The sequence below is a fragment of the Chanos chanos genome, chromosome 16, assembly GCF_902362185.1.
Source record: "Chanos chanos chromosome 16, fChaCha1.1, whole genome shotgun sequence".
Lineage (NCBI taxonomy): Eukaryota > Metazoa > Chordata > Actinopteri > Gonorynchiformes > Chanidae > Chanos > Chanos chanos.
In genome coordinates, this window is record NC_044510.1 from 10,335,818 (window position 1) to 10,459,113 (window position 123,296).

At 43.5% G+C, this 123,296-nt stretch overlaps 2 protein-coding genes across 2 annotated transcripts; one reads left to right on the forward strand and one right to left on the reverse strand.

The window, feature by feature from the left end:
• Positions 1–28,783: 28,783 nt before the first annotated feature.
• Positions 28,784–96,584, forward strand: tanc2a (tetratricopeptide repeat, ankyrin repeat and coiled-coil containing 2a). The gene is given in 27 exon segments (XM_030793544.1): positions 28,784–28,850; positions 49,566–49,681; positions 49,683–49,749; positions 67,779–67,927; positions 71,197–71,386; positions 71,931–72,182; positions 78,342–78,467; positions 80,978–81,259; positions 81,618–81,745; positions 82,593–82,824; positions 83,029–83,198; positions 83,584–83,862; positions 84,260–84,591; positions 85,167–85,275; positions 85,804–85,926; positions 86,295–86,531; positions 86,738–86,923; positions 87,568–87,661; positions 88,115–88,248; positions 88,817–88,940; positions 89,235–89,410; positions 89,680–89,812; positions 90,779–90,808; positions 92,244–92,335; positions 92,637–92,783; positions 93,828–93,928; positions 94,637–96,584. Coding segments are annotated over 27 exon segments (6,024 nt in total).
• Positions 96,585–101,644: 5,060 nt separating this feature from the next.
• cyb561 (cytochrome b561) lies at positions 101,645–106,130 on the reverse strand. Its single transcript, XM_030793954.1, has 5 exons — positions 105,923–106,130; positions 103,676–103,774; positions 103,244–103,347; positions 102,584–102,741; positions 101,645–101,837 (listed from the first exon to the last, which is right to left on the reverse strand). Exons 1-5 carry the CDS (start codon positions 106,128–106,130, stop codon positions 101,645–101,647), a joined length of 762 nt encoding a protein of 253 aa, XP_030649814.1.
• Positions 106,131–123,296: the final 17,166 nt, after the last annotated feature.

The following is a 123,296-nucleotide window of genomic DNA, read 5'->3' on the forward strand; positions in this document are numbered from 1 at the left end:
ATAGCACTAAAATCGATAACGCTGGCTTTGCTAACAGCCGGCTTGTACCCTGCTTCTTTTTCTTTTTTTTTTCCCCTCCATGATCTGTTTCTTAATGTCTCGTTTGTTTTACCCTGCAGAGAGCCACTGAATTTAAAGTGCACAAGAGATGGGAGTTGGGCTTTTGCCCAAAAGACAACGATTCCATACACTGCCCCCTGCAGCCCAGTCAAGCTTGTCGTGAGGCCCTGTTTCTCCCACTCATGGTGAGTTTTTACATATCTCCCTTTCACAGAAAAGGTTTGGCGCTTTCAACAGCTCTTTTTTTTTTTTTTTTTTATCTGAATTCTTACTCAAGTGACTCAGTTAAGTCGAAAGTACGTCTGCCAAAGGAGATTTCGCCTGAGATGTCGATTCTGTTTTTGATACTGTTACACTGTGCTTCGGCTAGGTTTTCAGCGTGGAGTGGAGTAGTGCTGTAACTGCATAATAGACTTGACTAGAAATTTCAGATTTTTTTTTTTTTTTTTTGGAGGGGTGCGGGGGTGGTGTTGAATGACAGATCAGTAAAGATTTAGCCCTCTTCCTGCCCAGACAACTGGTATAATCTAGTGGTCTGATCGACCAGCGAAAGCACAGTTGTTCATTACCGGTCCTAACAGTATTCATAATGGAAAATTACGGTATGGCTACTGTTGGCAGTAAAGTGAGACTGAAGTTTTAGTACACTCGTAGCATTACACCTCACAGAATGTCAGTCCTGGGAAGGATAATATACCGTATTCAGAGCTTAGGAGTGTCAGTCTAACTTTACTGTCTCAAAGGACAAGTCATACATCTGAATTTGGACCACTGCAAAACCACACAATCAAAAAGTTTAGGTGGGTGGAGAAAAGGGGGGGGGGGGTTGTAGCTCAGGGTACAGCATGAGTTCTGCTTCTTCTTCTTCTTCTTCCTTTTTTTTTTGGATGCGATTTCTGCTCTGGAAGTTATATAAATTTACGTTCTCTCCGTTCTGCGCAACTTGTACTTGATCCCGGCCAAAGGAAAGGTAATAGATCCCTCGACAGAACAACAGTTTGGCAAACCAGATGAGGGTCATGATAATTCCATATGTGTTCCAGTTTTATAATCCTTGTAAGTTCACCTTGCAAATAACCCGTGCTCGAATGTGCTGAAAAACACTTCAGAAAAAAAAAAAAAAAAAGTAGGCCTAAAGGAAGGAAAAAGAAAAAAGAAAAATTGCAAATCTGAATATAGTCTTTTCAATTGTGTTTGACAAACACTAGCTTTTGCCAAATATGACAAATACTCGTTTTGGCCAAATGTGTCTCAGACTATTAAGTGCAACCCACTTGTTAAAGTCCTGAAAGCGAACGTAAACCATTTGTAAGCTGTGTAATGTAAATTTGGACGGGCCGCTGCAGACTACGCCATTTCATGAATCATTATCTACAGCTACGATTCAGAATTCCTTCATCTGTCTCAGTGTCACTACAGTGTATTCTGTAAAGCTCCAACCGTCACCGCAAGCATACGTCATCTTTAGCATTCAAAGATTCGGGGACGCGACGAACGCCGATACGCTGACACGGGCGCTCCTTGGGCGACTTGCAAGGAGAAGGTTCTCGATCATGCCATTGCGAAGCATTCTTGTCGGACTTCCTAATATAATAAGAACAAAGTAAAAAAGCATTTTACAAGGAAGCCTCTGTTTGGCGGTTGACCCCCTCCATTTAGCTGAAAACACAGCCTTGTTTCTGTCGGAGAGGAGCGTCTCCATGTCCACACGGGTCTCATCTAATTATGCTTGTGGCTGTCCGTCCGTGAAATAGGCATTTAGCTGTGAAATGGAGCCAGCCTGGCCTTTTTTTTAAAGAAAGAGAGAGAGAAAGCCAGAGAGAGAGAGAGAGAGGGAGAGTGCAGTGGCGTTGGTAGCACATGGAACGACCGCCAACCCTAGCAGCCATAATGACCATAACGACAGCAAGGGCACAGCGGAGGATTATGGGGGATTATTACCTTTGATCTTCTCCAAAACAGGAGGGGCAAATGGGGAGACAATTTGGAAAGAAGCAGTCCAATTTGCTTCCTTTTTTTCTGTCAAGGGAAGACTCAGCTATTCTCAAAGTGTTTATTGCATTGTGCTAAGTGGGAAGAGAGAGAGAGAGAGAGAGAGAGAGAACAAGCTTGAATAAAACTGTAACCAGCATTCATTGAGTCATGTCTCTTTTTTTTCTTTCTTTCTTTCTTTTTGACAATCTTATTTGGTATTTGCGTCATGCTCCAATCACAGTGGGGAGTTCAAACAGTTGCGAGGAACCAAATGGGAACCTTGTCCATGACCAGTGGGGCTTTCTCTTTTTTTTGGTTTGTTTGTTTTTTGTTTTTTGGTTTTTTTTTTCCCCTTTATAATTGGCAAACTCTTAACAAATCCCACATCCATGGGGCTACATGGAAAAAAAGATAATCCACCACACATCCAACACCCCCAACCCTCCCACCACCCTGTCTCCCCAAGAGCGTTTTTCGGAGAGATGATGAATCGGTCTGAAGGTGTCCGTGGAGCTGAAGCCTTAACCGCATGGTGCATCAGCAGAACCATAACTCAACCTAACGACATCTGAGATAGTAAAACCAGGACGATGAGCTCACCGGTCTCGTTTCTTGGAACGGTACTTGAATAGTAAAATAAAACTTTTTATCACCTCTTTTTTTTTTTTTTTTTGTCCTCCTCGTATTTAAAAAAAAAGAAAAAAAAGATACTACAGCTCTTGCAGTACTCATAGCTGTACTTACCAAATATGGTTGAGGTTTTTTTTTTTTTTTTTTTATCATGTCAGAGATTAAATCATTCAAATTTGATGCATTTTTTAAAACATTGCAGTTTTTGGAATAAATAAGAAAATGATCACTGCTGTCAGTGTCTGTTGGTGGTAAAATCCCCAATAGATTTTTAGGTGGTTCGGTAACGTTAACTTTGCGATGTATTGAGGCGTTCAAATTACCACCTTACAATTCGCATACATGTCTCACATTAGAGAGCTTCTGGTTTTTTTTTTGGGGGGGGGGGGGTTGTTTTTTTTTGTTCAGCTGTGAAAAGCGCATTTTTGAGCGCCTGTGCCTGTGATCGAATCTCAGAGCTGCTAATGGCTATTTTAGCCGTAGACATCTGTTTCAGCTGTCTGCCGTTTAATTGCCTCACTCCTCCCCACCCACTTTCTCTTTTAAACCAGTCTGAACATGAAGTCCTCTCCTTAAACACAAGAAGAAGGCTATCTGCATTTATTTGTCTTTCTTTCGTTGGTAGATGGCCATGAATCATGTGTAGGCATGTGTTTTCCTATACGTGGATTGAGTTTCTTTTTCAGTGTTGTCACATGAGGGAAAAAAAAGAAGGTTTCTTACGTAACCCCGGCGCTTAAGTGCACAGCATAAGTTAATAAGATGTCGAGAATTAGATGTTAAGAGGACATTTCCAGAATTAAGGAATCATGAGATCTCATGAGCGGAAACGGGTGACGTTAAATTTCGGTCATGCAGTTCAGGTAGTGATAGATGTTATGTTACGGTGGTTTATGGTGTTGTCTACGCAGTTACATGTTTGTCACACGTTATTAAAGGACTTGTTGCTAAGCCTTTCATAAAATGAAGCGAGGAGTATCATGGTTTCAAATTAAATTGCACATCTTGTATTTAACATCTCACACACACAACACTCTTCTTTGCAGAACATAAATGCTTGAGTGATTTTTCTGTCATCTAGCCTCTTCTGAGACAAAACTAACAACTTCTTTAGGGCCAATTAGCTGTAATCCTGTAAGACTGTTTACACAGGAGTGTTCAGGTGTTGTGTATCGGTACGCCTATCCGATACGCGCAGAAGGCACCCATAAACTACTGTAACTGACACAATATTTTGCGCCTCACGGAAGAGCGAGTGTTATATTCCTTGCTGAGTTATCACTGGGCAGGTGTGCTGTCAATCACGCTAATAGTGACATGTCCAATCCATGATTGGATCGATGAATATTCTCTTCCCACCCCCGCAGTATTAAAGTGTTTGTCAGTGTCATCTCCAAGTGAATCATGTGCTAGGTTTAATGGCCTAGGGAGGAGCAGAAAGGTCTAACAGCTGATATGAGAAGAAACCTGCAGGCTGGAAGTCATGTTCATCTGTTTTTTGGAAGTGAAGTGTGAGGATCAGAGGGGCTATGCGTAGTTACAAAGTATGCTGTTCCCATGGCGAAGGCCGATTAGCTTCAAACAACAAACAGTAAACACAGCATTGTTTACAGAGCCGGAAGCAGGAGCAGATTTGTTTGGGACCGAGTTCTAGACATGGAGGAGGAACAGGTGGGCGTACTCTCCGTTGGAGGTCTCAGATGTGTTCAGTCATAGGTTTTTGTTTTTTTGTTTTTCTTTTCTTTTCTTTTGTTCCATTAAAAAAAACAACTTTAAATACCGTTTAAAACGCTTTGGTGACATTGGTAGCTGCATTAGGAAGTTCATGTGCCCACACAGACACAGACACACACACAGATCTCATGTGTGTTTTCAACAAACAAACTCCAAAGTCTGTTCAGCGCTGAAAAAACATGTATACTTGTCTTCCCCTGTCGTGTATGTTTCTGAGGAGCTCTACAGACATCAAACACGCACCAGAGGGCTTCTGTTCAGTCCAGTGAGGTCATTTGCTCACTCTTGCTCTCTTTAGCATGTGTTCTCTCTCTCTGTCTCTCTCTCTCTCCCCCCCCCCTCCCTTCTCTCTCTCTCTCTCTCTCTCTCTGCATTTCTCCCCTTGTGCATCTTTCTATCCAAGCTTCTCTTTCTGTTTTTTTTGGGGTTTTTTTTCCCTCTCTTGTCTCCATGTATCCAAATGACTGCGTCTGTAATCATAGACCTTGGCTCTCTCTTTCCTATCACACCATCCCCTGGGCTCTCTCAGAATGACCTGAGCTGACCTGAAGTACCTTACAGACAGAGATGAATGGAACATATGTGTTCTCTCTTCATTAACACGGTTACTTAAAGGGGTTACATTACCTTCATCCAGTTAAATCACTGTGCCCCAGAGAAACAAGGGGGTGGAGGGGGGGGGGGCGCGGTACGAGATGGTTATTTAGATATTTCCCTTTTAATTAGCTGAATGATGATGATGATAACAAGTGATGATGAGTGATGTAGGTATTACCGTGATGATGATGACAAGTGATGATGAGTAATATAGGTATTACAGTTATGTTGTTGGTGATTATGATGATTATGATGTAACACTGGATGCCATGGATATGCATTCCACTAGGAGATCTGACCTTTGCATCAACTTTTTACACCAAACATGTGACCTTGAGAGCCAAAAAGATTTAGGCGAAGCCAGTGTTAAATAAGTCGGTTTTTGTGCAACCCTCCTTAGTTTCCCTTGTCCTCACTCCTACGTTTAACATTATTAGTAAAGGAAAGCATCCAACACTGCTGTGTTTAATGCTGTAGCATTCCACCACGTAAATGTTTTATTTACTTATTTATTTAGAACTTGAAGCCTTGGGCCTGTTAGTGTGACGAATCTTTATCTGTAGAGCACAAACTCCAGATTTGTTAGCAGCAAGCCTTTTGTCAATATGAGATGCTAGCTAACCACCCTTAGCAATCCACTTTCAAGCTCACGCAAACAGACCCACCGCATACCCTCTCTCCTTAGCAACTTGTCTGAGCGCAGCCACTCTTTAATAGTGCCTGTATTTAAATGGATTCTGACCTCTGACCCTCTCTGAGCGATGTTATTTACGCTTTGACAGTGTCTGTGGCTGTTTCGCTAGCTGTATTTAAATACACTTACCTACTTACAGACATACTCCACTGGACAAGAGCCAGCCAACATACAGCGTGTCAGATTTTGGCATGGTTTCAAAAAAGGGGCAAAATACTACATATTAAGTACAAGCTATTCCCCAGTAGTCCAATATTTTACAATTGGGTGCATATTTGTGGTCAAGTAATTGCTTATGAACTGCTAGTCTGCTGCAAATTGGCTGCCAACAGTTTCTAGTTGAAGCGTGTCCAGCTTTAACCTCCAAATATATGCTATAAAGGTTAGAAAAGCGTGTTTTATATAGCAGCGACGAGAGTTGGGGGTTGAATCTCATCTTTAGTTTTCATTTGTCGTTTTTCTGTGAATGTCTTATGCATTGAAATTGTATGATTTTGCATGGATTTCAGGCGAGTGTTACTAATTAGAGATGCATGCTAACGTACACATTTCAAGGCTTTTGCCTGAGTGAGGTAATAAGGGCAGCTGGGTTATGTTATAGAGAACCAAGCGAAACCTGCTTCCCTCAAACTCACTTTAAAGACAGTTTTACTGGCTCTGTCATAAAGCTAATTAGCCCACATCCACTTCACTGCATGGCTTCACTAAGTGATGTGGAACTTCATCTGCTGCCATGGCAACTCAAGGGCGTGAGCTCTCATATGAGCCAATCAAAACGCAACCTCCCGCTCATTATCTCATCCCGACTGTTCATCTTTAAATGTGTTTTTGCTTAATGAGGACTCTGGTGTCTACATTTGGCCACCTTCTTTGCCACCATTTACCCCAAAGAGTGTGTTTTTTTTTTTTCGTATGTTACATATTTGTTGAGGCTTTTTGTTGGGTTTCCTTACAAGTCCCTCTTCTCCATTACAACATCTACAATATTGTTGAGGGTTTCATAAACCAATTAATAATGTAACTGTATTTATTTTGAGTATGCGACGCCAATGCCAGGATATGATCTACAGAAATACACAGTGAAACTGAAGAGTCTGCCCACATGAATCAGGGTCATGGAGATTAATTGTACCAGATAAAGTTTCCCAAAGTTTCGTCACCGTATAAAGTTTTAGTCGGGGTTGGTAAGAGTGTTGTGTTTAGAGGAAGGAAAGAGATCATCAATATTTTCCTGTCTCTCTTTTGCTCCTCACCTCACAGTACCTGAAGTAAAATTATAGACCAGACAGTCATTGAGGAACAGCTAATTAAATTTCAAAGGAACTGCATTAAAAATTTAGGAGCGGTACTTTTGGAAGGACTCCTCTAATTGCTGTTTACAAAAGGATTGCACAGTCTTCTCAGACTAAGCTCCGCAAACCAGTGAACCCAAAAAAATCAACGAGTGTTTAATCAATGACTAAGTGTTTAAGCAGATAACTTAACAATTACTTCACATAAACAAAGAGGCAGTGAATGCAGACAGTAAATGTAATATCCGTTGTAGATGAATTATTTAACCTTAATCGCTCAAAATCACTGAATTTACTTAAACTGAATGAGTGAATGGATGGATGAATGTATAGGTGGGTGGATGGATGAATGCATTTATGCAGAAGGGAAAACATCTGACATTTTGCACTTTTTCAAGAGCTAAAAAGTGGGAGGCTTGTAAACGTGTGCTTTGTGAGGTGTTGCCTCTGCACGGCTGTTCCCCGCTCTCTAATTGGCAGTGTAACATTTCCAGGGACATATTTGGCAAGGAGCAAAGAACAGACACGCAGAACTAACCTATGTTAAGAGCCAGAACATTTTAGACAGGTCTAGGTCAAAGGGCCCCTACCATCAAATGGGAATGCACAACACCATAGCCAGAGGGCTGGTAATTTTTGCTACCGCTTTTAAGACCCTTAGTAAGCAATTGACAGATTTAAAGCATTTAATTGGTTTGAGGGTCCTTTCATCCATGGTATTTTTTTTTCCTTTTCTCTTTTTTCTTTTCCGTTGGTTCCTTTTAGTTACCAAACGAAAGCTCTTGGAGTAGTTTTAAAACTCCAGAAGTAGTGTTAAAATTGGCAAATGAATTAGCCCTCACGAATGGCCACAGAGCTGAGCTTCTGTGTCCTGTTGCAAATTAATTGTTCTCTAGTTGGGAGGTGGGACTGGTCCCCAAACTTTTTTTTTGTTGTTTTTTTGGTCTTGTGGATGTGTGTTGGTATGTTTAAAACCTACAACAGTTATCCTTGAGTTTAAAAAAACACCTTCTGTCAGAAAACATTAGATGAAGTAGTGCTTTGCCAGTTTTATCTTTGAACACGACCTACCTGACATGAAATGGTTCCGATTTCACGCTGGAAAACTCCAAACTCAGTTGAATGTTGTGTTTAAATATCTGTTTGAATGTTTCCGTCATAAATGTCATCTTAACTCAGGAGAACGCCGTCTTAATTGGTGTGTCTCGGAAGACTCAAAAAGGTTCATTCATTTGGTTCAGCAGTTGCTCTCTCGATTACTTTCCCATTACGTTTAGTCTAACACTTCATCTTACTCTCAACTTTTTCAGTATGTGTTCAAAGTTCACATTTTATAGCCACTGTAGTCTTTGAGCAGTGCTGAGACTCTTAGCATACACTCTAGATGTCTTAAATAAGAGCGAACCCTTGGAGTTTTTCAGGTACATATTTTATAGGGTTAAAATCTTGTAAATTGTGACAAAGGCACAAGGGAAATTAAAGCCATGCCACTCCATGGTTTTAATGTAAGCGCTCTCATTTTCCGTGTTTTTGATAAGAGCCTGGAGATAATGTGTGATAATTCTGGTCAGAAGTATTTTAATCGCTGGCACATGGAAAACCAATTACATTTACTGTTGAGTGCAGCAAAACAAATGGATCTGAATGAACCAATAAATCCTAGTGGTGTCACTGATTTAATGAGCACCAGACTTGTTGAATTTTTTTTTTTTCCTGTTCAGTTTGTGAAAAAAAAAAAAGGACCTCGAGCACTGACGGATGAGATGATTGGTTTATCTTTTTGATCAACTTTAGACACTAACACCAACTAGTCTAAGTTGTTTTTCTGTCAAGTTACATGTAAATCAGTTGGGTTTGTTGATGTTAGCTGTATTGGTACTTTGTCACTAGTATCATTTTGAACAAGTGAAAACTTCAAAGTGTAACAACCTTGCCTTCTCCCTCACCAGTCTCAGCCATTCCACGCTCAGTATCGCCGGTCTACTAATCACCGGCCTTATCACTCATCCCGCACACCTGCCCTCACATCTCCCTATTTAAACCCCTCTGTCAGATCAGTCAGTGTGAAGTCTACACCTTCCTGTGTCTACTGAGCCGTTCTTCTGTTGTGTGTTCTGGAAATGTTCCTAGTTTCCAAGCTTCTCTGTTACCTGTGTGCACTCCCCCTGTTATACCCGTCTGTGTAAAGCTTCTTTTGTTTATTTGATTTATTAAAACCTCAGTTTGCCCGCACTTGTGTCCTCCGCCCTGGTTCTTCCTGACAAGACTTCGCCGGTCAATGGACACAGCGGATATCCCCCTACCAATGGAGGAGAGTCCAGAACGACCCGCCAGGTCCTCGCCAAGTCCAGACCTGGCTCAGGTAGTGGTGGATCAGCAGCATGAGCTCTCCCGTCTTCGCTCCACCCTGGGCAAATTGATGCATCATGTGCAGCGGAACCTCCATGGCTCCTTCGAGAGCCACTGTTTGAGGAAGGTGCTTCTTGGGGATTCAGGGGGCCAGAGACAGGACCCGGAGGCAGCCCCAGAGATGGTTGGACCCAGCACCACAGTCCCTGTGGTGCCTGGATCTAGGGCTGGGATCGAGAGCCACTGTTTGAAGGTGGTGCTTCTTGGGGATTCAGGGGGCCAGAGGCAGGACCCGGAGACCCAGGAGCGGACACAGCCCCAGAGATGGTTGGACCCAGCACCACAGTCCCTGTGGTGCCTGGATCTAGGGCTGGGATCGAGAGCCACTGTTTGAAGAAGGTGCTTCTTGGGGATTCAGGGGGCCAGAGGCAGGACCCGGAGACCCAGGAGCGGACACAGCCCCAGAGATGGTTGGACCCAGCACCACAGTCCCTGTGGTGCCTGGATCTAGGGCTGGGATCGAGAGCCACTGTTTGAAGGTGGTGCTTCTTGGGGATTCAGGGGGCCAGAGGCAGGACCCGGAGCGGACACAGCCCCAGAGATGGTTGGACCCAGCACCACAGTCCCTGTGATGCCTGGATCTAGGGCTGGGAGCCCCCCCCCCCCTCCAGTTAGGGGCTGGAGAACCTGCAGAGAGAGGGAGCCCCGCCGCACCCAGGTCAAGAGCCGGAGTTGTCTCTGCCCTGGAGACAGAAATGTCTGCTGGGTCGATGTAGTGGTCTATCGTTCTGTCAGGGGTGGAGTGGTGGTGGACCCAAGCGCAAGACACAATGATGGTGACAAAAAGGAGGACTTTACTTAAAAGATATTGGTGAACAAAAAGGTGCAGCCTCACAGTGTGTAACCAACGAGAGACAAAGGATGAGTCAAACACAAGGGCTTAAATGCAGAGGAGAACTAAACAGGGGAAACATGATTGGTGGAAATTAACAAGGGGAAAACGAGGTTAATAAATGGGACAAACAGGATCAGGTGAGGGGCGGAGACAGACACAGAACAGGAGCACAAGACATATCAAAACAAGAGTCCAAAACGAGGTGCAGACTGTGACACAAAGGTTAGGTACAGGTCGTTTTCTGTCCAGGCAAACATAACTAATTAAGAACTTAATGGGAATGTCAGAAACTACAGATATATGGAAATATCAAAGACATATTTAAATTTGTTAGAAAAAGTGTTTTTAGTAAGGCTGTCTTTTGGTCAGTGTGTTTTGTTGTACACTTGTGATATACTATTAGCATCTGTAATATTTAAGACTAATAGTTTAATAATTAGTAATAAATAGTAGAATTCAGTGTAAGTTAACACTATGCATTTGTCTACCCCGCAATTGCTGTTCTGTTGAACTCCTGTCAACAGAGTCTATGGAGTGGCCCTGCCATGAAATTACAATTTATATTCTTTCTCATCAGTCTGCTTTGTGTAATTCATATGTCTGTTATTTATGTCTTTTGACTCTGCCCTTGCTCCTCCTATTCCTGCTTCAAGCCTTTCTGTCTCCTCAGATAGAATGCAGTGTAGCCATTTCCCATCCATCATTTTGAAACACACACACACACACTCCCATATATATACATACCTCATAGTTACTGATGGCAATTTCCACAATGCCGTGTTCTTTCTAGTTGTGTTAGGTGTTTGCTTTGTGCATTGGTATCTGTCGGGGTGTCAAGAGACGTGCCGTCTGGCTCACATGATTGATTGACAGGTCGCACCACCAATAGCCTCCTATGGGACCCTCTATCAGAGCCATTTGTTTAACAAAGGGATTACAGGAGCTCAGCCTATGAACGCACTCATGTGTATTCATTAGACAGACAGCTCTGTCAGGTCGAGATACATTTTATGTGTGTTTTTACATTGCCCATGCGTTGCCCCCAGCATCTCTGAAAGACGTCTCAATCAAAATAGCTGTCCCTGCCGTGAAATTTCAATTTAAGGGTATTTGTTTGACCGTTGTAGAGGGTTAGGATGTAATATTTAAAGTTGATTACATACACTTTCCCAGTTATAGAAGGGGTGCATTTTGTTTATACCATAACAATAGAAAATTTCATACGCCACTTACACTGTTTGTAATATCCTAGAATTTTTTTTTTTTTTTGCAGGCAGCACTTGGCTGCCCAAAGTTCAGGTCACGCAGTGTCTAAATCTATCAACATACCCACAGGGTAACTGACCTTAGGTCAGTCAGCAATGAGAAGCAGGCAATTGAAGACCAAATTGTCAGTGACACCCTAAAACCTGCTGGGCGAAATGCAGGGGACTTTTACTGACGCGCTGTGTCACCCAGGGTAACTCGGCCGTGGCTCCCGGCCCGATAGCGTTCTCCTGTCGGTCTCGGCCAAAGCGGAATCTGTCTGGATTACTGCCCTTTCTCACTAACGGGACAGCTGAGGGCTGGACTTGATGTGCCCGGTAACTTTTTAGGTCGGAGAAAGTCCACTAGAGTGGAGATTTTACCATGGTTTTTTAGAGTATGTCTGTCGACATCAGTGCAGATAACTGGAATGCGTATTCTAATAAGTGGTAAGCTCATGTGTGATGTGTTACCTTTTGCTACTGGGATGATTTTTCCAAATGGGTTGGCGTACTGTATGTTAAGCATTATGACTGACTACAGTGTCTGCGCTATAATTTCATCTGAGTAGTTAGAGGACTCTGCATAGACCAGGTATAGTAAACTGTGCAAGGCGTTTTTATAATATATTGAATATAGTGAATGACGCCTCCGTTCATGCCTCTGTTCTTATTTCCTTTCTGACTTGGTAGCTGTGGCTGTTATCATAAAGACATCAAATGAGTAATTTAAGCACGGGTCAGTATCAAAACCATTACTGCTTGTCACATAACCATACAGATAGCAAGAATTGGCTAAACTGATGATGTTGTGTTATTTAGTAGTATCACTAGCCTATTATGCACATTTTTCTCCAAATAACATGTTTGTTTTCTTCCAGTGCTGTGTCACGTGTCCGTCCATAAACCATTTCAGTATTTCATTCCTTATTTTGGTATTTGGACTATTATGACAGCAGCAGTCTGATCACAAGGCTGCATCCTCTTCGATTTGTTGTCAATCAATTCTATACTGGTTGAAGTAGTACAGTCTTTCCAGTCTTCACCAGGACCTTTTGTGACAGACCCTGAATGGAAAAACCGCCATTGTTCGCCATTGCAAAATAAGGCCAGCATTATCAAACAGACTGCCTGCTGGGCAAGCCCCTAAGAAGACAGGAAAACTAGGTCAGCCTTGAGAAGAAAAAAAAAAAGAGCGAGAGAAAGAAAGAAAAAAAAAAACGATGCATTGATTATGAAGACTGTCCATTTGCTTGGTGCCATTAGCTCGAGTGGAAAGGGGTGTCCATTCAGTTTAGGTTTTACACGCGTCTCTGAGAGAGTATTGATGCCCCCCCCCCCCCCCCCCCCCCCCCCCCCCCCCCCCCAAAAAAAAAGCCTTACAATGTCATCTCAGCAGCCTTTTGCAGTCAGACCATTTGAGTGAAGCTCTTTTTGCGCTGCACATACCCCAGAGGCTTTGCTTTTAGCCAGCAGAGTCTTCAACCTTCTGTCGGTGCTTTGTGACATTATGTGCGCTGGGCCAATTCCACAAAAGCCAGAAATGGACCAGGAATCGAATCAAAACGGGGTTGAGCAGTTGAGCTAGATGCGTACCGCCCAGCCAAGCAGCATAAACTAGGACATGTTTTGGTTTGTGGATCTTGGCTCCTTCTTCTTCTTCATCTTCTTCTTCTTCTTCTTCTTCTTCTTCTTCTTCCTCTTTCCAGTTCTTTGTTTTGTGTTTTCGCCCGCTTTAGTTTCCTCTAAATGGAGCTGCTTCTCTCTCTTTTTTTGTACTCAATTTTCACTTCTTTTTCACTTCTTCACTTCTACTCTCTTTCTTCCTCAGAACACATTTCTTCTCTGTTTTATATGCAGTTACCAAAATATGCCTGCAGAACGGAGCTGGATATAGTAGCGTTTTATTATCACAGGACGTCGGCCTCAGCCTTTGTCAATAGTGGATGACAAGGTCATTTGCCAAAGGACCATACAAATGGAAATAAGGGCAGACTTGGAGTGAAATGGGCCATTCACTTCTAATCTGGATATGATATCATTCTCAACTTCACACCAAGTGAGATCAAGTCCAATCATGTCTTGCGGCTTTCAATATCACCCCCCGGTCTGTGTTTGCGTTCCATTGGTGCGTTTGGAGTTCTATGAATGAGTGTTCTAACCCAACGAACAACCCCCACCCCCACCACCCCCCCATCCCAATCTCTCCTGAGGATATCCTGTCCTTGCGCCTGAGAAAAACAAACCACCTCCTCAAAGAGGCAGCACCATGTGAGGGGGGATGGGTGTGGCGTTGGGGGGGGGGGGGGGGGGGGGGACTGTTAACAGAGGAGTGAAAAAGGAAACAGAGCGAAGCGCTTTGATTTTCTGTCTGTCTTCTTCATCCTCAAGCGTGATTTTGTCGCGTACAGCTTCAGATGGACTGAGTTTTTTTTTTTTTTTTTTTTTTCACGTCTTAAATTAGATTAGGTAAACCCACACGTCAAAGAACACGGAGGAAAAAAAAAACAAAACGAAAACAGAGCATGTCAGTAAAATGGTGCCTGTCGCTTTGGGATTATGCTACAGTAGTAAAAGAATCAATGCGCTCTCAAAGGATCCTTGAGAATGTTGGTAAATGCAGTTGTATTTTCGTGCGAATAGCAAGCGAATAATAGGGAAGATAGAGATTCTTTTGTTCAGATAAATGTCATAAAGTGCATTCTGACCTTTCTCAGTAGGTTACTAATTATTCATGAGTATGCTCGAGATTGATATTTTGGAACGTGCTGGCTCTTTTCTTTCTAAAGCCTGAACCCATTCTTGGATGTGCCCCAACATCCTTTTCATCTTTGGAATGTTATTTGGACAGCTTGTCAGTTTGTGGCAAGCGTCCAGAAAGCAGACACCTTGGCTTCTCCGGCCCCCAAATGGTTTTGGTTTGCTCCTCAAACCGACGTAAATGTTAAGCACACAAAATCAGAGTTTATTCCCTTTGAGATGTGCTATCAACATGAGAAGCGGTAACTCAGATATCAGGAGACCGGTCAGATGTCATAAAGTTCTGCTGTACTGATGACATTACCGTTCTTATTTTCACAAATACATCTTTGTCCTTTCATAATAATTGTAGTCTTCTGTTGTAGCCTTCTACTGAATGAGTCGTGTTTGACATGTTTTATTAACAACATCTTGGCCTTGTTCATTAACCGAATACTTGTTTTCTAGCTAGGAGCAAGGGGAAAGCCTCTAGTCTTGGTGTTTGCATTTGATGGATAACATCTGACATACAGGATTCCAGTCTCATGCATCCAGTAAAAAAAAAAATGTCATATTGTGTTATATGCTTCTCAATTATATTACTCGATGGGAAAGGTTAGGTCCAGATATCCAAACCACAGATTTGTGTGTAGTGACTAGGCATCGGCAACAGCGTCTGCCAGTTCAGTGTGTTTCCTTTGTTAGTCGTAACAATTGAATTCTTATAAATCATTTTCCAGTCATGTCGAATACTTCCACATCAGTGTTTCACCGGATAATGATATTTGATGGGGTGGCAGATTCTTTTTGGTCCTTAAAACTCTTGCTTCCAGATTTGAAAAATGTTTTTAATAAGATGATGAATTTGTGTGTGTGTGTGTGTGTGTGTGTGTGTAACGTGGATAAAAGAAAGAGAGAGAGAGAGGGAAAGAGAGGGAGGGAGAGAAGGGGGCTTACCATGCTTTCAGGCTATTGCTTATCCAGAATATTTTATCTGTATGTTTTAGTAAATCACCAGGCCTCACCCCTGGCACTCTTTCGTCAACCTAATCTCATGGTTTCAATTCACAGGAATAATTAATGACAGGAAACGGCCACAGAAATGACATCTTTTCAAAGACACAAAGCACAGCTTGGATTCAGGTGGATGCTCTGGGAAGACAGAGGGTTATGAACAGAAAGAAAGAAAGAAAAGAGAGAGAGAGAAGGAGGGAGAAAGAGAGAGAGAAGGAGAAAGCACTCTGGATGCTTGGAGAGGAAAAAAAACTGCAAATGATCTAGTCTGTTACTCTCTAAGGAGCGGTTTATGTATGGAGCTCGTGAGATTGCTGGAAGGAAGGAATCTGTCATGGTGTCACGGTTCCGTGTCATGGTTCCATACGTTCTGTAGACTCATGTGGAGCCACAGACTACAAGTCCTCCACTGTCCTTTGGGATGTCTTATTTTGTCCCTGGCCTGTTAATTCAACCCTGATGATCACACACAAACACTTTCTTGAGCATGCATACACACACACACACACACACACACACACTCTCATTCTCATCCTTACACTGTATCCCCCTCACCATTTTCTGGAAGCCTGGTTCCACTGTTGCTATGCAACCCTTTGCTGTCGCTATGTGATGCATTAATTAGAGTTTGGATTTGAATACAATCGTTATCTACTCATTGGAATTGCCACGGCTTGCATATTTGTGTTCGGCTTCAAAAAAAAAAAAAAATTTGCCATGGCTTCTTCCACGGTAAGTGCGTTCTGAATACATTCCTCTGCCTGCCCACGTAGCCAGCCGATCAAATATATTTATAAAAAAACACGCACGCCCAGGGGAAGCAAATGAAAAGGAGCAGAAGGTAAAAAACATACTTTTCACGTGCCTTCCACGCTCACACAAAACACAGTACTGATCTAAATATGTAAATGCAGTCATTCTTAGTGAAGTGAACGGTTTTGATTTGATTTATGGTACAGTTTCCTTGCCTAGGTACGTGTTTTCCGATCAGTCGAGGAGGCTTTGGAATCTTCCTTCTGAGCGGCTCAGTGCGCCCAGAGCACCTGCCGTAAGCGGCGGGATTTCAGAAACGCTAACCTGACTGTAAAACCCCAGCAGAATAAACCCATCCAAGCACATTAGGCTGAAGCCTTTCTCTTTCCTTCTCCTGTTACTGTTTTTTCTTACCGCGGAAGAAGCCGTGGCAATTTTTTTTGTTTTTTTTTAAACTTTACAACCTCTCTATGTAGCGCTAAGCTAGAAACCGGAAGCAGTTTGGTTTCAATTTGGTTAGCACAGCAAATGTATTCAAATTCAGTTAATTTTTACTGGAAACCTCAAATCATTTTCAATTTGTAATTTGAATTTTTTTTTTAAAAAAATGCAGTTAGTTCTCTGAACAGCGTTTGATGAATGCCTGTTGAATGCAACAGTGAGTACCAATTAAGACCACTCTTTCAAGCCTGTCAGTTCAGAAAATTAATCAAACATGTCAAGGGATGCAGCAAAAAAACCTCCCATTTGCTCATAGGAATAAATTTGTCTATGCTGGATGCAGTGAAGCCAGAGACTGCATCAGTGTTCCCATTCAGGTCATATCCTCTTCACCTTGCCAGTGTTTTTTTATTCTCACACCATGTCAAGACAAAAAAAAAAAAAAGAGAATGAAAAAAACCCTCGACTCTCTTTCTGTACTAGTTCTCACACTTCGTCCTTGGCTTAACTCCTCTTTCTTCTGAAATCTGTTATATGCTTGACCTACGACACTGACACCTACAAACTACCAGACCTGTCAGACTTCAGAAAACACCCACTACTAATGGATTTGGACGTGGGTGACGTCCCACTAAGCAAATTCCCTCTATGCAGTGATCCCTCTCAGGGCTTGTTCCCAAACCAAACACAGGAAACAGTATTACAACTGGGTAGTAAATTCCACTTCCTTTCTTGTCCGGACTTTTGGTACTCAGTTGAACTTGTTGCTTGGTTGCTCTAAACCTTTACAGAGGCAACAAAGCCGGGGCAGAGTCTTCCTGGCTTGCGTCAAGGCTTCAGTAGGAAACCCCCTTTGAAAACACCTTCTCTGATAAGTGGTTACTGACTTGTCCTTAAATTCCTCAGTGCCATTAATTAACAAGAGAGCGACACTAGACAGGTTAACTCATTTTTCTCTGCTGCCTCAGTCTCGCTTTAAATGCGAGAAGGAACCTGTCAGCTCAGTCTGTTTCAAAACAGTTAGCTGTCCGATACTTAATCTCAAACACTAAATTCTAATTTTACAGTCAAAATACTTTTTGTTTTGTAATGCTAACTGATAAGTGGTAATAGTTAGTAATACTACTTATGAACACTAAGTGTAGTATTAACTTGTGTAAGTCAGTGTAATTTTGCAACGCATTAAATCATGATATGGATTTCTTTATGAAATCATTCAGTCCACCTGCCAGAACAGAAACCATGCACTGCTAGCACCTGATATCAAGGGGAGTAGGTTACTGTTTATAAGTCTAGACGGGGTGAACTTGTGAACTTAAAAGACGCGCGTTATCTTTTCAGTGACGGCCTTGTGCCCGTCAACAAAGGGTCAGAAAACGGTGAAAATGATCTCACATTTATAAATCAACAAAATGTCACTAAGAGTGAGCACCCCACAAATCCAACGACACCTTTATTGGCTAACAGCGCCGTTCTTCAAAGCAGACTGACAGCCATAGAGTGAGGGTTGAACTCAGAATATGCTCGGGGAAAAAAAAACAAAAAACTTTTTGGCACTCGCATCAACTCTTGACGGGTAGAGAGAGAGACACTGGCCAATTATTTCGACTGCGCAAATCAAAGGAAGTGAGGAACAGCCTTTTTGAAATGCCGGAGGAACAAGCATGCATGGGGGAGAGGTTTCTTTTGAAGGCGTGCGAACTCTAAACTTTCAAGATCTCCGTGAAGTCTGCTCAAAGTTCCCCCGGTGCCTCCTCTTACACCAACTTGTCCGTTGATTAGAAAGTAAATGCGTCTCCTAAGGAGCTTTTACACTCACCCGACATGAAATGGCATTGATTTTAGACCAGAATAGCCCCCCCCCCCCCCCCCCCCCCCCCCCGCTCTTATTAAAATGGTAGGTATTTTGTCTGTAGGACACCAAGCTTGACAGAGGTGTGGAACCAGAAGGTATTTTCACCGTGACGCACTCTCAACCCTACATGTCCTGCTCATTGACTCAGCAACCCTCTAGAGTCAGAAATGATAATGGATCATTTTATGTCACAACCGAAGCCTGCCAACGTTATGTTTTTAGACAGCAGATAAAGGAAACTGCTGACGTTGTAGTTCCCAAATCACTTGCTCTTCAGGTCAGCGGACATTTAAGACTCACGAGGTTGCCTTGCGAGCTACCAGCCAGATCCTGTCCCTATCGTACAACTCATAGAACAAGGAAATACCGGTTTTGACTTGCCTCTTAGCTTGGCCAAATACCATATATCTTTCAGCTCCCTAACTGGTGTGTGTCACAGTGGCAGTGAACTATTGTGAACCTTTTTTTAAATTTTTTTTTTTTTTGTCTAACAGGAAAATAGGTTAGTGTTATCTTGTCCAGCTTAGAGTCTCTGGCTTTGACTCCAACACATTGGCCTCTGGGTAAGCCTTACATCACTCGTGAACTTGTGAACTTTTTCAGAGGTTCACGGAAAGTTTCTCAGAACACGGAAAACATCACAGGTGATGAGTCAGTCCGGTAGTTTTTTTTTTTTTTTTTTCGTAAGAGCCCCAAAATGTCATGGAATAGGAGTGTCGAAACCCCAGTTCTCCAGTGCCACAGTGTCTGCAGGCATAGGAGTAAACCGTGGATTTTCACAGTTTGATTTCACTAATTAGCTTACCTTCAGAGCTAAGGAGGGTAACTAATTAGTATTGCCTGGTTGGAGCACATACCCCCAGGCAGTGTTCCTCCTGAGGGCTCGAGTCTGACAACCAAATGATAGAGTACGCTTCCGTTCATAGCGCCAACGAGGTTTTCTCGTTCCCTGAATCATTACAGCTAAAACATTCGCCATTAAATTTAAAAGGACTTTTCTCTTGCAGTTCTTCGAAGTGCTCCCTGTTGCCTTGGTGATAAGTTCACTCACTGTCATGACATTAAACATTTTCACCACCTGGTTGACACACAATTTCATCACACTAATATAACAAGCAGGGGGAGTTACTTTTTTTTATTATATTTTTACTATTATTTTCAGGTGTATTTTGCTGTTATTATCTGTCTGCGTTGATTGTTTTCATGTGATTGGGAGCAGACTCATACAGACATTGAGGATGTCACATTATTCAAACGTCAAATGCTCTTTAGTATATTATTCAGATAACGAATGCTTTCTTCAAAATGATATTCCAAGATAAAATGAGATATTTGATATCGTGAAAATGTCTGGCAGTTTGCATCTGATTATTATAAATTTATACGACTGCACTTAAGCTTACAAAAAAAAAATAACGTTACGAAAAATGAAAACAGCATTTATCCAGCAAATTTGACATTTGAATTTCCATTTCTCTTCTTTTTTTTTATTTCTTTTTTTTTGTGCCTATGTTATGAATGTGGAAGCAGAAGAGTAGCAGAAAATAGATTGGCTTGCCGAAATACATTAGCAATCCAGAGAGCATTAGTACTCCAGAATCACACGTCTTTGATGCAGCTAACATGTAGCCATCTGTCAACGTCTGGAAAACAAGTTAATGTAAAAAAAAAAAAAAGAAAGGGAAAAAAAGGGGGGGGGGGTTTGAAAATGTTTGTTGTTATTGTAACGTTTATTAGAACTGTGGCTACATTTCACCTTTGGTGGGTTATTTCGGAGTGATTCAGCTTTTAATGTATCTGCTCAGTTTGTATTTCATTTATTCTGTAAAGTAGTGTCAGGTTTTTTTTCTATTGTCCCCAATCTTTAATGTTTATAAATCATTCAGTTAAGATATGCAGATGGTGCTCTGTTGCGGCCGATTGCACACAATGAGTAATGGGTGGATAAAAAGGCTGTCAGCGTGTCTGTGCGTGCGTGCGTGCGTGCGTGCGTGTGTGTGTGTGTGTGTGTGTGGTTTGGAGCTGATCTTTTGGCCTGCACTGCCTGCTCCTCCTGTGTGGAGGGCTTTGCTCTTTAGCAGGAGACAGAAGAGAGGTCACCCTGCAGGGATAGTGACCTGAGAGACGTCTACCATACGTCTGTTACACAAATCTCATGCCAGCAAGGGACGTTAGGCGTGGGTCTGTGTATGTGTGTGTGTGTGTGTGTGTGTGTCTGTGCGCATGTCCATGCGTGTGTTTGTGTCCACAGTAAGTGTGTGCCGCTGGTTTAGTGTGCTGTGCAGTAGGCTGTATATATATATGTTTTATATGTTTTATTACTTTTGTTCCCCTGTCTCTATATCATGTTATGGTAGATTTGAAAGTATGTATATTAAGGGTTAGGTTTTCATTGCTTTTTTCACATTTGTGAAGCATTTGTTTTTTACACATATTTGTATGTGTGTGTGTGTGTGTGTGTGTGTGTGTGTGTGTGTGTGTGTGTGTGTGTGAAAGTGTGTGGGCTTATTTAGTTTCTCCTTTCCATGACACTCTCACACCTGTCTAAGACGCAACACCTCTAGGCCTGTTTTACTTGTGTGTGTGTATGTGTGTGTGCGTGCGCGCTTGTGCGTGTGTGTGTGTGTGCATGTGCGTGTGCGCGCTGCAATATGTGAGCCTGTTCACGTGCCTTTATTTAGTCTCTCTCTTACACAACATTCACTGTCATAGATGTAAGATGTGGCCCCCGCTACCCCCCACCCTCCCTCCTCAAGAAACGTGACACACTCACTGCCTTCCTACCCAGCGGAAAACAAACACCGAGCCATTCCGGTAACACTCGTAATGCGGCCGCGGCACTCTACAGTTGGTAGGGCGCTGGCTGTGCTAGACTAGCAAGCGGCGCTGCCAGCCGAGCCACGGAGACTTTTTCCTCCCTCCTGTTTTAATCCCTCAGAATGTGAACTGCAGCTTCAAAAAGAAAAATGTCAGTGTTACGTGTCCAGTGCGTAAAGTGATTGGTGAAGATTTTGTTTTACAGCCGCCCGCCCCCCCCCCCCCCCCCCCCCAAAAAAAAGCACATTCTGGGTTTTTGAACTATTTGAAACTATGTGAAATGTATATATACCTTGGGTCGTTTGATAATTCATTTCTCCCTGACATGTTGGGGGAAAAAAAAAGTATTGTCCCACCATCTGACTATGTTCATGTGACAAAATATGCTTGCTTGATTCATAATATAGTCATATTTTTTTCCGGATTGTGAAATGGAACCCCCACCCCCCAAAAAAAACCCTCTCAACATCAGGTACATTCAGAGGTAAAAAGTCTGCAGCATTTGCTGTGTTGCAGCTGGGTCAGGCTTTCAGTGCCCCCCCCCCCCCCCCCACACACACACACACCAAAACAGAGGTCAGTGCAACTGCACATGCTTGGTGCATCACATTGTGTCAAAATAAATTAATACATAAAATAAAAAAATACAAAAACCCTAGCTTGTGGCACTGAATGCTCCTATTATCAGGAAACTACGGTCAATCTAATTAGAACATCAGTCAGCAAAACTTAAGTCAGCAGAAATTGCTCATTCTAGCTAACCTTCTGACCAAAGCATAAGATTGATCAATAGCAAACACATTCTAGCACCATAATAAACTATAACATCTTATAATAATCGTAATCTTTGGCTCGACGCACTCTTTGAACTTTGACGAAGCACTTAACCGGCGGGGTCTTTGCAGTCAGCACCGCACTGTAACACTAATACCTAAACCTTATACTAGCACATGTGCAACACATACACCTCTCAGTCTGTTTCAATTTATAATCACAGTTCAACAAGAGCACATTTGAGTCAGCGCTTTGGGTCTTAACTGGGACGCCGTTCACGTTGGCACTCCACTCTCGTCATGTTCTTAGAACACAATTATGTGTGAAGCAGGGGCACCGTAATTCATTACCTCATACACAGTCTTGAAAATGACTCAGTGGAATACGTACGGATAGAAGTCATGCCAGAGGTCTGGCCGATAAAGGCTGTTTGAATGAAAATAATGTGGACTTCGCGAGGATACTACACCAATGGATAAACTGAATATACGACTGTAGAAAGTGTTGCGAGCAGTCATGACACATGTATGGGAAAATAATTTTGGAGATACAAGGGGTATGTAGATTTAGCATAGATGGTGGTGCTGGTGCTAGTGGTGGTGGTGGTGGTCGGGGGAAGGGGAAGGGGAAGGGGGGGGGGGTTGGGGCTGTGCAAGAATGAAAAGGGTTACGGCACTGAAAGTGAATTCTTTAGAGTAGCGCCTTAGCATTGCCTTGATTGCTCTCTTGTCCACATCGCGCAAGATTATGCGCTCCAGCAAAAAAAAAGAGCAGAAGGTAAGCGAAACAGCTCGGAAGAACTGGAACAAATTAAAATCGACCTTGGTTCTTTGTTGGGGGGGAAACGATTAAACCCCTTTTCCATTCCTCCAACCTCCGTCATCATCAAAGGCCTCAAAACTCCCAAGGGCACGGTCTGTGGCAGGCTGAGAAAACAGCGCCAGAATGGCAATTGTCATCCATGCGTACAACATCGGGGTCCCTCCACCCCTCCGTGTGTGTCTGCATCTGACATTCCCTCCTGCTAGGAGACCGTTGTTCTGGAAGATTCCATAACAGCAACTCAGACAGAGGAGCCGTGACGGGGCACCTAGGAAAAGAGATGGGACGTCACCGTCCGTCGGTCTGACCCGGGAAAGTCACAACTGGACGTTATAATTCGAACGAGCATCTCGTGGTTCCCGATCCGATGCTTAGCCCGCTTTCCTTTCCGATGGTGAAAGACAGGTAATCTTGAAGCTTTTTTTTTTTTGTGAGTTGGTGCAGTTGATTTTGGAGCAGAACCAAAGTGATTCACTTTAACGCTGCGGCTAAAATCATTGCAGGTGTGCGTTCCCATGCTTAAGACACATCTGCAGTCTTTCACTTTATCTGATGGTCCTTCTATAGTCCATCTGTGTCTTTGATGGGAACCCACTGGGCTGAGAGACCATGTTCTAATATGGGGAGAAAATGAATCACCAGACTGAATGACTATGACACAGAAACTGCAAGCAGAGCATATCTTGACTTTGTGTGTGTGTGTGTGTGTGTACTGTATGTTTGCATGTCTGCATATGAGACAATGGGTGTGCAGGGTGTGTGTGTGTGTGTGTGCGTGTATGTGCGCGGTAACCCTTCCATGAACCTGATCCTAAGAGGCCCTGCCAAAATGTTCTTGCCTTATCCTTCTTTCTTTCTCCTCCGTCTCTCTCTCTCTTTCTCACTGTACATCTTATCCCTCCTCTTCCCAAACCCCCCACCCCCCGACCCTGCTCCCAGCCAGCTCTGCTTTGGCTGCTTTTGCTGTAGATCCCAAAGAATAACAATATGCATATCTCCTCTGGCCTCGACCAGATTAACTGCTAAAGCACCATCCATTATGTCGAGCGTTCCTTTTCGTTAACCGTAGCATGCAGGAAGGCTCCACGGCGCGGAGGCCGGTGTCCGGAGGCGAGATGGTTAATCTCGGAACTGTGGAACAGGCTCAAGCAAAGCCTTTTGTCCATTTTTCCAGCTCATTACCCAATATCCAGAGTGCGTAGTTGAGTCTTGACAGAGGTCTGGAAGGAGTTCACCTCAGTGACCGCCAACCTCTTAACCAGAGACAGATACAGAGATCTCTTTCAGCAGAGATCAGTCAGGGAAGCTTCCAGAAGTTTCTGTGAGCAGGTGGATTGGGTCACAAGTAGTCACACACCATCAGTAAGGAAAAGTACATCAAAGAAAATCTGACAGCGTACAGGGAACAGCAGGATTATAAAGATAATAAATGAAGAAGAAACACTTTCGTTTGTTTACTTTTTCCTCCCCTCACAGCTGAGAAGCAAATACTATCCAGCAGAACTGTAAAGCTATAGAGGGACACAAACCAGAAAAAGAAAGTTAGAAAATTGTTGCCTGAGTCTGTTATAGAAATGTCCTCCAGTCAAATGTATTAAATTGATCGGTTAATGTTGCTGACAGAAGCCTCAGGTGATTATGGTCACATACTTGCATAAAAATCTTCTTCTTTTTTTTTTTAATTTGTACGTGTATACATTTGAGTTAACATAACCTCAGGTAGTTCCAAATTACGTTCACGACAAATGGTCCCTAGCCTTGTTTCTTATCTTAACACAATGCGTTTCCATGCAATTAAGCATGGACCTGTTCTCCCGTTTTGAACCATTCAGCTCAGGGCAACACCCCTTGTTTCATCCGTGTGACACCACCGGGGCGATTCTTTTGCCTGCTCCATAAAAAAAAAAAAATCTCAAGTTTTCTCTTTGGCTCCCTTAATCTGATGCCTCTCATTAGCCTCTGGGCTGCCCGGTCTGCAGCCATCTGGGCATCGTTAGAGCCCATGTTCAAGGCTAAGTCCGGCGATGATGGGCTGCCTTGGGAAATACGACATTAGCATTCACACTTTTCGCTACAGTCGCTACAGTTTGCTGAGTGTATGGGAACAAACCTCCCTTTCAGGCCGGTGTGCAGCCCTCAACTTTTTAGATTTGTGTGTATATATATATATATATATATATATATATATATATATATATATATATACACAGACGAAAATCAGCTTCTTTTCTTTTTCTCATTTTTATTCAGTAGACATCTTTTCCGTCTCTCAAGAGGCAAGAGGCTTTGCTCCCGGCCAACTTTTTTTTTTTGGGGGGGGGGGGGGGGGGTGTTAAAGTTAGCGTTAACGGTACCTATCTGAAATGTAAGGTCAGACAGGAGGTTTCTATTTCATGCTCAGAACCCATTGATTACATATTACTGCCAGTACTCAGTGGTGATGTGAAGAGAAATTTCAGCAAGCTGTGAACATGTAAGACCAGAAGTCCTTCACTAGAGGGTTCTTTATCCCTTCAATATAATAATACAAGCCAAAGAAAAAATAAATAAATAAATAAAAAAGCAACAACAACAACAACAGAAAACAGCTTACTCCCAAGAAATTGCTACATCATTCCTCTGCGTTTCTCGTTTTGCTTTTAGCACTTGATAAATCGTGAACAGAGAGAAAAAAGAACATTTGATTTATCACTATGCAAACAAATACCTTTGTGCGTGTACACAGACTTACTCCCTGGATTACCCCCCTCCTTGCCAAACCATCTGTTTTGCATTTGTGCCGCTTCAGCCAAAATTAGCTTTTTAAAGGTGCCTTGGCTCTGACTAATATCTAAGTGGATAGTTGTGGACAGGAAGGTATATCACGATGTTTTTGGTTTTTTTTTTCCTCCAAATGTTTTCAGAGTAAGAATGTGTGTGTCCTGTAAGGTACTCACAGAGACTGAGGTTCTGTCATTTCACCCAGCTGTTTTTCTCTCCCCCACCTTTTTCAATTTTCCTCGACGTAGACGCTTTGTGTGTTTTTCATTCTGAATGAGCGTCAGTGAAATGATGCTGTATAAATGCAAATTTGAATTAGACCGGGTTCAGCAGGTTGTTGGGTTTTTTTTTTTGTTTTTTTCCCTCCATAGCTTCCATCGGAGCTGTTGAAGTTTCGGTGCTTATGTACTGAGCAGCTTTCGAACGGACACCTTTGTCAAGATGAAAGCCCTGTGTGTGTGTGTGTGTGTGTGTGTTTAGAGTAACATGGCTCAATGAGGTGGTGCGTTTCTTTTTTTTTTGTCTGGCTCCAAGAGGGAGTTAAGTCAGAGGAGGTCTGGCTTGTATAGAAAAGATGAAAGGACTTAGTTGCAGCTGTTGAAGTTAAATGAGGCTATGGGGTTTTTGCAGGCCTACTGCCACATCGGGCCGTCTCAGCCATGGGGGAGCTTGGGGTGGGGTGGGGGTGTTTCAGTGAAACAGCCAACAGTGGTCAGATCATGGCCATGCAGCCCCTCCGGACAGGAGGACGAAAGAGGGAGAGAGGAGACAAAGGAAGAAAGAAAAAGAAAGAGAATGCATTCATGTGGTTGTAGAGGAAAAGGCTTTTCTTTTGTCGCTTTTAACGACGGCTATATTTTGTACCACTCTCTTGAAAATATTTCAAATTGAAAAATATCGGAATTGCAGTGGGTTTGCTTGCTGATGAGGGTTTGGTTTTTTTTGTTTGTTTTTTTTTGTCTCTTTGTCTAGAATAGTGAACACATGGACAGCTGGAGACATTAAAAAGCAACGCAAACAAAGAAAATAAAAAGAAACAGGACCAGAGAGAGAGAAAGAGAGAGAGAGAGAAAGAGAGAGAGAGAGAAAGAGAGAGAGAGAAAGAGGGATGGTGGCCACAGGTGGGTAGGCAGACAGACGTGGTCATTGTCTGTTTCTCTCGTCTTTGTTCATGTTGTTTGGCGTTGGCTGCTGCATTAGAGGAGCCCAGGGGTCCAGTGACTTTGCTGAATCATCCTTAGCTCAACACGGACCATATGCTACTCTACTCCGTCTCTCTTTCCGCTTTCTGCACCACAAAAGCACTGTTACTCCAGAACTGCATCTCTCCTTTCCTAACACACATACACACACACACACACACACACACACAGACACACACACAGACAGACACACACACAAGCTGACAACAACATGCTGCCTCGCTGCTTCTTTTTGTTGGTTTTTTTTTTTTTTTTTTCTATTTTTTTTTTAGGTGTCTGGCTTTTCTCGAAGCACTCCAAATGTCATGAACAAAGCCTCCGGGCTGTTAATTGCCTCATTTTCGTAAAAGGTTTCTTTTCTTCTTTCTTTTTTTTTTTTTTTTTTTCAGTTACTCCAAACAACTCTAGTAGGGTCACAACTCCAGAGGAGCCTTTTGGAAAGACTAAGAACCTCTGCGAGGAAAAAAAAAAAAAAGAAGTCATACGAGCTCTTATTCCTCTCCGTTTTGTCGAAGGACAATCTCGCTGTGATATAATTACAGGTTTCTGACCTTCCGAAAACACATGCACAGATTCAGTTAGCCACAGAGAATGAGGGAATTATAGGAGAAAAAAAAAAAAAAAAGGATTATATATAGCCGAACAGACAGAATGGTACCAGAGTTTCCCAAGATACTGAACATGGCGGATCTGGTCTGTACTTTTGGGGAATGCCGTCAGACGCCAGGAGGCACTGAAGAATGCCTTCATTTGCTTTGAGGAACGCTGATGTTTTGACTCGTCGCATGACTCTGACTCGTCTTAGCCATGTTTAATTAGCATGCGTCGTGGCAGCGCGGACGACAAGGGAGCACTAACTACAGACGAAGGCACGGAGATAAACTTGCCCTGTGTACACAGAGATAGACAGGCAGACAGATACAGACACACACACACAGCCACACACGCACACACAGAGTGAAAATACAGTCTCATTCAAAGACACAAAGGGATATACTGTCTCAAACGCGGGCGCGCAGACGCTTTGACAAAACCCACAGTTAAAAGATTTAGACATGCACAGATACCACACAGAGACAATCCAACCGTCTACAATAGTTCTTTGGTCCCTGACCCACAAAAAGATGCTTTATACACCCAAAATGAAAAAAAAAGAAAGAAGAAATACCCTGTGTGTTACAAATGAGAAACGCACAAAAGACACAAAGAATACATGTTCGCTCTTGTCCTCCCACAGTCCGTACCCGCATGTCATTACATAAGAAACACAACCGTTTTTTTTTCTTTCTTTCTTTTTTTTGTCTCAGATATATTAATGTAGACATTTATAATGTCATTTGGTCCTCAAAAGACTGCATTCAGACTTAAAGACGCTCAGGTCCCATTCAGCGTGAGTCAATGAAAAAGTCAAGGTTTGTCCGCGCCTTCAGCGTAGGTGTCGAAAGGTTTTCCCAGAACACCCCGACGAGGACCAACGAATCAGGCGAACGAAACTCATTATCTATGCGCCGGAGGGTACCTGCTCGAACCCGGAACGCATGATGAAAAAAAGCCCTCCCGCTCTAATTCAGCATAGACCAGAGCCCAGACTTAATGCTTAACAAGCGTTCGTCTTCCCAACGAGGCTCCATGTAAAACAGCTCTCTCTGCCCTTACTAAGGTGATAACTACTATTCTACAGTCTCCGATTCAGTCCTTTTTGAGGTCTGGGCGGTCATTGATTTTTGTCTGGGTTTAGACTGCACGATAAAGTAGAGATGCTTTGTCCTTTTTATAAATCTATTCCATTAAATTGAACCTTGTGTATGCGGAAAAAGCGCACTGGGGTTGTTTTCAGTGCTGTTTTATTCTTTCCCCGAAAAAAAAAAAAGAAAAGAAAAGAAAAGAAAAATACAGTAACGAAGAGGGTGCTTGAGGCCAAACGGTAATTGCTGAGATAAATCCGTGAGGCTAACCCTCACTTAAAATATTTCCATTTTTCTCACAGTATTACCAGAAAACACACAGACACACACACACACACGCACGCACCAAATTTTGAGACTCTGTGGTTGTTCTCTCATGAAGTTCTCTACATTTTCTTTCTTTTTTTTTTCCTTTCCAGATTAATGCGTAGCCCCCTGAGACCGTTACAGTCATGTTCAGGAACAGCTTGAAGATGCTGCTTAGCGGCGGCAAGTCCAACCGCAAGAACCGAAACAGCGGTGAGTCAACCAAAAATGTCTCTAGCAGAACTTTCTCTGATAATCTCTACTGCTTTACATGGTGGATAAATGTGTGTCACTGGATGACATTTTGGAGGGTGTGAGATGAAACTGCCGGAATGAAAGACAGCTATGAAGTGAAAGACAGGTGTGTGTATATGTGTGTGTGTGTGTGTGTGTGTGTGTGTGTGTATGTGTAAGGGTGTGTGAAAGAGAGAGATAAAGTGAGAGAGACAGAGAGAGAAAGAAAGAGAGAGACTATTGGAGTACTTGTAGCTGGGCCACATCACATTCCATTCCCTCTCTTATTTTGTAATGGAGGCATCTACCCCCATCACTCCTTGAGTGGTGTTTGAGTGTTCAGGTAAGAGACATCGCTGATGCTGTCACTGTGTCGTTGCTACGGCCCTGGGAACAGGGAAATGCCAGTACCTTCTCACTTTAGCCTCCCTCTGTTTCCTCAGTGTTTGGGTCATTGTTTAAGAAATTCCACTTACTGTGGATTCTGAACCCTGAAAAAACATCCCTCTGAGAACACCATCAAAAATATGCGCTCTCTCTCTCTCTCTCTCTCTCTCTCTCTCAGAGACACACACATACACCTACACACACGCACACATAAAAACCTTTTTTTGGCAATGCTGCTGACAAGAGTTAAAACCACACGACCCCCCCCCCCCCACCAAGTTGTTGACTGTTGACTCACCAACAATTCACTTAAACAGACTCCATTTGAGATGCTTGGCTTGGCTTGGCTTTCAAGCCATGGAGTCTGTGGAGGCAGAGAAAGGTGGCGGGGGGAGCTCCTTGACCCGTTTCTTTTTCTCTTTTTTTTTTTTTTTCCTTAATTAAAACTGTTGTCGTGGCACTACAGTCACGGTTTGTGTCTCAACACTGCAGGAGCTGTGTGGCAAACCTCTCAGTACCAGTGGGAGGGGTGTTTGTTTTCCTACCGGTGTCAGGGTGTAGGTGGTGGAACTACCCTCCGAAAATTTTTGGCTTCGGCACATTAAAACCGACAGCGTCACCTCAGCCCTGTTAAGAGGCTCTTTTCTTGGGGGGGGGGGTTGGGGTCTGCCTGACAAACATGCTTCGAGAGTGACTCAGTGAACAGAACTGCCATTCAGTCCAAGCCAGTGAAGCCCTTCTATCAGATCCAGGCAGGAGAGGGGTGGGTTCTGTTTTCCCATAACTGCCGGTTATTCCCAACGGTCAATTATCGTGACTGTGTACCAAATGCTTGTGGTTTCTCGCTGCTTGGAAATCTGTGCTCCTCCTCTGACCCTTTGACTAACTTACTCCAGTGCATGAAGTTTCCCCTTCAGAACAATCCTTTTTTTTTTGATCAAGTTCTTGTTAGTGAAAATCCTTCATTATCACCAGCATATTAACATACACGTAAATGGAACGAAAGTGGTTCGATTAATGGTCTTTGGGTGCAGTGTGAGGCGATGGGTAGAGGAGACTGTGTGGATGGTTTCGTACTGCGTGGAACCAGGTCTTGAGACATCACATCACGCTGTGATGAAGAGGTTCATTGACTCGAACGGCTGCGGAGAGGGGCAGTGAATCAAATCTTCACCCTCAGGGCTTTTTTCGGCAATAACGGGAGTTTTTTAGTCCAGGACTTGGCAGTCACGTCAGACAGAGGAAACAGTAAGCTGTTGATGTTTGTGCTTATGCTTTGTTAAATCCTCATGCTCTCCGTGTCCTCCTTTTGGGATTTTTTTTTGGAGGGGTGGGGGTAGGTTGTGGGTGGGTTCAAACCAAACCAGTCTTGAATTTTCAGCCAGTGCTTATATTCAGCTTGCCAGAGAGAGTGGTAGGAAGCGTACTTTTAAACAATGCAGTTCTAGTTCTGTCGTGGTCTAGCCTGCAGCTCAGTCTGTTTTACATTGCAACAGGGATGGTCATGTCCTACTTTGATCTCCCTATGAGAATAGAAGATCCCCCCTCAAGGTTTAGTCGTACATGACTGACAGCTCTCTTCTCCCTTCATCTTCTTGTGTTCTGAGGATATGGCACTGCTTCTGATTTCTTTCTTTCTTTCTTTGGTTTCTTTCTTTCTTTCCTTCGTTGGATTCTTTCTTTCTTTCTTTCTTTTCGTCTACTCCTCTTTAGGCAAATGTGGCTCTCAGCTGCATATGTTTGCCATAAATTAAACAGGAGCAGCGAGCGACTTGCTGAGCACACAAGAAAGATCGTGCTCCGTGTCGGAAAAGCGTATGTTGCCTCGCGATTGATGGTTAGCCTCCAGACCCCTCTGTCTCCGTGAGAAGAATCAAAACACATTCGTCGGATTACCAGCTGCATCGGAAAGTGTGTAGTGACATACCCCCACCCCACCCTGCACCCCTCCATCCCTCCACCCCATACATCAACGAACATTTATGACACACTGTAACAGACATGAGCGTGATGCAGCACGTTTTCCGGAACAAGTTGAGAGTCTGGTTCTCGGCGTTTGTCATTTTGCTTCAGCTCCCGTTGGTTTGATGTTTAATTGAAGTAACTGTTTGTATGGTTTTGGTATGACAAGCTAATGGAACAACCGAAAGTCATTGTTTGACGACCCCTCGCCATCGTTCTAATTAGCAGCAATTATGTCAGGATCGGTTGCTTTGTTTTTGTTCACACCAAGATGAGCATTACTGTTGGATGAATCATTTCGACGCTACACGTTAACTAACAGGGAATCCAAAACAGCAACGCGCTATAGCGTATGAACTGTTCCCAGCTCTTCACCGTGCAAGCGTGGATGCTTCCTAAAAATGGCACAAGGCAGGGAAACCGATGGACGCTTTCCCGTATCCAGAGTTGGCCTGCTGGACACGAGCCTCTTAAATGCTCTTACAAACTGCGGCCAGTTGGACGATCACCGGTTCCGCCTGCTAATTGCCGGGGGGTTTTGTTTATGTCGGTATTGTAGAAGTCCAGTCGGGTTTAGAAAGGCCTCTTGCCAGAGCAACCGACAAGGTACAACGTCATCAATTACACAAGGGGATGGCAAACCATAAAACAGGAGACTTACAAAGCAGCTTTATGATGGTGGGTTGGCAACACGATAGAATTCCAGGACCCCCATCCAGTCAGTTCTAAGCTGAATTAGCATCCATCAGGAGGCAGAGAGTATGAAATAGAATGCCAACTTGAGGGCTAAGTAGCTTCCTGATTAGCAAGCACCTTTTTTTGCTTTGTTTTTGTTTTGTTTTCGTTTTTTTGGGGGTTTTTTTCTGTTGTCAAATGACATGGCAACAACATTACGATTTCCCAATTCTAATCCCGGCGATCCACGGGATCGCAGATTTCCGAGTTAGCCGTGCGTCAAGAAACCCGAATCCAATTTGGTTGTAATCACTAAGCTTCAAGTTGGATCTGTCGGGTGTGTTTATACTGGTCTCGGACAAAGATGTGTAATCCTGTGGGCCTCCAAGACTGGAGCTGGGAAGTGGTGATGAACAACCTACATCCGCCTACATCCTTCATATGTTCTAATCACGGCCTTAGACAAAAGAATGGGATTTTCTTTGAAAATATGGCAATGAACCTCTATCTTGGTTTTGACGCTTCTTCCTATTTCAACACCCCACACTGGTTTTCTCGCCAGCCCCGGGTTGGATAGCGCTGCCAGATGAGGTACACTAATCCGGAGAAACCCCGTGACCACGCCCACTATCTCTCCCCTTCCTCACTAGGCTGCTTCATTCGACAAACCCCTGCTGGCCGCCTAGAGCAACCCTGGAGTACAGTCAGGGAGAAAGGGAACATTACAGAGAAGGCCAACTGTTAAACTTCATAGCTTTGGAAATCACCCCCCCCCCCCCCCCCCCCCATTTCCCCACCCACCAGTATAAACCAGTTGCAGCCAACACTCTTATCACATAGAGAGAGAAAGACTGGTGTGCTCTTCAATGCAGGGCACAGAGCACACATACACACGCAAGTTAAAACACGAATACGCACACACACATACACAAAGAGTTTCCAAGCTCTACCTTGTTTCCTTTGCCAAGTCTTGTCTGCAGCAGCAATCCAAACCTACAGCCGCTGATGCGGTTATTAACAGCTTCACCTGTCTTATCCATCCAGCGAATGGAAGTAAACTCAGAACCGTTCAACGCGCGTGGAGCCTGATGCTAATGTTCAGTAGACCGTGCCCTGCTATTCATCAGTGCCATCACACCAAAGGCCTGCCCAGCGCCTGCAGTGCCAGAGGGAGAGAGAGGGAGGGAGAGAGAGAGGGAGGGAGGGAGAGAGAGAGAGAAAGTCGTGACATTGAACAAGCAAGCAGTATAGCTGCATCGTCTGGCTTACCCTCATTCTAGAGGCTGAGCTACTGTACTGGTACAGAATTTTTCTAAACTCAACAGGTTTGGCCTTTTTGTTTAATAGAAGAAAAATACTCTATGGTTGTTAATTTGTTAAAAAAAAAAACTGCACACCTTGTACAAAAGTGCAGTAATTTTCCATCTCCTTCTGTTACATGTAAGAGCAACTTGTGTTTTAGTTCCTTTTATGTTTGAACTGTTTGAAAAATACAGTACGGAACCAGGACCAGGAAAATCTTCGTTTTAAGTTCAGCTTTCAAGGTTTGAAAGTGTGTCAAAGCTTCTGTCTCCTCTTTGTGGGCAGCGCACGGCTTGTTTTGGGTAAGGCGGGTAGGACGCCCGGCAGGTAATTACATCAGTGTTGACGTTTGATATTGATGCCCTGGCAAACGCTTGTGTTTGTGGTCTGGCCTCCTACTGTAAGCTGTGACTTGTCCTGGATGGAAAAGTATTTCAGTCACGTTTCTCATTGCAGCGGCCTAATGGAGCCTGACCGTGCGCACGTGTGTGTGTGTGTGTGTGTGAGAGAGAGAGAGAGAAGGGAAGAGAGAGAAAGGAAGCGATAGAGACAGAAAGTGTGTATGTGTGTGGTGTATGTGCAGGGTCCAAAATGAACTTTTTGGTCTGTCTGCCAATGGGTGGTAAACTGAAAAAATTTACCGGCCAAAACTTTTTTCAACCGGCCACAGAACTGCATAAGATACGATCAGGCGCATAGCCAATGGACGGGCGTTACGCGGCTACACGTAGCACACTCAGTAACCCAGCCAGTCCAGTCTTACGGCGTGTCTGACCTGTCATTCAGATCAGCGGTAGGTTATAAAGAATATGTAGGCTAGTGATGGATCGCGCGTGAAACGTCGTGGCCGCTCGATTCTGCTGAGGCCCGTCCGAAAAGACATTTCTGGCTACGCCACTGGATACGACGTCATTTAAAAACAATGTAATAACCCGGTGGACGGCAGACGGCGAGGGCCAATCAAAGAATTGCGTAACGTAGCCAATCAACTTATGTGTTGTAGTGATGAGAGTTTTTAGTGAGGTAGAAGAAGGTCTGTTTCAGCAACCCGCCAATGACGAGACCTCGTTTATTTTATTCGCCAACATAGGTATTTACTCTCATTCAGCGAGAGGCGGGAGCTAATTTTGGACCGTGTGTGTGTGTGTGTGTGTGGACAACAAGTCCCCTTCCTTTAGGAGGTGAATATCTGAAGGTACTGTCTTCATGAGGATAATGCTTCAGAAAACTGTTTAAGAAAAAAATGAAGCAGAAATAGCTGTTACTGTTAAAACAAAAGCAAAAAAAAAATCAGATATTTCTTTTAGGATAGTTTATTAAGCTGAGGTCATTCATTTGTAGTTCTGTAGTTTTTCAGTAGTATTGAATGTATTGCATTTTCAGTAGTAGTGAGTTGTATCATATGGATATGCTTGGGCGTGGTCTTTGGCGAGGAGCTCCAAAACCGCCCCCCTCACACCTTGGTTTGGGTAGAAGATGCAAAGGGGATTGTCAGTTTGAACAGCTATGGAAAGTGACGTAGATGGAAGCGTGATCTGGAAGATTCCAATTCTCCCCTTGAAACTTGATTATAAATAATTCCATTCACTGTAGAATGGGAATCAATGGGAAATCCCCTGTAGGATATAAAAGGGCGGATGCTTTGTGTACGTGTGTACGTGTGTGTGTGTGTGTGTGTGTGTGTGTGTGTGTGTATGTATGCATGTGTGCCTGATTGTGAGTATGGGGGTTGGAGTGAATGACTTTACACTCTACGAAAGTCTTAAGACAAGTGGACTGATGTTCACTACAAATGGAACAGTAACACAAAATTAGGCGAAAGGCCTCCAGTACAGTGGTACTGGGGACACAAACACACACACACACACACACACACACACACAGATAGAGTTGAAATATTTAGCACAAACACATGGCAGTTGTATAGTAGTAAGAGGTAAAGGAATAGCAAACAGACACACACACACACACACACACAAACACCAGTTTTTTGTACATATCAGTGACCCTGTGATGGCATAGAGGAGTAGCTCACACTGGAAGAAAGGAGAAACTCAGCAGCTTCGACAGAACACGTTTCTCACCTTTGAAACAGGAGGGGATGTGTTTTTACTCTGCTTCTCCCTTTCGCTTAGACCCACAAACTCCTCTTTTTTGGAGGAAGCGATATACTGGTGGGTGTGGGTGTGGGTGTGTGTGTGTGTGTGTTCGTGGTTGTGTGTGTGTGTTCGTGGGTGTGGGTGTGTGCGTGTGTTCATGGGTGTGGGTGTGTGTGTTCGTGGTTGTGCGTACCAGAGAGAAACAGAGAGAAATAGATAAATAGTTGAGATAGATAAATACCGTTTCTTGTCTTTTTTTTCCTCCTTTTTAACACTGTGTGTGTGGGTGTGTGTGTGTGTGTATGTGTGTATGTGTTTGTAGCTTTCTGTGTCTACAGCTCTTCTCATGCTGTGATGCAGAACCTCGGGAGCAGTACCAGTGCGTGCGTGTGTGTGTGTGTGTGTGAGAGAGAGAGAGAGAGCACGTTTCTGTGGGAGATAGGAGAGGAGGGGTGACGCGCAGCACAGAGGAGAAAAGAAGCAGAGGAGGTGGTACTCTGAGAACGTACGCTGACATACAGGCTATCGGAGAAAGAGAGAGGGAGTCAAATCGCTGGTTCTGAGAGGGAGTTTAAAAAAAAAAAAACGGAGAAGAGGAGGAGATGGAGGAGGGCGCGTCTGTCTGCCTTACATGTGCGTGAGTGTGTGCGTGCGTGCGTGCGTGTGTGTGCGTGAGCGTGAGGGTGCGCGTGTGTGTGTCGGTACGCATGCGCCAATACCTGGCAATCTCTTTCCACGCTGCGGAGAGAGCTCACTCTCCTCCGTTTCAGCATCACTCCTTTCTGGCTCTCCCTCTATCGTCACTTTCCTACCCTCGATTTTCTCCCTTTCCTGATATCCTTTTTTTTTTTTTCCTTTCTTCTTTTTAATCGTTTCGTCAACGTTGGCAGCCTTGGCTCTGTTACAAACTTTTACAGGGTTTTTTTTTTTTTTTTTATTTACCATGGTGCGGGATCCTACCAACTGGGGACACCAGCAGTTTGAGGTGAGCACAGTTTGACTTGGTTCCTGAGGGTGTTTGAAATGGGAACTGTGAAGTACAGTCGCATTTGGAAAGCGGTATAAAAAGATTTGAAATAAACCACAGGGAGTTCTTAAGGTTTGCTGAGTTAGAGTTAGTACTGATAAGGTTTCTTAGTCTTTGGAGTAGTTAAGGACCTGAGAATTCACGCTTTGTTTGAAATGAAACAGGTTGCTGATATGTATAATGCTTAGTGTTTCAGTTTTGTTTTGGGTTTTCCTTTTTCTTTTTTTTTTTTTTTTTTTACTCTTTCTCTGTCCTGTTTTTCGTTGGTGTGCGTTCGTGACGTTGGCGTAGGGCTCTGGTTTGAGCTGCCGTCGCTTCTCGTGACGGGCGATTTTACGTGTTCGTTAGATCTCTGCCTAAAACTGTCACGGCTGAAGTTGGTCCTCGTGCTTTAATAAGCGCCGTACGAATTCAGTTCCGCGCTTTAGACATCAGTCAGAACGGAGCAGAGACACCTGCTTCATCATGGGAAGCAGCTCCTCCTGTTAGCGCCATAGGACTCCTGCAGTTTAGTCAAAGAGGGAATATTGAACTCCCACGCGGCCATACGGGAGTACATCACACAAACACGCGCGCACACACACACACACACACACACACACACACACACACACTTGCGCGCGCGTACGCACACACACACACACACACACACACACACATGCGCGTGCGTACGTGCGCACGCTCATCATTACTCCCTCCATCAGAATTCCTCGCCCACTCTTTGCTCTCAGCAGAGAGATACAGAGAGAGAGAGAGATACTGAGAGAGAGATGGAGAGAGAGATACTGAGAGAGAGAGGGAGAGAGAGATACTGAGAGAGGGAGAGAGAGAGAGATACTGAGAGAGAGAGAGAGAGAGAGACAGAAAGAGAGATACTGAGAGAGAGAGATACTGAGAGAGAGAGAGAGAGAGATACAGAGAGAGAGAGGGAGAGATACAGAGAGAGAGGGAGAGAGAGAGAGAGAGACTGCGAGAGAGAGAGAGATACAGTGAGAGAGAGAGGGAGAGAGAAATGCAGAGAGAGAGAGAGAGGGAGAGAGAAATGCAGAGAGAGATACAGAGAGGGAGAGAGAGAGAGAGAAATATATATATAGAGAGAGAGATAGATCGGGAGAGAGGTGAACAGGAAAAAAGGGCTGAGAACAGTCAGTACAGTAGGCTCAGGGTTTTTCGCTGCCTCCGCTGTAACATTTTATCCTCAGTCAGGTGCTGAACGCTGCACTACTCTGAATGAAGGGATGAGAGCTCTGGCCTTCTCAGCAGTCAGAGTGATGGGGAAAACGCTAGCGTTGTAGCTCGGCGAGCGTTCTCCATGCGTGGGCCAAGGCCGGCGTTGAGGACATCCAACATTAAAGAAGAGAGAAGTAACAAGAGAAGCAATTGTTGAAACAGCTGTCTTGGTTATCTCTTTTATCTCAGTATACCGGAATAAACAAGGAGAGCGGAAGAACAGAAAGTATTTACGAAACGCTCAATAGAGATTCAAGTCAAGAGTTATTTGAAGCTGGGTTTACGAAAGCAAATGAATATCATTAAATAAAAAAAGATACATACTACACACTTACATTTACATTATCTTTGTACCGCTCTTTGTATTACTATAGATGTCGCTTTTAACAAACACTGTCATTTCTTCAGTTTTTCAAGTTTTACATCAACATATCATTTCTAATACTACCCTCATTTGGTAGGCTGACATAGCATAATAGGTCAAATTGCTGAAGTCAGTGCTGGCTCAACAGTTTCCTTCAGATGTTGGAAAATTTGAAGATTCCGCCGCGATGGTATTTTATTGACGGCATAAAGGACCAAGTGCGGTCACGATCTGTGTGTTTGGCTCAGTTTTTGCCTAAACTATTTGCCTGAACGTCTGCCCCTTGTCATTGGATTTTTCTCCCGGTCTCCTCCCGGGGTTCCTTTGGTCGATGTAATGAACGAATGAACGGTGAGGCGAACTAACTCTATTTGTGAAACCTTGTCTTGTCAAATCATGTACGGGGTGATACACACAGGTCCTAATCAGTCTGAAGACAGATGAGAGAGAGAGAGAGTTGTTGAGAGGAGTTATGTGCCCTAAGAGAAGGAGAAACACTGAAAGGGGAGGAGCTGTCAGTCGAAGCCTCAGGATCTCCTTTCTCCTCGGCTAAGTCACCCTGCTCCACAGTTGTCTGCAAAAAACCCTCTCCCTCGCTAACCAGCCGAAAGAACTCAATTATTCATTAGCGGCGCACAACACCCAGGGATCACATTTCTAGGGAAGCAGTTTTGGTCACTCACACTCTTACTCTCTCTCTCTCACACACACACACACACACACACACACACACTCACACACACACACAAATGCATCTTGCCCACTTATCTAATGTTCCCAGGTTGCTTATACGGACACACCCTAATGCATTTTATGCTAAAGACGGATATTTTTAGATAGATAAATAGCATTTCTTCTTTTTTTTTTCATTGGAACACACGCTGTGTGTGGGTGTGGGTGTGTGTGTGTGTCCGTGTGTGGGTGTGTTGAATCAAATTCGGAGTTTAAATTATGGTAAAACATTAGGGTGTAAAACAAGGGACAGACGTATTGTCTTGATCCTTATAGTTGCAGTTAGCTCACATGAACAAAAAAGCTTACAAAAAAAAACAAACAAAACAAAAACAAAACAAAACACAGTCTCCTGTTCCAGTTGTGGCTGTATGTGGTCAGTGCATTCAGAGAGCTCATGTTACAATCACACCCATATCCCTTCACCAACACTGATTGTTTTAAAGGCTTTTTTTTTAATGTGATGTAATTATGAAACACGGTGCATTTTATACAGTTCTGACTGGTTAATGTCCTCTGGAGGGGAGCCGCTTTGGCTACAACTGAACGAACGCGCGATTATACGTGTCCTTGAAAATGTGCTTGTAAATTTTTGATATGATTCGATACACCCACTGATTAACCGTGTCATAGGTTCACAGAGGGTGTTTGTGGGTAATGTAGTGCATTTCTCTTAAAGGCTGTGGATAGGATACTTTATCTAGCAGACAGAGGAGAGGTGTGATGTTTATGGGCGGAGCATAAATCATGTCCATCCTTTAAATACATCACATATACTGTGTTTACTGGGAGAGGATTACTTTTACTGCCCAATTACAGGAGTGGGAGTGAGAATCAAGTTCATTTTAAGAGTGTTTTCTTCCAGTGATGGGCTTGGTTTATTATCTGTGTGTGTATTAGAGAGAGAGAGAGAGTTAGAGAGAGAGAGAAATATATCTCTTTTCCACTGCATGCTGTCATTGTCAGGTCCCACCCAGTACTGCAGCAAACTTCCTAGAAGCTTCACCGTCACACGCAAGTTTTTTTTGTTTTTTTTCTCCTCAGCCTGAGTTCATTTAAAGTGATTCTTGGCCTTTAATTTTCAAGCTTTATTTTTTTTTCCCCTGTAAAGTGACTCAATGACCCTCCTGTTTTATATGGGACTGACTGCCGGCTGCTCTTCTATTGATTCCGACTGATTGAAGAACAGTCTTTTATTGATTCGGAGAGACTGACGGCTATTCCCTGTTTGTTTTACGTGACAAACTGAGACCATTCAGTGTTGGCTCTGGTCACAGTGAAAAACATCCAAATTAAGGAAGGCCATCGCCCTTTGGTGGAAAAGCAGTCATTTAAATTTTTTAGAGAGCTCCCAGTAACGCACGCGAGATTCCTCCATCTATCGGCCGTCTGTCGAATCGGTCATCTGCTTTCCTCCGCGACCCTGCGTGTAATTTCGGAGCAGTTTGCGTATGACCTTGAGCGTGACCCTTTCCCACCGAAGCCATGATATGCCAAAATGTTTTTTGACTTTGTTTTCGACGTCTGTTGATCAAATGGAACCCCCCCCCCCCCCCCCCCCCCCCAACAACACACACACACACACACACACACACAAGGGACTTTGAAAGTAGAACACGTTGCGTAGCCACAGATGCTCACCAGTCTCCATACTCAGGGAGTGGGCGGACCCACCGACAGCTGTTTAGTAACCGTCCGAGACGGTTCGGCGTGCAGCGGTGGAGTTCCAGACCGTCCATCCGGACCATCTGGGAGCAATGTCCTACGGTCAGGCATAACAGTTTTACGGCATGACATGAAATACACAACCGCGCATCGCTACGCTTCACTGTGGAGGCTAATTGCTGAAAGTCGTCGAAACACTGAGTTTGTTCTATGTAGGAGGGTCCTGTTTGAAGATTTGGACATATGCTATCGGTGCCGTTCTGGGAATTTGAGAGTTTGAGAGTTAGTTTGGTAGCGTAGTACTGCAGTATGTGAGAGCCTTTGGTAAACTGATTTTGAGACGACATTATACATGACTAACCAAATGTTCCCTCGCTTCTAAAAGGGGGTTTTCATTAGTTACGATTGTTACGCTCTTTATTTACTGAGTCTTAGTCTTTAACTTCAAGTCTCTCTCTCTCGCTCTCTCCCTCTCGCTCTCTCTCTCTCTCTCTCTCTCCTGTCGGGCTCCCTGCTGTGTCGGTGCAGAGGACCTGGGAAGTGAATGATGTAGGGCGTTTGAGTCACTGCTCTGTCTCGCTCTTCTTCCCCTGGACTCAAGGGCGCGGGGCAGATTGCCGTTTAGATTTAGTGGGGCGCGTTTTGATTGGGTGAGCACCTTCTCATATCACTGTACATAAATTAAGAGCCAGCATTTTGAATCACTCTGCTCCCGGCAGAGCCATATCTGCTCCTAACGGCTGTGTGTGTGTGTGTGTGTGTGTGTGTGTGTAGGCAAGAGATAGAGAGAGAGAGAGAGTGTGTGTCCATGTCAGAGTGTGTGCATGTACTGTATGAGGGCAGAATGAACAAATGAAGGACAAGCTCACCCGACACAACTACGTTTTGATTGCTTCTGGGTCACTGTTCATTATTACTCCGTTTCAAGGCCTGTATTCCCGTTTCCGCGGCTAATAGATTCCAAATTTAGAGACCCGATAAACAAATGGGCCTCAACTCGTCCCCATATTCAGGTCGGTCAAAATACACCACCGACCGACTCCGTAGCGGTTCTTGAAGAAACAGTCGGAGTATCAGCACCGATAACGCTTCCAAAGGTCATGAAAACAATCAGCTTCTAATTAACGTTTATATCTACACACGCAGATGGACACTCTCTTTCGCATTACTCTAAGAGAGTCAGTAAGGGTCTCTCAAGTACAGGGTTTCCCTCTCCTCTTCAGAGGGACAAACTGTGGACATATAAGGTCAAAGTGGTAGAATACATGGTTCACCCAAAGGAACTTCTAAATTGAAGAAGAGAGCTGAAGTCCCTTTATTTCTTCTCTCTTTACCACATTTCCCCCCCTTTTCTCCCATCCTTTGACCTTGGTTGACGTAGACCTCGATCGCCCGCTTTGAAATAATCGTTGCTGAAGCTCTCTGGGAAGATTTTGGCTGTGGTGTAACGGCGTATGTGACTTTCTACTACTCTGATCAGTGCCCTTAGTAAACGCTTGCGACAGATTTATGGCAGAACGTGAAAATTAGTATTCACAAAAAGCCCAGATGCCATATCATGTTCGTCCAGAAGAAAAAAAAGGAAAAAGGAAAAAAGACGAAAAAAAGAAAAAGAAAATGCGGCATGAACTCACTGGAGACGGTTCAGCGATCGCTTTCAGATCGCTCGCCACAGAATGCCGAACAAATGTTTAAAATGAGAAACACAAAATGCTATGTAAAAACAAGCCAACGGTCTAAATCTATAAGCGTTTTAGGGACGTGATGGCTTGTGACTGTAAAGGTGTGCGTTTACACGCAGTTCCACACGTAACTGATCGTTCTCTGTTTAACAACGTTTTCTTGTATGGTACAGACAACACTAACAACTGCATGCTATGTGAATTCATTACTGTATAATGCACATGGAAAAGGTATTATAAATGTGAGATGTAGTTGTTTCAAGTTTAATCTAAAGTAAAATACTATCTGATGTCACCAAGACAAACATCTACTGAGTGCTATAGAGAATAGATAAGGGGGGAAAAAAATGAGATATTCCCCCTCTGTCTTCCCCATGTAGTGTGATGTGTTGTAAGGGAAGAATTCTCCTCTCAACAGTTCTCGCTATCACAAAGTCTTGATGACAAGAACTTTGGTTTGAACTGTATCTGATAGGTGGTAACATTTTGAATATGAAGTCAAACTGCATGGTAACACTATTGGTAATGTTGTATTTGAATAATTGGATATGTAATACTAGTGGGTAGGAACACTTGTGGTAATGTTGTCATGGCATTGCAGCTCAGTATGAAATTGTTCTTAAAAATGAGTCCATTGCTTCCTATTTTTGAAAATGCTGTTTCTGTCAAGCTACAAACTTTGATGGTAACTTCTGAAACAAAGAAATATATATATATGTCCCGAAGATGGAAAGTGACTTGTCAGGAAGTTGAAGCCCCTTGGTTCTCCGTACTCCTCAGTGTCACTACTAACCTTGTCTACCGGAGACTTTTCTCGTCTCTGAGAACGGGGTGGGTGCTGGGACGTTTCTCTTCTCTTTGCTAGTTCCATAAATCCTCTTTACATAGGTTTTCTCTCTCTCTCTCTCTTTTTTTTTTTTTGATCAAAGTAGCCGTCATTCCCTCATACGCCGCCCCCCCCCCCCCCCCCACCCCATTCCACCACAGTGACGGTTTGTGCCCCCCCCTCCCTGACGGATCTCTCCCTGTGGAGTCATTCTGTGACATTCTGTTTCTTTGGGCGTGGCAAGTGCAGCCAAACAACACTGAGATATCATTCAAAGCCTTTTGCTCAGTTTTCCAACAGAAACGTCGAGATACGTTAACACGTTGCCTTAAGTGAAAAGACTTTGAACGTTGACTGAACGCGCGCCACCGTCATCAGAAATACACACTCGTATCTCACTGCCATCATGTGTGAGATTTATCTAAAATGGGAGCCATCTCTTTTGGCTGTCAGTCAGTTTTCCCTTGAACCCCGAGGCAAATTGTAAAATTTTCACAGACAAGCTGTTTCCATTGCTGAATGGATGCGTACAAACCAAACTACGTGTTTAGGATACTTCAAGCCAAGACGACAAATTAATACGATTTTTAACACAGGTCGTCAAAGCCAAGGTCTTGCCAGGTACTGTAGTTGCCATGGCTACTTAGCCAATCTCAGCCTAGTTCCGAGTTAAGTGAAACCTGGCCGTTTACGTGATGAAAGTGCAGACATACCGTTGACACAAGTTGTTAGCGAATCTGAGTTTATGTTCAGCTATCCACTGAAAGAAGCACTCATCACCGGTATAATCCGTGATATATTTACAGTTCTTTTAAAGAGGTATTAAGAGAAATGTCGACAGAGCGTTCTACTGAAATGCCTTGCCAACTCTTATTGGACTTACTGGCTGTGTGTGTGTGTGTGAGAGAGAGAGAGAGAGAGAGAGAGAGAAAGTGTGTGTGAGTGTGTGTGCATACGCGTGTAAGGGAGAGAAGACAGTAGGGACACACTGTTTCATTCATCGACTCCTGCCTGTTACTCTCTTCCTGTGTCTGCCATCTGTTGCGACCAGGCCAACTGGCACCTACGCGCCCAGCACAACATGGCTTCTTCCTCTCTGACGTCACGCTCCAAACCCCTGTTCCTGCGGCTCCTCGTGCGACACTGCGACGAAATTCCTCGACTTTCTCTAAACCGCAGCCAAAGCCCTGCCTTTATTTCTGCTCCCGTCCTGACTCTCAACAATGTTACTTAAGCCTGAGACTGATACACCTGGTTCAATGTATCATTGAACTAATCAAGAGCTTGTTTGTTGTTTGATGACCTGGATCAACTGGTATATGTAATAAAATGGAGGCTTCCTCTGGTAAATTGGGAATTGATGGGTTGTAGGTTACGAATTACTAATTACAGTGAATATATTACATAATTTAGAGTCTGAATTGATAAGTAGGTATGACTAGCTAAGATTTGTACGTAGGTCGGTGTAACCTCGTTGTGCAAAGCACCTGGCCTGCTTTTGGGTGTATCTGGGTGTTGGCGAGGTGGCGTGTTTTCTTTTTAACACAGACAGACCCACTGTTCTTCTGTGTGCTTAAGGCTTCTGTTGACATAACGTACACATTTTTTTTTCACTTCAAGCATGTTTTCTGTGGCCTCTTGCATACAGAAGACACCTGTATGTTATATTTGACAATTTAGATTCATTCATCCACCCAAATCCCATCGACACGGCTTGTCTCTAAACGTGGTCTCCGTTCGTCCGGCTCTCGTCACACGTCAGGAGGTGACCGTTTTTAACGGAACATTAAGATATCGTATGAAAACCTGGGAGGTGAAAGGCGATGAATGTTTGTTTCGTTTGATCAGTAAACTGGTTTAACAGTGATATCTGAAGTACCCAACGTTATGAAATATCGCCTAAAAAAGACACTGTCTGGTTAAACAAATCTGTTGTTTATCCTCTGAAACCCAGTACACGAAAAAAAAAATCCGTTTTGTTTACCAAATTACGTCTGTTATTTTACGTTTTAATGAAGCTGTTTATTTTTTATTGCTTTGCACAACCCACACAATCCATTTTTAAACCAATCGACGCTAACTGTAGATGTTTTACTAACGAGTGTCACAGGGCCAAATCAGGTGCCGAGTCGTGTCATATCGGCGGAGTTTGCAGGAGTCAATTCACGATGCTAACACCTAAGCTTTGACGCGGTTGTTTAGCAGACATTATTGTGTTTACATGGCTGCTGGAAACATGTATACGTAGTGGAAGCGAACCAAGTTCGGTAAAGCTATCCTAAAATACAGCAACGTGTTTCGTCATATTTGCATTTGAAGACTTTCCCGTAAGAGATCTTGTCAGCGTCATCATCAACAACAAAAACACATGTGGGAATGTGAACACAGGTGGTTGTTTCCTTTTTGAGGACTGATGATTATGCTAAAGAAACCAAAACGTGTGCGTGTGTGTGTGGTTGTATGTGGCTATATGTGGCTGTGGTTGTGTATGTGTATTTGTGTGTCTGTCTGTTTATGGGTGTGTGCATCTGTATATGTGTATGTGCGTGTGTTATAGGTGTGTTCGTGTGGTTACGTTTGAGTGTGTGAGTGTGTATGTGTGTGCGTACATTTGCACGTGTTTTTGTGTGTTTGTGTGCACATGCGTGCCTCTGTGTGTGTGTATGTGTGTGTGTGTGAGTGAGTGTGCGTGTGTGCATGTGCGTGTGAATGCGCATGTTGGGTGTGGTTAAGCAACAGGAACCTTACATCTGGTGTGTGGGATACAGACAATGAATCAAGTGTGTTTCATCCAACAGGATATTAGCAGCTTTTTTTTTTTACTGCCAGGCAAACAGGACTACTGCAAATCTACTTTATTATCAGAGAGAGAAGAGGGAGGGTGTTAGACACACCAGGAGCAGGAGGAGAGGGCAGTGTGAGAAAAACAGAGGGCGAGAGCGAGGGAGGGATGGAGAGAGAGAGAGAGAGAGAGAGATGGGAGTGTAGCAGTGGAAGAGATGTAGACAGAAAGGGAGAGAGAGAGAGATAGAAAAAAGGGAGTAGAGAGATAGATGGAGAGAAAAAAGAAAGAGAGTGCAAAGGATAGAAGGGCACAGAGTGCAGTGCTTGGCTTCTGTTAGAGTAATCAGAGGAAACCCCACACTGAATATTGAGAGCGGAGTGCTTGACTGCCCCACCCAACTCCGGCAATGCAGCGCGCTCTCTCCCTCTCTCTCTCTCTCTCTCACACACACACACACACACACACACACACACACACAGAGAAACACGCACACACATAACTGCTCTCCCCTGCTCTCTCTCTCTCTCTCTCTCCCTCTCTCCCTCCCTCCTCTTCTCTGTGCTCAACAGATCTTGGCATATAGGTGATTGTCCTGTCCAAAATGATAACCACTGCTCATTACCGCTGTTAACTGACAAATAGTTACTAGTGTGTTTTATTCTACATACACATACATACACATATGTATATGTAGATACACTTAAACACACATACATCTACGTATGCTTATATGAAGAATGTATGAAGGTGTTACTTTAAATAGGCGTTGAATATGAAAGCACACATCAGTTGGCATAAACTATGGATGGATCTGTTTGTGTTGAGATTCACTGACCGTGATTAGGTCATCACTTTGACACATTATGGCTGTGTTTTCTTACTGTAGCACTCTAATTAGTTTTTCAGTTCAATTGACTGTGAATAAAACTGCCCAAGGTGGCAGCTCCACTCCCCAGCAGCTTCATGCGACAGTCTCACTCACACACACACACACACACACACACATGCACGCTTGTGCAAGGATGCTCATATACAGTTAAACAAACACACACTCATTCATGAACACATACACACACAGACACACACACACACACACACACACATTACACTCTTACAGGTTCACTCATGCACACACATGCACACACATGCACACACACGCACACACACACACACACGCGTTCAGTCACATTGACTGCATCCATCCACTGTTTGCCAACCTCTGTCTCACCTCTCCGTTTCACATCACCTAAAGAGATAAAACACCTCACGGCCGTCCGTCTCCTCCTGTGTGACGGGCGCCGACAGCAACTCAGAGCTGTTAGACTCTACAAGAGGGGCTTTCATATATTATATCATAGCAGGCCAACTTTGAACTAAATACATAATTTAAAACTCTACAAGTATGAAAATGATATGCATTACATGACCATTTGGGAATGAGAGATTATGCATGATTGAATTTCTCAGCTTCAGACCTGGGGACTAACTTTGCATAACTTTGTAAATTTTTAAGATTTTTTTTTTTTTTTTTTTTTAGCCCATTGATTTGCGCCTGATTTAACTCATGTGAAGGTGTGACGGTAAACTGACTTACGAATCCCTAACGAATGAGATTTCTTTTTTTAGTAAAATAAAAAAAAAAAAACGTTTTTAGAGTTAGGATATCTTTGCAGTTGTATCCAGAGCGTCAGCGAGTTTGTTTCCGACCTTAAAGTTTTTCACACATCTCAGAGAAAGATGCGCTCACCAGTGCAGGTGTTTGCTCAGGTGGGCGTGCGTTGTGACTGAAACCTCTGCATAGCACATCGTAACACTTTTGCTTGGGGAAACAAAACAGAAACTTCAGAATTTTGTGTTTGTGTGTGTGTGTGTGTGTGTGTGTGTGTGTATCCATAACTGTACAGGGTGCTGAGTCACAGTGAAGGTCAATTCAAGGTTACCTAGACCTCCTGTTTCTATGGACAACACTGCAGAAGGAGGGTTTGAGTGATTGCTGTAAGGCTTGAGATATCTTTGTCTATGTGTACGTGGGGGCGTTTTTGTGTGGTTTGAGAGTTTTAAACCCTCCAGAAATTTACCAAACATTGTCTAGTCGGGTAGGGAGAGGAAAAGGAAAAGACAGAGAGAGAGAGGGAGTTGTTGGGAATGAATGCAGGCATTGACATTACACAACTCTGTTCAGTGACTGTGTTCCTCTTAAATCAATCTAATTAGACCTGATGGAGACATCAAGGATTCTCTTCATGACCTTTACAGTGTCACCATTTACTTCTGTGACTTTCACATGCCCTTGAGCTTCATTTAAATCTTTTGAATCAGCCTTAAGTGCTTTTAAATGGCTTCTCTCCAGAGTTCCACATTTCCACTCAAATACATTTCCTGCTGAGCTTTAGTTTAGACATTTTTTTTTTTTTAGGTACAAAATGTTCCTGTATAGCCCAAAGCTTTACATTGCTTTCACAAAACCACTGAAATTTGTTTGCGGACGTCTGTTTGCAGACTGAAATCCCTCATCCAATTCATTTTTCTTGCAGACTCTTCGGTAAATTCACAATTGTCGAAGTAAGCCATGCGTTTTTGCTTAAATGGCTGTAAACCACCCATCACCGTCTCTGAAATTATCTCAAATTGCTATCAGTTTAGTTTTAGGTGATATTTTAAGGTCCTCAAACCACATTTTGTCCAGAATCTACAATGACCAACAGTCAAAGCTAATCCCCTTTGGGCAAATGAACCGAGTTGCTGTGGTTTAGCCTGCATCGGGGTAAATTTTAGACTTGAGCAGCGATGTACAGTTAAACAATGGAAAACAAAGTGCCCTAGACATTTCGCTAAATTCAAGTGTCTTTGGTATGTCTCTGTATCCATTGTCTTTGTCCTCTAAAGTTACTCCAATGTTCTCCCAGTAAAATTGTGATTTATTGTGTTTGATTTGCTTTTAAATCCGCGGAATTTGCCAAAATTATTTTTGTGGATGGACTCCCTTCAAGAAGCTGCATGTCAGCATCATTTAAGGAAAACAGCTGTATGAAAACACGTTAAAGTTAAAGTAATATTTTGATGTTGGACCATTAAGGTCTGTTGAAAACCAGTTGGCTCTGTTGGAATTAAACCATACGACGGCAGGGAATGAAAATGCCTAACACTTCATTTCAAGATTCCTGATGTAGCTGAAGTTATGTCTGCAGGCAGTTGGTGGGCAGAATCTTTTACACTGTTCACGGGGCATGGAATGCCTTTCCTCAGCCCTCACTAGCACACCCCCCCCCCCCTGCCCCCCCAAGCCCCCTTGAAAGAATTTGGTGAACTCTGACACATGCCGGAACATTCTGTGCCATCTCTGTGCTCTAATGAGACGTGTTTTGATGGCGTAAGCAAGACAGGTGTTTGTCAGAGAGACACGAACCACTTCTGCTTGCATTAGTGTGGCAGCTGCATTCATCAAGTGCTCTCTCTCTCTCTCTCTCTCTCTCTCTCTCTCTCTCTCTCTAGCTCTTGCTCTCTCTTTCTCTTGGCTGCTAAATCTGGAGGTGTAATGACAGAAGGAGGTAGCATAGGCCTGTGTCTGTGGTGCTGATGAAATACATTGGCTCGGTGCTTATGAGTACATGCCTCCAAAGACATATCAGGCAAACATGCTGTTGTTCTTATGTTGTCATGGTGTGTGTGCGTATGCGTGTGTATGTGTGAGTGAGTAAGTGAATAAGGGTGTTTCTGCTCCATTTTGTACGTGAAAAGTCCTCAGGGTTAGAAGATGTGACTATGGTTGAGAAATGAAATTGTGTCTACATACGCATGCGTGTAATTTTGTCGCTCTAGAGAAATTGGTTTCTAACTTTGTCTCTCTTTTTTTTTTCTTCTTCTTCTTCTTCTTTCTCTCCTTCTTTCCTTTGCTCCCTCCTATCTCTCTCTCTCTCTCTCTCTCTCTCTCTCTCTCTCTCTCTCTCTCTGTGTGCAGGTGGCAGCTCAGCAGAAGGGGAGTGCTCGTTTGAGGGTGACTACGTCGTGCCCCCTCTCCCGGTGACGGAGGGCATGCAGCACATCCGCATCATGGAGGGCGTGTCTCGCTCGCTGCCCTTCCTCTCCTCTTCTCTCCCACCAGGCTCTCAACATGCGCCTTCAGCCAATGAAAAGACTGCCAGGTACCGCTGTTTTCAAAGCATCGAGCCATCACAGTCAGAGGGGTTTTTTTTTGTTTTTGTTTTTTTCAAGAACTAGGCTAATCTGCGAGCCGCGTGCCAAAAATTGTTCAGAATTGGATAGAGTTGGAATTGATTGTCTTTTTGGACGTCTCGTGGAAAAACCCCCGTCGCTTCGTTTGTTGACTGGCGTTCGATTTTAAACTCTTAAACATTTCGTCAGATGAGTCACTGTTGAACCCGGAGTTTTGGATGAAAAGTTACACATCGCTTTCAAATGTTTGATTTGTTTTTGCAGCAGCTGTGTTTTATCTATTCGTGGAATAGCAATGCTAAGTCCTATAAGAAAAAAAAAAAAAAGTGAGATCCAGAATGAAGACAAATCTGGTTAATTAATAACCTACTTAATGTTGTTTAAAATGTGACATATTTGTTGATATTCCAGGGATTTTCGTTTTAGCTAAGCAAAATTAATTTCACTGAACTCAGCACAAACAATGTGGAATGCAGAGTGAAGTCAACAGCATCCTGTTTCTTAGTGTGAGAAGAATGCCGTTACATAAGCTGTGTGAAGAGATAACAGTCAGCGTGTTAACCGTAATCATGTTGTCATTAGCTGTTCTTGTTCTTTACAATTACATGGTAATTTGGCTCTTTGGTGGAGCCCTTAGGTAAGAAAAGGCCATAGACAAACAAAAGCAAATGCTAATGCTACGACTTTGTCCTTGCTATCGCTACAGTGTTTCATAAAGGAAAGGCACGTTGACCTATGAGCGGAGCAGCGCGTGAACTCCTTCACTCTGTGTAATGTTTGGAGCTTGGAATTTGCCAACTATTTTCATAGCAGTTGATAAACCTGAATGCCCCCTGAGGTAGCAGAGCATCCTGCTGTCTCCCCATTATGAGAGTCTGACTGTAGCCGGCAGAAGCTTGCTGCGTGGTACGCCCTGTGCACCCGGACTCCCCATTGTGAGTGTTAATGCCACCGTGTTGATAACAGGAGAAGGTGTGAAAGAGAACGGGAGATGGAAGAATGTGTGTGTATGATTTGAAAAATTAGATGTTTGGCACCTGTATGCTGAATCGTGTGTGTGTTTGTGTGTGTGCATAAAGTACACAAGTACATAAAGGTGCAAATTATTTAATAACACTTTGGTGCCGCTTCCTAGCTTAAAAAGACCTCTCCCTCGGTGAGAAGGTGGAGGTGCGTATTTGTTTGTGGCTCATGTTTGTGCTTGCATTAATCCCAAACAAAATTGAAAGAAAAAAGTTGTTATGTTCATAATGACAACATGACACAAAAAAAAAAAAGAAGAAAAAAAAACAAATTAGACAGACAAACCTGACTAATTAAGCCACCTCGACATGCCTGTGCGTTGCGCCAACTGATACAGCGCCAGTGAGCTTACAGCACAATTTTCAAACTGGCCACAAGGGCATGCTAATTTAGTGACTTCTCTCTCTTCTGTTTTAGCTTCTCTTTCTCTCTCTCTCTCTTTCTCTCTCTCTTTCTCTCTCCCTCTCTCTCTCTCTCTCTCTCTCTCTCTCTCTCTCTTCCACCGAAGGAAGAAGCAAAGCAGCTGGAGGACTGTTTATCTAGCGTGAATGTTTCAGACTCTTTAATTTAGCTTCCAGAAGAATCTCATCATGTTTTTTTTTTTTTTTTTTTCCACCGTTCTTAGCCCCCAAGTTCAGAACAGACTTTGACATCTTCACTCAGCGTGGTGTCGCTGGGAGAACTAGACGCGTCGGCCGATTTCTCTTTTTTAGGCTTTGATACGACTAGTTCTTGGCTAACGTCGAAAGCGGCGTCCCAGGAAAAGGAGAGGTTTGCTCATTGAATTTGCAGAGTCGCTCCTCACCTCCGAGCCAATTCTGCTTCCTTTGAATTTACTTTGGTTTGGCTTGGCAGAGGTCCAGCAACCTCATTTCCATCCTTTGCATTGTCTTTTCGTTCTTATCGTTCGCTGCATTGTTTGGCTCAAAAAACAGTTTCTCTTAGGCTTGCTCTTGCGGAAACACTGTCCTCACACAATGGCCTGTTTTTTCACACTCGAGGATATGGGAGGCCCTTAAGCCTCTAGTTTTCCAGGAGAGAGTGAGAAAGAGAAAGAAAAGAGAAAAGAAAGATGGCTGTGAGAGCTGAGAGGAATATGAAGTGGACGGGGGAAGAGAATAGAGCAGCGTAGCACCCTTCCTGATTCGCTGTATATGTGCTATCATCACATTAACATGTTTAAAGGTTGAATTTCACTCCGTCTGCGGCTTTTTGCAGTGCTCGAATTGACTGCAGATAATATCACGTGTAATTTCTCTGTGTTGGGTCATGCTTGTTACGAGTGAATTAAACAGCGTTGGTTACTGATGAGCTTTTAAGTAGAACATAGCTCAACGGATATTTTGGCAGCCAAGATGGATGGATGCAGTTAACAAATTGGATTTCTTCTCCAACTGAAACATTTCAGAGTGGATTTTTTTTTTTTTTTTTTTTTTGTGGTGCATGTCTTCCCGGAACCAAACATTACATTTTACCCCCTAATGACTACAATCAAGTCAAGAGCTGCTTCCACTCCTCAAAGGCTGGACGATGACCTTTGACCTCCCAGCCCACTGATCAAGCCCAATTACATTAATCACCTTCCTGTGGAGACTTTTTTTTTTTTTTTTTGAACACAGATGTTAACAATACACACCTCTAGGAGACCTTGGAACTGTTTGTTCCCAAGGTCATTTTATCAAGGTTGGTCACTAGCTGTTTTCGCCCTGCAGGATGGACGTCAAGGGGACTGATGTTTCGAGCTCACTCACGAGGTTCTTAAAAACCAGTTCAACACATTTGATTTTGACCTCTGCATCATCATGTTATTTATTTATTTTTTTTATGTTTTGTTTTGATTTGTTTTGTGGACTGATAGAGAGAGATAGGACTCGGAGGGGAGCATTATTAGAGCAAAGTCTATGCTGCATCTCCATAGGCAAAGATGACCGCCAATCACTGCCGGCAAAGAGCAGACGCGCCTACCCGATGGAGCACAGCCATCTGCGTTCCCCTGGATACCCAGCCAAAGTTGAAACGCTGGGATTATGAGACCAGGCCTTCTCGTGGGGCACTTTGAGTTTGAGTGTTCCCCTTTTTTGGAAGTTAAAAAAGAACTTCATCGAAAATGTAGATGATTAATAGACAGGTGCGGTGCTTGCTACATGGTACATTGGTTCTTGTTAGGGTGTCATTTGTAATCTATTTGTGTTAATGACACTTGTTGGTAATTTTCCAGTGGCTTTTTTGCCTATTTGAATAAAAAATGCAAAACCCTCAGCAAGTCACATTTTGTCCTCTGTCAAAGCCAATAGAAAAACTGTGTAGGTGTGTTGTCAGTGTTGGAGAACATTGTTGGTCACCAGCAGGTGCTGTAAGTATTAACTAGTAAGGTCTTGTATTTTACTTCTGAAATAAGGGGAGCAGCAGATAACAACACTGAGTGCTGGCTTTGACCTTAAGCTTCCATGTCCCTCACACATTGACACCGTTTCATTTCTCCCCCAGTGGTTTGACATAATCACCACATTGGTTTCCAGAATCACCAGAGGTATCCCTTTAATTACTTTCTCTCATTACTTTCCTCGGTTCCTTTAACCTGCCCCTCCCCCCGCTGTTGTCATAACAACAACAGCATTGATCGCTGACACTTCTTTCTCTGCCGTCAAAGCATTACACTTACTCATCCTCTTCCTCGCTTTTCGCTCTTGCTCATCTTCTCCACACACTCATAAACGCTTTCTTTCTCACTTTTTTTGCTTTCTCCCGAATGCTCTCGAGTCGCTCTCGCGCTACTGGTTTTAAATAGCCTCTGCCGCTTAAGCCAGCTGGGAGTGTGCGAGGTTGGAAGTAATTGGAGGCACGACACCTCCTCGTTTCCTTTCCCAGGTGACACAGCCCTTGCCATCTGACTTAGTTCTTTCTCTCTCTCTCTCTCTCTCTCTCTCTCTCTCTCTCTCCCTCTCTCTCCATTATCTCTTATTCTCTCCCTCTTTTTCCACATCTCACTCTTCCACCGTCCTCGGCGCCAGTCTGTTCGTCCTGTGCCACTATAATATCACAGATGTACAGATCTGAGAAGAACAGAAGTTTTGGGTTTTTTTTTTTTTATTCTATGTGGGCAAGAGCACTTGTCTTTTTTAACACGCGCATACCCGTTCCAGCTCTTTTTGGGATTATCACCTATTTGATTATTCGGGAGAGAGTGGGGAATGTAAGGATCTGTCTTTGAGCTGAAATAGGTGAGAACTCCTTTTTTCACTCCCCTCTCTCTCTCTCTCTCTCTCTCTCTCTCTTTTTTAACTTTCTTTGGTTTTTATTCTCTCTCTTTTATCTCTGTCTCTCTGTCTGCCTTACCTTCACAAACTTTCTCGGACTGTTTAATAATACATGCGTTAGAGATGCCTTCACACTTTGTCATTTCTGTAAAGGGAAAGACATCAATGATGGCTCTAGCTAAGCTCGCAGTCAGCTACTCTAAGATAGGCCTTGACGTTCATGTCAGATTATGTCCTGGGCTTTATTCAGTAATGTGAAATGTATATATTCTCTTGAAAAAGAAAGAAAAAAAAAACTCGACTGTACATTAAGGCGTTCATGTAGAGTTGCGTACAGCTTTGAGAAGACCACATAGACTGCGTGTGAGGTCCTGAGTGATTATTTCACTGTGTGATTAAAGCTTAGTTGAAAGTCGGTTGCTTCACAATGTGAGCTGAGCTGTACCATGCAAACCCCTACAGTACAGTACAATTATGTGTACAGTCACACCTCCACTATAAAAAGGAACCTTACATTCCTGAACATTGGTGTGGTTCCCTTTATGACATCAGAAGATTCTTTTTAAAGATACACAAGCAGGTCGGCCTGCCGCTGATGAAGTTGAACAATGCCTGGTGATGAACCTGATTAAGTAAAAGCTAATGAAGCTCATGATGTTCTGCTTCGTATCCTTACTGGACCCTGTGAACAAACTAACGTTTACCGCTATTGCAAACCCAGCGGCACGTTAGATTAGTCTGGTGGAAACCGCAGGGATGCGTGAGTGATTTTCCCAACGGAAACACCGTGGGTGGAACAAGGAGTGAAACCGTCATCACAACGGCTTGGGCCTCGGTCCACGATTGCCTGCGTTGCCTGGGAAACCTCTTACATAACGCAAACCCCCTACGCTAGGACACCCCGTCACTGTCAGCTGTCACTCCGTCTCTTGAGTTGCCTTGTCAGGAAGGACGTAAACGATCTGTCACTCCTCGTTAAGACATAATCAAATTCCAGTGCATCTCCAAAGGGTTTTTGATGCTTCGGCTCTGGCAGGCATCGGTAGCATGCTCTGAACAACTGCCTCTGTGCTTAGGAAGTAAAAATTGCTTTTTTTTTTTCTTTTTTTTTTTCTTTTTTTTTCACATTCTGTTGATGTAACAAAAACACTCATCAGTCCTTGGATCACATTCGTTCTGCTCTCTTTTTGAATTCCTATTAATGGAATTCTTTTGAATGATCATCACCACAATTGCTGTTCCAAACTTGGGCTTGTCTGTATTCTTTTTCTCCAAGATGACTACAAACAAACAATGGCTGAACACAGAACGTTCCCATCACGTCCAGCAGTAGTAGTGCCGAGGACTGGCATTGGCTTTATCTTTGAGAGCAGGCCTACCTATACCCCATTTTAGTGAATAAAATACTGAATCTTCTATGTTGACCAAAATGGAATGCCCATGCATAGTAGGGCATAGTCCTCCTGTCGGTGACCTTGACCAAGGCACTGGCATAAAGACATGGAGTCGGTCCCCGGGCGCCAGAGGCGGCAGCTGCCCTCCACTCCTAGCTCATAGTGTGTGTGTGTGTGTGTGTGTGTGTGTACTCACTACTCTGGTGTGTGTGTGTGTGTGTGTGCTCGCAGGTGTTAGGATGGGTTAAATGCAGAGGCTGCATTTCACTGCTCACTGCTCAGTCTGTGTGTGGCAAATAAAGTACTTCTTCTTCTTCTTCAATGTGTTAAACCTGCTGTTTTATCATTCAGTTCCCTTTCTTTCTGTGCATGCTTTTGTGCCGCCTGCTGGGTTAGATGGAACTCCGTAACACCAATTGCATTTTATGTTTCGATTTTTTATTACATTTCTAAATGACGTGTCATACCTGTGTGCCTCTTGCTATTGCGTTTCACTCTGAAACAGCAAAGCAGTAAATCATGTTTTAAACAGAAAAAAGCTAGATGAAGTGACAACAGCGATATTTTAGCGTTGTAGTGTGCATGCTAAGCGCAGTGGTAAAGCCAAATGATCGTCAATGTATTATCGTTGGGGTTCGTAAAACTCAGCGTGGTCCACTGCACACCACTGTGATCACTCCGCAGTCAATAAGACAGGATGAATAGCCCGGTTCCAGGATCTCCTATCATATATCCCAGCATAGTTATTGACTTACATGTGACCTACCAACCTTTGACAGATCTGAGGGTGTTCATTATGGCTTTCATAGCGGGGATGTTGGAGCACTGTGGAACTCCTGGGCTTACCTCCCGCTAAGGGCAATTAGCCACTGTTTAGACCACTGAGAAGAGGTGCGTTACGTAACCGCTGACATTTCTGTGTGACACTCTGGAGAAACTGTGCTTCAAGGTCTTTCTTTATTAACCTGACACGCAGTGCTTTTCAGCAGCAATCCCAACTGGGACTTCTGAACATGTTTATGGTATTGCTAAAAAAAAAAAAAAAATAGGCCTATTTGTCCTTTTGCGGTCCACCTGGCGACGAGTTTATTTTTACATCCATTGAAATGTCACTTGTTTGTGCCCTGCCCTCTCTTAGCCCGTTGTTAATCATGGCTACCCCTGTGTCTTTTCTACCTCCTTTTTTGGCCATTTATAGTTAACACTTTCTCCTGACAAACATTATTTATTGGTTACTGTGTTTTTAAATTCAGTGCAAGCCTATGAGGCAAATGTTCTTCCACCATACAATAATGGATGACAGGTTATGGCTTATATTTAAGAGCTGAAACGTGCTTGTTTTGAGTGACATTCACTGTGTCTTCTTTCATGCACTGTGCATCTGTTTTTGGTAAAAAATTATGCCAAAAACACAGTCAGCGGTTTGTATGTCACACAAGCACGGTCCGTCTCCCGTCCCATATGCGTAAATGCAGCGTTCATACATATATCCCCAACACATTAATCTCATTAGAGGGATTCTTGTGAATCTGACAGCTCCCCTGTGGAGAAAGGTATTTTAAAGCCACTTCTAGCAAAGTGCTGCCATAGGGAAATCACATCTGTCTTTCCAGGGATTTGTCCTCCCGTTGCTGAAATTGCATTCCAAACCCTCGGTTTCCTCACCTTCCATGGTAATCTGTTCTCTCCGTGCCTCTCCCACCACCTCAGTGGCTTTTGATTAAGCGTTACAGGTCGAAATGAAAGAGGAGTGCAGTTGGAAGCTTTATTGGAAAAGGTGTGTCCTTTGGCATAGAGAGGTAGGCTAATAGTTGGACCTCTGGATGCTGTTGCTGGCAGGATGTGTTTGCATTAAAATCAAGCCTACGTTGCCCGTAGACTACTGGATAGAATCACAGTGGAGTCAGGGATCTGCCAGCTCTAAACCTACGCTCTGCCATTCTAGATTCGCACTTGCGAAACGCCAGTGCAAAATTTACATTTTGCGGTTCACAAAACCATTGTGAGAGAGATCCTGGTGGTATGTGAACATTTGGGAAAAAAAAACCCAGTGGGGGAGTGGGGGGGGGGTTGGGGGGACAGTATTCAATCACAGTATTTCGTGTTGAATGGAATTCTGCCATTGGAAACATCCAGAAATAAGAAGAGAGATTGGACCAAAGTGACAGGATATAGGCTCAGTTTTTTGGGCAACGTTGATGTTACACAAGCTGAACGTCAGAGAGTTTGACTGGATTTGTCACATCCAAACCTGTCACCATGTGCAGTAAGCGTGGGAGGCTTCCAGCTGATTAGAGTGACATCTTCGGGTAGAAGCTGCCTGTCATTATCCCAGAGGTGCCACAAAATGTCTCACACCAGCGACGTGGGTTTAGGTTCTTTCCGACGACTGTCTTTCCCTATTTTCTATCCTCCTTCAGCCGCTTGACAACAGGTAAGCTAGGAGTCTAAAGAAATTAATATTCAGTTCAGCTATGTTCTCTCAAACTTCACAGACCCCCAACTATTTGCTTTACTTCTCATTGAATGACAAATTTCAGTCATACCAAACCTTTATTATTGTAGGCTCAAGAGTGCTGTACATAAGCTTTTTGTCATTCGTCACATTCCTACAGTTCTAGAGTGAGACTGCTGTAACTGATGCATTACAGGATACAAGTCAGCCGTCTCTGGGGCAGCTTGTTATGAAGTTGAGATTTTGAACTTTGCGTGACTTGATGCACCCTTTCAAGGTCTTTCATGGAAACCCATGTGGAGAAATTCCAAAGGGATAGCTCAAAAAGAAGGGATTTTTTCCATGTTACCTAAAAACAGATACTTGTGCAATATTTAAGGTTTGTCATCCTCCAGCACTTTTTCTTAGAGATATTCCTTGTGGTTTTCTGTGGTATGGAGTTACTATATAAAAAGAGAATTTGAGAGAAAGAAGATTGCTGTCCACCTCTGCCTATGCAAGTCAGTGGAACTTCTACTTCTTGGTACTTGTCTCTGTTTTCCTCCATCAACCATTTAAAACATTCAGTGCTTAGGCTTCTACTTTATTTATTTAGACGAGGCCCTTGCCCGGAATGACAGCTTTGTTCCAAATGGCTCCCCTCGGCCTAGAGTCAATTTGGCTCTGTGTAAGCTGCCAAAAAACATGGTTTCATCATTCACAAACCAGAACTGTCCATCTGTCTCTTCTGCGTTACAGAAGACTTATCCACTATAGATTCTCGATAACTTTGCCATGGGAAGGCTAAATGTTCTAGTTTGTGACACAGGTGAAACGAAGGATTTGGGCTAGTTTTGCTAAAGTTGAGTTTGAATGTGTTTGCTAAAGTTGGACGCCCTCGTCCGTGTAACCACAGTCTGCAGAAAACAGGGTTTGCCACCAAATAATTATTTTAGCAGCATGGTACTTGACATATACTGTACACCCCAGTTTCTTGTCTGGTTGTCTCCTCAGGGCATCTAGCAGTAATATGCACACTTGTTTTCTCAATTTTCATGTGAATTTTGTTCTTCTTGTTCTCTTTTCTCTTTAGTCTGGAACCTCTGGAGGCAACACTCTGACCAAAGTTTTCTTTTTGCTACTGGCTAGATTCTGAATCCTTGTTTTCCACTCACTGCATTTGTAGACAGAACAGCATAAACAAGATGACCTTTAACAAAACCATCCTCCCATCAGGCTACTAAACATTCCAGACTGTCAAACAGTTTAACACGTTTTTGTGCAAAGCCTCAACTAGAAAAATCGCCACGAAAGCTTCTCTGTTTTTCAAAAATAGATGACCTAGGGTTTTTGTCGCAAAGTCATCTCAAACAACGACTAAGACAGCTCTCATCACAACTCTTTGGTTCAGTGTGAGGCGATACATCTGGTCAGATTGAGAGCAGTGGGTCATGAAATAAGGCAGAGGAGACTGCTGCCAGTTCTGGGCATGCTCAAAATGACAGACTGTTCATCTTGTGATTGTGGTGAAACATGAACTGCCACGACCTGAACACGCTCTACTCTGCGGCAGACGTCTCTCGAGACGGGAGGGGTGGGGGGGTCAAAGAGACGAACCTGTACCCCCCCCCCCACCCCGTTCAACCGGCCTTGTGTTTTTGACCCAACAACAGCGTAACCCGACCCCCCCAGCCTTGCTTGACACACTTCCCTTAAGCATTACCATCTGTGCTCAACCCCCCCCCCCCCCTCTTTTTCTCTCTCTCTCTCTCTTTCTCTCACTCTTTGACAAGGAGGAGCTCTTTTATTGTACCACTCTGTGCCTCCCTCTTATCTCTCTCTCTCTCTCTCTCTCTCACTTGCTTTCCCCCCGTACGAAATGTATAAATATCTTTGTGTCGCCTAATGGGAATCAGTGTGTTCACTTTCATTCCAAATCTGCCGGTTTGCTTCCTCAAACTGACCTCTCCCGTTGCCAAGAATTTTGACCTGGATATGCAGTTTTCCGGTAAGACTGACCCTACAGTTTGTCGCAACCTTTATGAGCCATTTAGCCTTTTCCCCACCCTTTATTTGTGCCTGGGTTTGTAAGTGTTTGCCATTGTGTGTATGGGACACTTCCAACTTTTGCAATTTTTTTTTTTTTTTTTTTTTGCTTAAGCAGAAAGCACAGAGCAATGAGTTTAATGGTTTCTTCTTGCAGCTTTCCCTCCCTCCCTCGGTGCTTTTGTGGTGTTTGGACTCTCAACCCATCAGACTCCTCTCGGGTTCTTGTTGAAGTCTGAGCCAGCGGTTTTCTCTGAAGCTCAGCAGAGCAACCAAACCGCCGTCTCAAGCCTCGCCTCCTCCTTCACCACCTCCTCCCTCCCTGCCACCCCCTCTCCTTCCCCCCAACCCCCCCGCTTCCCTCCGTTGACAGCCTCAGAATGCTCAGAAAGAGGAAAAAGAACCAGGGCAGAGCACTGTGGCTCATTTTGTAGTTGGACTACCGTGTGTCTGCATGGGCCCTTTCGGAGAAGAATCAACCATTTTTGACGTGCCGTTCTCGCCCCCCTTGCTCTTCGAGGAGTACACGCTTGGATTATGGATTTTGCAGCGTCAGTGAGAAAAGCTTGCGCAGGTACCAGGGCCAGGTGCGCCTGGCAGAGGAGGAAGAGGACGCGGCCTTATGACCGGGCGCGCGGAGGCAGCCGGGGAATGATGGGAGCAGGTCGCGCCTCCTCGCTTTTAAGGCAGTGGATGTCTCATCTCTGCTGTGGATCAAGGGCATGCAGCTCCAGTCTCAGTGTGTCAGACCAGTCACTCCTCCAAGCCGGGTGCTGCACCAGACCTAGAGCAGGAGGACGAGGAATAGGAGGAGAAGACGAAGTACAAAGAGACGCAGGAGACGGGGATGAAGGGTGGGAAGAAGGCAAAGAAAAAGAGGAACAAGGTGAGGATGAAGGAGGACGGGAGGAGCGGGGGAAAGAAAAGAGAAGAGACTGATGGAAATTTGGTGAGGCAAGGCCCTGACCGCAGGAGAATGGAAAGAAGAAAGGATGGTTTCAAAGAAGGATGGTTTTAGGAAACCAAGAAATAATATGGGTATCCAGGACATCAGGGAAGATAGGTTAGAAACATACCAGCGTTCAGGAGGGATTCGCAAGGTCGGTTTTGAATGTACCGTGGCAGCCCGTACGCAAATTCACATCTGTCCGTCACATTGGTCTCCACATAACCTCTCTCGTTAACGCCTCTGTCAGCTCATTAGATGTGATGTATCGGAATGTGCTGCTTTTGCGTGGAGTGAATGTCTCCGAGAAAAATGGAGATGAGACTCGAGACACGCACGAGGTGTAATCTGTCTCGATTAAGGGAGATTTCGTGGGTTATGAGAAAACGCATGTGTGGAGAGCTTCGACTTAAACGGCGTGTGAGCTTGTGGCAAATGGCGATAAAGGAATTAAGCCCCGTGATTTATGAGAGCTGCTAAGGGGCCCAGGGAGGTTGGCGTCTTCATGTTAGCTAGCCATGCATAATATAATCATTTAATTTACACTTTTCATTGAACCCTGCAAAAACTTTTAAAGGCTGTATTGTGGTTTCTAGTGCACTCGTTCCATTTTGAAGTTTTTGTGGGGTTTTTGTTCTTTTTTTTTTTTTTTTTTTTTTTTAAGACTTGAAGTAAATGTAGAGTAAGCTTTTTTATTTTCCCCACCAGCCATCTAGCTAGGAGTTAGCTTTCTCTGGAAAAATGCTACTACACACTGGCTTTCTGTCAGTATGGCTTTTGTGTGACCTAAATTCCCATAGCCTAGCCTGATGAACAATTCATAGCTTATTGAGTAAAACGGCACACTAATAGGCTAAGGTGGCTAATAAGCTAAAAGGTCTCATAGTGAACAGCCTGAAAGAGATAAGGACTTGTACGCTGTCTTCTAATTCAGCTGATACGGCTAATTGGCTAAATCACTCTTTGAATTGTGTGCTCATGCAAATAGGCCGAGGACTTGAGTGATATTGTCGCACACTGTGAACACAGAACTTTAAAACTTCCCCAAAAAGTCTAGACAGTTTTTTTTTTTTTTTTCCAAGACCAGTCTTAAAGGGCACACAATAACAGACTAGCACTCTCTGGTGCCCATTTATAGAACTGAGCATTTGTTTATGAAGCGCTTTGTGTTTTTTTGTTTTCAGTTTTTTTTGTTGTTTTTTTTTTTCTTTCCCTCAATGCACAGCCGTTCCGCAGCTTGTAGTTTAGTTCCATAAGTTCTGCCACCCTTGCGCATAGAGGCACCCTCTCATCAGCTTTCCCATCCTCCCTCTGCCTGAGAGTCTGTGCAAACTCTTCTAACTCAAACCAGCTTTGGTGACTTTATTTTCGGACGCATGCTTTTTTTCGGTCCCGGCTCACGCTCGCAGCCTCTGGTTCTTCAGCTCAAACAGTTTCATTTGTGGATTTTCCCCCGTTCTCTCTCTCTCTCTCTCTCTCTCTGTCCGAATTAGAGGATCTGGCCTTGGATAAACATACCCAGTTCCACAATCAAAGACTAGCCTGAGAACACAGAAATTTTTTGCGCAGCGTTCTGATATGGATCACTGTGCATTTCCAGTTCAGCTGACTGTTGTAGAGTTCCAGTGTTTGATGAGAGTGAAATTAAACCAGGCCTCTGTGGACCCAGTTACTGTGAATGCCACAATCTAGTGGGCACTCACTTTGCAAGAACTGGAAATGATGTGTCAGACGGATCGGAATGAATGTTGAATTATTAGATTGAGGGCTCTGGTGTGGAGTTGCTATTAAACGTCCCGGGTTACGCGTTATCTGCAACCTAAGCAACTTTTTGCTTGTGTGGTTTTTTCAAAAGGGAATGAGTCATTGCCATACTTAAAAAGAAATAAATAAAGTGTTGTGCCCCCCCCCTTCTTCCCTTAAAAGCTATAGCAATGCATAAATAGAAGAAATGCACAGAAGTTATTTGTCAAGGCTTTGGTGGTAGTATGACTTCAGTAACAACCTCTGTCAGAGGGGATGACATGAATAACAACAAAGATATTAGCACACCCCTCCCCTTCCACGCACACACACATAGCTCTTGTGTTTTTCTTCTCTTCATGTAAACACAAACGACGTGTGAGTACGGTTCCCGAGGGGGTGGGGGGGGTACTGAAAAGTTGTTGTTTTCTTTCAAGGGTTAAAGTGTGGAGGTTGAAAAGAACCTTCCCCGTGGGACAACTTTTTACCAAGCCTCAATGACTTTACCATCTGAGACAGGCAGAAATGCTACTACAACCCTGTCTGTTTTGGAAAGCTGACGGTCAGACAAAGATGAGACGACCCTGCAGACCAGGTCCTGGGGGGTCTAGAGACCAGCTGGTTTTTGCATTCGGCCTACCGCTTAGGGCTCTTGGCTAAAGAGTGAGCACACCTGTTTCCCAGGTAAACATCGGCCTCTAATTATGAGATAAGGGGGAATCGTCATCCGATGGAAGGGTTAAGGCTAATCCCCATTAGGCAGTCGTGATTCGTGTTATTTGGTTAACAGAGAAATCCTGTTTCATGGAACAGAGCTCAGATTTCCAGAGCCAGATTCGACGAACGGTACCATAACGCTCTCACTCTCTCTCTCTCACACACACACACACACACACACACACAGAGCCAGGACCCAGAGATGCAGTGACCGTTATTATAACAATACAATACGCAAGGTACATTTCAGTTTCAGTTGCTGTATCAGCTTCAGTGGCATGGCCCTGAGAGGTGCTGATGCTTGTCACAACAGTTTGCTCTTAGCCAGCAGTCTCCGTCAAGCAGACTCACCCCGGTCAGATCAGGCTGGAGCCTCCTCCTCCAGCCATCGGCTTGGCTCGGCTTTCGCCGCTAATAGCGCTGTGTGTGTTTATTTAAGCCGGCCGCCGAGGCAGAGGTCACTCAAACAGGGATAAACTTTTGCTCATAAATCAGTCTTAGCCTCTCCTTCACTGTCTCTTCTCTCTCTCTCTCTCTCTACCCCCCCCCCCCTCTCTCTCTCTCTTTCTCTCTCTCTGTCTCTGTCTGTCTTGCACTCTCTCTCTCACTCTGGTTCTTCTTCTGTTTAGATTCCCGCTGTTGTAATACACCTCACCCTAAAACCAAACCAACAATCCCCTTCTCTGTCTCTGGACCCCTGTGGCCCGTCTGATGGCCTAGAGGGCTCTGTCTCCATCCTGTTTGGCCTGCCCCGTGCAACAGGGGCTGATGTGTCTCTGTGTGTCCGTTTAATATGGAAACTCTATCTCTGCTCTGTTTGCTGGGATGTTGTGTGCACCACAAAAGGGGCAAGTGTGTGTGTGAATCTGTGTATGCTGTCCCTTATGCCCCTGTGTGTTTGCCGTGTACTCTGTTCACTCTTTTGTAACGATGGGATCTGCATGTGTGCACGCGCCAAGTCAGCTCCAACTTTTACACCTCTTAACAGTTTGTCATCGTGACGTATGATCCTAACCCCCCCCGCTCTGTCTTTTTTAATGTTGAGGAGCCGATAATATCCATCAGGGCAGAATACCTCCATCCACAGCTAGCACTGTGGGTAATTCCCCCAACCCCATCCCCTGAATGGCTGTTTTTAATGAACAGCATTTTCCACTATAGAAGAAATTTATATTCCTGCTCATGTCATTAGTGGGATGCAGCTGTAATTATATACTGCCGTGTATGACAAAGAGTCAGCCAGAAAAGCGGAGGGGAGAAAAAAGGCATTGAAGGGGGGGGGGGGGAGGGGGGGGCAAAAAGGGGAAGAAAGAGAAAGAAAGATTCAGAAATGAACCGAATCCCCATTCCTCGGCCCGGCCGATAGTTACCATGGTAACCATCTGCATTTCTCGTACCGAAGGTTTGCAGAGCTGGGAATTGAGACAGAGAGAGAGGGGGGGGAACTACCAGGTTGTGTTGTCATTTCTATCCATTGTTTACCGTGATTTCTTCACGAAAGGGGAGAATATCCACAGCTCAGTCATAAGTCTCTCTGATGTTGTTTTTGAATCATTCCTGTCATAATCAGGCCAGCAAGGTCCAAGGGGAGCTCCTTGTCACAGTTAAAACGTATGTTTTAGCCTGTGTGTGTGTGTGTGTGTGTGTATGTGTGTGTGTGCGTGCTACATATCACTGCCTTCCTCTTGGACTAGACAACAGTTCTCTTTTCTCTCTGCCTAGTTACACATTCAATTGCTGGGACAGCAACATGGACCTAACTGAAGGACAGTTGCATATGTTCCACGTCACACGCGCACAAGCATGCGCACACAGAGGCGCAAATATACGTACAGACAAATCCTTTCGAATCGGCTGATTAGTCACCTAACCCCTGAGAGAGAAGGTGACTCCATCACAGCTGAGGAACTCTCATTATCTGCCAATTGGTTTTACCCCTAGCATCTGGTCTGCATGTGTGTGTGTGTGTCTGTGTGTGTGTGTGTGTGTGTGTGTGTGTGTGTGTGTGAGGGAGAGAGAGAGAGAGAGAATGTGTACATTGAGCATGTTGGGACATGTCTCTTTGGCAGCTGATTTGTGAACCAGACTATAAGAGAGTCAGTGGTAATGTGGTTTTGTCTTAAGAGTTTGAACATTTAGTTGTCTCTCGACCTGTGAGCTGCGGCCTTTGGGAAGGCCTACGTGTGATGCGTTTTCACAGGGAGTTATAATGAAATGTTTAAAGTTTAGGAATGTAAATCTGCTGTGTTTCGCTGTAGTTAAGCAGAGTTCACGTCTGCGGTGTGTTTAATATGGAGAGTGTTTAGACGAACGAGGGAAAGCCTCGAACTTCAGTTTGGTCTCAGGAGTCAGTCAAAAAAGGTCATGGCAGAATTAGTCTTTTAAAACACATCTGGCCCTTTCCCTTCTCTCTCTCTTTCTTTTTCCCCTCTTTCTCTCTCTCTCTCTCTCTCTCCTCATTTGTTTAATCCCATAGGCCTATCTCCTCACGTTAGCCTATCTTTTGAATTCCAAATGCACATTCTTTTTTTTTTTGGTCCCACATTTGGTACCACGGTTGCCATGGCGTTGGTTCGCTCATTCAGTGCCGTTAGTGCTCACTTGTGATGCCACGCAGTGTTGATAGTTACACAACCACGAAATAACCAGGCACAAATGTTCTGGAGCCGGAGTCCGGGATTCGGATCGAGGTTTTTTTGTCCTTGCGGAATTGATTTCGGGCTCAGATGTTAACCCAAGCGCGGATGACTCAGACTTTGGCTCTGACGTCTCAAAACTCAATTTGGAGTTGATCCAAATAACCCCTTTGTTAGTGACAGAGACAAGCGACTGTAGAAGTGTGGGGTGACTCTGATGTTTGCGTCTAATTCAGAGTAAAAGCCGAGGAGCATTAAGCATCCTGCTTCTTCTCCGACAGCGACAAAACTCCCCGCTGTCGTGTAGAGCTACTTAAAAACATGCCAGCTCCACCGGAGGGTTCTTATCTCAGAAAAAGGGCTTAGCTGCCTCACAGACACCTGGCAGTAAGGTGAAACTTTTATTTCACACGAGTATCTGGACTTCTATTTTGAGGAGAGAGAGAGAGAGAGAGAGAGGTTCTCATCATCTCTTCCTTTTGAGGTTATTCTGCTGTAGCCTGAGCGTGTCCATAAGCATACCTAATGTCAAGAAGCTCTTTTCACTGCGGGTTTTATTTATTTATTCAATTTTTTTTTTCAGAGACAGAGATGTCTTGTTTTTTGTCTGTTTTTGTAAATTCTCTCCTCGGCGGAGACGTCGTTTTGGGGCGCTGCCTTCTCATTTCTTCTTGTGCATGTGTGTGCGTGCGCATCTTTTCAAGAGAGGTTCTCCAACTCACGTTCCTGTACAATGTTAGACGGCTTTAAACAATTGTAGTACTAGATTGTGTTCGAGCGATTATAGCAGGAGATTCCAAAAAAAAAAAAAACACACACACAAAGCAAAGCAAAACAAAACAAACAACAACAACAACAAAAAAAAAAACAGATTCTGAAAGAGAACTCTTTCTTAATTGCCTCTGAATGTCCTTTTTTTTTTTTGTCAAGTTCTCTAAATGATGTCTTGGGAGAGTACTGTGGTTTGCAGAGAGTGAGGTTGACATATGGTGTTAATGTAAAGACAAAAGTAAGAATCTGTGTGGATTTAAAGACTGTCTAGAGACTGTGGGGTTTTTTTTTTTTTTTTTTTTGTAAATTCCACCGCAGTGTTGTGGGAACCTCTAAGCACGACCATCTTAGCATGATCTTAGCAATAACGCGGTACGGCTGTCTCGGATGGCGGGCAGTGTTACGGGATCTGAAAAATGTCCTGTACGCCCCCAGTTAGACCACAGAGAACGGCTTTGCTGACCAGTGACACCGAATGAAATGTTGCCACCGTGTATATATATATATATATATAGAGAGAGAGAGAGTAGTAAAGCATCACTTCCAGTAGTAAAGACTTCTTTGCTCTGTCATGCACCTCCACCCATAACGTAAGAAATTAATCTCTCTGGCTCAGGTCCACTGAAAAAACCTTTGCTCAGTGTCTTTATGCTGCTTGAAAAACGTGAGCCTTTTGCTTAGCACAGACCTTAGAGTTGTTTTTGGGGGAGAAAAATGTTCCGCTTTTCACTGTTGATCAAATATTTCCATTGTAGACAATGACAGGCAAAAACGGTAGTTAGCCAAAAGGACAAAAGTTGTGCAGGGCAGAAATCCAACACAGCGTCTGTTGACAGTGTTTCAGGGGCTGGGCTGACTCACTGTTTGAGAATGTTTGACAATTTGTAATTATTGTTTTTATGACAGTTTTTCTAAGGCTGATCCATAGACTAAATTGTGATCTTTCTTTCTCTCTCTTTCTCTCTCTCTCTCTCTCGGTCGCTTGCTCTGTGTGCGTGCGCGTGCGCGCGTGTGTGTGTGTGTGTGTGTAGGGGAAGAGAATCAGGACCTGGGACCCCCTCCATCAGTGGACGAGGCAGCAAACACTCTAATGACGCGCTTGGGTTTTCTGTTGGGGGACAAAGTCGGCAAGGGCCCAGCTGGAGCGCACTACAGCATGGAGGAGCAAGATGACAGTCAGGTATAAGAGAGAGAGAGAGAGAGAGAGAGAGAGAAAGACACATACACAACATAAAGGTACAGAAACACACATACTACTCACACACATGCACACACCCACATACCCCAGTGTGTGTGTACTAGGCTTATATATAATCAGTCAACAGTTACATATTCTAGAAACACACGTGGACCCACACTCAAGCTCACAGCACATGCACACACACACACCCAGAACCTTACACTCATATGTACGTAAACTCTGGCTTCGGTCCAGGACATGCGAGTGCTGGATCTCAAACAATATATGAATCTGACTTGGTAGACTGCAAACAAGAACCAAACGTTTTTTTGAAACCTGCTTACTTAAAGCTTTACCTTTGGCTCCCAAGTGCATTACAATTCAGATTCATCCTGACATGTGTTTTGTCATGAAGGTTTTTTGTACAGATAAGCATCGTTGGGGGGGGTTCTGGAGTCAAACTCCATTTTAAATGTTTTCTCCATCCTCCTGCTGACAAGCCATGATGGATAGTGTTGAAGCTCTTGCCAATAGTTACACAGTTTGAACACCAACGTACACGTTACGGACAGTTGCAATCATGTTCGATGAAGGTCGGAACAAGGCTCCAGTCAAGTAGATCCCATCACATGGGTAAAGAACACCTTTCAGGGATCACACGGAGAGGACCAGTAGATCACTCCCTCTCTAAATCTTTTTTTTTCCATGTGGCTTTTCAGGTGAGGGTCATGTGATACTGATCATATTGTATTACATTATTCACTCTTCTCTTTCAGTATAAATATTTTCGAAGTAGAATAGATAGAAGTTCAGTATGAATATTCCTGTTTCTAGCAGTCTGCGAATGTGGAAGATTTTTTTAGTCAAGTCTGTCGCTCAGCGAAAGAAGTGATGAAAAGCTGCCAGGCAAAACAACGTGAACACAGCAATATGCAAATAAGCATTTCCTCGACACGTAGCAAAGTCGGTTTCGCTTTGTCTCCTGTTTCCATTGTCTCAGTCAGATTGACTCTAATGGAACAAAATCCAGAGCCACTCCGCAATTACCTTATAGATAGTTTTAGAGCAATTTTAATATACTGACCAAATTTCCATTTTATCTTTTCCTTTTCTCTTTCTTTTTTTTTTTTTTTTCCATCAGTATCCGCAGCTCAGTCGAGTCCCCCCCCTCCCCGCCGTTTGCTTAGGCTGGAGACGCGTTTCCCAAAATGAAGGCCGGCATCCGTGACTTGAGTCTCCGTGTCTGCTCTGTAACTTAGCATAGCCAGAGTTATGCATAGCATCATGTGTGCCAAGCAAAGGGTAGCCACAAAAAGGCCAAGGTTTAAATAACCCAAATTCTGAAGCCAACCTCACCCACGCTAGCTGGGGTGGACGTGGAGCTCCATCGTTTGGTCAGAGAAGGATGAAGTATTTGAAACATCTGTCCTTCTTTGGCCAGTTACGAATAAACAAACAAAAAAAAAATTAAAAACAAGGGGGGGGGGGGGAGTAACATTTACAGAGCGTTTACATTAGACGTTAAATTTATTTGATCTACGCTCTGTTTTTAGTATTGTCAGCAAAACGAAGACGGTGTAACTTCTCACAAACTTTGAAAACTTACAGTTGTTGGCAGCTCTTGGGGTCAGAAAAGTCGAGTTTGACTTTGAATTCACAGAATATAATTAGACATCAGTAATAAGAACAGGATTTAGGATAGGTTATTTAATCTGGAATCGGGATAGAAAACCTCAGCATATGGTAACACAGGATAGATAGATAGATAGATAGATAGATAGATAGATAGATAGATAGATAGATAGATAGATAGATAGATAGATAGATAGATAGATAGATAGATAGATATCCTGGGTTTTTGTGCAGTATCTTTGATACAGTGTGTGGTGTGCAGAAGCCCACTGTGTCCAAATGACTTTGTCCCAGGCTGCTGTTGGGTCTGGTTTTGCTATTGTCAATTATCAGTATCCTCAGAGAGCCGGGAAAGAGCTGGCTCTATGTAATGAAGACTGTGATGTCATTAATGTGGGTTTCAACGCAGGCATCAGTAATCCCAAAGGGCCAAACATGAACTCAGTGATCTCTCTCTCTCCCTCTCCCTCTCTCTCTCTCTCTCTTTGCTCTCTCTGTCTCTCTCTTCTTCTCTCTCTACCTCTCTCCCCCTCTCTCTCCCTCTCCCTCTCTCTCTCTCTTCCTCTCTCTCTTCCTCTCTCTCTCGCCCTCTCTCTCTCTCTCTCTCTCTCTCTCTCCCTCTCCCTCTCCCTCTCTCTCTTTCTCCCTCTCTCTCGCTCTCTCTCTCTCTCTCTCTCTCTCTCCCTCTCCCTCTCTCTCTCTCCAGGGATTGATGGTATTCCCATCCACTCTCCATTGCAGGGGTATTATAATTCCAGTGTGACTGATTTAGTGCCGTTAATAAGAACAGATTCCCATGAATTTGACTAATAATAAGACTATTGCTTCAGCAGGTACCACTGGAATCAAAATGATAACTCATATCCACAAGGCAATTGTAGCATAGTCACATCAACCCAAGTACTTTATTAAAATTACAGCAAGAAATCCTTTTTAGTAGTTTCAGTGCCTGAGCCTAGCACCGCACTGAACAGCAGTAAAATACTAATCCTTTTCTCTTTTTTTTATGATGGGTAATAGTTCTGTGTTCTCTGTGATTCATACTGTATTAAGTGAATAAGGGTGTATTAAATTACATAATATGGAGTTACAGTGAAAAAAAAAAGAAAGAAAGAAATGGGATGAGTCAGCCAAAACCATGAAAATGGTTCTGATGATTTTGCACAAGCATGCCGCTAAAAAAAAAAAAAAAAAAAAGAAAGAAAAAAGCATGGGACAAGACTGTTTCAGTAAGTGCCTGTCAGCAAATTTGTATTGGCCTGTGTGTGTGTGTGTGTGTGTATGTATAAGACGGAAATCACTCTGCTCTCATCGAACACAAGACAGTGCTCTTGTCTGTGACCTTATTTTAGTAGTATTTTGGCTTTAAGTGTGGACTGAACTGCTCTTGTCTCACATGTGTACGATAATCAGCTTACTGTGAATATGCTGATGAAGCAGTATTCGTTTAATGTACAGTACAGAAGCACTCAGCCCTGCTTTTGCAATCTAAGGCCATGAATGCCTTGAATTAGCTGGTTAGCACTGTTAGCATGGCCTTGCTAACCTGTCATCCCCCACCCCCCTTTCTCTCTCTCTCTCTCTCTCTCTCTCTCTCTCTCTCTCTCTCTCTCTCTCTCTCTCTGTGTGATTTCTAGGGCATTTCTGTGACCCAGAGAATCAGTCCCTGCTCCAGTTTGGCCAGCAGCACCGCATCTCCCCCAGCAGGCAGCCCGTGCTCCACACTGCCCCCCGGTGTCCCCGGTAACCCCACCGGCCGGGACTGCGCCTACGGCTCCATCACCAGCCCCACCTCCACCCTGGAAAGTCGAGACAGCGGCATCATCGGTGAGCGATGGAACCTGCTGGCTCGAAGCTGCTCTCAGATTTTAAACCCCGTGCTGGCCCCCAAAACATGTGCAGCACACAGAGCATTGAGCTGTTTACGTCTTATTGTCCATTAGCAACACTGAGTTGGCACAGTGCACCTACCTTTGATTCTAGAGTATGTTTTGTTTGACATTTCCTGCAGTTGTTTCTATGAAGATAAAATCTGATAAAACAAGAGTAAACAGACTAAAGTCACTCTTCTTTAGCTTTGTATCCCGTAGACACAAATCACATAGTTGACAGTTCACACAAGCCAATGTAGGGGGAATCCAGAGACCTCCTACTTGCATCTACATTAAATGCTTGTGTCATAGTGAACACATTCAGAACGAAATTGCAAAATTGGTCCATGTTTTGTCTAGATAACCCTAGTTTCTAGTTGATGCAGAGATGTAAAAAGTTACCTAACTGAGACACCGTAGAAAAAAAAAAAAAACTCCCAGCACCAACCATGTTATCTTATATGAAGCGCTGTCTTGTGTACCGTTTGCTTTTTTGGCAGCCACCCTCACGAGTTACTCGGAGAACGCGGAGCGGGGAGGGAAGCATGGCGAGGGTTCGCGGGGTAGCCTGAAGCTCTGGCAGTCTCAGAAATCCTCCGGCGCCGATTCCTTCCTGTACCGCGTGGACGAGAACATGGCGGCCTCCACCTACAGCCTGAACAAGATCCCGGAGAGGAGTCTAGAACATTCTTCCTCCCACTCCGCCCACTCCATTCCCCTCTACCTCATGCCACGACCCAACTCTGTTGCAGGTGAGCCCACGTCCTCCGCCACATCCCGCTCCACCGCCCATTTTTTCCGCCAACGACACCGACCCCCCCCCTAGTTACTCAATAACAACGAACAAAAGACCTGTCTCTCTCCCTCTCTCTCTCTCTCTCTCTCTCTCTCTTTCTCTCTGTTCCACCTCAGTGTGGGATAAACTAAAGCAAGTCTACATTTAGCTCAAATTTAACCTCACCACTTCAAGGAGCTTCCAGTAAGTTCTCTCGAAGTTTATTTATGGACTGTTTTCTATCTGCCTTAGCCAGAAAGGAATTTTGCTTGGACCAACTGCGTAATTCCGTCGATCGTCAACGACGGGTTGCGAGGAGAAGCAGAACCAAAGATACCATTAGACGGCCCATCTGAGGCTTCTGAAGCATCCGGTCTTTGATTTAATTCTCACATGTTCATTTCAATTCTGAATTCTCATGGCATGTTACGGTTTATTGTTGTACGTAGCAGCCACCCACGATCAAATTGTTAATACCACTGTTGAACTATAAACTGATCAGCACCGACCCAGTTCATGTTATTGTTGATAACAGCATTTGTACCCTTATATTCATATCTCATAAGACAAATATTTTATCCTCGGTATTATCCCAACGCATCTCTAGGATGATAGTGTGAATTTTAAGGTTAAGGCAAAATGCTTGAGACTGGGGGAAGGGACTTGTCAGAATAAAGTGTGTAGAACCTTTCCGGAGACTAAAGAAATCTCTTTGGAAATTGGCCCCTATAAGTGAACTGACATATGTTTCCAATCCTTTTACGAACATCAAGGCTAGTAAAAGTGGCCAGTGATGACTCCCAAAGGTATAACCGTAGACTACTCCTCTGTGTTTATGGCTTATTTTACAGTTGGTCTGTCTCCTGTCACCTGCTCCATCCGTTTCAAAGAAGCATGAAAGAGTATGTTTTATTGACATTATTCCTTCCTTTCTTTGGACGACAAATGGACAGTAAACAGATGGATGGATAGAAAGATAGATAGATAGATAGATAGATAGATAGATAGATAGATAGATAGATAGATAGATAGATAGATAGAATGGAAGAGGACAGGATTCAGGCCAGTATTGTTTAATCAGTCAGTTAGTATAAATAAGATAAAACTGAAACAATTACTCCCCCCCCCCCTTTTTTTTTAAACTACCACTACACTTTGAGGGAAAACTCTAGAAACTCTTCAGTCACAGAGAGAAAGAGAGAGTACGAGAGCACTTCAAAATCAAAAGCCACAAGCTTTGGGGTAGGCAACGTCGCCGAAAAACGCCGAGACCCTCAGGCTATTGAGAGACCAACATAACGCAAGAGAGGGAGAGAGAGAGAGGGGTTGAATGGGGAGGGAGGAGAAAATCAATGCATTCCAGCGTGTTTAGGAGAAAAGAGAGGGAGAAGGTGGAGGGATCGGTTAGGCTTAGCCAAGAGACATCAAAGGCATTATCAGTTTGAGCCCTGAACTGAAGTGGGAACCAAGATGTAGAGCCACTGCAAAAGTGTTAGAAGAAGGAGGCAAACACCCTCTTAACCCCTTTAATGAGAGCCACTTGTAAACAGAGAGAGAAAAAGAGAGAGAGAGGGGTTAAAGGAGAATAGCTAGGACAGAGACAGAGGAGGGAGAGATTGGGAGAGTTCAGTCTTTGGGCCCTGAGAGAGTGGTCTGTTTTTGTGTGTGTGTGTGTGTGTGTGTGTGTGGTTTTTTTGGACTAAAGAAAAATATGCTATGACATCATCGAGGTTCTGAATTTGTTTAGCGTTTGTTCTCTATCGAAGCCAACACACACTGACAGCAAACAGCATGCCTGCATATGTTTGTGGATCCAATTTAGGCCACAATGTGTGTGGCTATATATATATATATATGTGTGTGTGTGTGTGTGTGTATATATATATATAACATTCAAGTGTAATTTGGACAGCTTTCGAGGACATATGGGTTTGCAGTGTTGCCCTTTGACCTCCTGAGGACTCCTTTTAAATGCAAGACTAGAGCGAGGAGGAGGCCACAGCCATAAGCAGGGAGTTATTTTAAGGACAATCATTTAAGGAGAAGAGTCTGACTGCGTGGAAGTTGACGGTGAAAAGAAGTAACGTCATCATACGACAAAAGAGTCGTTCTTTACTCCATTATTTTACCTCTCACGCCATTATTTTACCTCTCTCTCTCATTCTTTTTTCTTTCTCTTTTTCGTTTGTTCTCTCATCTGCTCCTACTCTTCAAGAGAAGTCTGTTTCATCAGCCTCATGAGGACGAAGAGATTCTGTCCATCCATATTCCAGCCCCCCCCCCCCCTTTCTCCTTTCTGTCTCTTCTCATTCTTTCTTACCCTTTTTTTTCTCTCTTCATCTTACTCCCTCTCTTCCACCCACTCGCTCCATCTCCTCCTGTCTTTCTTACTTTTCTCTCTCTCTTTCTCTCTTTCATCATATGAAGTCAGGCTCCCTTTTAAAAATATCTCTGATCTCGGAGTTCAAAACCCCATGGATTATTCCAGCTGACAGTAGAAGCCCCACTAGCTTTGACGTTCTCCTCTGCGGGGACGCTCATACCCTCACTCATACATTTGTTCGCATACAAATGCACAGATTTTCACCTGCATGCTTAAACACACACACACACACACACACACACAGACACACACATATATATAAATACATACATACACACACACGCAAAAAAAACTCTGCACATTTTATGTCTCTATTCCTTCGTCTTAGCTTATCAAATGCCTGATAATTGGCTGATGATTTGAACGTTAAAACAGAGAAATCTTACGTTTTCAGCGCTGTGGGCCTCAGGGAACAGCATCGAAAAATACTAATGTAATACAGAACTGCTTCTGTAATGTTAACTGTCACAGAGAGCAGGCTTCTTTCTATGGAAAAAATCCTGATGTCTGTCCATAGTCAGGACAGACTATGTAAAGATCATGGCAGTTAAATCTCTCCTCAGCCCATTTTTTTGAATCTCAGATAAATATGATTTAAGGCCAGTAAATTCTGGAGCCTGACAACAAATTCCTTTCATTCAACTTCACTGATGCCGGGCTTTGTTGAACCAGCCGCGATAAACCGCGAGCACATTAATAAAAAGCCAAAGCCAAATCCCAGAAAATTAAAACGTTCATGGTGGAGTGTCTAAGGCGTTCAAAGAACATTTAAAATACTAAACACGGGCCGTTTATCAAAAGCCAGGGTAAAAAAGATGAGTCTTCAGACATTTTGAATTAGCCTGTGACAAGCAGTGTGCAACAAAACCCAAAATGTCGCTTTTCTAATATTTTCTATTTTTATGCTCTGTGTCCGTATCAGGAATTATGTTCACGCTGGTGGATGTAATAGCCCTGGCTGCGATACAAAAAGGTGATACAAAAAGACACATAATGAATGCTAATTATGCGTGAACATAAGTGAAATCACCTCAAAATCAACCCTAAAAGTAACAGACCACCAGCGCAGACAGCCGGCACAGAATTTGACTCATTTGCTGTCTCTGTTAGAACCCCATTAGTAGTTTCGGCCAAGTCACCCAGAATCATTTGCGTTTTTTTTCCCGCCGTTTTACCTGCTCATAGGTATTTTGGTAAAGAATGTACGCGCCAGTGATCCCTCGTCGTTCCTTAAATGGAAAAAACGCTGACTCCGTGATGCTAAGTTTGTAAGTGAGATCGCAGCCCAAAATGACATCATGGAGGTTAATAAAACATCCCGAGATGAAACACATACAAAAAGAGAAGAGCGCAGATGAAAACACACCATCGGCATTACGGCCCCCGAAAATTTTTCCAGTTAACGTTCAAGGTGCTGTAATAAATCAAACCAAACGCTAATCTTAAATCCCAGAGAATAAAGACTGACACCTCGCTGGCATCGGTAGCGCCCCTGAGGTCTTGTATGATTGGTTTCAATGCCATAATCTGCTGGAAAACTTGACTGGAATTTGGATGATAGTCCTTACCCAGAGGAAATAGCTAATTTGATTATAAACAATCTTCTCAAGATTTTTACTCCTCAGAGCCAGGTTGGAAAAGAGTCCTTACAAAGCCGTGGTAGCCAATCCTCTCTTCAGCGACAGGCTGTCTTTTTAGCAGCAAAGTCCTACAGGAAGATAAGAGTGGATCCCCAAGAAGACAGTTTTCAACCGCTGCTACAAGGAGTGATGTAGCCAATAGTGAGATAAAAACCAATGTTTGTATTGATTCCCTGCTTGGGTGGTCCAAATGTTTGGTTTTTCTTGACTTAGGAAAACAGAACTTCGGTTTCACCACTGCAGTGGTCAGTGGGAGATCAGTGGAGGGCAGACTTAGTACAAATCTCGTAGTGATTTGCAGTGTTTCAAGGTTTTCTTGACAACGGTTAAGCTTAATGATTGGACGAATTTCACCGTTAATGGGCCTTCTCTGTGGAAAATCCTTTTTTTTTTTGACCTTAGCAACATTTCATCTGTGTCTGGAAAGCGGGACCTTACCGGCTGCCTTGCCAAATGTTCTTTTTTCCTGTCATGGTTAAAGTTCATGGCCTACCCTACAATAGCTGCTAAAAGTTCATTCTCTAATCTCTAAATCTGTTTCTTTTTAAAACTACAGTTAATCAACCGGTTTTTAAATACAGCGACTGCGAATATTGCTAAAGAGGGACGTATTTGTGTGATAGTTTAGCTTACATCTAATGTAATATTTCCAGTCTAAAGCATTTGGGGAAGGGGAACTAAATTTAACACAAGTGGGCAAAGGCAGGATGTTGACGCTCTCTGCACAGGAACCACTGTTGACAGATCCCGGTGGTTGTACGATCACGTTCCGAACGTCGCAAGAGTCAAATCCTGTCATGAACTCTTCCTCCCAAACAGCTCCTCTTCTTCTCCCTCCTCCTTTGTTATTTTCAACCTCGTCCCGCGTCTCTCGTGCTCACGTTAAACTTGCTATGCTTTTCTTTCTCTCTTCTTGTCGTTCTCTCGCTCTCCCTCCGTTTTTCCCTCTCTCATTCTCTCACTCTCTCAGTCACACACACACACACACACACACACACAAACGTTTTTTTCCGGAGAGGAAGGAAGGAGGTGCTGTGTTGGTCCCATGCTTTTGACCGAAGGTTGCTTTTCTGAATGTTTCTGGGTTTTCACATGAATCGGCTCCATAACTCCTCTCAGCTTCATCACCTCCTCCTCTTCATCCTCCCCCTTCAGGTTCTTTTCAGAACGTGGTAAGAATTCGGAAACTACGGTCTGTTTTGTTCGGGGTCGTAGTCGGGGCCAATAAATTGTCGTAGCTGTGGTAGCCTTTTTTTTTTTTTTTCAGCACAGAATTGACAACAGAAAACGATTCAGTAATCATTTGTTTTGGACTTTGTAGTGTTTGGAGATGTACTTTTTTGGTAATAAACCTTTTTCTGGCATGCAGTTTAATTTGTGTTGCTGAGGAAAACAGAACAGGCAGTGTATTGAATAATTTATTGAAGCGTATGGCGTTTTTTTATAAAACATCCCTCTTCACACCCATGTAATGTATTTATCTCCACGGAGGGCAGACAAATTAATCAAATATCCACAGCTGATGTCGCTTCATCACTCATAATTATGGTTTTTGTCTTTTCAAACGGTCAAAACAGTTCACAGCTCAGCAGAACTCCCATTTGCACACAGACTAATTCTGTATATTAATTTACATTTTACAACAAGATTAACCAATATCTCACTCCGCCAGCATGTTAAAACTACCCAGATTTTAGTCACCAAAATACTTTGTTGCTTTTGATGTATCATGGAACCACAACTGGGGCATACAAATACACACACACACTCACACACACACACGCACACACTCACACGCACACAATTGACTGATTGAGGGAGGGATTGAGTGATATAGAGTGATATATATAGGTGGACACTTTAAGTTTGCCAAACGTTTGCTATTTCCACTGAAGTTTTCCACACATTTCTTCCATTCTAAACATTCTGATAAATATGACAATGTATAAATGTATTGTTTTGTGATATAGGTGTGTGAACAGCTCTGTCTCGTTATGTCTTTCTAAGCCTCTGCTTTTATTCCTCCTCTCCTTTTCCTTTCACCTCCTCTCGACGCCCTCGCGCTCTCCTCCCGTCCCCACATCCCCTCTCCGTCTCTCCTTTCTCCTCTCAGCCACTAGTTCAGCTCACCTGGAGGACCTGGCGTATCTGGATGAACAGAGACACGCTCCGCTTCGCACCTCTCTCCGGATGCCCCGGCAAAACTCCGGAGCCGGCCGCTCCGGGCAGGACCTGAGAGGTAAGGGAAGAGCTTGCCAAGCGCGGCGACGAATACGCCCCCGCCAAGACAGAGATAACCCCTTCCCTAAAAAAAAAAACCTCCTGTCATTTTCCGTCAGGCTGCAAATATGTTGAGTTCTTTAGTTAATGGTCAGGAGCGTTGTTCTAGCTACTTTCTCTTGTCTCTTTCTCCCTTTCAGGCTAATCTTTTAAATAATGAACCCAATGACTGGGAAGAAATCACTTTACAAATGCTTATTCTTCAGATCTGTTCATGTGTGTACATGTGCATGTATCTGTGTGTATCTCTGGCTGTGTGTCGTGTCTGTGTGTACGTATGCCTGTTTGTTTTTCTTCGTGTATGTGCGTGTGGGGCATTACTGTGTTGGTGTGTGTGTATAAGTCTGTATTTGTTTTTGTGTGTGTGTGTGTGTGCACGCGCGCGCATATGAGCGTGTGTATTTCCCTATAACTGCAATACAAGTCCATCCATCTAAATCTCAAGGTGACCCTCCCTGTCTCTCTGCCTGCACAGACAATGACTCAGGAGAGTAACACCAAGACCCCCCACCCCCCCCTCACGTTTTCTCTTTCCCTGTCCTCATTCGCACCGCGCTGTCCTTATATCACACCAGCCAAAACTTCCCTCACAAGTCCTATCAACACACACGTCTCTCACCGTGCAAACACAAGGGTTTTTTTTTTCTTTTTTCTTTTTTTCTCCCGCATCTACCCGTTCAAATGCGCAGTCTCACCTCTGCGCGGACTGCAGGCCGTCACGCCTTAATCCGTCCTCTGTCCCGATCGATGTATCGACCTCAGCCTCAGCGTCGGCTCATCTGTCAGAGGCAGAGCGGCTAAGCTCACGGCCCAGAGGCTCCATCCGCTTTAAATCAGCCGCGCGCGCACACGCAAGCTCGACGGCGAGCGCCTCCGCTGTATTTTTAGCTCGTATCTTTGCTTACCCCAGCATTTTTTGTTTGGGGTTTTTTTTTTTTATTCTTCGCTTTGCCGGAGAGGTGATCTGGACAGTGTTGGGAGGGTTATATTTCTGGGATATTGGGTTTCTGCATGACGTGGCGTCACCTTAGCAGCAAGGTCATTTGGATGATGTGTACGCGGGCGTATACACGCATACTCACACGCTAATTGCGTTCATACAAACACGTATGGATAGTATTCAGAACCGCATTCATTTCAGTGTCTCACTCACTCACACACACACACACACACACACACTCATACTGTTATTCACCCATTTAACATGCATCGGCGCACTGTTGGTGCACAGTCGCTCTGAACATGCATGCGAGCTTAACAGCCCCCAAATTTTCAGTTGAGATTTCTTACTTTCCTTGATCTTCAGCTTTCCCCTCACCACCATCCATTTCTCTTCGACTTCAGCTGCATTCTTAATCCACTCCCCCCTGCCTGCCCCTTAAACATGCTCTCTCTCTCTCTCTCTCTCTCTCTCTCTCTCTCTCTCGCTCTCTCGCTCTTTAGCTTCCGCTAACATCCTTGCCTGGCAGTCTAACTCATGTAAGTGGTGCAAGTCATACTCCCACCCACCTCCATATGCTCTGTTATGAATAAATAAGTCAGCATATGTTTCACCGATCAATGTGGGATTATGCTAGAGGATTAGAGAAACATGTACACCTACGTTGTCATGTTAGTTTGCCTCACATCCCCCTCCTGCTAAAGTAAAAATGTGACAAGGACGATGATGATGATGATGATGATGATGACGATGACGAAGGACACACTTGAGCACTCGTACATGCGTTCAGCATTCGCTCGACTGTTTTGGCATTGCATCAGCGAAGGCGCTGACTGATTTTTCTGTCTTGGGAATGAGGGGGTTGTAACCATGACAACCACACAGTGTCTTTTCAAGTATCTAGTTAGTCGAACCTCTCACGACATTTCAAACCGTTATCCTCAGCTACACAATAGCTGCTCCAGACACAGCAGCTGATAGGCATTGATCCACCAGGTTGCTCATTGCAGGGCTGGCTTGCGTAAGCCACATTCTCTAACACTGCCTCCTGGTCGGGTCATTATTTTGAACAACATCTACCTCTAGTGGTGAAGCGGTGACATTACAGCAGCGGGTTAATGCAGACGTAATCACTCAAACATCTCCTGCACATTACAGTCAGCCCCAAAGGATTTTTAATTAGTGTGAAAGGATCATCAGTCCCACGAAGTGCAGATATTTAACCGAATTACCGAGAAACATCTGCTGTTCTCCTAATGATGAAACGCTTCCTTTGCGTGAGGGAAAGCTTAATTAGACTTTGACTTGCTTCCCAGAAAAAAGTTACTCTTTACAGTCTTACTAAAAATTTCACTGTTCTTCAGTTTCACAAGGCAAATCATTTCCGTGTAGTTATTCGGTTACAGGAGCTAATAAAAAAAAAAACAAAAAAAAACTTTTATTCAAAGAGTGTTTATTCAGAGGGTATAATTTAACCCATCTCTCACGGAACCTCTCCCCCACCTCTCCTCCGTTTACCCACAATGCAGTGCGCTTTGCCCCGTACCGGCCTCCAGACATCGCTCTGAAGCCCCTCCTGTTCGAAGTGCCGAGCCTGACGGCCGACTCCGTCTTCACCGGCCGGGAATGGCTCTTCCAAGAGGTGGACGCCCGTCTCCGTGGCGATGAGCCCTCGGCCAACCGAGGCGTCGTGATCGTGGGCAACGTGGGCTTCGGCAAAACGGCCATCATCTCCAGGCTGGTGGCGCTCAGCTGCCACGGTAACCGCATGCGACAGATAGCCTCCGACAGCCCCCACGCCTCACCCAAACGTGAGTATGTGTGTGTGTGTGTGTGTGTGTGTGTGTTTATGTTTGAGAGCTGTTTTAGCATTCTTCTGAAATACACAAGCTCTTCATCATTGTCAGTACAAGGTTGTACAAATTCTGTGGTCGAGTTTGCAAGAATTCGGTTTTAAAGAAGTGCTTTTTTTTGAAGGTTTCGTTTGTTTGTTTGTTTGTTTGTAGGGTTTCTCGCTCTTCAATTTTAATTTATAAGAAGCTACAAACAGTCTCAGTTTTTCTGAGTTCCAGCCGATACACTGAATAATAACACCGTGATTCATTCTCTGAAGTCGTATTGTCCCTTTGCTTACATGTAACCAATGACCTTGTTGCCCGTCCCTGTCAGACGGAGAGGGCGTAAACATCAGCCAGCCCCAGTCCGCCCACGGGACTCTGGTGGGGGGAGGTAGCTGTCCGGGAACGCCCGAGATGAGGAGACGTCAGGAGGAGGTGCTGAGGAGGCTGGCCTCCCAGGTACATTATCTCACTCGTTTCACCTAAAAAAAAGAAAAAGAAAAGAAACGCCATAGGTTTGGAAAGAGGGAAATCTTACAGAACAGTTCAAAACTGTTCTCCGCTGCCTTTCCCCAATCTCTCACTGTTTGTTCCACTTGCCCTGGTTCTTGTTCTTGTTTTTCTTTTTTACCTTTCTCTTGTGCTCTGTGCTGCCTTTAGCTCCGTTGGGATATGCTTTCTCTCTGTATTCATCCCCTCCTCCCTCTCTCTCTCTCTCTCTCTCTATGTGTTCTCCTCTTATTTATTCTCATCTTCTTTAACTGAACAATTCATCTGTTCTTTATTTGTCTACTTACCTTTCTTTTTTTTTTTTCTCCTCCTCGATTCTTGAAACCTGACATCCATTTTTTCTTTTTAGCTGTGTTCTCTCTCTCTCTCTCTCTCTCTTTCTCTCTCTCTCAAACACACAAACACGCACACAAACACGCTTTTTCAAGTGTGTGATCAAACTCGCCATGGGCCAAAAAGAGTTTGAATAGACCCTTTTTCATACTGTGTCTTTTCTGTTTCCCTATCCTTGTCTCTTTGTCAAATCTCTTAAACTGGATCAGTGTCGGTTGGTTTAAACAACACAACAAAGCCTACTCCAAACAGAATTGGATCCATCTGCAGACCAGAATGTTATCATTTGTACATAACCCCTTCTTTTCTCTCTCATATTAAAAAAATATAAGCTTTCAAGCACTATGCTGACCAACACGTTTTTTCCAAACATTTACCAATGGTATATTAAAAACAAATAGTAATAATAATACTGTTCTCTCTCTCTCTCTCTCTCTCTCTCTCTCTCTCTGTCTCTCTCTAGGTGGTGGCCTACCACTACTGTCAGGCTGATAATGCCTACACCTGCCTGGTGCCAGAGTTTGTGCACAACGTGGCGGCGCTGTTGTGCCGCGCTCCGCAGATGCAGGCCTACCGGGAACAGCTGCTACGGCAACCACACCTACAGAGCACACTCAGCCTTCGCTCCTGCGTGCAGGACCCCCTCAGCGCCTTTCGCCGCGGCCTGCTCGAACCACTGGAGGCTCTGCACAGAGGTTAGTATGAGGAGGAGTTCACGTTTTTGTTTTTTTTGGGGGGGGTTTTTTGCCTTTTTTTTTTTTATTGAGTACTTTTTTAGGGCGATTGTAAATGTTATAAGTTTGAATTGCTGGATGAATTCTAATGGTGATGAAGGTATTTTGGGATACGCTTTAGGATTGTAGGACTGTAATTTGTATGTGTGTGTGTGTGTGTTTCAGAGAGAAAGCTAGCGTGTGAAGAAGATTTTATCATTTTGATTGACGGGCTGAATGAGGCGGAGTTCCATAAACCAGACTACGGTGACACCATCGTCTCATTCCTCTGTAAAACCATTGACCATTTTCCCCCATGGCTCAAACTGGTCGTCACAGTCAGAACCTCCCTACAGGTCAGCTGACCAGCATTTTCAGCAGTTCACGTGCACGACCATATGATATTTAATATTATGTGATATTATTAGGCATAGTATAATATAATATTATAGTACATTATTTTATTTTATTAATGCTTTAATCATCAGTTATACCTCTTCAGCCTTACATGAGAATTATAAGGTCTTGGATATTTTTGGTTATAAGCCTATAAAAAGGCCTTTTATGAATTTGTGTCATGTATGATCAGTGGTTAGCATCACGAAAACTCAAAATCTTAAAAAAAAAAAAAATTGCATGATTATCACGTCATAGAAACGAGGAAACAACTTCCGTTTCTTACTGGGTTTTTTTCCTTTTTTTTTTCTTTTCCTTTTTCTTTTTTTTCTTTTTCCCCCCCAGGACATCGCACGGCCGCTCCCCTTCCATCGCATCTCCCTGGACCGTCTGGAGGAGAGCGAGGCCATCGACCAAGACCTGCAGGGTTACATCCTGCACCGTATCCACAGCAGCCAGGAGATCCAAAACAACATCGCGCTCAACGGCAAACTGGACAACGCCGCCTTCGGCAAACTGAGCGCCCACCTCAAGAGCCTGAGCCGCGGCTCCTACCTCTACCTGAAGCTTACACTGGACCTCATCGAGAAGGGCTACCTGGTACTCAAGAGCTCCAGCTACAAGGTCTGCTTGTCTCACGCACTCAACCTAATTCATGCTAAAGGGTTCCAATTAATGCTAAAGGGTTCCGATTAATGCTAAAGGGTTCCGATTAATGCTGAAGGTTTGGGGGGGGGGGGTTTGTACAAACTAGAAAAGAAACAAGAGAAGAAAGAGAAAATTTGTGCTTCCCTGATGTTACTATGTTTTCTTCTCATGGTCTTCTTGGTAAACCTTGTTTCAGTCGAGTACTGTCTGAAACGAGAATTTGTGGCTTTGTTTCCGGTTTCAGGATGCAGGCTAAATATACTTACGCCCAGCCCTTTGCCATGACAGCTATATTTTTCTATTAAACTGGAACGCGCTGACAGTCGTAAAGTTAATTATGTTTTTTTTTTGTTTGTTTTGTTTTGTTTTCCAGGTGGTGCCTGTGAGTCTAGCTGAGGTGTACCTGCTTCAGCTCAACATGCGCTTTCCCACGCAGTCGTCCTTCGAGAGGGCGTTACCGCTGCTCAACGTGGCCGTGGCGTCGCTCCACCCCCTGACCGACGAGCAGGCGTTCGGCGCGGTCAACGCCGGGGCGGTGCGCGGAACGGCCATGGACTGGGAGGACTTCCAGCAGCGAGCCGAACACCTTTCGCCCTTCCTGGTGCGCAGGCGCGACGGCACGCGCATGTTCGTGCACCCCTCTTTCCGCGAGTGGCTCATCTGGCGAGAGGAAGGGGAGAAAACCAAGTTCCTTTGCGACCCAAGGTGAATTTGGCCCAGACGGCCTCCTGGGGGGGGGGGTTGGGGGGTTAGGATTTTTGGAAGCGCTGGTGAAAAGATTTTCTGCTTAACAGTATTTAGAAGGATATAAGTCAGACCTAAACTAAACTTCATTTTTAGTTTAGATTTTTTAAGGCAGTGGTTTTAAGTACCAGATCTGGGTCAAATAAGTGTTTAAAGTATTTGAATGACTGGGCTCTCTCCTTGATCCCTTTGCTGTGTGTCCTTTTCTACTAAAGTTACTAAAGATACCAAAGTCCTGTAATAGCTATGTGTGTTACTCCACAGAGTCTCCATAAAAACGGCCGTTTATCATCGTTAAGATAGCAAGGGCACAAGGGAAGGGAACACCGAAAAGAACCGGGACCGTGTCCAGTGATTCAAATACTTTAGATACTGGTCTGACTCAGGATTGAAAAGAACAAGCAGAAATATTACACATCCGCCACCAGAGAGATAAGAATGTATCACGACTTAAAAATCAATATAATAGAAAATGACAAACATTATACTCTTTCCCCCTCCCTCCCTCCTTCCCTCCCTGTCTGACCGTGCTGTAGGAGCGGTCATACACTCCTGGCCTTCTGGTTCTCCCGTCAGGAGGGCAAATTGAACCGACAGCAGACCATAGAGCTGGGCCATCACATTCTAAAAGCGCACATCTTCAAGGTACAGACAGACCGAGCGACACCATTTCCATACAGCACGCTGTGTCAAGATACACCACAGTTGTTAGAATCGACAGAATTACCCCTTTGTAACTGATACTACACGGCAGTTATTTTGGGATACCTGTTGAGATACCTGTTGAGATACCTGTTGAGATATCTGTTGCCGGAAGAACTCGGTGGTTTATATTATGGGAGGTGTTGACCCATCGGTATTCCCCTCTCTCTCATTTACCTTCAACGTTCTTGCATTTGTATCTGGTCTAATACTGAACTTAGCAGAACCGAACAGGCGGCTCCTTAACAGCGACTTGTTTGATTTCTATCCCGCGTGTCTTGGCGGTCGCTTTGGATAAAAGCGTCTGTTAAAGTGAACATATGTTGATGTAATGTAACGTAATGTAGATGAATACAACCATACTTAATCATTGTTGAGCAACTAGTCCAACGGAGACCATCACGTTACCTTGCTTTTTCTTTATTGGTCCTGACTGGGTTTTTTTTTTTTTTGTCAATCTCCACCCCACAGGGTCTGAGCAAGAGGGTGGGGGTGTCCTCCTCAGTCCTGCAGGCGCTGTGGGCGTCCTATAGCACAGAGGGTCTCTCCACAGCTCTGGCTTCACTGCGAAACCTCTACACGCCCAACATCAAGGTAACAGACACCACGCCCTCTCAGTTTTATGCAGCGCGTGTGCACGTACACGCATACGTAACTGGCCGTTAACGAATTATTTATTGGAATATTTTTGTGTTTAAATAGTCATTCAGTGTGTACGCTTGAAAGGCCTCCAGCTGTTCAGTGCGTCAAGTATTTATGCCACATCAGCGAGGAGTTTTTCGATGTTGAGCATGATGAATACCTGTTGAAACATTGACCGCCAGTTAACTGACTATTAAAAATTCTTAATTGTTTACACAGAATTCTCTCTCTCTCTCTCTCTCTCTCTCGCTCTCTCTCTCTCGCCCTCCCTCTCTCCCTTTCTCTCTCTCTGTCCATGTCTCTGTCTTACCTGCCTGTAGGTGTCCCGGCTGCTGATCATGGGCGGTGCTAATATAAACTACCACACCGAGGTTCTAAACAACGCCCCGGTGCTGTGTGTTCACGCACACTTGGGTTACATGGAAATGGTGGCCCTGCTACTGGAGTTCGGCGCTGCCGTCGACGCTACGTCCGAGAGCGGCCTCACCCCGCTTGGCTACGCTGCCGCCGCGGGTCACCTGCCCATCGTCACTGCCCTCTGTGCCAAAAAAGCCAAGGTGAGTGCTTCTCACAGCTCGCCACGCCCAAGTCCCACGTTTCATCTCGGCGGGGCATGATATCGTTAAACCAAAATATCATACAGCTTTTTCTTGCGCTGTGGTGTTGTCTCATAGTTATACTCTTTATGTCTCTCTCTCCTGTTCTCTCTCCCATTTTCTGTCTCTCTGTGTGTGTGTGTGTGTGCACGCGCGTGTGTGTGAAGGTGGATCACCTTGATAAGAACGGTCAGTGCGCACTCGTTCACGCTGCTCTACGCGGTCACCTGGAGGTGGTGAAGTTCCTGGTCCAGTGTGACTGGACTCCAGATGGTCAGCAACAGGGGCCATTCAGCAAGAGCCATGCAGTCCAACAAGCACTCATCGCAGCTGCAAGCATGGGTTACACTGAGGTATGAGAGGTTCTGTCTCTCACACACACATACACACACACATACACACACACACACACACACACACACACACACACACACACACACATATATATATATATATATATATATATATATATATATATATATATATATGGTTTTCCCATGAAGTAGGAGTGCCCTCATTACTGTCACAAACATGGGCTGCCCTGAGGCAGCAGCTGTTTATTCAGTCTATAAACACACACATTTCTGTCCTCATTACCGCCGCAAACACAAGCTTTAACTCTGCATACTCAGGCACGCATGCACATTCAACAGATACACACATCATCTCTTCTCGTTAACCAACACATGCACGCAATCAAAATGTACACAGTCGACACATGTACACACATATTTCATCTCACTCACACACACACAAGCACACACACACACACACACACGTGCGCGCACACACACAAACACACACATACGCGCACACACATGCACACACAAACACACACACACACACAGTACATTTGTACCAACCTGACTTGACAGTGTGTATTCCAGATCTGGCGAGGTCCAAATGCACCGCACAAATGGACAATACAACATACATGTCTTTGTCTTGTATGTCAGTGTTTGCATTCTAAAACGTAGGCTTTGTTTTGGCCAATCAGATTGCGTCCTACCTGCTGGATCTGCCAGAGAAAGATGAGGAAGAAGAGGAGCGCGCTCAGATTAACAGCTTTGACACACTATGGGGCGAGACAGGTATACACTTAGACAGAGTCTCCCAGTTAAAGCCAGGAGACCTCCTATTCCTTGAGTGACATCTCAAACCTGTGTACTCTGAATGTCAGCTCTGACACACTATGGGCCGAGACAGATATACGCTTAGACAGAGTCTCCCAGTTAAAGCCAGGAGACCTCCTATTCCTTGAGTTACATCTCAAACCTATGCACTCTGAATGTCAGCTTTGAAGAGTACATACTTTTAAACCTGCTCTAGAACTAACTTTTGCAGTGTTGAATAGGAATCAGTGTTCACAATGGTGTCAGTTGTCACTGACCCCAGATCAGTGTCTCATGTGGTTTGCTCCCTAATTGGATTCGTAGCTGAGAGTTTCGTCTGGTCACTCTGTTGCTATGGACTACAGGTGAGGTTTTTTTTTTGTTTGTTTGTTTTTTGTTTTTTAACCTGGTTTATTCTCTCTCCCTCCTCAGCGCTGACGGCAGCTGCTGGGCGGGGGAAGCTGGACGTGTGCAGGTTGCTTTTGGAACAGGGGGCGGCCGTGGCCCAGCCCAATCGCAGGGGCATCGTGCCCCTCCTCAGCGCCGTACGCCAAGGACACTGGCAGGTATGGCAAAAAAAAAAAAAAAAAAAAAGATCTCCTTGGTGATAACTGTGCAACAGCTGGATTTTGAAGAATAACTGTTTGTGTTTGACACTGTTTGTGTAACACAAAAACTATATGCTGGTCTTGGTGTTCCTTACGCTTTTTTTATAATCCTGTAGTCCTGTAGTTTCTGCCTCTAAAAGTGACTGTTGAGCTTTAGATGTGTTTTTTTTGTGTAGTGTTAGTTTGTGTCAACCAAAGAAATGTATTCGTTTGAGCTCTGCTGTCATTTAGTTTTTTTGGGGTTTTTTTGCTTGATTATTATTTGTAATGAAATATTACACCTTTGACAGTGTTCGGATGAAGCAATTTTTCTTTCTTTCTTTCTTTTTTGTTTTCTTTTCTTATTTTTTTTTTTTATGGTATATCATTCATTTCAACACTCCAATTTCTCCCCAGTCAGTTTGTTTGTTTGTTTGTTTGTTTGTTTGTTTGTTCAGTTGCAGCCACGCAGTTCTAACACATCAGCTAGTTGTAGTGTCATTGTTTTGTTTCTCTGACAAGTCTCTGTGTCTTCGTGGCTGTGTAGATCGTTGACCTGCTGCTAAACCACGGTGCAGATGTGAACATGGCTGATAAACAGGGTCGAACCCCGCTCATGATGGCCGCGTCAGAGGGCCATCTGGGCACCGCTGAGTTCCTGCTGGCACAAGGTCAGTCTGCGCTGCTCACGCAACGCAAACCAGTCACTCATGTTTGGATACTCTCTTCTTTTTTTTCATTTTTTATACATATACGTTTTCTTTGGATCTTGGTAAAAAGAAATATACATCTGCAATTATACATATATATACGTATGTACACACACGCATAAACACACACACACATATATATATATATATATGTATGTATATATGAAAATGTATATAGTCCTACATTTTGTGTAATTTGTAATTTGGTAATAAGGTAATTTGATACATAGTTCACCCTTGTTTTCCCCTCCTCAGGTGCATCACTGGGACTAATGGACAAGGAGGGACTGACTGCACTGAGCTGGGCATGTCTGAAAGGTCACCTACCCTTGGTCCGCGCCCTGGTGGAGAGGGGTGCAGCTACTGCCCATGCAGACAAGAGCGGCCGCACGCCCCTGGACTTGGCCGCGTTTTACGGAGATTCTGAAGTGGTAAGAACCTTGGTGATCGCCGTCTACTTCGTTTCAAAGGATCAGCCATGTTACGCTGTAGACAACACTGAAATATCTTAAGATTCAGAATGATGATGGACAATCCTGATTCTCTTGTACACTTTCTTTCCTTCATCGCGCGTAAATGTTCATGATTCGCGCCGTAATAAAAATGCCTCACAACTTTTCCGTGGAGGGTTTTGTTCTTTGTACTGCTTTGGATTCTCTTGTGAATTTTTTTACATTGTGTTCTAAATGGTTTTCCTCAGGTCCAGTTTCTAGTGGACCACGGAGCGATGATTGAGCATGTGGATTACAGTGGGATGCGTCCCCTGGACAGAGCAGTGGGCTGCAGGAACACCTCCGTGGTGGTGGCTTTACTGAAGAAGGGTGCTAAGATAGGTAGGATTTTCTCTATGCGTGTGTTTGTGTACGGGTGTGTTTATGCGCACGCGTGTGTGTCCCTGTGTGCGCGTGCATGTGTGTGTGTGTGTGTGTGTGTGTGTGAGCGTGTGCGTGCATGCACGCGTGTGTGTGTGTGTGTGAGGGTAGTCACTAGAATGTCCCTCTAGGGACTGTGATCATGTCATAGTGTATATATTTACAGAACAACCTGGTTCCGATGAGCTCCTTGAACTTCAGTAAACTCATTACTCCATCTGAGACACTGGACTTGATCCTGAGCTATGTTATATCTTCTCCTCTTAAAATCCAGGCCTTACTCCATATATTTATACAACTGAGAAAAGAGCAAAATGTCTTATCTCAGGGCCTGATTAGCCATAGCTCTATCTCAAACAGGATAAGAAAAGAAAACGAACAAACAAACAAACAAAAAAACATAGCTTTAAGGTAGCTATTCTTACCTAGTACATGCAGGTCTCCTCCTATTCCCTCCTATGCCCTGCCAGTGCCTAACACTCTGACCTCGAAGTGTCCTCTCTGTGCCTTCTGCCTCCAGCCTTTACCCCTGTTCCCTAAACTCTGCTGATCCTCACAGATGATCAGGAGGTGCTTGTTGCTGCTGTTGCTGCTCGTTGCTTTGCTGGTGAAGCCTGGCTTCTCACGGCTGCTTCCTCTTTTCTTTTTTTCCTCACTCCTCTTAAATCCCTCACAATCACTCACTTTCTCCTCTCTCTCTCTCTCCCTCTCTCTCTCTCTCTCTCTCTCTCTCTCTCTTTGTCTTTCTCTGTGTCTCACGCACTCATATGCAACCTCACTCTTCTCTGCTGCGGGTTTGATTGGAATCCCCCATACCATGTGGCTACCCCCCCCCCCTCCCCAAAAACCTCACCCAACCCACGCCTGCCCCTGCCCCACAATTCTCTCTCTCTCGCTCTCTCTCTCTCTCTCTCTCTCCGTACCTAGGATGTCAGACTCTCCCCACCCGAGCGCGAGGTAAACCCCTTTCGCTGTGCGCCCACCTGTCATATTGGCTGTGTCCACTTTTGCAATATGTCTTATGCTTTTCCCTTACCTTTTATCCTGTTTATCTGTTTCTGTGGTTCTCCCAACCTTTTGAATGACTTCTTAAAAACTCAACTCCCCAGCAGTAATTCACCCCCCCCTGTCCCTCTCCGCCTGAGGGAAGGAGTTCTGTCTTGTGATCAGTTAGTGGTTTGTGTGTGAGCCCAGTACATTGTGTCATCTGAATCTACTGTTGTCTGAGAGGATCAATGTTATTTCCAACATCTCTCTATGACTGCTTGCATGAACTTATCTGCATGTGTGGATGTGCACCTAGCCCTAAATTTAGCATGAAAGCATTGAGTGTCCCATGTCTTGAATGTGGTTTGATGGGTAGACTGACAGTGGTGGTGCTCTGTTTTATGTCAAGTCTGCCCTCTTTTTGGAGTTCTGTGGGTTTCACCACTCCAGACGGGTCGACTTTTAACAGAGGTGGAAAAAAATACCAAACCCTGACTTTTCCACAGGTGTACTGGAGTTGTGACGCCCTTGCTATCTGAGCGAAGTTTGAATATTCCCAAACGTGCTGTAAATCCAGCTTGATAGTGTCCAAGGTTCCCAAAATGTGTTTCTGAGCTTTGGTCTCAGAACCGTATGTACTCTTCATAGCACAAATCAGTCAAAACACGGCTTGTACTAAACGCATGCTCACCGCTCTGCCTGTACCTACCGGCCGTTGCTTACAGTAGTCCAAGCCTGAGGCTACATTCTGCCCCTCACATGAGCCTACTCTTAACCCTCGGAGTTCCCCTCATTTTTACCCTTCTTACCTCTTAACCTGGACCTAAAACCCTCATGACTAGAACATCTACTCAAACACACTACTCTCTGGACCCGTATACTAGCCTATCTTTTCTGTGTGCGTGTGTGTGTGTGTTTGATAACTGAGAGTGTACCGTAGGGTTGCAGTTGAAACCGAGAACCTGAGTATTTCAGATTAGCCATCACTGCCGTCGTGTTTTGAGGTAGCGCCAATAGAGCTGTCCTATGCACAAACAGGATTTCACTCAGGCTAGGATCATTACTTGGCTAACATTTAAAACCTGCTCTGTTTGTTCAGAGCTGTTTTTTGATGCTTTATGGAGCACAAATCCATCCCATGACGTACCCATGCAAAACATATTCAAGGGTCGCATCTTTGTGTCGTCCCTAGTCCATGTCAAACTTTAGCTAAAGCTCTAAGATGTTAGCAAAGCTTTAGACGGTGACTAGTTTTCTCAGCAACAAGTCCTGTGCCTTCTGAGGGAATACTGATTGTCATGGGTCTTATGCTTTGTATCGCTGACAGTAACCTCTTCCCAACTGAATTTTTTTGGTTTTGTTTTGTTTTGTTTTTTTCATCCCTCGTGCATCCTTTTGATCACAGGTCCAGCAACATGGGCAATGGCAACATCCAAGCCAGACATCATGATAGTGCTCTTGAGCAAACTGATTGAAGAAGGGGACGGATTCTACAAGGTCAGTAATGTTACACTGAACAGTTAACAGTGGTCAGTGATTATCAGTGTGTTTTTTGTCCTGTTAGCCTACCTGAAATTACAATTATTTTAACTGATATGCTTAAGAACATGTCTAATGAACTTCTGTCAACATGTCAACATGTACAAACCCATTTGTGTCATTGTGGAGTAACATATTCACAACGCACTTTTGGTCAGTTAGCTAGTTATTTTATGCTTGGCTCAACATCACAGCTTCTAATCTATTGTCATAACACAAGATTTCGAATTTTTGTGTTTAACGTGTAATTTTAATACAGAAAGGGAAGGTGAAGGAGGCAGCCCAGCGTTATCAGTACGCCCTGAAGAAGTTTCCCCGAGAGGGCTTCAGTGAAGACCTGAAGACATTCCGTGAACTGAAGGTGTCTCTGCTGCTAAATTTGTCCAGGTGCCGAAGGAAAATGAATGTAAGTGCAGCTCTTTTGCTCCATTTATAAGCTCTGATACAATAGTTCTCTACCTTTACTTACATTTAACCCAAAAATACCTTCATTTGCGAATCAGAAGCTGTTTTTAGTCACTGCTATAAATAGGTAAGTTTTCTGGTTTTGGAAATGCTTGCACAGGCAATGTGAACCTTTTGTCATATGCATCTCTCCTATGGTCTATAAAATAGACAGTTGCGTGAAATTGCTTTTACTAAACACTTTGCTATGTGTTTTTGGGCTCTGCCAATGCTGTCTTAATAATAGGGGTTTGACGAATGGAAAATCATTTTAGTCAGGAATTTGCCAAGAGACCATGTCGTTATGGATGTTATAATTAGCGTTTATGAGAAGTGTTTAAAGTGACACTGCAACATTATTGCATTTTCCAAGCCTGGATGCTGTGTTTTGGCTGTGTTCACCGAGTGCATTTTGTTCTCGTCAGCTGGACGTTTTGTTAAAAGGCACTAGGATGTTTCGAACAGAAAACCTTTATAATTTTATAATAAACCATATAATTTTCAGTTGAATGTGAGAAAGCATGGCTCCTAACAAAACAAGTGAGAAAATTGCTACATGAACATATTTCAGATTCAGCTGTTATCAAATTAATAGTTATCTAGTCACAAACACCATCTCCTCTCATTTTTTCATCACTGTTTTGGTTTGGTTTCTTAGAGACTGTAGGGGGCAGATGTGTAGCCTAGGGTTGTAGTTTACTGTTATTTAGATTCAAAAGGGCCCCTGCAGTGCCTGTGGAGTGTGTGTGTGGGGGTGAATGTGTCATATTGTTCTCTATAAACCCATGACCGTCATAGTTTGTCTGTTGTCATTTACATATTTTTGTGTTTACACCATTTTTGTCTGTTTTGTTTGTTTATTTTGTGATTATCCACAAATGACTCGTGTGTGTGTGTATGTGTGTCTGTGTGCATGTGCACTCCTGTGTGGCTGTGTGTGTGTGTGTGTCCATATAGCTCCATGTACGACTCTGTGTATGACTGTCGGCCCTGTTGTTACTTGCAGGACTTTGGGATGGCTGAGGAGTTTGCCACCAAGGCGCTAGAGTTGAAACCCAAATCATACGAAGCCTATTACGCCAGAGCCCGTGCCAAGCGCAGCAGCAGGTAACCATAGTGATGAGCAGACAGGATTACAGTGCCCCACACTGACACGGCCTTTGGTTACTAGGGCAACATCTTCGCTTACCTGTTTTGGCCTTTACCATGCACAATATTCCAGATGATCCAAACACTAGTCTTTGAGAAACGTAGAGTGAAATTCCACAGCTTTTTCAGCGTTCACTTGTAGGACAACGACTTTTTCATGTTTTTCACTTTATGTTGACATATAGCTTCATTTCTTCAGTTCTATCTAAAATGTTTCCATATGGCATATTTGTTCTTTCTTCTTTTTACCAGTGTCATACTCATTTCTAATGATAGCCACCCTGAAAACATTTTTCAGAATACTTGTTTTGTTTGGACCACACTGACCGTGCGGGTCTTGAGTGATAGTAATTCTGATAAAGGTGTTCTGCATATTAGTAGTTTGCAGTTTGTCGATAAAACATGCTTTGAATGTTTTTTAATTGGTGCTGCACAATATAGATTGTCAAACTAAGTGTTCTCTCCCTTTCTTCATTGTCTCATCATGCCTTCGCTTCTGCTACTGTGCCATCTCTACACCTCTCAATTTTCTTGCTCATATTTATTTTATCCTCCTCAATGTTCTACATGCTACTACACATACCTCGAACCAATCCCTGTCTGATCTATCCTTCCTACTCTCTGCCTCATTCTCTTGATCATCTCTCACCTTCACACTCTCTGTAGGCAATTCCACACAGCTTTGGAGGACCTGAATGAGGCCATCAGACTTTGCCCCAACAACCGGGAGATCCAACGCCTGCTGCAGCGTGTGGAGGAGGAGTGTCGTCAGGTCTCTCAGCAGCAGGAGTTGGAACGACCCCAAACACCTCCCCATGACCAAGAGCCACCCATGGCACCACCCACATCCCTGGAGCCCCGCTTGTCAGACATGGAGCCAGTACAGGATCTGTTTGAGGAGGATGAGGACTACCTTGAGCGAGACTTGGAAGGCCTGCCAGTAGGAATGGTCCCTGAGCCTCGTGCCAGCCCCTCAGGCCTTCCTCTCATTCAGAATCTGCCGCCATCCCCCAGCCACTGTGATCCACCTTACCTCTCCGCAGGTTCCTCCATGGGCCAGGCTTTTGAACTCCGCCCCAGCCCGCCCTCCATGTCTTCTCCGACCCGCCAGGGTTATCAGTCAACCTCACCATCCCTCTCACCCACGCACCAGAGCACCCACTTTCAGTCTGGTTCTCCGCACACCTCGCCGGCTCACCAAGCCCAATCCTCATATCACTTCAGCCCACCACCATCACCCTTGCGCCGAGGACCTCAGTACAGGTCAAGCCCCACCTCTGAGGGAGTTAATCTGTATCGCCCTCAGTCAGCATCTGCAGGGCGTTATCAGCAGGATCAGCTCCCTGGTCGACCCAAGTCTCCCCTTTCCAAGTTGAGCAGTCAACGTTCCTTCCAGCTCCCTTCCCAAGGTTCTCAACCGCCCCAACAAGGCCAGTGGCTACAGCCAGCGAAGGCACAGATTGTTCGAACCAATCAACCCAGTGTCTCAGTGCACTCGAGTGCTGTGCTTGGTAGCAGCGCCTACAGCCAGATTGCCCACTCAATGAGTGCACGTTGCCCTGGTGACATGGATGACCTCGGGGATGGTGGTTACTCGAGCTCATTGCAGGTACAAGGCAGCCTAAGTGCAGGGGCTTTGTACCAGCGTGCCGTCAGCATGGACCCAGGCACTTTGGAAGATGAACATCCTCAGAGGCCCTCGTCAGCATATAGACCTAGCACCGGAGGCCTCCATTATGGACAGACACCCCAAATCAGCCGCAGTCAGTCAGCGGCTTACTACCCTGTCTCCCCTCATGAGCTAGAGCGCCAGGCCCAGCTAGGATCACCTGAGAATCCCCATGCCCTCCGCAGGCCAGTCAGTGCTAACAGTGCTGAACCCAAGCAACATGCACCCACTCCACGCCCTCTCATCCACTCGCAAAGCGTGGGTCTTCGGTTCTCACCCTCCAGCAGCAGCCTTACTGCTGGTTCTGCTGCAAATTTAGGCCCAGGCTTCAGGCCATCAGCCTCAGCACAGCAGATGGAGATCCCACTTAAACTTGCCTATGAGGCCGGCTACTGCGATGACCTGTCACCTGTGTCACCACCACAAGGGACAGATGTTCGTGTGGTTGGGGGCACCTATCCAGGAGAGGCAGTTCGCTCACGAGCCACTCCCTTCATGGGCATCATAGATAAAACAGCACGGACTCAGCAGTACCTGCAGCAGCAGCCTTCGTTAGCATCATCGTCTTCATCACGCTCCTGGGCCGTGTCATCTCTCGACACGGTGGTTACTAGTCCTGCTACCTCACCAGGAAACATGGGTTACGGGCAGCAGGCACAAGGCCTTAGCCACATTGCATACTACAACCGCACCAACAATGCTCACAATGGCCATCTTCTGGAAGATGACTACTATGCCAACCCTGCCAACATACCACGGGACCGGGCTGATCCCATGGGTCGAGTGAGCCAGGCACCAACTTACCCAGATGTGAAGGTGGCACGGACATTGCCTGTTGCACAGGCCTACCAAGACAATGAGTACAGGCAGATTGGTCGCAATGACAGGCAAGGCCCCACCTCACCCATCAAACCAAAGAGACCCTTCGTTGAGTCGAATGTGTAGGAGCTTGGAAAGTGCATGGAAAGAGGAAAGAGCCCAAGTTTACTGGCGTGTTGATGGGAAACCTCTCGCACACAAAGAAGCATACACATCAACTTATCATTTCTCTTAGTATCGTACAACTATATCCTGAAGTTGAACATAGAGACCAGACCTCTCAAGCTGAAGCCGCAGTATGGGAAGTGAAGCTAGCACCTCTAATATCTCAAGGCATTTGGAATGCCTCAAAGATGGAAGGGGTTTGAGCCCCTTCAACTGTTGGTTCCTATTGGCCAGTAAAACCCTTGAGCACTGACCGTAAGATCTCAATACCTCCCTTTGGGAAACCAGGCAGCATCTTGCCCTGGCCCCTAAGGATTGTTGGTGGTCAGATCCAAGCCTAGGACCATGTTTTTGTGTATCATAAGAGGACATGTGACCAAAATGTTTTCCCCTGAAGCCACACAAAAGCCAAGCGTTAACATAAAGGCTTAAAACCTATAAATGTGACAAGAAGGTCTGTCTTTAAAAATATGTACAAAGCTAAAGCAAAAAAAAGTCATATTTATCATTTTAAGTTATGTTTGTATAATATAAATAGATATATACATTATTTTCTTGATGCAAATGTAATTTTTGTTTGTTTGTTGCCTTCTACTCCAAAAATGACACGCAGTCATTTATGTGAAATAGCTATGTGGCGAAAGGGCATTTTTATTTTATCTCTCCACAAGTGGTAATCTTACCCAGAATCATATCAGACTATCGAATCTACTGTCCCGAAGAGTGAAGCGTGTAAGACGGGGTCCATTTCACCTCTTCTAGAAGGGGCAGATTAGACAACAATTGCCTAATTTGTCTCAAAAGTACGTCTATCTTTCCTTAATTTAGGAAAGTTGAGATGTGATGGCACAAGTGATGGTGAAACCTCTTTGGAGGTCAGAGATAAAATGGGATTGTATTGTAGTCTCACTATTTTGGGGTCATCCAGATGACAGACCCTTCAAAAGTCAGACGACCATAGTAGTAAAATGAAACGTGAAAAACTGCCTTTAATGTAGATACTCTACAAATTCAGCACATGTGTGAAAGCGACACAAAAAAAAAAGACTATGCTATCCTCGACAGCTCAGTTGAGTTACTGACCGCATTTCTCCTCAGATATGAGACATCTGAGAGAATGTTTCTACCAGTGCTACAACTCAAAGAAATTCTGACTCAATGCTACAAGTCATAGAAATTTCAAACACAGATACATCACTCATGTCTACATGTAAAACAACCATTCCATAGTAAAAGCAGTAGAAGGGAGGGATAAGGAAGGGGATGAGGACCAGACTGGGTGAAACAAACCTTTTTCACATCAAGAGATAAGCCTCTTCTAAAATGTTTATCCTGTGTCCCTTGTCAATAGTCATTGGTTCACAGTTTTTTTTTTCTATAGCTATCTATAAAATAAACGCACCTGTCGCCTAAAGGTCATACAGTTGTGCAGTTAGGCTCACGGGAGGACTGTCATCAGTGACAAAGTTACTGTTACGAATTGAAGGACTCGACTTAGTGAACTGCTGTCCACAGAATGTGGAACCTCATATACTCATGTTTTCCTAAGATGACATAAGGTTAAGTTTTGTTCTCAGCAAAGAGCTATTTTTTGTTTTTGTTTTTAATAACTGAAATGTAGATGACTGTACATAGTTGCCACATTAGAATGCATGCTCCCTGCTGATTTGTGCCCCCACACCCTTGCGTGTGTGTGATCAGATTTTTCAATAGAGGATGGGAAGGGGGGGGGGGGGGGCGGCAGACAAAATCGTTCTTTTTTTTTTTTTCTTTTCTCCCAGTGATGGTTCAGGTTTTTTGTTTGTTTGTTTTGTTTTGTTTTGTTTTGTTTTTGAGTGGGGGAGGGACTTGAGCGGAGTACTCTGTACATTGTTTGTAAATGAGAGCTGTGAAGTTTTTGCTGAGAGGAAAATAAGAAAACATGAATGCGTTTTTATCTCTTAAACGATTGTAAACTGTACAATCAACTGTATGGATGAGAAAATATTGTACTTATTTAAAAATGGCTACCACTTAAAAGAAAAAAAAAACGAGCTCAAATAATTTTTTGAAGGTTTGAAACTTCTTTAAACACCTTCTGTTCCAGCCGTCAGAAATTCATTTTAGCCTAATTTCAGCCCAATCCAGTCCAGCACTTCAATATTCATTCAAAAACCCATGACTGATTCACATAATTCACGTTCATTTATTCCACATTTACTTCATGAACAATTAAGCCACTGTTTAGGATAACAACTGAAAAAGCACTGAATTCAAACGTTTTTTTTTTTAAGCTCAAAACAGAAAATGAGAAAAAGTAAACAAGCAAAACAAAAATACAGACATATGCACAGTACAGTATCACACACAGTATCAGTAGGCCAATCGTATTCAGCATCAGAATTGCTTCAGACCTTTTTAACAATTTAAAATTTTTTATGTCAAACAGACAGCACACAGGAGGCAACAGGGATGAAACCTCAGGCATTGTGGGCCATGATACAGTAAAATCTTCGATTCATAAGGCAACGATTCAATATTTGGCAGTATCACAGATTCTGCCGCGATACAATACAATACAATACAATACAGTTAAACAGAGCGGCGCATATGTGATCCAGCTAACACAATGATGTTACAACATTTCTAACATGTCTCAGACACACAAAACCAAAATAAGTTAGAGAGAAAGATTTCATTTCAATTTTCTCTGTAACACTATTGTAAATTCTATTTGTCTGACGTTAAAGTGCATTGAGACATGCCTGCCCTTTCATAACCAGAGAAGAAGAAAAAAGGAAAGCTACTGCTTGGTAGTTCTATTTATACTTTTCTTGTCCAACATACCCATCCAAAATCCTTATGTCTGTTCCTCTAAAAACTATTACTTTCCCAGTTGTCTAACAAGTAGCAGAACAATACTATCTCTGGCCTAACATTAGCATTTTGTTGCTGGTAGTTTAACAGCTAAGATCAGAACTTACTAAATTTTACAACAGAGCTCACTGAACAATGATGGACGTTATACCTGAGGTTCTTTTCGAAGCATGGCTCAACTTTTGCAGGAAGAAGTTGCTTACAGATGGCGTCGCTTCAACTACGATTTCAGTGGTAATGTAACACTACATGAGTGGGCTCCATGTTTTCTTTGCAGGTATCCACTTTGCAGGTTTTGTCGTGTACCCCCTGTGTTTCACTTTAAACTGACACTATACTTCCACACAGCTGATCATAATCCATGCAGAGAGCGAATATCATTTTTTACTTGAGAAGACATTTTGCTGCTCCCTTTTTTTTTACTGTGAATTAAACATATGAGGCAACGAGTATGTGTAGGTTATGAACTAGCACAAGCGATGATGACATGTGGGAGTCGGAAATATAAAGACTAAAAAAAGTAGCCTATTCTCAGGGAAAATACTGGTTTCCTATGATTTAGAGAGCAGTTTATTGTGCTGTTTTCGATGTGGATCAGTTTTTGAATGTTGCATCGATTGAATTCTGTCGTTGCCTTTTGAATCGATGGATCGAGGCAAAAGGACATACAAGCAAAGTTCAGTGCACATAAAATCACACACACACACACACACACACTCACACAAATACTATGGAGGAGCAGTATAGTGCAATATTTACTTTCACTTTCTCAGTATTTTCTGACACAACATGACATTTTTGCATCAAAAGTTAAAGCAAGAGATCTGGCACACCGTGTGTTTTTTTTTCTAATAAAGTCCATAAGCTACACTTGGACACAATAAACCACATTTACAATGCTTAACAGCCAGCACTGACAGAAACCATGAAAAACATTTTTTTGTGTTTTGAAGAGAGTGAATTCTGATAATGAAATAACTGCATCTATTACTACGTTACTAATCATCAAGTCTGAAAGGATATCGATGAATGATAGAGAAACTCAGACAGTGTGAGATCTGACAATAAATTCAAACGGAACAAAACACACACACACACACACACACACACAAAATGACACTACTGACTTATTTTTATCAGCATTGGAACCACTGCAGGACAGCAGGCTTTTCCAATTTTGTCAGGCCTCTTTATATGTGTAGCATAGCACTGATAAATATCCATGAAGGCACAAGTCATCCAGCAAAGATAAAGCCCCATCATTTGAAATAATCTTAAATATATTTTCATTTCAATAATCATCCAAAAACATTCAAACAAAGAAAACAAAACTATCACTGGCACCACAGAATGGTTATCTTCAAGGAAAGGAATGAACCTAAAAAGGTGGCTCTCTCCATCACCTACATTATAACCTTAAAGCTTATCAAAACAGTCTCAAATTATGAAGTCACTGCTTTGAAAGGATAACGTCTTCCAGTTTTATGTTAAATATCAGCTTTAGATTCCTGTAATGACTTACTCTTTCATTCCATTAAAACTCCCCTTTCCCTTTTCAGTTTCTACCGTAGCAACACATTTGAAAAGACTAAATCTGACTAGAGGTGCCTGCATCCTGTCCCTATAGGCCAAGATCCCACTGGTTTACTGTCAGACGACTTCATCTAGTCTCTTATTGGCTGTGTAGTGAACACAGCTGTTCTACCTGTTGAAAGTACAACAAGGCAGGACTTTGGGTCTCCAGGTTTGGACTTGGAAATCGCTGAATTGGATGAAGTGTTGAACTCCGCTATCCATCCGAATACTATCATCAGTCTATGGTACTTGGATACATAGATCTAATTGTAAAGGTCTGGAGTCCTCCTGGTTTTCAGTTCCTCTTAAAACAATCATTTCTACCCCAGAATGCACCACACAGCACTGCTACAACAAACAGTGGCAAGTAGACAGTAGAGCACAGAAGAGATTAGCAAGGTTGTAGTTTTTGATAGCAATAGTTACATTACTGGTAGTTGCGAAGTTATTTTATCCATACAGACAACTCAGGACTACTTAAAAAGACTCTCCTTATCATCACCCTCCACACACGATTGCAGAAATGACATGAGCATGTGAACAGGGAAAGGAGGTTATATACTGAGACACGTTGAGAAGAGAGTGACATACTATGGTGTGACTGGGGGCGTCCCCTCAGTGAGGGTTTTGAAGTGCACAGATATAGGCTCCTCCTCGGGCGACGGGGGGCGTCGAAATTCCTCCCTGGTCACCACATAAGCCACGATTATTCCAAAGCCCACTAGCAGCAAACCCAAAACGTTAGCCAGAACTCCTTCGGCTGCAAACTTGGAGTACGTTTGCCTGGAATACAAAAGAACAGGACTAGGCTATTTTATCCCACGCGTTACGCTGGCGTTTAGGTATGCACGGCCACCGCTGAGGGGAGGGCAAAAGTCACAGTCGCTTACATTCTGTTAATATTCATGAACCCTGTTCTGAAAAACCTTTTCCACTGTTGCTCTGGTGACTCATTTCTCTAGAGTGACTTTAATGAAACACACTCCTCCTCTTCCTGTTAAAAATGGTGTGATACATCTGTCTATCTATCTATCTATCTATCTATCTATCTATCTATCTATCTATCTATCTATCTATCTATCTATCAATCTGTCTATCTATCTATATCTGCACATCTGTTTATCTAAATAGATCTATATCTATCTATCCATATATATATATATATATATACATACACGCGCACACACACACACAGAGGTAGAGAGAGAGAGAGGCATAAAGCATAAATAAAGCAAGTATCTTACAGAAATGGCTAATGATGGGACTGTGATTAATGCCTCCTTCCCCTTTTGCCAAATGAGGCCTTAGACAGAATTCCAAATCATAACATCCTTGTCAAATTTATAAATATCTCTAAAGGTAGCCTTTCAAAAGAAAACTGTTTACAGTACAAATCAGCGTGCTGGTATTATTGAATATAAAGTCTTTCTTTTATTAATATTTATCTAATGCGGCAATAATTTTGGAGGCGATTACGGATCTGAGCCGCAACGGCGCTACAATGTCTGCAGTTGGTCAGTGTTACTCACGAGATACTAAAGAGCAGTTTCTCTGTGATGCCCAGAAGGCAGGTTCCTATGGACAGAACCATGAGTGCCAGTCCAAAGAAGACATGAAGGGGGAGATACACACTCCTTAACCACGCCGACGCCCAAGGGAACAGGAAGAATCCGAGTCCCAAAAGCCACTGTATGAGAGGTCAACAAAAGGACATTAACTCATTTCAATCTGACGGACTTTTCATTTCAGCAGATTTGAGGTACCTCTAAGAGAATTTTTTTTTTTTTTTCGCTCAGGAGAACTTGCCCATTGACACCAGGTAGACGTTAAAGGGGTCAGCAGAGATGCCCGAAAACCTCTTGTGTTTGTATTAGATAAATTCAATACGATATGCTAAATATAATCTTATGATCTTTGATGAGGCCTCTCTATCAAAGACTGAGCTGTTTAATTCCTTAAGCACAAGTTAAGACTCCTCAAAATTCCAGATTATCAGTCCCTTAAAAACACCCTAACTAATCCCCGAGTCAGGAGGGAAAAAAAAAAAAAAAAAAAAAAACAAGCTTCCGGAACAAGGAACAAGGAAATGTAATAAAAATGAGTTTTGCTTGTGTGAGTGAGAGAGCCTTCTGAGGTAAAAAAAAAAAAAAAAAAAATTAGGAATGAATGTAATTCGACATGCTACTCACCTGCAAGAAGAAGAGGACAAAGGTTAGCATACCACACCAACTGTGCAGAGAGTACATATCTGGGATTTTGGCACTTGCATGGAAGTCAAAAACAGCAACAATACCTGTAAGAGGAGAAAGAAAACCAAAAACAGGTGTCGGGAGAGTGAAACGAAAAGGCAACAGGCATGTAATGGCAAGGCAATTTCTCATAGTCGCAAGTTGTTTGAAAGTTTTGGCTCCAAATGCCAATGTTACTTTCGTAAGCAGTATTTTTTTTTTTTTTTTTTTTAGTTCAGTTCAGCTAAAATACTCTGAGGAGGGAGGGCCTTTGTAATGACTTCCTGTCTGAGCTTTCCAGCAGCTAATAGATAAAACATCCTGTAGCTTTCATAGACTTACAACAGCTGTTAGATGTTTGACTAACTCTGTTCAAACACACAGAGGACTTACCCACAATACTGATGATAAGAGACATCATATGTAGAATAGCATGGAGAATCTTGACAGAGCGCTTGCTCTCATTTCTAAATACACGATACACCAGAATCGCTGCAAGAAAGAAGTAACACGTGAATAAAGTCATTGTCATAGAGCCGCTGGTTAAGCTTTAATAGATATTTCCAAGAGTTAAAAAGAAGTCCGCTGGCGACCGAGCCTTTTCCTACCGCTCTCCCTTCCTCTGGAATGGCTTACCTACGGAAGTTAGGGAGGCAAACTTTCTCCGTGCCTTTAAAACCAGACTAAAGACTTATCTCTTTTCTCGAACTTATGGATAGTGTGATTTTGATTAAACTTCGTTATAGACATGTAAAGCCCTTTGAGACTATGAATAGTGATGTTGGGCTCTAAATAAACTCTTGACAGAGCGCAGATCTTCTTCTTATTATTATTATTATTATTATTAATATTATTCATATTATTATATATTTTTATGCAATCTAGATTATTTATTTCACTTCATAAATCAATGATGAGGAGGTAGATAAGGTTGCCAAAGGGGAATCACTTGGTGTAGCATTACAGAGATGCAATATACCGTTGAAAATCCATCTTTGGCAGCGGCAGAAGTGTTTTACATGGCCAAACAAATGTTAAATGAAAACGGTAAATCAATGTATTTGTAGAAGCGAGATATGGTTGCATATTGAAAACAATGCACTACAATATTGAAGACATTACATTATTTCTTTCGCTGCAGTTTTTACATTGCGAAGCATCAATAGTTGAGTAATCTCTTAAATTACTTGACAACATGTTAAGGCTGTACTTTGTATCTATTAAGTTTTTCATTTCCAGGCGAAATAATACAGTACAGAATAGCTAAAAGGTCAGATAAAAAGGACTGAACTGACTAAACTTGTCACCGCTAGAAAAACACACACAAGCCAAAAAAACAAAAAACAAAAAGAATGATTTACTGGATTTTTGTCTCTCTCTCTCTCTGGCCTTTGTAAGCAGTGGAGGGATCCCTGAGGGCTTTTTAGCCCGGCCGCTTATCACAGCTCAGCGCCTAATTGGCTGATGACCTTTCAGGTTTGATGTTTTAATTGAATTGCCAGAGAGAGGCTGTGGATCAAGAAACCACAGCTGAGGAGATTAGCTGAACAATCAGCATCTGTTTCTGCTGATCTCTTTCTACCTCGACCAGATGAACAAATATATATGTGAACAATTCAGGTGGCCATGGATGAAGTCTGCTTTTATTTCAGACTTTAACCCTACAGGGAGTGAAGAACACTGGAAAACCAGATTCATCACTGGACACCAGTGAAACCAGTTCCATCAAAGCCAGTTTCAGTGCACAATCAGAGTTCACATTTCACTCTAACCAAGTGAAACTGACCAGTCAGTTCCTTTACAAACTAAAATGATGCTCAGTCTGTTTTCACATGTATGGTTTTCAGCCTTCAGTTTCCTTGACGACAGTAGTCACTGATTACAGTAGTTAATAATTGTACACAGAGATATAACTGAAAAGCTGACTACATTTAATGTAGCTACTTTCTCGTGCTGCTCTCTGTTAAATATTTCAAATCTGAAAAAAAAGGATCGTTCGCTTAGTTTTGAACAAGTAAAAACACTTATTTGGCTACAAAAAGTCCTCCACAGAATATGTAGTGCTACACATGCTCCCAAAGAGCCAACGGCGGGAAACGAAATATCTGCTCTAATAGCATTAGCGTCTCCTTCCTGTGTGAGATGTAACTCGGCTCTGTGGACCCTCAGGGGGGGCAGACAAATAGTTGATTAACCGGGCCAGACTGGCTTAACACGGACCTCTGGCTCCTTCAAGACAAAGACGATATTTTGGCTTCGACCGAGACCATCGTACACAATGTCCGATATTCTCCATTCCACAAGACACGCTGTGTGGAACATCTCCTAAAAGCGAACCTGAACAAGCGTGAGTGGGTCAGTGAACATGTTTAAGAGGGTGAAAGGACATGAAAGATGGAGCAAGTGAGCGAACGACATTACTGAGTACGTCCTTGACTGTGAGCGAATGACAGAGACGTAGAGAGAAAGAGACAGCGAAAAGACGTGTATTTAAGTGTGGAAGCAAAACCGTTGTCTTTTATCCCGTAACTGCTGCCGGTGCAGAGAACATTTCGGATATGGCTATGTAATGCAAGAGGTAACATATCAGATAGCACCACGTGACGCAAAGGCAAACGACTGATGTCAGTTTTGACTCACCATCTCCATAGAGGAAGACTAAACCCAAGACCATGCAGAGAGGGTGGACATTGAACTGATTAACAGAGCCATCCCAGGCATAGCCGCCACGGTAGTGACCCATCCACACGCCTGTGATGACCACGCATGCTATACCCAACACCTGTGAACCTGCAACAAACCACTGGAGACTTCGCATTCCTCCCCAACAACTGGGGATGTTCTCCATTCCTGAGAGAAAGAGAGAGAGAGAGAGAGAGAGAAGTGTTGTTTCTACTGTTTACTAACATCATCATTACTGTGTTGATCTTTTTTTAAATGTATTTAGTTTCTTAACTTTATTGGTTTGCCACATTGTAATGAATAAAGGTGTGGTTTTAACTTTTAGAAAATGGATACTGTGCTAAAGGGAGAGCGAGAGAGAGAGAAAGAGAGAGAGAATTGACCCAGATATTTGTTTTTTAGCCCTTTGTTTCAGGGCAATATCAACCGGGCTATACAATGACTGTTTGTTTAAGGACTCCGCCTCGTGTGTAAAATTTTTCATTTACAGCCAGGAGATAAGCTCAAAAAAATCAAATAGGGTTTTGTAATGTGCGGTGTGTTAGTGGGAGGCAGTGGTCAGCCATTTGCACAAAATCATGTGAGTTGTCAATATGAATCAAGAGAAATTTGTCCCTGACATGAGCCAGACCACACACTGCCTGTCTTCAAATCATGGCAGAAAACAATGCAATAATGTATATAGACTGTTTGATCTTGTACACACAGATGTCTATTGTCCATAAAATGATAAGAAAAAACATATATACACAACACACAAACTACTTTATAACTGAATTTTAGTCACTTACTAGTGCAGCACACTAGACATGTGGCCTTTTTGGAGGAGGAAAAAAAAAAGGGGGGAAAATTCAAATTTTCTTGTGTTCTTAATATTTGATACTAAAACCAAGGGTTTGATTCAGGATGAAATTCATATTTAAGCAGAAGGTCAAAACAAGAATTAGAGGAAATACAACGTTCCATAATTTCTCCATCATGATGTGGGACGAATATCTATGTGTGTCTGAACGGCTGTGAAGTGCTCAAGCTTGTTTTGCCTGTCTGGTAGCCGTAAATCTATGCGTCCCACCTTATACAGTTACATTTACACCACATACTTATGCATCACAAATAATTAGCGAGGTCTACCTTATCTGCATTTGAAGTGATGCCGAAAGGTGGTGACTGGGCCCTATGAGGGTAATAGGTTTTCTTTGCTTTAACTGTCATGTGATGGTTTGTGCTTCTAGCAGCATTACGAAAACGTATCTCATGCCAGTGTGAAGAGAGTTAGCCTACATGACTGCACGAGTACCAATTTACATAGGGTCAAGCTGACAAAGCGAATATACCAGCGTTCCTTTTCGTAACTTTCTAATTGTTTTCACCGTTCTTGAGAGTTCTTCGTCTGATTATGAACTTCTAGACTTGTTGACCTATGTACTATGTCGTCTCCTCCTGTTCTTGCACACTGCTGTATAGGCCAAGTTGCAGACGGGCCTGCCTCAATGCGACCAACTTGCTTCAAGAGGTTAACGAATTACATACAGTAAAACAAGAATAAATAAAATACAATATCTTAAATAAATTGCTCTTCACGGAACGCACAAGCGACAAGCGACAGCGGCAACAAAACATCACACTCTCAAGCTGAGAATGGCTTTCTCAGCCACTTAAAACAGATCTTTTGTGTCCTGTTAATACAAGTTAGATGGCTCTATCAGCAATGCGTGTTGAATATTTATGACACTATGATGGCAACTTGCTGACCTAAGGATGCGCGCGATGTTGCTTTTGTGCGTGCGAATGAGTCAGTTCCACGTAAATAGGGTGACAGTCAAACATCATTTCAAACTATTTGACAGAACTGATGGAAAACTGAAACACACCTCCACTGGTCGTACTGTCGCGTCCCCAAATAACCCGCGGAACAAGCAAGGGCGTATTTTTCCTGATTTTTCTCTGATAAGTGTGTCGTTTGGACGAGTTCCTGGTGGCTCGTAGAATTCTCACGGCTGACCCAAAAACAGTAGAAAAAGAAATTAGTCAATTATACACACTCTCTGGTGGAATGACAGCGTTCTGTATTTGATGTGTTGCGGTCTTCGCGGCCAGGTGCCACGAACAAACTTCTGTCTATATGGATAAGCCTGACGCAGCTGTAAGGAGACAGACAGCTGAGAGGCACGCCCACTCTACCTTGCAAGTGGCTCAGTTCAGAAGGAGGGTGGAGTCAAAACAGAGCGAATCGGCAGGATGTGGAACATGTCTTTTGTTTGTTTAACAAATTTGGCTGAACGGGTGGTTGTCTTTGCGATTTAAGCGGTCGGTTGCAAGGGACAGGAGATCTTGTTTACCAGTCTATTCTCTGATTAAAGAACAAATCCAAGTGCATCGAACATTTCAGAGGCAGGTGGTCGTGTGTAAACAGTTAAGGCGACGCAAATTTGATTAGAGCCGGCCCAGATTTTCTGCCATGCAACGTTGAGATCAGTGAGACAAACTATATCAAAAGCAAGTATCTGAAGATTGGTAAATTACTTATTCATACAATTATTATGCTCCACACCATACGCTAGTGTCGAAGAATCTCTCCTACAGGAGTCCTCATGTAGCTCTTTCCGCTAAATTATAGCTAACTACTTATCACGTTCCCTATATTAGCACTTTTGTTTGTCTGTTTGTTTGGGCATACTTAGTTGAGGCACGGCTCTGGACAGGGAACAGAGATGAAGGTCGTACACATTCATGTGTAAATAAGACATAGCTGGATCCCTTTCACAATATGCTGGCAGACCTAAAGAGTTTAATAAATGCACGAACGATCTCTCGAAGGGTTCCCGGGTGTGATAACAGAAACTCTTGTAAATTTCAGATGACTCTATACAATTTTCACAGTTGCGTCAGTGAAAACCATTGAAATCATGTTGTGTGGAATTTTGACCGCAAGATGGAGCCAAAGTTCTGCAAATTTAGCGCCCTTTCCTTTGGACTTCTTAGCCCCGCGTGTTTTTGAACTGTAATCGTCAGCATAAATTTGGTATTGGACAGGTTTGACTTTTGACTCGGGTTATCTTGTTTCATATAATGACCCCGGCGTTCTGCGCTTTCAAAACACAAAATTCAGCCAGTTATGACCATATATATAGAGTGGTGTCCTACTGCATGATAATAATATTAATGTTGGTAGTTTATCTCTGAACACATGCATTAAACGCCTTTCAGCTGAGTGTCTGATATCCAGGGTAGCAGAGTCTTGTGGTAATAACCCTGCCATGTTACCTATCATTCTCTTGAAGTAAAAAGGCCATAATTTTATTCAGAAGTGGCCAAAAAAAATTGTACTTTAGTTGTTGGGTTTAGATTCACAGATGACAGTGACGGAAAATAGACAAGAATATCAGTGCAGTCTCAGCTGGCAGGATTAACCGAGCAGGTTGGAGCAGTTATATACAGACACACTGGAAATTTGACTAGGACATATTCGTAAACTATCTAAATCTCATAAACCTCTTGTAATTGCTGCTGGTTGCAGTACAGACTTTTTCAAAAACGAGCAATGAGTCATGAACACTCACTTCTATTGGTGAACTAAAACAGCCTGAGGTGCTTGATTCTTCTTTTGTATAGATTGCGTGTTACTCTGTCTGTGTGTGTGTGTGTGTGTTTGAGAGAGAGAGAGAGAGAGGTAATCGAATAAAAAAGAATCATTCATTTCCGAAACAATATCCCCTCTGACTGCCTTTTCTGAGGGGCTAGACACGTTGACAAGAACGTAGGCGCTAATTTTGGCGGATTACTACCCCGCTCTCGACTCAATACGTATTTTTTTTCAATCTTGCAGTATTTTTTCATCCTTTTGATTTCATCCTATCTTTTTTTATTTTTTTATTTTCCAGCTGGGGGTGGGAGGCAAACAGTGACGACAGATGACATTTCAAGTATGACTCTGGATCGGTATGACTCACGATTGACTCACCGTGCACCGTGGAGTGAGTTCAAATTTAGAAACTCGGGTTCCATTGACAAAGCCTAAATCTTTTTCCTCATCTTTTCTCTCTTCTAACTGCAGGCTAACGGGCTGTGCTCTAGCGCAGAGATGGTGCTCAGGCTGCACCACATGTGTGGAGTTGCTCTCCAGCAGCTGTAGCACAGCAGAAATTAACAACAACAAAAAAAAAAATACAGCAATGCCAGTTAGATAAAGTCATCACTGCTCAGAGAGAGACCAGTGAATGCAAAAACTGTTGTGGACATGTGCAGTCTTTCCATGTGTGGATACTTGAGTCTGCAGGCTTTTTGTAGATATCCTTTAAACAGTTAACGGCTTATGTTCTTACCTACCCATATATCCAGTCACCACCTAAATCTATCTCTATATATGTATGTATGTATGTATGTATGTATGTATCTATCTGTCTATCTATATATCTATCTATCTATCTGTCTGTCTGTCTATCTATTTTTGTGTGATGAGAACATGTTTGTAGTGCGTCATGTTTTATCCCACAAAAATTTGTCCCACATAATGCTGAAGAAGGAGCCGTGAGTTCTCAGTCTGTTGTGTCCATCTGCAAACTGACATGGTTCTCTCATGCCCTTCTCAGTGCACGAACGTAACGGAGACAATCACAGCATACTCTCAAGTTAAGAGGGTTGGTTGAGTGGTTTGGTTTATGTACAATATGTGTGTGTTTGTGTGGTCATTCCTGTAGTAACCAGGTTGAACTTGACTTTTCAATAATATGTTCTCTTTCCAATTATGAAAGATCAACTGCAGCAATAATAAAAAAAAAACAAAAACCAAGCGCTAGGACAGCTCAAGGCGACATGACAACTCGATCTGTTTCCAGAGCACGCCGACGCGAACTCGCAGCAGAGCAGGTGCAGCGTCGCCATGGCAACAAGCTCCCCAGCGCTGTTACTGTTGCCACTGCTGCCGAGGCAACCAGACCAGTGCATTCAGAGAAAAACGCCCCCCCCCCCCCCCCCCCCCCCCCACACACACTGCCCCACCTGAAAAGCAGTTTTTCAACCCATGCAGTAAGTACAGAAATGGCAGAGACAACCACTGCACACATGCTGTCACTTCCTGAAGACTTTTTCTCTTAGTTTAGTGGTTGTTCTATAACCAAGCTACGTTTTTTTTTGTGCACTTCCCATGAAAAACAGTATTTGTGGTGATGAAAGCATTTTTCTGATGCTTCATTGAAATGACACGCCGCTGATACATGTTTAGTGCTCCCCTTGCCTCCAGGGTTGCATTTGTATTTCAGCTGGACTAAAATATGAGGTGACACATCACATTTATCAACGCACAAAAAGAATAGACGTCAACAAAACGAACAACATTTCAGATGATATGTGTGAATGATACGGCATCTCGTTTTAGCCTGAACACCCAAAGAAAAAAAAGAAACACAAAAAAGGTACATACAGTTACTAAAAAAACCACACACACACAGTTGTAGATCAAGCTGATGGGGTTTAAAAAAACAAAAACCAAAAAAAAAAACACTGACGTCACCATAGAAGTTTTGGCAAGTCCCACCCCTTTTTTCTCCATCCCTTCGTGGCTAACGGTGAGTCATATCTGGCATGATGTGAGACTCTCTTCTCCGTGGGGACGTGAGAGCTGGATTTCTCTCAGTCAGTGTCAAGACATTACATTTGCTTTTCTTTCCTTCTTTTCACCCACCCTCCGAATGATCACAGCACCACTATGCAATGATGTAAGACCAGATCTAAGGCCGCATCACCCAGTTCAAGCACAAATAAAGGAAGTGCTTCGCTTTGTTGTTCCTGGCAAGTATTTAAACGTGTGATTGAGCTAATCAAAGTCTTGGTAATTTGGGAATGGTTTGAATCAGTTGTGTTTGTATGTAATCACACTGAAAGAGACCTGCAGGTCCTCAGGATTGGAATTGGTAAAGATTAAGATTAAAGTTTTTAGCCCTGAGGTTTCTTTATTTTTTTGGGGCGGGGGGGGGGGGGCTATATCATAATTTATACTGCAAGCATTATGCCAAGAGATGGTCCAATACCAACAAGACCTGCAAACGCCTAAATTATCAATGTATCTGCCATTGATCTGGATTAGGTGAAACGTTCTTGCTAGAAAAATTATACAAATTTGCCACCTGATAGTAATTTTGTTAATGATTTAATGAGTTCTGAGACTGTTAAGACACACACAGGACGAACATTAAGTCTGAGGACTGAATTACAGGCTTATGAAATCATGAATTCTGTGAATCGTTAGATCATAAGGAATTTTTCAAATCAATATTGATCCTAATTTAGCCTCTGTGTACCTGTGATATGACACATCTCCTAATGGGCTTTTGGTTACTGAAGACAGCCGGTATTTTTTTCCGTTCACTCACTAACAGTTTCACAGATCCCCCCCCCCCCCCCCCCCCTCCCGCCCTATCATCTCCTTTCATTCTTGCTCTGAGGAACATAGACAAATATGTTATTGTTTGTCCCATCTCTAGTGAAGCAGGTTTTTGTTCCGTCTGGGTGTATTTTTAGCCTTCTTGTCTTGTCTGTCAACGTGTGTCCATTGATTCTTTCCTTGCTGCTTTCACATGAATGGGCTTTTGACGTAAGTGAGCGAGCAATCTACCTCTCCGCGGGTAGGCTGACGTCCTCTCTGGCCCTTACGCCTTACCTCTCAATAGCAGTTACTGACAGACAAATATAGAAGACCCCCCCCCCCTTTTCTGCAAGAAAAGAGGAGATCTGGTTGTTGAGGGTTTTTGGGGGGTGGGGGGGTCAGTAGTGACCCGCTGACAGTGAAGAGTCACACAAGTATGCAGGTGGACAGGTGTAGTCATGGCAACCCTGGGAAAGCAGATCGAACAGAGGAAGCAGTCCTTGAGGAAAAAGGTGTATTTGAGCCTCTTCTTCTTAAGATGTTCCTTTATATGTGTGAATTGTCTATTACTGTCATGCACTCTTGAGATCCATGAGAGAAAGTAAGTTTGTGTGTGTGTGTGTGTGTGTGTGTGTGTGTGTGTGTGTGTGTGTGTGTGTGTGTGAGCGCGCGTGTGTACGTGTGCGCATACGCACGCTCACGCACGGGTGTGTGAAGATGAAAGATATAGATGTGAGAGAATTCCTGTGGTTGGTTCTTTGGCTGTTTCATGACGCAAAGGCCAATTAGCAGCTTGCCCTTTAGGCAGTGGCACCATGCCTGCTCAAGATGAGGGGTCGGCTGCAATGCTACTCTGCTCTCAAAATAAATTCACATTGAACTGTCACACAAGCCTTAATAACCTGTTCCAGTTATGTATCTCATGACAGATGAAACAGCATTATATATATATATATTCTCTCCACTTACTGATTATAATGATGTGTGAAAGATTGCACACTGTGAAACTGTTCCATCAGAACAGCTCCCCTCAACAACAGCTGCAACACAAAAAGCGTAGACACAGATCAAAGTTCTGATATTTGCCAAACATGCGGTTATCATCATATGTAAACCTCTGCGTGTAGAAAAAACCTGAAAGTTGTGAAAAATTCATTGGGGACAAAATTTATTCCAAATAAATATTTTCCGCTAAGTACTTAACGTTCAGCCAGGCTTCGAGCGGGGGCGCACTGAGCCGCACTGGTAACACGTTTCCACTCAAATGTCAAAGGACTGTCAGTAAGACTAAGGTTGACAAAGTGGTGAGGCGTTTTTAAGCAAATTAAAACAAAGAGCAGACTACGGAAGTAATTCGTCGCCTCGGCGTTGTCTGTCACCATGTTTAAGTGTACGTTGTCCATCGTGTTAAGCTATGAGTTACTCATTGGTTGTATGGACTATTTTTAGACCCCACAGACGGGTCACGTGACAAGGGAGAGACGTCATTAATGTTGTTGTTGGTGGAGGAGCTGCAAATATGGAGGAAAGAGAGTTGTGACAGGAAAAATTATATATTTCATTAAAAAAGAGTCGTCACACCGTCAAACTGGAACAGCAGCCTTGTAAAAAGTGTAAAACGGAGCACAGAAGCTCGGGAGGAAAACAATTCTAAGGTAACTGAATGATAATATCTAATTCGTCATATGGAGATAGCATTATTTTTTTTATCAATTCCCGATCTTTTCACTTGATGGTCGCTGACAGCCAGCGATACACTCCCGTTGTTCAGGCGAAAGGTAACTTGCCTAGCTTGTCATTTAAATTATATATACGATATCAACTCTCACGGTCATTGGCAGTTGCTTCTGACTGCAACAAGACATCGCTAGCTAACAGTTTTGTAGTTGGCTAAATGTCTTGAAAGAGTGCAAGTTATTTTAGGAGGATTTGAAACAGCGAAGTTGGCTATCGTCATTTTCCGGTCAGCCAGAGTAATACCGTTAAATTCATCGGCGGACATGGTGAAAATTGAGAAGCTATACTTCCTTTCGCTTGTAATGCTAAACCTGGTTAAGCTTTCTGTTGAGCTGCAAAGACATATTGGTCAAAATGGTCCTTACATCGCAGTCAAGGACCACTTTAACGTCAGCCGGGCTGCGCTTGAAGGTGAAAGCGATGAAGACTGATGAAACTGGCGTTTCGGCGTCGTGATTAATAGTTGAAATAACACAGTTTTCGGAATGTAACTTTAAAATGACTAGTTGTACTTCAACACGGATGTATATTACGTTACTTGTCAGGGTAGCGGGGATACAGATTTTTTTTCCTTTTTACTTTCAGTTTGGTCAGCCATGGAGTTCGACTAACTTCATTTATTTTTAAATAACAGGCATTTCATTGGTCTTAATTAATCTTTGGACCGTGGATCCTCTCGCTTCGGTCTGTTTGGGAACGCTGTACTTTGAGGAACAGATGCACGATAATGTAGGAGGGGAATAGTCTTCTAGTAAGACAATAAAATGTTAAATATTTAACTTAATGAAAGGTCACGTTACATGTAAGCTACACTCCCGCAATGGTCATTCAAACGCTTTGTGTTATTTCAAGAAGGTAGAAGTTGGCAAAATACTAGGCTTTTTCCAAAAGCTCCTAATATAATTAGTAAAGACTTTCAGGATCCATTATGTAATCTAATGTAACACACATTGTGATGTAAGTGCATAGACTTAATAGTGAGATAACTTTGTTCATATGGACATAATAGTGTGGAAAGACCTCTCATGTCTGCCTGAACTGGTTCATTTGTGCGTAATCCAGCAAATTTGCTTGTGTTAAGTGAACTCTGGTAGTGTTTATGTTATCTGTCATGGCCCAGAGTATAATGTATAAACGCTCTCAGAGTTAATTTTAACATTGGCAAATTTGCCATGCAGGCTTAGAAGTAGAGAGTACTCCATCCAGAATTGCTGGAGATCACATGGCTGTATGTGGTATTTAAAAAAAAAAAAGCATGTTTTTGAAGGGCCTTCGTCATTCATCCAGCAGTAAAATCAGAGGTCCAGTGACAAAACATCCTCTTCCTCACCTCTCAAGAGGTGGAAGAATGAAAGACTCATTAGGCAGGAGATGATGCAGTCATATGTTGCCCTGATTGTCCCATCCAGTTATACCACCAGTCAAAAAATAAAAAAACAACCATCTGTTTATATCCATAAAGCTTTATATCCATTGCTTTAAGTAATATTTCCCCAAAAGATTTTAAGAACAGTATACCTGTTGGTTAGTAATCTGAGGAAAGTGATTGACAGACTAGTAGAAGTTACAAAATTAAAATATCAGTCTGAATGCAACAGGTGACATTACTTTGAAAGTGAAGCCTTGATGGCGACGTGCTTATCTAATGTCTTTTATGACATTTTTTAGGCCATGCATACTCAGTAATATTTAGCCTATATGGTTTTAAAAGAGCTTTAAAAGAGCAATTGGTCATTTATGTTCAAATAAAACCAGTCAGTCAATTTCCAGCTTTAATGTTTAATGTTACATGTGTATGTTGCATTTCTCTGTTTCAGCAGTTTTCACAATGGTAAATATTACAGACAGAAAGGAATAGGCTACTGTTTGTTGTGATTGCTATTTCTGGAACACTCTTTGACTCAATGGTTGGTCTCAGTAAGACCACAGAAGCAGCTTACAAAGAGTGGATTCCCTTTCTTGGGATACGGTTGAGTTCAGCTCATTAAAGGTGGTGGAGATGTCCAGGGGTCTTTGGGTTAGAGACTCAGCCAAGCTTTTTATCTTTAAGATCTGTCTTGTCTTAGTCTCTGTTGGCTTGCTCTACCACTGATTTCCAAGAAACCCCATCTCCCCACCCCCAACCCCCACCCCTCCAGCGCTCCTGGATGTCTTGTCCGCTCCCATCTGCTGTTTAGAGACCCGGTGTTCCTCAAAACGTTTGAAGCAAATGATTGGAGAACGAAAGATTGCGACGCAAAAAAGAAAATCTCATGGAACAGAGACTCAGCAAGATGCCCCCACTTGTCAAACAAACGTCACTGAGGTTTTGTTTTTTTTTAATCCTTGCTAACCAAGTTGCAACCTCTGGAGTGGCATCGTGCCAGCGTTTGGGGTTGGGATTGGAGGTGGGGGCGGAGTGTTGAAGTGAGGCCAGGGAGGAGAAGGATTTCCTAGTATTCTGTAAATGACATTAGACACAAACGGTGCACTTTGATTATGGGGCCGCGTAGAGATAATCAGGATCTGTTTGTTTTTGTCACGACAGAGACGAGGTTGCGAACCCCCCCCCCCCAAGTTTGCACTAAGCAAGGCCCGGTGACATGCTACACGTGAAGGATCTCAAATCAGCAAACCTGTGATGTACACAAGCCCAGCGTACCCAAATATAGGCCTAATACTCTCCTTAGAGCTTTAGAACATCAGATCATTTAAAACCAATGTCACACTCTTTTTTTCATAGAGGGAGTGTCGTCACTCATTTGAACTTGAGACTTGATTCTTGGAAATTTAATATATGACTAAGATAAGAATGGGGAGAGCATGTTGGTACTCCATATATTGTTGATGTTTTCTTTCTTTTTTTTTTTTTTTACATCCCTGTCTTATAGGGTCATAGTGTATCTATTTTGGTAGCTTGCGCTTGTTGTTCGAACGAGTAGACTTTGTCTGTTCTCACAGTTAATGGACTTTGATTGTCTCTCTCTAGGAAGCTGAGTAGCACATAGATGTAGTAAAATATAAGACAAAGCTGTTTTATGATGGCTTATCGACAAGACCTCCTTTTTAGGAAAAGACTGACTGTTCCATGAAAGAACTGGATGGTTAATGCTACCATACTGTCACGTTTGAATTTCAGTCCTGTCGGCTCCCTTACTTTTAACCTATTTGTGTGTGTGTGTGTGTGTGTATGCGCGCGCAAAGAAAACAAGTCCAACTTCTTTTGCCAGCCACGCACACATAGGTACACACACACACACACACACACACACACACACACACACACACACCCTTAGTCTAAGGTGACCTCATGAAAGGTCAGAATGTAATGCTGAGTGCAGATCAATTCCACACCCTTGAAAAGAGGAGATAACAAGAGAAAAGAGTAATCTCAAGGTGTGGAACGGTTAGGTGAAGATGCAGGCGCTGTGTTAACACCCTGGGCTACACTAGAGTGTTTCTCCATGGGAAGAAACAGCATCGCAGCAATGTTCTCTCTTCTTCTGCTGGGACATTTTGATGTGGAACAGTGGCGAATGGGGAACAAAAAATGCAGGCGTTGACTTAAAGCATTAAAAGAAAAAGAAATAGAAACAACAACAAAAAAACAGCTGTCACCTCATGTTGCCTGGCAACAGCTGACCTGTGCTCTTTAGGCTCTACCAGTGCTTTATGGCCCTGAGACCCTTACGGTGAGTTCCGGATTCTTTGCCTGCACTGAAGTGTGGACACAGACTGATGCCTGCATTCAAATGGAGAGAGAGAGAGCGAGAGAGAAAGACAGACAGACAGACAGACATGTGATGTTTGGTAGAGCTTCAAGTTCAATTTCCTGGAAAAGTGCTACAGGGAAACCTTGAGGAAGGTGCTAAACCTGAATTGTTTCTATTAAATATTTACCAATAGGGGACTGGGAAGGTGGAGTGGTTCTGGAAAAGAAAAAATAAAGATCGATGTTGCTGTGCCTCAGCCCATGTTTTCCTCTGATTCCAGTCAAACGATGTTATCCCGTTGGCATGAACGTAATGGCTTTTTTGTACTTGAGGCATCAAATTGTGTCCGTGCTCTTTTTCGCTGAAAATGGTTTAAACTAGTGTTTCATACCCAGTGTTAAATGAGGCTTCCTGGAACTGGATTTAAGGACAGCTCCAGTCATTCTCTATTTCTGTCCATTCCAGACCTTTCGGTTTTGTTCTGTTATGATCGTTTTGGTTAAGGTTATGCTTAGGTTTTTATTTGGGGGGGGGGGGGGGGGGGTTAAATCAAATTGCTCTCCTCCTTATCCGGCCCTGCCCAGTCCGTTTTCACAGCGCCCTCGCAGCGTGGGGCAGCCTCGTTGAGGATGCAGCGGAGGTTCCCGCGTGCGTCCTCTCCTTGGTTTGGAGAATGTCAGCCACACGCAGTCTCGGTCAGAGCCCTCCGTCTTGGGCTCTCGCTTTGTCTCTCTCTCTCTCTCTCTCTCTCTCTTTCTTTCTTACTGCTGCAGCCCACTCGTCTCTTAGCCCTGACTTTGGAGAACTCGTGCAGAGGACAGTGTTCCCTGCCCACATGGGCGACTTCACATAAGTCGGCGCACTTGGTGTATCCCAATTATAACCAAGGTTAAAGCCCCCCCCCCCTCCCCTTGCAATTTTCACAATTCTTGAAGAATTATGGATTGCAAATGAGTTTCTTGTGTTTATTTATTTATTTGCTTTTTTTTTTTTTTTTTTTGCTGCAGACATCAGCAGCGAACGTCTGTTAAAAGATGAGTCATGAACTGCTAAGTTTTAATTGAGCGTTACTAACCTATATTATTTATTTGTTTATTTATTTTTTAAACACGGTCTCCAGTCTTTCTCATCCCCTAAACGTGGTCTAGTAAAACTCCCTGTGATGTCTCTAAGGAAACGATGCAGCTTCTTTGGGTTTCTGCTGCATCTTTGGCGTCATTTCATTGGTGGCCTAACTGCTCCTCTGCAGTTCCTCGGGGACCAGCTTTTCCTATACCGCCATGTACGCATGGCCCTTTTATATTCCCTGAAGCATTCAGTCTCTCCCCCTCCACCCCGACAGTGTAGAAGGCGGTCTAGCAGCAGCAGCGGTAGCAGCAACAATGCTAAAGTGGTTACGCTATTTTAATCCCCCCCCCCCTTCGCACGTCATCGGGATAAAGCACCAAGAGCTCTCCAGCCAACAGTCGATGGAGAGCAGTTAAGGATTTAAATACCCAGTTACAAGATGTACCACCATCACACTAACAGCACAGGGTAGGTAGAGCGTGTCGATTGGACGCTCATGAGCGGAGAAGCGAGAGAATAGAAGCTGGAGTGAGAGGCTGGTTGAGTGACATGCAAGGAGAAGAATCTGAGTCATTAGAGCCTGTCAAAGCTTCATGGTCCTCAGCTGATGGCAACAGGACTGGTCACCAGAACAAGCAAGCTCTAGCGATTTGTAGCCCCGCAGAGCAAGCTAAACGCAAAGAAAAACTGATAGTCAAGGACGTTTGGAACCTTCAGGTTTTAGGTTTGAGGGTTGTTGTTCGACTTGAGGGTTTTTCTTTTTCTTGTGCTCTTTCCTATTATCTTTCTTTCTTGTAAGTGTTGACTTAAATGCTGCACAGAATCACTCCATTATCGCTTCAGTGCGGATGAACAGCCTACTAGCTAAACAGCTGAAGTCATTCCAGGAACACGATGGTTCATCAGTAAATGTCAATGAAGATGTTAGTGTAAAAATGAACCCCCGCCACCAGTCCTCCCCCACTTGCCACTTGTCTTTGCTCTGATTCCCCGTCACCAACTGATGTGTTTTCACAGATAGCCATCTTAAAAAAAAGAAAAAAAAGAAGAAGACGAAGGAGAGAGATAAATACCTCGGGAAGGATGAATTTATTAGCGGATGTGTTGGCAAGCGGGCGTGTGTTAAAACTCTCCTTAGATGTCCCATCTCGTTTAAGAGCATTAAACGCTGATCAACGATTCACACTGGCACAGAGCCCTAGTTCTTCGCCCGAGTGCAGCGGGGGGAACGCGAAAGGCAGGCTCTTAAAACCGACTCACGGCTTCTTTAAATCACCACTCGAAAGCTTAGAGACTGATCGTCGCCTTCTCTTTAATGGCCGTAGTTGACTTTCCAGGAACTTTGAGAATGTGCTACCCTGTCTCCTGGATCTGTGCTCGGGCTATCTTTCTCTCTCTCGCTCTCTCTCTCTCCATCAACAAACAGGCCCAAGCACCATTGTGTGGCTGTAAGCAAGCACTTATAATATGATGGTAATCTCAAACATAGGCTATATTTAGATACTGATGGACATTCTCACCATCACATGGTCTACTCCTTGTTTAACTACATTCTCTTTAGAAGGGACCGAGTGCAGTGAAGGTTTGCATTTAAAAAAACACAGGGCTCGATTTTCCAACGCTCCCGACGTCAAAGGCAAATGGAGATGTTTTGTTTGAAAGTCCCACAATAATGACGTCAAAATGTTTTGTCGAGGCGGCATGTGATAGCAGATTTTACCGTTGCAGTTTTTTGAATTGTTCAATTCGTGGCGCGGATGCTGCCAGTTTGGAATCTAGCTGAAAATTTCAAGACGCTTTTTTTTTTTTCTGGAACAGTCTGCTTTGTGACCATTTAAATCAAAACACCTTGAACAGTTAAGTGCTGTTTAAACGATTCAGAAATATGCTAAAAAAAACATTTGTAAGGTACAAACACCTGTGAATTACATGGGTCACTCACATAGAGTTAGTTTCATACAGTGTTTGTATCACATGAAGAGCATCCATGTGGTCTTTGAACAAACAGTCATAGTTCTATCAAAAGATGTTATAATTCTATTCCTAGAATTCTATAGGAGCCACCTCACCCTGCCTGCAGTTGCTGTCATAGCCCAGCAGGTGGGGCTCAAGGACATTACTGAAAACCTAGAAAATAGAACCAATCCCAAGGCCCCGTATCTCTCCTCTCCCATGCAGCTCTAGATCCACACTGATCCGCGTCCTTTAGGGCTTAGACGTGCTGCAGAACAAACTTAACGGAGAATGGAATGGCTTGTATCAAGACAACAATGTGACATTAAGCGGTTCTTGGACGACTTGATCTTGTGACCAGAGGGTTTCAGAATCAATTCCTATATCAAGACTTTGCCGTGGATCGTAAGAGGCTGACGGTTCACTGGAATCTGCTTTGCCTTAATCTATGACTGCCCTTTATACGGAGCATCTGAAAACACGCCCTTAATGTAATTAGTTCTACATGCGGCATATGAACCATCATAGTAATAATATGTTTATTTACATCATTATTACTATTCTAGTATCAGAAAACAACTTTCTGTTCTCCCCCTACAGCAGTCGAATTAGACATGCTGCTGAGTTTATGGTTATGCTACAAATACGGCTTTTATTTCCTGAAATATAGCATCAAGCGTTTCTTTCTTCACATACTGAGTAGAGGGGCAAAAAAAAAAAAAAAAGCAAAATGCAACATTTCCCAGAGCAAAGTCTGCAGCGGCCTGGTCTTTGTTTGCGGAGAATTAGAAAGGAAGATTTTGAAAATGCATTTTTGGCTTTGTGTACAACACAGCTCAGTTTTCCAGAGGAAGATTAATGTATCACAGATGAATGTCATATTCCTTATAGAGCAATAGCTTGGGTCTTAATAATATTGCTTTTGGAAACTCTTTGATTTATGATCCAGGTTTTTGAATAGAGAATAGATATAGGGGGCGTGGATGACATCATCAAAATGTTCAAAGGAGACAAATGATGCGGTAACGTTTAGGGATCAGGCATCATTTTTTTGGGGGGGGGGGGGGGGGGGTGTCCGGTGTGTTTTTTTGAACACAGAGACGAGACAGAGCAGTGTGCTGCACTCTGTTTAGCTCAGGGCGAGGCTATTGGTAGTCTTCGGGGCAGCGTGGGTAATGCAGTGCCCTGCTGTGTATCCAGTTGCCGTGGAGCAGCGTGGGTATTGTAGTCCTGCTGTTCCTCCCTGTCTCCACAGACCTAAGGCAGCATGAGTCATCCCATTAACAGCTCTCTGAATGCTGCTGCCTATTTTTTTTTTTTCTGTGGAGGCGAGCCTAACACACACACACACACACACACGCACACACACACACACACACACACACACAAATGGAGTATGATTTCTCACCTCCCAGACACTGTCTTTAGCGGCCTTTGTCCCAAAAGCAAGTTCTACTCTGTGCTTTTTTTAATCTGGGGAAGAATATTGTCACCTTGATCAGGATACAGGATCGTTTTACTCTGTAGGGTTCATTTTGTGCACATGCTCCTCTTTCTGTGCTCGTGTGTGTATGTGCGTGTGTGTGTTTGTGTGTGTATGTTGTTGGATTATTATTATCCCTGTTTATGTAGAAGTGATTAGAGAGGAGAGAGAGAGAGAGAGAGAGAGCTCCAAATTCCTGACAAAGCCGTGTAGTGTGCATGCCTTAGCAACTTGTTGCTCCATCATATTAATCTGAGAAGTCAAATAATGCATATGGATTTAAAAAAAGAAAAAAAAATGTCTTTGATCTGGAGTAGGAGGTAATAGTTGTCAAATAACTAATTCCACCTTATCTGTGTTTTTGTTTTTTTTGTTGTTTTTTCTTTTTCTTTTTTTCCTGGGATCATTCTGACAGCGTTTCCATAGCAATCGCACACCCTCCAATGACGGACCTGCGGGGACATGGCTGACTCTGAGGACCCACTTTAGAGCATCCTGAGCTATAGATACCCTACACTCTACTATAGTGTAGAGACATTCATACACACACACACACACACACACACACACACCCCTACGAGTCATCAGTAACCCAGCATCTCCTGCACACTCTTCGCCTGATCAAGCCGCGAGGAAAGCTCTTCCCTGGCTCCCTCATCCATGAACTCCACCAACACTCCAGGTAAGACAAACAGAAAATGTTTTCCCAGTGTCGGTCAGTGTTGCAAAAGGGTACCGCCACCAAAAAAAAAAAAAAAGGCTTTTGCCACCATAAACAAATTCTAACTGCAAGCTCTCCTTATCTGAGGAGAATTTGAGCTTCGTGTTTGATCTGTCTTGTTTTCCCCGTCGCTTTGACCATCAGCATATTGACCAGAGGTCAGAGGTCAATAGTGCATCAGCTGTTAGTCTACCACCTGAAAACATATTTTAGCCAATTCATCCTAGTTTGTTTTGGGAGTGCTGTGCAGCTCTGAAAGATTTGTCGTCAACAACAACAACAACAACAACAACAAAATCAACGAGTCCTGAGAAAAA

Bases quoted from the DNA above. Each gene is read 5' to 3' on its own strand.
- cyb561 (XM_030793954.1), bottom strand. From the start codon at position 106,130: ATGGAGAACATCCCCAGTTGTTGGGGAGGAATGCGAAGTCTCCAGTGG. The intron at 103,775-105,922 runs GTGAGTCAAAAC...TCTTTCTTGCAG, and splicing joins AGTCTTCCTCTATGGAGATG to CGATTCTGGTGTATCGTGTA. The intron at 102,742-103,243 runs GTGAGTAGCATG...CCTCTCATACAG, and splicing joins TTGTCCTCTTCTTCTTGCAG to TGGCTTTTGGGACTCGGATT.